Genomic DNA, 144,179 nt, shown 5'->3' with positions numbered 1-144,179 from the left:
TAGCGTCAAAAAGTATAAATATGGGCCTTAGAGTCATTTTTGGGACAGGAACGCCTACCTTGTATCTCATTGATGCAAGGAGGTTTCACACGTCCGAAAAATTACATTAACACCAATATTTTGACGCTAGATGGGTCTAACATCAAAATATAAATATGACATTGAGTTTGCGATGAATTAGCATCAATTAAAATGACGCTAATTCAGCACCAACAGAGTATAAATATGCCCCAGAGTTTTTCATTGCCCATTCATGCCTGCCCCTAATATTTTCCTCGCTAACTATAAGGTCTACCCAAATGAAATAACAATCTCTCCTCTCTATCATCACAGTACCTCTTTGTGCTTTTTACTTTAATGTAAATTTGTTATGAGTAATATCTACATTGTACTATCATGCTATAATTAATTTTGCCTCATTAATCAACAATCATCTGCACCACAATATTTATTTTCTCATTTAGTCTCCTATAGCCTCATGTACCCCCAATCACTTTACAAACAGTGCCTCTGTTTGAAATACTTTGCTATAAACTAATACAAAGAATAACATTTTTCATAAAGATTTCTATAAAAATGTGATTTTAATATTTTCTAACACTGACCATATTGATCCTACATTATTAATATTTTAGAGACTGTGGAGAATGGGCAAATGGTGATCTCCAAAACTTCAGTTAGGTGACATTTTAAGGAATGTGTTCTGATTTGAATCATCTGCTTACTATAATTTGCGCCAACACTTAAACATCCATTTCTCCAAAAATGTATCTAATAGTTCCCTTTTCCCAGAGAACACATATGGAGATCACAAATCATTATCCCTCCAAAATGCTGTTACAGGATTAAAAATTGTAATATGCGTTTTGGTGGAAGTATGAACCATGTGGAAATTGTGGGTAGGGAGGGTAATAAGAGAGAAGTTATTAAAGAGGAAGAAAAACAGAGGGTCTCTGAGCACCTCCCTTTGTATCCTGTGACAGATTAATTTGGAACAAAAATAGTGTTGGTCTTCCTTTGACTTTCTTCTTTTTTCTATGGCAAGAAAACATAACACAGGTTGATATTAGGTGACAGAGATAAGTTTTGGTTTATAGATTTCACTTATATTACTACCTAAATGCCAAGCATCCAGTGCTCAAAGGGCTTGGCCAAGTCGATGATGAAGTTGGGTAGTCGTATTTGGACATATGTGTTGACTGGAATAGCAAGACCAAAGCACTTGCACTCCTTTATTTGAAAGACTGTGTTAATATGTTTTTAAAAGAGTTTACCTAATCTAAGGAGATTGAGCTCAACTCTCGAAGATGTTTTTAAGGTATCAGAACCCCATTCAGTCGGCCACTGGACAAGCAGGAACTACTGGGATGTGCTGTGGAGGTCAAGGCCTTTTACTCCTCATGTCCTGAGCCTGACTCGCTATGGATCCTGAGCAACTGGGCCAAGTACTCCCTCAGATTGAGCACTACAAGGCTTCTCAGGGTAGAAATAGGGGTGAACACACGCTCACAGCTCAAAATACATTCTGTAGCACCAATAAATGATTGTCCAGTCAAATACTTGCTTTTTGAAAAACGAGTATTTATATATAAACACAAAGTAAATAGAACATTCACAAACAATACACAGAGGTCCCTTGAGGTCAGGGCTCTAGTGTTTCATAGGTGGGTTCCTCAGTCCTACTCCCCTCTTCCTAGTGCTAAAGGTTATTCCCCATTTACTGTAAACAACATTCAAGTGAATCCCCATTAGCAGTTAAAGTCTCAGGAGTGGTAAAGCCAGATGTGTTCAAGCAGTGTAGTGCTGTATGGGAAGCAAATTCCCTCCAGGGCTGTCTCACCCATAAGTCAGTATTACCTCTACAGCAGGATCCATGGAACTGGAGTCGCTGAGTGTATCTACTTCATGGGCAATGAAGGTGCAGCAGTTATCTCCTGTAAGTTCCTCATGCATGGTCCAGAAGAGGCATCATAAGGGTGCCCTTGAGTTCTAACATATAACCCTAAGGTGTAACAGCAGGGGGATCTCGATGCTCCTCTGACACTGGTAAATTATTGGGATCCTCCCTACAGGGGAGAAGGGTGTGATGCTCCTGGTGTTGGTCCTCAGTTATGGCTTGGACCTGCTCAGGTCCCTACAGCAGCCTCCTTCTTATGACAACTGTGTCGACCAGATCATGCTCTTTGCCTTGTCCAGGTGGCCTCTTATCATACGGGTGTCACTGTCCTCACTCTATACGCAGTCTGTTGCCCAATCTGAATGGCAGCAGTTTTCACAGAGGACCCACCTAACATACATGGTTGCTGACTTACAAACTGCACATGAGCAATGGCCCGAGCAGTGTAGCAGCATTCACTGTTCACTTCATGGTGGCCCTCCCCTAGCATACAGGAGTCACCGCTTTCCCCTGCACATGGGCAATGACCCGACCAGTGCTAGAGAATCCTCCTCAAACCTTACTACAGGGATCAAATCACCAGAATACACCACTGAACCTCGCTCCCCCCAGTGCTATGCCCTTACTCGCAGGGCACATTGGTCTTGGCAAGCAGGCAGGCACTTGTGCTTCTGGCTCAAGGTACTGGTGGTCTTTGATTCCTTGGGTGATGTTCGATCACCCACCTGACAGTCTAGCAGGCCTGGACTCCTAGTCCTGCTCACAGACAGAAGTCTTGCTGAGCTTCTCTGGCTTGCACAGCCCAACTGGCTGCTTGACAATTGACAATTTTGGGGCTCTTGAAAGCCCCTTCTAATAGTCTATTTCCAGTTACCAAATTTTATATAGAGTTTGGGACTTTGACATCTATGTTGGAGTTCTGCTTCATCTTACAATGGCCTCTCCAAAGTCTTGTGTTCCTCTAGAAAGTAGTCTGTCACAGCAGGAGCAACTCAAAATCTGATAGCCCCACAACACAGGTCATGGGAGTGACTAGATGTTCACACCTTAATGTCAACAACAGTGATGTGTGTATCTAAAGGGTTACCCACCTCCTAAGCCCTATCCTTTATGATTTTCATACCGGCCCGTCTCCTTCCTGAGGTGTGCCCAGGCCCCTTCTCATTGACCTCTCTCTGAACTAAAGAGCATCCTTTGAAGTATACTGAAGATCCTAGGTCTGTGTCTCATCCAACATACCGTACTGCAGCAATTCACAAATATGTTTTGGGGATTCCTCCACCTCCTCATGTTCCTCCAGTCAGCACTGGGTTTTCCAAAATGGAGCCTAGTGTTTTTCATTTATTATTCCATTCATCGGAATGCATACATGTAGCACATACATATAGCATACACACACTGCACAGAGCTACATCCTTCAAGTAGTGTCCCATTCACAGGTATACCTACACCCAGCACATGCATATAATGTAAACACATTGTACAGCACTGCATTATCCCTGTTTTGTGCAATTCACAGAGGCACATAGACCCAGCACATGTATACGACACATGCACTGCACATCACTACACACCAAACTGATGTTGTCTAAGGGTGAGTTAAGCATCCAGCAGAAGAGCATTAAATGAATGAACCTGTAGGCCACACTCCAGTGACACAGGTAAAGAGGACTTGTTCAGTCCTACTGATCACTACACTGTATGCTGCCACCATTGTGCTTATGCCACCTAACTACTGGTAAGGTTTTGAAAGATCTGCTTCCATGGTTCTGAACACTGAATTTAAGTTGAGTGATCATGTGAAATCATGATGATCTCATGGCTCCGGCTGGCTGTTGTGTATCTAGTTTCTAAAGATACCCCAGCTGTTTGATACATTTGGATTCAAGCATTTCTGAGGAGGATTTTGAATGGTGCATTTCTTCAAGTGATAGCCAGTGCAGGTATTTGATTGATTGTGTTATGTGGTCACATTTTTTGGTTTGAAACAAAACCTTATCACTTGGTTCTGGTCTTGTGGAAGTCTAACAATGAGAGTTTATGGGAAGACCAGAATATGAGGAATATCAATAATCCAAACATCAATTTCATAATTGGATTCAAATATGTTGGATCCAGGAATGTCAAAGTGTAATGATCATAGAACTGACATTTGTAAGATAGTGTGGATTATAAGTGCTTGGGCAGACTTTACTATCAGATATACTTGCTCCTATTGCATCAATCAGGTCCATGGATATTGACTGACTACAGAATGGTTTAATGAGGAGTAGTCAAGTAGGCCTTAATTTCATCCACATAGTTATCCTGATATTAGTATGAGTACACCTGAAGGACCAGGGAAAATACATATTGATGCTAAAGAGTGTCTGCAAGCAGAAAAAAAAAACTTTGGGGCTTTTCAGTTCAAGAGATGTTTTCCAGAAACAATTTCACCTTATGCTATGGAGATGAAGAGATTAAATAGAAAATAAAACGTGGTTAAAGCAACAAGACTGATTCAAAATTGATAGTCAATTGTATGTGCGCTATATATACAAAGCTGTCAAAATGTAAATAAAAGCCTTACTAACCATTGCCTTTGTAGATTGAGACATGGACCGGATCAGGTTTAGATCGGATTGGGGGTAAAACTCGATGGAGTTCAACAAGATCATATATGACAGCTACTGCCACTCTGGAATAAGACTATATCTAGCCAATACAGGATACAAGAGTTGGACTGGACATTCTTACAAATAGTAATAAAAAGTGCCAGATACCGTGCAATGTTCTGTACGGTATTAAAGGTTCGCGCTGGGCATGGCTTCTTGGGTAAGATTGTGGGTTTAAGAAAGCTTATTAAATTTGTATTTAGTAGCTTCGTATGATGAAAATATGTAGCGAAACATCACAAGTCTCATGGGGGCATAAAAATAAGGCAGACATTCGCTGATTCGCTGTTTTCAATCCAAATTAGATCAATTCTGCCAAAGCTTTCTGCAGTGATCCAAGAACACTCTCGTGTCACGTTGTGCTTTCTTTTACCCCATAGCTAAAACCCAGTAGAATATGTAGCAACGATTCCAACATGCTAACAGCTGCAGAGAAAGGAAACATTTTGCTAAAGAGGTTCTGGTTGCAAAACGAGAATGTGTGCAATTTGAGAAACATCCAAAATACCAATCTAACGTTTGTGTTGGACAACCACATACATTTTCCAAAGCTATGACTAATCGAGCATTACATTTGGAAAGCCGCATGGTGTGATACATGCTCTATCTATGAAACAAAGACACATCTAATAAAACAAAGTTATCAGCAGAACTAATGCATTTTCCTTTAAATTTATTTTTAAAGAAAATGGTTAAAGGGCAATGAGTTATACAAGACAAACATTTAATGATGTGAGATGGAACACAATGTATTCATTTATTTTATGTAAGATAGTTCCTATCATAAAAATCAAAGGTACAATTTATTTTGGCACGATCTAAGACAATAATGTGGAATAGAATTGTCCCCTGCTTATTTTTCTAAATAATGCACAACGGGAATAATGTTTTAAATGAATATGCACTATCGCACGAACATAACGCAGGGTCCATATATTATTTAAAGGCATATATGAACGGATTGGTGCTTAAAGACAATGAGACTTTTTTCAGGAAGAGCTTTAGAAATATTTATCATTTTTCCAATATGTATAGTGCCATTTCCACAAATTCCCTAACCAGTCAAACAACACAGGGAATAAATGATTGACATCTAAATTGTGCTATCTGAGCAAAGATTTTTCCTTTAAATTGTCAGGATGACACATAAACTAAAAGGGCCTTATCAGCGCGAATGAATGCTACTGAAAGATCCTGCGATTTTAAGAAGGGTTGTAGGATAATCCACTGAGTTTTCTCAACAGTTCGATTACTACAGTAGAGGAAAAACCAATGTTGAATTATCTCTCCGAAATCTGAGGAGTATCCATTACTATACAAGTCAAAATAGGAGTGGTAGTGTAGAGTTTTGTTTTGATCATTCTATATGTACTAATTCTGAAACTGTTCATATTCTTGAACACAGAAGTACTGATCCACTAAACCGCTAACAACTGCATAGCGAATGGTATAATTTAGACTCCTCTCAAACCAAAGTTTTGGCCCCTACATATACCTGAGACTTCCTGCGAAGTAACTCCTAAGCCCATTGATTTACATGGCATTACCTCATTCAAGAGGAATCTATAATTGGAATGCAGATGGCTCAAACACCCTTAAGCCCTACTTTCTCTGTCCTGACTGCACTAATGATATGTAGGCAATTCTCCATTCTTTGTAATGTGCTCTACTTGAGTAGCTTTGATTCCAAAGCATTGGTTTTAGTACCTGCATTATTTAGAGTAGATATTGATGTAATCATATGATTTAAACAACACAGGTCAGTATTATTCTTAACTAAGAGATGTGTTGGAAATCTGAAAGACCCCTACATGGCTATGTAGAGTATGCACTCCACTTCGAATTCACCACGGCAAGCAGTTACTTTTTATCCTATACCAGGAAAGAGCGCTTACTGGATTCTGCAACTTTGCAATGTGGTCTGCCATTCTCCTGCAGCTGGCTCTATAATCCTTCCATGTGTGTTACAGATGTCATAAAGTTGTATCTTTTCTTTGTATAATTGATTAATGTATTGGGGCATGCATAGCAGAGGTGGCCATAACCACACTGTGATCCATGCTGTATTTGTTACATTCAAGTGGTATCTGAGATAACTGCTGGAGAATGCACAGACAGTAAATGAGAATTGCAGGACACTTCCTAAGGATCCTTTGTATTAGGTCAAATTTAGTTGTTATCTAAAGATGACCCAGGGTCCTTTTGAGGCAAAGGAGTTTCCAATACCGATTTCAGCCCCAGAGTCTGTGGAAGCATTAACAGATGATTAAGTGCGATAGTCTTCCCTACTATAGTGTCCTTGCTCTGCATTCTTAAATCTGAAAATCCTAACTCCATTCCAACTTCCTTCTAACGCCTTGTGACTAAATCATTGTCTGGATCAGTCACATTAAGATGGTCTCAGAACTGACTGCTGGAATACATAAGGACTGGTTGTAACGTTATTATAGGCCTGGGGCAGAAATGTTCAGTCAGAGTACATATATTCATTTACTTTTCTTTTGCAGGATCCTTACAAGGTCAAGATATACACTATTCCATCCCTTGCCAGGTTCTGGGCCATAAAGTGTGATTTGTTAGCTGTATGTGAAAAGAAAAGTGTGATTTCAATAAAGACATGGAGGCTCAGATTATGTGCAGTCTCTTTAAATGCCTGTTCTAAAAGCAAAACAATACCAAAGCAGCAAAGCACATTAGCGCTTTCTTCATCCAGGAACTAAAACGATACTTATAGCGTTCATGTCACCCCAAATTCTCTATCTCTGAAAATCTTCTGAAGCTGTACATGTCATACTTTCCCTGCTTAGCCTGAAAAACAAATTCAGGTACATTTTAGCATAACATCCAATACAGTTCAAATAAACCGTAAAAACAAAGTCCTAACAAATTAAAAAATCAAAATTTTCATATAGCAATATCACCCTTCATTAAATGTCTTCAAAACTCTAATATTTAAACCTGGGTAGTAAAACAGGGGGTTAATCTCTGTGTCTTTAATACAATCTGAATTTCAGTTTCAAAAAGCTTTAAATATTTCGATTTTATTTAAAGACCACAGGCTCTGGTTCTGTGCAAGTTCAAAGCTCATGCAGAACACATTCATACACCGTGCAATCGGTTTTAGAGAAAAGGTTGCGAACGCTGACACATTCGACCAGTCCACAGAATGCAAATTGTCCTCCAGTCAACCTGCTGTTACATACATTTTAACACACATAACAGCACTAATGAACGTGCACCGCCGTTCCCCATATTCACACCAGATTCGCTCACCACATTTTCTATCGGTCTTGTAATATTTACCACTGTTATTAGTCTTAAAGAATTTACATTTGAAAACAGAAGCTGATCCGAGGCACATGGTCTTTCATTAGGCTTCCTTTTCTCGCATTCCTAAATACACATAATCACACCTAATTCTGGTGTTTTCTAACCATCTGGTACACTAGCACTTTAAAATATGTTTTTCCTAGGATTTGTTCAAGTTATATTAAAAAGCTACTCAATGTGATCTAGAGAACACATTGGATTAATCTAGAGCTCCCACAACAGGAACGTGCCTAAATGCGTATAAAGAAAGCAAAATTGCAAGTTTCCAAAAGAAGCATTTTAAAGTTAAATTCTTGCTAACTTTAAAAAAAAAAAATACTCTTCATCAGCACACAAACGAAATACATTTTTCCCACAGAACTTCAGTGCACTAACACATGACCTGCCGAAACGACTGATTTATAAGTATATACATTATGATAACTAAAACCTCTTACAAAAAGACTTGCTAAAAAAACGCTACTTGTACCACAGGGGCCTCCATGGAATTCAGTCTCCATTCAATCCAGCAACTACTCTAGAGCTTCCAAGCTGAGTAACATGTTTTACTAGTTTCTGGTGCACAGGCTGCTTATTTGACCAATTCTGAAGCTTTCCTCCGAAGACTGAGTATTCTTCAAGGTTCCTCAAAATCACATATGCATGCCAACTTCAACTGCCCTATCAGAAAAAGTTTATGAAACTCACCCTGAGAAATTCCCTGAAGTTCTGAAAATAACAAAAATACAATAGAAATCTACACAGACAATCTCATTACTATTGGGGGCGAAGCCTGGGCTGTCCACCATGGAGTAATCAATACTAGACATACTTGGTCTCTCTCTGTCTCTCACAATCATTGAAAATCCCAAGCCTGAACCTGTTACCTTTGTTCTACTTACATTGTAGATCACACTTTCCAACAATAACAACATCGCCATTTCCAAACGTTCTAACAATATTTTTTGATTTTGTCCCATAAGTAAAATGTAATCTAAATAAATAATTAGATACAACCCACGTGCCCCAAATAAGCTACCACAGCTTTCAACATATTTGCAATGCACCAAGTTGCAGATGAAAGTCCAAAGGTGAACAAATAAACTTCCAGAATCTGTCTTCCTAACTGAAAACCAAATATCTCTGATGATCTTTGTACATAGTAGGCATCAATGAGATCTAAACAAACATCCAACCTCTGCACTGAAGTACATTCTTGAGAAGATGCATCCATTCATCTTGAAGTGACAGTTATCTTGCCCCAGATTGAGTTCTTTTAAATGTATGGCCAACTCTTCCTCTATACAGATAGAGATTTTCAGATGTTTTGAAACCTTCAGACAGTCCTCTACCTTTACAGAAGGATAGTCATTTATAATAATACTGAGGTTTGAATTGGACCCAACTGGGAAGGCGATGTCAGTCTGGCCTAGTCCATCCAAAAATGCCTCCTCCGAACACTGTCTTCATGGCAGTCTGTACCATATCCAAACTTGTAAAGGTGTACACATGCTTTACGAGTGCTTTGTGAAAGGTATCTCCAAACAGGAGACCTTGGGTTTTAGTATCCCCCTATGTAAAGGTCATATCTGGTAACTTTAGATCTGTTCTCATGAGAACAGATTTCCTCCTTTCTGCCAAAATTGCAACGTTCAAATTGTTCAATAAACAAACAGTGCCCAATGAACAGTGTGTTGATTTTACCCTGTCAAATAGTTTAAATCTACATTAACACCCTTTGCTATCGCTTCCTCTGCCATATCAAAAATCCTCACTGCAGGACTCTTAACATCCAGTAACTTATGTTGGCACGTATTTAAAATACTTTCTAGACAGTTCTTTGGTTCTTTGCCTAACTTCATCATGTACCTTGCCACCCTTCGGTCTAATTCGGGGGCTGCACATACCTTGTCATGTACTCTTGAGCATTCTGGCTATAAATATGTCTCCTCTGACTCAGGAGGCTCACGCATTTTTTAGAATGCATATATTTTGATGCATGTTCTATATATAGACCACCATTTTCTCTATCCCAGGTGAAGGGTACCTGCAGGATTGTACATCTCTCCACCTTGGGGGTACCTTTTCACATCCTTGTTCTTTTTATCAAATATAGATGTTTCAACAAATAGATCATTATCCTGATTGTCTGAATCTTGAAGTGTTAAAATATAATTTTTTTGTCCTCAAATGATAAAATGGGCCACAACTTCAATGGTGTCTATTGACTGTCTGTTGGGATTTCTGCCGAATCGATGAGTAAAGGAAAGCTTCTACCATTTTGTTTCAGCAAATTTGGCTTAATCAATGGACCAAAGGAGGCCAGAGCTACGTTCTCACCATATAGTATAGTTTGACCCAAACCCCTCCAACTGCCCACTTTTTTTACTGTCCACATCTAATTTGCATACTCTGTCCAATGCCCTAGTGCAGTTACTTAAAACGGGCAGAGCCACCTTCTGTTCATACAGATCGCTCTCCTTGCCAGCAAAATCATGCAAAAAAGGAAGGCTTTTTCCCTGTGAGACGCACACAAATGACACTGAGCATCCGTTCCAAATAAAAGACGATCTCCGAAAATGCACTGCTTACACCATCTCAAAAACTGAGCAGACTAGGGCAACAGATACATATATCGCCTTCTCCACACTAGTTGCAGCAGAGGACAGTGCCTTTGGCAGATTTTGAGATCTTCCTCCGGGTCAACTACATTCTGTGAGCATGAAAAAATTAGATGAAGGGTGATCTGCCAAAGGAAGTGTTAACATAACTTGAAGGAAATCATCATCCGACCAGGATAGGGTAATCGTCCTCCTATTTGATAATTTGTTCCTCAAAAGATAAACTGAAAAGAATGATCCAAAGAGGAGTTGTTCCTAGCTGCATAGGTAGATTTGTTTTACCTTAGTAGAAGCGATAACATTTTCTAGAAAGCATCTAGTACACAGTTTTTCTTCATTAAAGCTTTAGGTGAACTCAATCTATTTCTTTTACCACCGTTTTTCTTTTCAGCCTCTTCTTCCTCAGGATTAGATAGCAAAAAATGCTGCTCCACCTCTGGCACCTAAAGGAACTTTACGCCGGACTATTTTCCTCTTTCTTGACTTGGACATGAAGGCCGCCCTCACAGCCTTTTGATTAGAACGTCCCCATGTTATGCTCCTTAATTCTTCTCTACTGATGCCACTTGTGGAAAGCCAGGCATCGAGTCTTATTGCAGTCTATCAAAGTATAAGTATTAAAATGTTAGAAATGACAAACATAAATAACATCAATCTTTCTAACAAGCTTTGAAACAAAAATAAGTCTAAATGAGTATTGCAAAATGGCCCCCCTACGTAATGTTTATGGTTATCCTACTGGCCCTAGGATATTAGTCATTTTCTATCTTGATTACTTCAAAATACATTATCCAAACATGTTTTAGTTACTCCTATTAGCGATTATGCAGGCCCAAACCCCCTTGCCCTCCTGAGATAATGCAGCTCTGGGAGAGATGAGGCAAAGCCTTTTTTTATGGCACTCAATCCAGCGGCTAGCACTACAATCAGACTGTGTGACTGGGACTCTTTAATGAGCACTTGAAGCCTCACCTTGTGCTAAAAATACATTGTTAAGTACCTCCAGTTATTGCACATTCAATCAAACCCTGTTGCAATACACGAATGTTTTTCAAATACTACTCCAATGTATCTGTTATAACAAATGCTGCAATTAGACCCACATCACGTTTTGAATGGCTTCAAATTAACCCCTTATGTTTAGTACCAGTTTCATTAACACCTTTGTGAAAACCAGTATGCGTTAAACAAAAATGTACCCTCAAACATTTTCATACATCAATATTTTCAACCATATTTTAACAATCTGGCACGATCTCACAAAGATGTCTTTATTTCTAACTGCAGAAAGAGGGAATTAGAATGTTTCTTGTTCTAATGTTCTTTGCTGATAGGCATTGTGCTATGTATGGGAAAAGGCAATAAAGGACACTGCACACAGTTAGAACCTCAGATCTTGACATAAAATCTAAGTCCTTAAATTTAGGCAGGCAGGAAAGGCTGTCTGCACTCTATGTTGAAAGATATGTCCTCCTGTTCAATTGCTTAGGAAGCGCAGTGGAGGTATCCTTGCATGAGAAAAACATTCTGAGCATGCCATATAGGAGTCAAGATGGGGACAAGGCGAAAACATTCAGGGCACACTGGGAAATTAATTGCAATGAATTGCACCACTCTATGAGAGTGAGGTCTGAGCATTTCTGAAGTGCCATCACAGTGTGATAACTACGGCCCTCATTACATCCCTGGCTGTTATGGTTAAAGTGGCGGTAATACCGCCAACAGGCCGGCAGTAATTACCGCCAAATTATGACCATGGCGGAAAGATCTCCGATAGACAGCCAATGTACCACACCAACCGCCAGGGCGGAAACAACAGCCACCAAGGCAGTAGCCACCTACAGCCAGGCAGAAGTCAATGTTCCGCCCACCATATTAAGACACAGGAAACTGCTACCTTTTCCGGGGCGGTACCAACGACATCAAAAGCCTGGCCATGCCTTGTGGCAAACCTCAGCCATTCATGGCCAAAGGTGGTTAGTTTAACGTATAGTAAATACAATTACTTTACATTAAGAAACATAGACGCTCAATGAAAAAAACAAAGGTTATGGGGATTTTATAGTTAGGAAATAGAATTACAAAGAACATAGAAATTAACAAAAGGTTACAGGGACGTTGTTACCTTAGGGCAAGTGTTATATTTACTTCAGCTAACAATGTTTTTTCCTAGTGAAAACAATTTTATATATATATATATATATATATATATATATATATATATATATATATATATATATATATATATATATATACAGTATATAAGCATATTAAGCAGTGGTACAGGAAGAAGTCTGCATCCTTCAAGAAAAACATGATTTTCATGCAGGACAATGCTCCATCACACGCGTCCAAGTACTCCACAGCGTGGCTGGCAAGAAAGGGTATAAAAGAAGGAAATCTAATGACATGGCCTCCTTGTTCACCTGATCTGAACCCCATTGAGAACCTGTGGTCCATCATCAAATGTGAGATTTAGAAGGAGGGAAAACAGTACACCTCTCTGAACAGTGTCTGGGAGGCTGTGGTTGCTGCTGCACGCAATGTTGATGGTGAACAGATCAAAACACTGACAGAATCCATGGATGGCAGGCTTTTGAGTGTCCTTGCAAAGAAAGGTGGCTATATTGGTCACTGATTTGTTTTTGTTTTGTTTTTGAATATCAGAAATGTATATTTGTGAATGTTGAGATGTTATATTGGTTTCACTGGTAATGATAAATAATTGAAATGGGTATATATATTTTTTTTGTTAAGTTGCCTAATAATTATGCACAGTGATAGTCACCTGCACACACAGATATCCCCCTAACATAGCTAAAACTAAAAACAAACTAAAAACTACTTCCAAAAATATTCAGTTTTGATATTAATGAGTTTTTTGGGTTCATTGAGAACATGGTTGTTGTTCAATAATACAATTAATCCTCAAAAATACAACTTGCCTAATAATTCTGCACTCCCTGTATATAGGGGGTCATTCCGACCCCGGCGGGCGGAGACCGCCAGAAGACCGCACCGCTGTCAAATAACCTCAGCGGTCATTCTGACTTTCCCGCTGGGCCGGCGGGCGACCGCCAAAAGGCCGCCCGCCGGCCCAGTGGGAAAGACCCAGCAACGATGAAGCCGGCTCCGAATGGAGCCGGCGGAGTTGCTGGGGTGCGACGGGTGCAGTGGCACCCGTCGCGATTTTCAGTGTCTGCCAAGCAGACATTGAAAATCTTGCTGGGGCCCTGTTAGGGTTCCCCTGCACTGCCCATGCCAGTGGCATGGGCAGTGCAGGGGCCCCCAGGGGCCCCACGACACCCGTTCCCGCCAGCCTCTTCCTGGCGGTGTAAACCACCAGGAACAGGCTGGCAGGAAGGGGGTCGGAATCCTCATGGCGGCGCTGCTTGCAGCGCCGCCATGGAGGATTCCTTTGGCCGGGGGAAAACCGGCGGGAAACCACCGGTTTCCCTTTTGTGACCGCGGCTTTACCGCCGCGGTCAGAATTGGCCAGGAAGCACCGCCAGCCTGTTGGCGGTGCTTCCGTGGTCGTTGGCCCTTGCGGTCAATGACCGCCAGGGTCAGAATGACCCCCATAGTCTGGTACTTTTTATTAACATCCAGTTCCAGATATAATTCCTCTTCTGACACGTTTCGGTCCCCCTGGACCTAGTTCACTAATATTATACTGCATATACTTTTAATTCATACAAGACCACAACATGATCCCTCTCCAGCCAGGACTGTGTGTTGGTAAAATTGTAGCATGCCCTTCAGATTTTCAACTCTTTCCCATGCATTAGATGACTAATAATTGTCCCCATGTGTGACTCAGTACTTTTTGCTTACATACCTTCAGTCCATTGTTGACTCTTTCCCAGTCCATTCTGGATTCCGTGGTCCAAACAATTAATTTAAAATAACATTTCACCACCCTTCAATGGCCGGAGGCAGCAAATTCAGTGGAATCTTTTCAATGTTTAAACACATATTTCCTGCTTGTTCATTTCTGGCTTTTCTAATTCAGTGCCAGAGCAGACTCGCTTTCTGCATTAAATCTGCAGCATTTTTGACTTTATCTTTGGCATCATTTGACGAATCTTCATGAAGTTTTCAAAAACATAGTGTGCCAAAGAATCTTGTTGTGCATGGGAAGATTTGGGGTGATCTTTCAAGAGAGTGCCACGAAAAGGGAGGGACAAAAAAGTGAATTCCCATGTAAATTTCCCGAAGGGCTTTGAACACGACTACAGCCTGACCCACTGGATGGAACTACCAACTTTTGAAGAAGGGTAGCTTCGGTACAAAGGATATGCTTTTTTAAAATTTTGTGTTAATCCATTCATTAGATTTTGAGATATTAAAAGAAAAAAAAATAGATATCTAGAGGGGTGAAGGCTTCGCAGATCCTCCCAGTCTCATGCTGAGACCTGACTGGCTGCCAACATTTTATCAAGGGAGTGTTGACAGCCATCTTGGAAATTGGCTTCATCCCGGTCCCAGGAAAGAAGATAAAAAAAGAAAATGGGCCCAGACAGGCACACCCTGACGCCTTAGTTCTGGTGCTGGGGTCCCAGAGGGAACCCTCAGGGCAAAAAAACACTTTTTTATAAAAACGTTTGCTGCAAATTTGTGACAGGGTCGTGAATTCACAGCAAAAAAAAAAAAAGGCATGGTTCTGCTGTGCCTATTTTAGTAAAGCTCCAAGGTTGGCTAGCTCCATGGGGCATATTAAAAAAAGAGGAAGGGGGCACATGAGGCCATGTGCGGTGGTGACTGGCTGCTGGGCCTGGCAAAAATTTCTAAAACAATGTCAAGTTGAGACTTGTTGTGCATGGAAAGTTTCAGGGTGATCCGTCAAGCGGTGGCTGAGAAAAATTAACAGTAAAAAAAATTGCATTTCCCATGTCAATTCCCATAGAGCTTTCAGACACGACTACAGCCCAATGGAATTACACCAAATTTGGCAGAAAGGTAGTTTTTTGTCCAGAAGGCACCCTTTTTGTTATTTAGTGTAAATATACACAGCAGTTTTATAGATACTAAGGGGAAAGAAAAATGAATAGCTGGGGCAGCCGATCCCGTAGATCATGTACTGAGATCTTGTTGGCTGCCAACACTTCAAACAGTAAGTGTAGGCAGCGATTTTTGGGATTTGACTTCAGGCAAGCAGCAGTCATGCACAGAACAGGGCTGAGAGCAAGGGGAACATGGTGAGAAGGAGGAACAGGGTGGTAGCAGACATGCAAACAATGGGGCTGAAAGCATGGAGAAAGCGGTGAGAAAGAGGGACAGGCAGGCTGCAGGCACGTTGACTGTGGGGATGAGAGCCCAGAAAAAGTGGTGAGAAGGAGGGACAGGTAGGCAACATACATGTATAATGGGGCTGAGTACCCGGATAAAGCGGGGACATGATAAGACAGGTGGGCAGCAGGCACACGTACAAAGGGGGAAGGAAAAAGCAGTGATAAGGAGGGACAAGCTGGCAGCAGGCCTGCAGACCACAGGGCTGAGAGCAAGGAGAAAGTGGTGAGAAGGAGGGACAGGAAGGCAGCAGATACACAGACCACGGTGTTGAGAGTAAGGAGAAAGCAGTGAGAAGGAGGGACCAGCAGGAATGCAGACCATGGGGCTGAGAGCCAGATAAAGTGGTGACAAGGTGGGACAGGAAGGCAGCATGAACGCAGACCACAGGGCTGAGAGGAAAGAGAAATCAAAGAGAGGGAAGGACAGGCAGGCAGAAGCCATGCACACAACAGGGAAGATAGGAAGGAGAAATCAGGGAGAGCGAGGGACAAGCTGGCACTAGGCATGCAGGCCACAGGGCTGAGAGCAAAGAGAAAGTGGTGAGAAGGACAGAAAGAGAGCAGTCAAGCAGACCACGTGGTTGAGAGTAAGGCAAAAGAGGTGAGAATGAGGTACATTCAGGCAGCACCCATGCAGATCACGGGGTTGAGAGAAGAGAGAAAGCAATTATAATAAAAGACAGGTCGGCAGCAGGCACACAGACCCTGGGGCTGAGATGAAGAAGAAAGCAGTGAGAGGGAGGTATAGGCAGACAGCAGGCAAACATGAATGGGGCTGAGAACCCGGAGAAAGCTATGAGAAGGGGGGACATGCATGCTGCAGGCATACAGACAACAGGGCTGAGAGGAAGGAGAAAGCAGTGAGAAGGAGGGGCAGGAAGGTATCAGGCAGGCAGACCAAAGGGCTGAGAGGAAGGAGAAAGCAGTGAGAAGTAGATACAGGCAGGCAGCAGACACACAAACCACAGGGTTGAGAGGAAAGAGATAGCAGTGAAGAGGAGGGACAGGAAGACAGCAGGCATGCAGACCACTGGGCTAAGAGAAAGGAGAAAGCAGTCAAAAAGTACAGACAGGCAGACTGAATGAAGGACAGGCAGGCAGTAGGCATGCACACAACATTGCTGAGAACAAGCTGAAAACAATGAGAAGGAGGGACAGTCAGACAGCAGGAATGCAGACAACAGGGCCCAGAGGGCATAGAAAGTTGTGAGAAGGAGGGACAGGAGATAGCAGGCACAATGACAACAGGGCTGAGAGGAAGATGTAAGCAGTGAGTATGAGAGACATCCAGGCTGCAGGCATGCAGACAAAATGACTGAGAGCTCAGAGAATGCAGTGAGAATAAAGGACAGGAGGGCAGCAGACATGCAGACAATGGATCTGATAGGAAGGAGAAAGAAGTGAGAAGGTGGTACAGGGAGGCAGCAGGCATGCAGACAATTGGGTAGAGAGGAAAGAGAAAGCTGTGAGAAGAAGAGACAGGCAGGCAGCAGCCATGCAAACTAGGGGGCTGAGAGCATGGAGAAATCTGTGAGAATGAGCAACAAGCAGTCAGTAGGCAATCCAACAATGGTGCTGTTAGGATGAGAAAGTGGTGGAATTGCAATAAGGCAGCTGGCACAGAGACAATGGGGATTAGAAAAGCTGAAAGCAATATGAAGTAGGGTCAGGCAGGCAGGGGGCACACACACACAACAGGGCTCAGAGCAAGGAAAAACTTTGAGATTGAGGGACAAGCAGGCATCAGCCATGCCAACAATGGGGCTGAGAGTCCAAAGATAGCTATGAGAAGGAGGGACAGGTAGGCATCAAGCACAGCGAAAATGCACCTGAAAGCAAGGGGGAAACAATGAGAAGAAGCAACAGGCAGGCTGCAGGCATGCAGACAATTGGGGTGAGAGCTCAGGGAAAGCAGTGAAAAGGTGAAATATTCAGGCAACAAACAGACAATGGGGCTAAGAGAAAAGGAAAAGTGGTGAGAAGGAGGGACATGCAGCCAGTAGACACACACACAACGGGGCAGAGAGCAAGGGGAAAGGAATGTGAAGGAGAAACAGGCAGACTGCAGTCATGCATACAATAGGGTTGGGTGCTCAGAGAAAGCAGTGAGATTGAGGGACATGCATCAGGCACGCAGACAACAAGACTGAGAGTAAGGAGGTAGTGGTGAGAAGGACGGACAAGCAGGCAGTGGCACCCAAAACAGAGGGCAGATACGAAGGAGGAAGTAGTGGGAAAGAGGAACAGGAAGGAAGGCGGTATGCAGACCATGAGGCTGAGAGTCCAGAGAAAGTGGTGTGACAGAGGGATAGGCAGGCAGCTGGCATGCAGACAACTGGCTGAAGGGAGGGGGAAAGCAGTGAGAAGGAGGAACAGGCAGCAGGCACCCACACAAAGGGGCTGAGAGCAGGAGGAAAGTAGTGAGAAGGAAGGACAGACAGGCTGGCATGCAGACAATGGTTGCTGAAAGCCCGGACAAAGTGGTGAGGAAGAGGGAGAGGCAGGCAGCAGACACATAGCCAATGGGGCAGAGAGGAAGAAGGGGTGAGAAAGAGGGAGAGGTAGGCAGCAGGTTCACAGAAAACAGGTCTGAGAGCTAGGAGAAAGTGATGAGAAGGAGAGATAAATAGACAGCAGGCACACAGATCACGGGGCTGACAGGAAGGAGAAATCTGTGAGAAGTAGGGACAAGCACGCCCTAGGACACATAACATGGGGCTGAGAAGAAAGAGAAAGTATTGAGAAGGAGGGACAGGCAGGCAGCAGGCACACAGACAATGGGGCGGAGAGGGAGGGGAAAACAGCAAGAAGAAGGGACAGGCAGGTAGCAGGCATGCAGACAACAGGTCTGACAGGAAAGAGAAATCAGTGAGAAGTAGGGACATATAGACCCTGGCGCGCAGACCGCAGGGCTGAGAGGAAAGAGAAAGCATTGTGAAGGAGGGACAGGAAGGCAGCAGACACACTGACAATGAGGCTGAATAGAAGGGTAAAGTAGTGTGAAGGAGTGATATGCAGGCAGCAAGTACACAGACAATAGGACAGAGATGAAGGAGTAATCAGTGAGAAGGAGGGAGAGGCACGCAGCAGGCATGCTGACAACGGGGCTGAGTGGAAGGAGAAATCGGTGAGAAGGAGGAACAAGCAGGCTCTGCCACGCAGACCACGGGCTGAGATGAAAGAGAAAGTGTTGAGGAGGAGGAACTGACAGGCAACAGGCATGAAGACAACTGGGTTGAGAGGAAGGAGAAAGGTGTGGGAAGGAGGGAAGTGTGGGCAGCAAGCACACAGACAACAAGGCTGAGAGGAAGGTGAAATCAGTGAAGAGGGACAGACAGGCACCAGGCACACAGACCACTGTGCTCAGAGCAAGAAGAAAGTGGGGATAAGGAGGGTAATGCAGGCAGTAGGCATGCAGACCACAGGGTTTGGAGGGAATGTGAAAGCGGTGTGAAGGAGGGAGAGGCAGACAGCAGGCATGCAGCCCATGGGGCTGAGAGAAAAGAGAATGCGGTGGTGAGGAGGGACAGACAGGCAGCAGACATGGAAACCATGAGGCAGAGAGAAAGGACAAAGTGCTGGGGAGGCGGGACAGGCAGCAGGCACACAGACAATGGGTCTGAGAGGAAGAGGAAAGCAGTGAAAATGAGGCGCAGGCAGCAGGCACACAGAGCACGGGGCTGAGAGGAAGGGTAAGGCAGTGTAACAGAGGCACAGGCAGCAGAAACTCAGACCATGGGGGTGAGAATCTGGAAAAAGTGGAGGAAGGACGGACAGGTGTCAGGCATGCAGACCATGGGGCTGAGAGCTCAGAGAAATCAGTGTGAATGTGGGACAGGCAGGTAGCAGGCATGCAGATCTTGGTGCTGAGAGGAATAAGAAAGTGGTGAGAAGGAGGGACAGGCAGGCACGCAGACAAAGGTGCTGAGAGGAAGCTGAAAGCAGTGAGAGGGAGGGAAAGGCAAGCAGCAGGCACACACAAAATGGGGCTCAGAGCAAGGCGAAAGCAGGAGAAGGAGGGACAGACAAGCAGCAGGCATGCAAACTACAGGGCTGAGAGCCCAGAGAAAGCAGTGAGAAAGAGGGAAAGACACTCAGCAGACATTCAGACAATGGAGCTGAGACCAAGAAGAAAGCAGTGAGAAGGAATGAAAGGCAGGCAGCAGGCATGCAGTCAATTGGGCTGAGAGGAAGGAGAAAGCTGTGAAAAGGAGGGACAGAAAGGCAGGAGGCACACACACCATGTGGCTGAGAGGATGGAGAAAGTGGTGAGAAGAAGGGACAGATAGGCAGGAGGCATGCAGACCACAGGGCTGACAGAAAGAAGATCGCGGTGAGAAGGAGGGAGAGGCAATCAATATACATGGAGACCACTGGGCTGACAGGAAGGAGAAAATGGTGAAAATGAAGGGCAAGCAGGCAGCAGTCACACAGTCAACAGTGCTGAGAGTATGCTGAAAGCGATGAGAAGGAGGGCCAGGGAGACTGCAGCCACACACAAAATGGCTTTGAGAGCAACGGGAAATCGATGAGAAAGAGGGACAGGCATGCAGCAGGCATACACACAACGGAGCTGAGAGCAAGGGGAAAGTGATGAGAAGGAGGGATAGACAGGCAGAAGGCATGCATACAACGGGGATGAGAGGATGGAGAAAGTGTTGAGAAGGAGGTACAGGCAGGTAGAAGGCACAATGAAACAGGGCTCAGAGGAAGGTCAAAGTGTTGAGAATGAGGGACAGCCAGGCTGCAGGCAAGCAGACAAAGGGAACTGAGACCTTGGAGAAAGCAGTGAGAATGAAGGACAGGCAGGCAGCAGCCGTGCAGACAATGGAGCTGATAAGAAGTAGAAAGGGGTGAGAAGGAGTTACAGCGAGGCAACAGACATGCAGACAATGGGGGTGAGAGGAAGGAGAAAGCATTGAGAAGAAGGGACAGGAAGGCAGCAGGCACACAGACCACAGGGCTGAGAGCACAGAGACATCACTGAAAATGAGGGATAGGCATTCAGCAGACAATGGCCCCCAGAGGATGGAGAAAGTGATGAAAACAGAGGTACAGGCAGGCAGCAGGCACACAGACAATAGGGATGAGAGGCAGCTGAAAGTGATAAGAAAGAGGGACAGACAGGCAGCAGGCACACACAAAACGGGGCTCAGAGCAAGGTGAAAATGGTGAGAAGGAAGGACAACCAGGCAGCAGGCATGGAGACAATGGGGATGGGAGGCTACAGACAGCAGTGAGAAGGAGGAACAGGCACACAGACAACGGGACTGAAAGCAAATAGAAAGCAATGAGAAGAAGCAACAGGGAGGCTACAGGCATGCAGACCGTAGAGCTGAGGGCTTGGACAAAGTGGTAAAAAGGAGCGACAGGCAGGGAGCAAGCATACAGACAATGAGTCTAAGAGGAAGGGGAAAGCAATGAGACAGAGGGACATGCATACAGCAGGAATGCACACAATAAGGTGGAGAAAAGGGGAAAGCAATGTGAAGGAGGGACAGGCAGGCTGCTGGCATGCAGACAACCATGTGACAACTGTCAGCCTAATCCTTCAGGCTAGCTAGAAGTACCTCACCAGCACCCGAAAGTGTTGGAGATTTGTGGCAGCCATGTGCATGACATTATGATTTCTCAGGGAAATCTTAATGGAACACATCTCATCCTTTTCTCTCAGTTACATTTGTCTCACACATGCAAAGACAAACAGAAGCAGAAGACTGGTTCATTGAACCAACATCATCTCAGCTACCAGATCCTCAACAAACTTCATCATCATCGGAAGATGAACAGCCCAAACGGAGAGAAAGCATTGCACAGCAGTTTTTTTCAATTCCATATCGCAAAAAAGGGCATTACACGGCAGGCGCAATGTACACTTTGAAACAAAATGCTCTCCAGAGGAGTCTAAAAAAATATAGTCATAGGACCATGGCCATGTTAAAACACCTACAGGTATTTCATTCAAGACATCTGCTCGATGCAGAAAAGGAGAGAGAGGCAGCATTACAGCAAAAACCTGGAGAGCTTCAGGTGGGAGAACCCATACAAGTACCTGGCACAGAAGTTTTTCCTGCTATTATTGTAGACTTAAGAGATATGGGCACATTTTGTTGGAAGTGAAAAAAGGTGATCCCAGTTGGCGAGCAATAATTTTCTGACATTCTTGCAGCAAAACAGTGCCACAAGTGTTGTTGTTTATGTTTAACCACATACACATATACTGTGCAGATTGTTTTTGTGTCTTTTTTTAATGGTTTCTGCAGCTTAAAAAGCAACAGATATCAAAAAGGAAAGAGTTAGTGAATCAAAAAAAAGTTTTGAAACTGAAAAAAACATTATTTTTAGAACCGCCTTATCTGATTAAAAGTATGATGAACTATATATTGTTTGCTTGTATGTCATTTTATGCACATGTTACTATGTGTGTTGATAATAATAATTGTATGCCTTGGTGTATCATCATGGTTATCAGTGTGTGTCTGGGTGTATCAGCAGATACATCACAGTGTATCTGGGAGTATGAATGCAGGTGTCAGTGTGTACAGGTGTGTGTTATTGTATACATAAATGTGTGCATAAGTGTGTCAGTGTATGCATTAGTGTGTGCCTGGGTGTGTCAGTGTATGCGACAGGGTATGCTTGGGTGTGTCAGTGTATGTATCAGTGTGTGCCTGGGTGTGTTAGTCTGTGCATCAGTGTGTGTCTGGTTGTGTCGGTGTATGCATCGGTGTGTGCCTGGGTGTGTCAGTGTATGTATCAGAGTTTATTTGGGTGTGTTATTGTATGTATCAGAGAGTGCCTGGGTGTGTCAATGTATGGATAAGTTGGTGCCTAGTTGTGTCATTGTATGCATCAGTGTGTCCTTGGGTGTGTCAGTGTATGCATAAGTATGTGCATGGGTACATCAGAAAATGCATCAGTGTGTGTCTGGGTGTGTTCGTCTATGCATCACTGTGTACCTGGGTGTGCCAATGTATGTATCAGTGTGCAGAAGTGTGCGTCAATGTATGCATGAATGTGTGTCTAGGTGTGTCAGCATATATATTAGAGTGTCTTTGGGTGTGCTAGTGTATGCGTCAGTGTATGCCTAGGTGTGTCAGTGTATGCACCAGAGTGTCCTTGGGTGTATCAGTGTACCATGTGTGTGCTCTTGGGTGTGTCAGTGTGTGCCTGGAAGTGTTAGGCTATGCATCAGTGAATGCCTGGTTGTGGCAGTGTAGCCTTCAGTGTGTGCCTGGTTGTGTCATATATATCAGTGTGTACAAGGGTGTTTCAGTGTATGCATGAATGTGTGCCTAGGTGTGTCAGCGTATATATCAGAGTGTCTTTGGGTATGTTAATGTATGCACCAGAGTGTTCCTGGGTGTTTCAGTGTATGGATGACTGTGTCTGGGTCTACCAGTGTATTTGTAAATGTGTGCCTGGGAGTTTCAATGTATGCATCAGTGTGTCAGTGTATACAGCAGTGTGTGCTTGGGGGTGTCAGTGTATGCATCAATTTGTACCTGGGTGTGTTAGTCTATGCATCAGTGTGTGTCTGGCTGTGTCAGTGTATGCATCAGTGTGTGTGCCTAGATGTGTCAGTGTATGTATCAGAGTGTGTCTGGGTCTGTTAGTGTATGCCTCAGTGTGCCTGGGTGTGTCAGTGTATGGATGAGTATGTCTCGGTGTATCAGTGAATGCATCAGTGTGTGCCTGAGTGTTTCAGTGTATGTATCATTGTGTACAAGGGTGTGTCAGTGTATGCATGGATGTGTGCCTAGCTGTGTCAGCTATGTATCAGAGTGTGTCTGGGTGTTTTAGTGTATGTTTCATAGTGTGCCCTGTGTGTGTCTGTGTATGGATGAGTGTATCTGGGCATATCAGTCTATGTATAAGTCTGTGCCTGAGTGTGTCTGTATATACACCAGTGTGTGTCTGGGTGTCTCATTGTATGTATCAGTGTGTGCCTGGGCAGTGTATAGTTCAGTGTGTACTTGGGAGTATTAGTGTATGCATCACTGTCTGTCCAGGTATGTCAGCATATATGTCAGTGTGTGCCTGGGTGTATCTGTCTATGCATAAGTGTGAGCCTGCATGTGTTACTGATATGTGTTAGTGTTTGCATGGGCATGTCAGTGTATGCATCAGGGTATGTCTGGGTGTGTCAGTGTATGCCTTAGTGTGTGCCTGTGTGTTAGTCTAGGCATCAGTCTATGTCTGGTATGTCAGTGAATGCATCAGTGTGTACCTTGTTCTGTCAGTGTCTGTATCAGTGTGGACAAATGTGTGTCAGTGTATGTATGAGTGTGTGCCTAGGTGTGTCACAAGATGTACCAGAGTGTCTTTGGGTGTGTTAGTGTTTGCGTCAGAATGTGCCTGGGTATGTCAGTGTATGGATGAGTGGGTCTGGTTATGTCAGTGTATGTATGCATCAGTGTGTGCATCAGAGTGTTAGTCTATGCATCAGTGTGTGTCGAGTTGTGTCAGTACATGTATCAGTGTGCGCCTAGGTGTGTCAGTATATGTACCAGAGTATGTTGAGATCTGTTAGCGTATGCATCAGAGTTTGCCTCGGTGTGTCACCGTATAGATGAGCATGTCTGGATGTCTCAGTTTATGTATATGTGTGTGCCTCTGTCTAACTGTATGCATCAGTGTGTCCTCGGGTGTGTCAGTGTATACACCAGTGTATGCCTGGGTGTGTTAGTATATGAACAAGTGTGTGTCAAGGTGTGTTAGTGTATGTATGAGTATGTGTCAGTGTATACGTTGTCGTGAGGTTAGTCAGTAGGCATATATACTTATTTTTGTCTATTTTAGCTTAGGTTTGAGGCCTGAGAACCTTTACTGAGTCACTTGGCATTTTATTTATTTTATTCTTTTAGTGAGGCATCATTTTTGTGGTGATGTTTTATGATTCTTATTTATTGTTCTTCTCTGCAGAATGTGGATATGCATTGCTTTGACAATTTCACTCTGTGCTCGCATCAAGGCTACATATGATAGGTTCCCAGGTATTGCCGGCTCAGTGAGTACGGTGTCTTCCTTGCACAGAAAGGGGAGTGTTGTCACATCAGGGCAGTTCCTAGAATAACACAATGTTTATTATAAAATATCATACTGCCTTAGTATCCTTAGAGGGGACATTCAAGTCACATCACTATTTTATGCTGCCCGTCACCTCAGTAGTTTCAGCAGAAACTTGGTGCTTTCTTTTCAGTCATGAAGGAGGATTTCCAGCAGACTACCAGACCTCTCCTTCACCTTCAGAATAGGTATGGGGCTCATGCTACACTCCTGGGACTAGATGGGCAGATTAGGCCTAGCACTGCTATTGGATCTCATGTAGTAATTTTTAGTAGTCTATGAAGGATGATTGGTGATACTATTGTGACAAATATTGTAGGACTGTTTCTATGTTTCACTTTCTTGGTCACCATTGTGTTAGTGGCTTGTTTTCAACAGCCTTCTAATTGCACTTCATGCCTTTTTACGTAGGATGCATGTGCATCACTAATGCTTCTGCTTGTCATTACATGTATGAGACTTATTTAACAGAGAATGGGGTATGATCTGTTTCTACCACGACTTACCCGAGGAATCTAAGAGTGTCATTCGATGGGCTACGATAAATCACTTTTACCTATGGTATCTGTGAGGTGCTGTTAGCTAGCCAAAAGGGTTAGGCTGACAGCTGCAGCAAAAATTGGAATTGGACTCATCTCCGCATACTCAGTGCTGTTGCCACCCAAAACTCATCAGTCTCAGTAGTTTAGTGAGAGTCTCATGACAGCATCAGTGAGTACTTGACTGAGTTAATGTATGTTTGTGTGTGTGCCTCAGTGTACGCGTGTATGCATCAGTGTGTGACTGGGTGTGTCACTGTATGTATCAGTGTGTGCCTGAGTGTGTCAGCATATACAACAGAATGTACCTGGAGGTGTGAGTGTATGCATCAGTGTATACAAGGGTGTGTCAGTGTATGCAGGAATGTGTGCCTGGGTGTGGCAGGATAATCCTCAGAGTGTGCCTGGGGGTATTAGTGTGTGCATCAGTGTATGTTTGGAAGTGTCTGTGCGTGTATGACTGTGTGCCGGGGTATGTCAGCATATACATCAGAGTGTACCTGGGGTGTGAGTGTATGCATCATTGTATACAAGGGAATGTCTGTGCACATATGAATGTGTGCCTGCATGTGTCAGTGTATGCATGGATGTGTGACTGGGTGTGGCAGTGTACGCATTGGAGTGTGCCTGGGTGTGTCCATGTATGCATCAGTGTGTACAAGCATGTGTCAGTGTCTGCATGAATGTGTGCCTGGGTATTTCAGCCTATGTATCAGAGTATATCAGGGTGTGTTAGTGTATGCATCACAGGGTGCCTGGGTGTGTCAGTGTGTGGATTAGCACATCTGGGCATCCCAGATGTGTATATATGAGTGTCTGCTTGGATGTGTCAGCCCACGCATGAATGTGTACGTAGTTGTGTTAATATATGCACAAGGGTATGTCTAGGTATATTAGTGTATGCATGAGTGTGTGCATGGGTGTGTCACTGTATGTGTCAGTATGTATCTGACTGTGTTAGTGTGTGTTTGAGTGTATACATCAGAGTGCACCTGGGGGTGTGAGTGTATGTGTCAGTGTACTCAAGAGTGTGTCAGTGTACATATGGATACGTGCCTGAGTGTGTCAGTGTATGCATGAGTGTGTGCCTGGGTGTGGCCATGGATGCATCGGAGTGCATGTGGGGCTGTGAGTGTATGCATCTGTGTGTGTCTGGGTGTGTCAATGTATGTATCAGAGTATGCTTGGGTGTGTCAGTGTATGCATCAGTATGTGCCTGGGTGTCTTAGTCTATGCATCAATGTATGTATGGCTGTGTCAATGTATGCATCAGTGTGTGCCTAGGCATGTTACTGTGTCCATTTTTGTGTGTCTGTTTAAGTTACTGTATGAATCTGTGTGTGCCTGGGTATGTCAGTGAATTGATTTATGTGCATGAGTGTGTCAGTGTATCCTTGAGTGTGCACCTAAGTGTGTCAGCGTATGCATCAGTGTTTGCCTAGGCAAGTCAGTGTATGCATTAGTGTTGGAGGTGCTAGCATATAAGTCAATGTGTGCCTGGTTGTGTTAGTGTACAGATGAGTGTTTCATTTGGTGAGTCAGAGTATATAAAAGTACATGTTAGAAATGGGATTTCTTGTTGGCGAGGATAGGCACCTCAGTCAGGCAGAAACCATCACTCTAGTCAGAGCGAGTCAGTTACACTCCAGAGATAACCTGTGCTCACCCCCGGTAGCTTGGCACAGAGCAGTCAGGCAAATCCTCAGAGGCAGTGACCCGTGTGCCGCTTTCCGCCGTCCTGTAAGTGTTTTTCTCATTTTTCAGCGCCTTGCCTCCTTGCGCTTCTGCCCCCGTCGTGCCCCTTCTGTTTGTGCCACTTTTCGCCATCCTGTAAGTGCGTTTTTACTGTTTTCAAGCGCCTCGCCTCCTGCGCATCTGCCCCCGTTGTGCCCCTCTGATTGCTGTTTCCCCGATTGTATACTGTGCCATTAGTGTATTTCTCTGACTGTTTTCAAATTGTGACTGTTTTTTAAAATTGTGCCCGACTTTTTTTGCCTTGTTTTTCGTGTTTTCACCCCTTGTGCGCTCCCCCTTGCTCTCCGCTCCCTTCCGCTGCCTCCCTGCGGCCCCGCCCCCCTCGCGCCCCCATTCGCCGCTCCCTCCCGCCTCCCGCCTCCCAGCTGCTCCTCCCTCCCCCCTCCCTTCTTAATGGCTGGCGCTGCGCGTCGCAAGTGAGCGACCTCTGACCTGTTTTAGGTCTAGAGCTCGCCCCCCACGTCCGCAGCACCAACCTGCTGTCTCCTGCCCCTGAACCCCGCCCACGCTGCTGCTAGCGTGTTCGAGGCCCTCCTCCACCCGCAGGCATCCTCCTGCGCCTCATCCCTGGTGTCTAGTGGGCTCTAGTAAGCTTCACTTGACCCGTGTGCCGCTTTCCGCCATCCTGTAAGTGTTTTTCTCATTTTTCAGCACCTTGCCTCCTTGCGCTTCTGCCCCGTCGTGCCCCTTCTGTTTGTGCCACTTTTCGCCGTCCTGTAAGTGCATTTTTACTGTTTTCAAGCGCCTCGCCTCCTGCGCATCTGCCCCCGTTGTGCCCCTCTGATTGCTGTTTCCCCGATTGTATACTGTGCCATTAGTGTATTTCTGTGACTGTTTTCAAATTGTGACTGTTTTTTAAAATTGTGCCGACTTTTTTTGCCTTGTTTTTCGTGTTTTCGCCCCTTGTGCGCTCCCCCTTGCTCTCCGCTCCCTGCCGCTGCCTCCCTGCGGCCCCGCCTCCCTCGCGCCCCCATTCGCCGCTCCCTCCCGCCTCCCGCCTCCCAGCTGCTCCTCCCTCCCCCCCCCTTCTTAATAGCTGGCGCTGCGCGTCGCGAGTGAGCGACCTCTGACCTGTTTTAGGTCTAGAGCTCGCCCCCCACGTCCGCAGCACCAACCTGCTGTCTCCTGCCTCTGGCCCACGCTGCTGCTAGCGTGTTCGAGGCCCTCCTCCACCCGCAGGCATCCTCCTGCGCCTCATCCTTGGTGTCTAGTGGGCTCTAGTAAGCTTCACTTGACCCGTGTGCCGCTTTCCGCCGTCCTGTAAGTGTTTTTCTCATTTTTCAGCACCTTGCCTCCTTGCGCTTCTGCCCCCGTTGTGCCCCTTCTGTTTGTGCCACTTTTCGCCGTCCTGTAAGTGCGTTTTTACTGTTTTCAAGCGCCTCGCCTCCTGCGCATCTGCCCCCATTGTGCCCCTCTGATTGCTGTCTCCCCGATTGTATACTGTGCCATTAGTGTATTTCTGTGACTGTTTTCAAATTGTGACTGTTTTTTTAAATTGTGCCCGACTTTTTTTGCCTTGTTTTTCGTGTTTTCGCCCCTTGTGCGCTCCCCCTTGCTCACCCCTCCCTGCCACTGCCTCCCTGCGGCCCCGCCCCCCTCATGCCCCCATTCGCCGCTCCCTCCCGCCTCCCGCCTCCCAGCTGCTCCTCCCTCCCCCCTCCCTTCTTATTGGCTGGCGCTGCGCGTCGCAAGTGAGCGACCTCTGACCTGTTTTAGGTCTAAAGCTCGCCCCCCACGTCTGCAGCACCAACCTGCTGTCTCCTGCCTCTGAACCCCGCCCACGCTGCTGCTAGCGTGTTCGAGGCCCTCCTCCACCCGCAGGCATCCTCCTGCGCCTCATCCCTGGTGTCTAGTGGGCTCTAGTAAGCTTCACTTGACCCGTGTGCCGCTTTCCGCCATCCTGTAAGTGTTTTTCTCATTTTTCAGCACCTTGCCTCCTTGCGCTTCTGCCCCCGTCGTGCCCCTTCTGTTTGTGCCACTTTTCGCCATCCTGTAAGTGGGTTTTTACTGTTTTCAAGCGCCTCGCCTCCTGCGCATCTGCCCCCGTTGTGCCCCTCTGATTGCTGTTTCCCCGATTGTATACTGTGCCATTAGTGTTTTTCTGTGACTGTTTTCAAATTGTGACTGTTTTTTAAAATTGAGCCCGACTTTTTTTGCCTTGTTTTTCGTGTTTTCGCCCCTTGTGCGCTCCCCCTTGCTCTCCGCTCCCTGCCGCTGCCTCCCTGCGGCCCGCCCCCCTCGCGCCCCCATTCGCCGCTCCCTCCTGCCTCCCGCCTCCCAGCTGCTCCTCCCTCCCCCCTCCCTTCTTAATGGCTGGCGCTGCACGTCCGCGCCGCTGGCGCGCCAGAGGCAAGCCCGTCTGCGCCCGTCCGCGCCTGGACCGCGCCCAGTGCCACCCCCCCTGGTCCTCACGCCCCCGCACCTCCTGCTTCCGATACTCGGCCCGCGAACTCCTCACCCTCAACCCTGGCCCCTCCACAGAGTGCTTCCTGGCCACCCCGAAGCACACCAAAGGACCTTTTTCCTGCCGCTCCTGCAACTTCTCCTGCAACAGAACAACGAAGCCAGCAACAACCAACACAAACCACCTGCACTGCATCCTCCTCAACACACGCTCTGCACGAAAACACGCCATCGAGCTCTGAGACTTGCTCGACATCACCGCCCCAGACGTGGCCTTCCTGACTGAAACCTGGTGGAACGACTCTTCGGCCCCTGACATCGCCATCGCCATACCTGACGGATACAAGATCACCAGAAGAGATCGCACCAACGGAATCGGCGGAGGGATAGCCATCGCCCACAAATCTATCCTCAAGATCCACACCCACACGGACGACACCCATAAGACAGCCGAACACCTCCACTTCCAGATTCACACGGACCCCAACACTACCCTCAGAGGAACCCTCATATACCGCCCTCCAGGACCAAGAGCCCCCTTCAGCGACATCGTCTCCGACCTCGCAAGCACCCACGCCCTCGCCTCTCCAGACTACATCCTCCTGGGAGACCTAAACTTCCACCTGGAAAACAACAACGACGCCAACACCGCATCACTGACCACCAACCTCCTCAACCTCGGACTCCGTCAACTGGTCAACACTCCCACCCACATCTCCGGACACACGCTTGACCCACTCTTCACCTCAAGCAACCACATCTCTTTCAGCCACACCTCCGAACTCCACTGGACCGACCATCACTGCGTCCACTTCACCTTCAAGAAAAACACCGAACACCACCGCATCCCTCTACCGCCTCACAGCCGCTGGGGAAAAGACACCGAAGACCAACTAACCAGCACACTCGCCAAATACCCACCACCCGAACCCACCGACCCGAGCACCGCCGCCATCAACCTCCATCAATGGATCCTCAACTGCGCCAACACCTTAGCCCCACTCAAGAAACCCACAGCCAAACAAGAAAAGAAAAAAACAGCCTGGTTCACAGACGAACTGACCACCTCCAAACGCACCTGCCAGAAACTCAAGAAGAAATGGATCCTCGAGCGCACACCCGACAACCTTGCTACCCTCAAGGATGCCAACCGTGAACACCACCAACGGATCCGACTCGCCAAGTGCGCCCACTTCACAGAACGCCTCAACAACAACGCCCACGACTGCAAAGAACTCTTCTGCATCGTGAAGGAACTCTCCAACCCTAACGCCAACGTCAACGACATCCCTCCCTCCCAGAAACTCTGCGACGATCTCTCCACCTTCTTCCACCAGAAAATCGCAGCCATCCACGACAGCTTCAACACCGCACCTCCGCCAGACCCCACCCCCGACGACTCCTCCCACGCCTGCCGCCTCACCACCTGGACCCAAGTAGACGACACCGAAACCCTAACAACCATGAATTACATCCACTCAGGCTCTCCCACGGACCCGTGCCCACATCACGTATTCAACAAAGCCGACGCCACCATCGCCCCCAAACTCCGCAAGATCATCAACCTCTCCTTCAACACCGCCACCTTCCCGGACAGCTGGAAGCACGCAGAAATCCAACCCCTCCTCAAGAAACCCAAGGCTGACCCCAACGATCTCAAAAACTTCCGACCGATCTCTCTCCTCCCTTTTCCAGCGAAAGTCATCGAGAAGATCGTCAACGCACAGCTCGCCCACTTCCTAGAAGACAACTCCATCCTAGACCCCTCACAATCTGGATTCAGACGAAACCACAGCACTGAGACCGCACTTTTCGCCGCCACAGATGACATCAGACAACAAATGGACAACGGCAAAACCTCAGCCCTCATCCTCCTCGACCTATCAGCCGCTTTCGACACAGTCTGCCACCGCACCCTGCTAACCCGTCTCCACGAAGCCGGCATCCAAGACAAAGCCCTCAACTGGATCTCATCCTTCCTCTCCGACAGAACCCAGAGAGTCCGACTCTCACCCTTCCGCTCCAAAGCCACCAACCTCATCTGCGGCGTCCCCCAAGGCTACTCTCTTAGCCCTACGTTGTTCAACGTCTACATGGCCCCCCTCGCACAACTGGCCGTCAACACAACCTTATCATCATCTCCTACGCCGACGACACCCAGCTCGTCCTCTCCCTGACCAAAGTTCTGCTCACCGCCAAAACCAACCTCCACGAGGGACTAAAATCCATCGCCGAGTGGATGAGCAACAGCCGCCTGAAGCTCAACTCCGACAAGACGGAAGTCCTCATCCTCGGACGCTCCCCCTCGGCCTGGAACGATTCCTGGTGGCCCACCGCCCTCGGACCCCCACCCACCCCAGCCAGCCACGTACGAAACCTCGGCTTCGTCCTCGACTCTGCTCTCACCATGTCCAAACAGATCAACGCCGTCTCCTCCTCTTGTTTCAACACCCTCCACATGCCCCGCAGGATCTTCAAGTGGATTCCAACAGGAACCAGGAAGACGGTGACTCAAGCCCTCGTCAGTAGCAGACTTGACTACGGCAACGCACTCTACACAGGCATCCCAACGAAAGACATCAAACGACTCCAACGCATCCAGAACGCATCCGCCCGTCTGATCCTCGACATACCCCGCCGATGTCACATCTCCCCCCACCTGAAGGACCTCCACTAGCTCCCTGTGGAAAAAAGGATCACCTTCAAACTCCTCACCCACGCACACAAGGCACTACACAACACCGGACCCACCTACCTGAACACCAGACTCAACTTCTACGTCCCCACACGTCAACTCCGCTCTGCCAACCTCGCCCTCGCCTTCGTCCCCCGAATCCAGCGCAAGACCTCTGGCGGCAGATCCTTCTCCTTCCTCGCCGCCAAGACCGGGAACTCTCTCCCCACCTCTCTACGCCAGACCCAGGACCTCCTCACCTTCAGGAGACTCCTCAAGACATGGCTCTTCGAACGCTAGCAGCACCCCCCCCTCCCCAGCGCCTCGAAACCCTGTCGGGTACATAGCGCGCTTTATAAATTCACTGATTGATTGATTGATTGGTCATGTGTAAAGCGTTTGCACAACACACTAGTGAAACTATAAATACAACACAAAAGAGACTCCACTCAGAACTATATAAAAATAAGTCATATTATAAATATAGTTCATTGGCCAAAAACAACGTAAATCTTAGTTACTGTGCATGGCTTATATCACCAGTCTTGTGAATAATAGGTCACCACATTTCTATAACATTTGTTATCCTGAACAATGCCAGGGACAACAAGAGATGATAGTGAACACCTTGGGCCAGTAGTGCCGATCTGATCATTGTAAATACTGCACAACTATGGTGTTGTTAGGTGGTGGTGGGGGGTGCAAGAATCAATACTGATGCGTCAGATTCTTGTAAATCTGGGTCTAAGTTTTAGGGGTGAGAGCGCATGCACTTTGCACTGATTTGCAGGTGTAAAGTGCTCAGAGTCCTAAAGCCAACAAAAATAGGGTCAGAAAAATAGGAGGAGAAAAGCAAAATGTTTGGTGATAACCCTGCAGAATGGGTCATTTCCAACAATATACATGTGGATGAATAAGTGTTTTCAATAATGTATATTAGTGACAGTATACTTATCAATGTTTAGTTGGGAATATTTATATATATATTTATAGATAGTTTATGAATGGCAACAGATTTAGGCGGTCATTCCGACCCTGGCGGTCATGGACCGCCAGGGCCGGGGACCGCGGGAGCACCGCCAACAGGCTGGCGGTGCTCCCAAGGGCATTTTGACCGCGGCGGTACAGCCGCGGTCAGAAACGGAAAACCGGCGGTGTACCGACGGTTTTCCGCTGCCCTGGGGAATCCTCCATGGCGGCGCAGCTTGCTGCGCCGCCATGGGGATTCCGACCCCCATACCGCCATCCTGTTCCTGGCGGCTTTGGCCGCCAGGAACAGGATGGCGGTATGGGGTGTCATTGGGCCCCTGGGGGCCCCTGCAGTGCCCATGCCAATGTCATGGGCACTGCAGGGGCCCCCGTAACAGGGCCCCACCAGGATTTTTGGTGTCTGCCATGCAGACACTGAAAATCGCGACGGGTGCAATTGCACCCGTCGCATCCCTTCCACTCCGCCGGCTCCATTCGGAGCCGGCATCCTTGTGGAAGGGTGTTTCCCGCTGGGCTGGCGGGCAGCCTTCTGGCGGTCGCCCGCCAGCCCAGCGGGAAACCCAGAATACCCGCGGTGGTCTTATGACCGCCCAGCGGTATTCTGGCGGCTCCCGCCGGCCCTGCGGTTACCGCGGCCGGCGGGAGTCAGAATGACCCCCTTAGTTAGTTACCTACAGTACTGCAATAGAGTGGCCCATTAAGCTATGAAAAAGAAAAAAAACATAACTTGAAGTTAAAGTTTCATATTATACTTTTGTCTTTTCTATTTTTATGATCCGTAATATAAAAATACATTGTTAATAATAAAACACAAGAAATTGACATTTCAATATATCAATTATACATATTATTTTAGCATCTTAATTTCCCTTACTCACTGTTGTCAGCTTCAATATTTTTAAACTATAAATGAAGTTTTATAGATACTCATCACTGAACAGTGTGAGGCAGACATCATCTGGACTGCAAAACAAATCTCATAAGTTGATAGCATGTTATTTCAAATTAATATTACTGTGAATCACACTCACTACAAATATTGACCTAACTGTTTTACGTAAGCTTGTTATATAATATAATGTATATTACAGTTGTATAATACAAATTATGTATATGAATGATAATGGTAGGTGAAAAGGCATGTAAGGGCATCACCCTTGGTTACCTGCATGATGTTATTAAACCGGATAATCCATTAAACAGGAGTAGAGTATATCAGTGATGTAATTATTTTCATGTTTTTCCAGTTGTTCTTCAAACATCAATTTAGCAGAATTTATTTTTCTCTTCATTAGATGTTTATCCTAGTTTATAGTTTGTGATCTGTGATTCCAATTTAGTGGTATCTCTGTTGTTTTCTTGCAGGAGCAAGTACATTACAAGATTTAAACTCCATTATGAAGACATCACCCTTGGTATGCCATATGATGTCTTAACTTATGGTTTCGAGGTCCCAGAAGTGTACTATTTATTTTTTTCAGTTTAAAGCCTCCTTAGAATATTGATTTTGGTTCAGTAAAGAGAATGTAAGAATTTGCCAGTTTATAGGGTAATCTCTGCTTGAATGTAAGGTTGCTATTATTGCAATCTGTTCACCAAGTTGTCTATCACTGAACAAGTGTTCTAACAAAATAAAGAGTATACAGCACAATCTTTTATCCACTTTTTGTTTATTTGCATGAACCAGAGGAAATAAAGAGAATAGAGAATTGAGAACTTCATTGGCAAAGCAATTTACTTCAGAGAGGTTTGAACTTTGGTAAGCAACAATTTCACCAGTAGCTTTAGTTTATTTTCCAATACTTCTTTTTTCTCTGTTTTCCTCTTCTTCTCAGGAATGATCCTTTTAAATCTTTCATTTCAGTAAGGTTCTAGGCTTTTCGTAAACTGGCTACTGTTCTAAATGAGGAACATATAGTCTTTTTTAAAAGTTTATACTCTATCACACAACCCTAATCAACATTTACTTTATTGTCATCAAACTCTATCAGGTACAAACTGGACAAAGTTCTAACCCGTAACAATGCTAAATATGACATACCTTCCTTGAATACGGTGTTACCAATGTTAATAAATGCTGCATCTGTACTTAAACCTGAAGACTTATGTATTGTTATAGCATATGCTAGAGATATTGGAAATTGCTTTCTTAGAACATACGAGTATTTTACAAATACGAAACACGGAACAGACCTTGCTATCTGTTTTACACCTTTAAGTCCATCAAATTTGATTGTTGGGTATTCAACCTCATTTCTGTTTGGATACAAAATTAAATCAATTACAATACCCACGGCTTCATTAACTAATCCTTCATCAACATTTAAATTAGACTGCAAAGTCACACTACAGTTCTTACAAGCATGGAAAAAAAAATCGATTCCTGCAGTTTTGGAAACAGACTTCTCCAAAGAATTTATTTTGTATTGTATGTTTTCAGTTAATAGTATTGTCACTCTTGGTGTTCCATTTTATCAATTTATGTCAATTCTAATATTTGTTCTTCTCTAGTTGTTGTAATTGTTCATTAAAAGGGGTACATTCTTGAAGAGTAGGCACAATGGATTTTTATTGTTGTATAAATTCAAACATTAGCTGTGCTGAGCATTCTTTGGAAGGAAATATATTCTGTATGAGTCAAGTTTGCAAGCAACATTTTACTTCTTTTGACAGTATTCCTAGACTAGTATCCTTCAGAATACTTTCATGATGTATATCCGATGCTTGACACATGTTCCTAATTAGTTCCTTGTATTGGAAATTCAACCAAATATTTACATTTCCAATGCTTCTTAATGAATTATGAGTTTCTTCATGTAAGAGTGTCCCAAAAACAGGTTGTCCTTTCAGTGGGGTAAGTTGCAATAAATTGCCAAAAACAATTGCATCCTTTCCTCCAAAAAGTACATCGAACTCAGTCTTCAATATGTGTTGCATTCTTAAATGCACAGAGGCAAGCGTTATATTTGAAACCATGCTCACCTCATCAATGATTAAAAGTTTTAATCTCCTTAAGACTCCTGAAACTTTATGATAAGCTTCCCAGATAACATTTGGTAACCCTGTTTATTACTGTGTTCAACAGGTAGTATAAGTAGACAATGCAAAGTAATTGCTTTGATGTTGTCTCCAGCTAATCCAGTAAGGCCTGTTACTACACACAACAAACTGGAGCCTGTAGTCTTAGCTCTCCCCCCAATTCCACCATGTGTGTGCCATATTAAACATACGGCACACCATGGCACAGGTTAGGGACAATAGTGTCTAAATAGTTGGACGAAAGTTTAACAAAAGTTTTCATTCTAGAGTGGTGTACAGCTAACATTCTAAGATGATGAAAGGTGCTGTGGCACACTTTCTTTGAAAAACATGCTAGTGAATGTCCTTGTAAATTGGTGTACTTTCTTACTTTGCATGGATCTAATTGTTGTAATACTCCTATTTTCCTCTTCAAACTATCGCAAGGGAATGTATGAAGAAAACATCTAAATAATTCAATTGATTCTTGCCAAACACTACATATACTGCAACAATTCCATTTATACATGAGTGCCTGCCTGCACCTTCCAAGTACCTCTTCAACTATAACTTCCTCTACATTTCTAGGTACCAGCTCCTCTTTTGAAATCCACTACCATCCTTCATATCATAACATCGTCCTGATGCTTCAACTGCCTGCACTAATGTGTTCTCTTGCAGGTAGCTTTGCTCATTAAAATAAGGTTCTGTACTGGACGTATGCTTCGAATCACTACTGACATTTTTGCAGAAACTACCTCTATTTACAAATTGTTTTCTTTGACTTCTCTTCTTCATACTCAACACTATTTTATCAAGTGTTCTCTTTCTATTCTGAGTCAAAAGAAATAGTTTTCTCTTCAGAGTAAAGGCCTTATCAACTACAGTGCAACATATTCCTATTGTTTGATTAATTCTCTCCCCCTCTTATATTTCTTCATACTTATTAAGACATTCTGCATTACCCTACAGCAAAACATTCTAACTCTTATTTCTTTAAGCTTCTTCTGTCTTTTGGTTAAAGTATCTGTTTTATCCTACAATGTTTTACGCTCAATATCATGCACTCTCTCTCCCTTTTTTTAGAAAGTTTAAAACATTCCTTTGTATTGACTTGTTTTTGCTTACTTTCCAGTTTTCCACATGTTCTTTTCAGAAAGGTGTTTGTTCTCTTGCCAGCGGCTCTTTCTTCCCATTTTCTGCTTTTTGTCATTTTTTCTTTCTCTTTTGCTTTCTTGTTACAGATTTTGATGGCCTTGTGATTTTCTTCCCTTTAAGTGTGAGTAGATATCTGTAATTAGAAAACAAATCAATATATTTAGCTTTTCTCTAGATATTTGTGAATTATATTTTTAACCATTTAACTGTTATTATGAATGGTTATATTTTAATTACATAGCACTGTGCCTGATGGCCTAACTACAGCCTAGGTAAGGGGTGACATTTCTGAAGTAAGAGGTCAGTTCAAACCTGGTCCAGCAGGTTTTCTACTACCAGGTTGAGCTTATGTTTAAAACTACACTCTAAGGCTCAACAGTAGTGGGCTCAACACATGTTTAAAGGAGTTTTTTCTGAGAGACTAGCGTGTGTGAGCACTTGCTTACAAATGTGAATGAGTGTATCTGTTAGCAACCGGTTCTTACTCTGTAATATGCAGAGCTGCTTTTCAGATGAGTGCATCAATGTATAGGTGGCCCTTTCAGTGACTTACTGCCTCTCTGAGCACTATTCTCTTATAAATAGATGCAAAAGTTGCAGTAGGATTAGGACTTTCCATATGTAACTGGGCATAGAGGTATGTAAAAGCACATCTAACTCAGTGAAACTGTCACAGAGATTTCCTATCTTTTAATTACATAGCACCATGTCTGATGGCCTAGCTACAGTCTAGATAAGTGGTGACATTTCTGCAGTAAGAAGTCAGTTCAAGACTTGTCAAGCAAGTTTTCTACTGCCAAGTTGAGTTGATGTTTATAACTACACTCTTCTGCCCACTAGTTGTAGACTCTGCCCATGTTTAAAGAAGTACTTTTCCAGATGGGAGACTAACTTCTCTCAGTAGTTGCCTCCAAATGTGAGTGATTGTTTAAGTTAGCAACTGCTTCTGATACTGTAATATGCACAGCTGCTGTTTGGATGTGTGCATCAATGTATGAGTGGCTCTTTCAGTGTCTGACTGCCTGTCTGAGGGCTTCTATCCTATTATACGTAGGCACATGAGTTGCAGTATGAGGGAGACTCTGCATACATGTCTAGGCATAGGGGTGTGCCAATGCACATCTAACTCAGTGAAAGTGTTAAGGACATGCCTCACCTTTGAATTACATAGCATCATGCCTGATGGCCTACCTACAGCCTAGGTGAGGGTTGACCTTTTTTGCAGTAAGAGGTCAGTTCAAGACTTGTCAGGCAGGTTTTCTACTGCCAAGTCAAGCTGATGTTTAAAACCATACTATCAGACTCAGCAGCAGTAGGTCCGACCCATGTTTAAAGAAGTACATTTCTGGATGGGAGACCAGCTTCTCTCAGTAGTTGCATACAAATGTGAGTTAGTGTATCAGTTAGCAACTGGTTCTGATACTGTTTGTGTGTGTGCATGAATGTATAAGTGGCTTCTTGAGTGTCTAACTGAGACTTTGAGTGCTTATATACTTTTATAAGAAGGACACATGAGTTGCAGTATGATTGAGGCTCTCCATATCTAACTTAGCATAGGGGTCTGCCAGTGCACATCTAACTCAGTGAAACTGTCAAGGACATGTCTCCGGTTTTAATCACAGCACCATGGCTCATGGCCTGCCTACATAGTAGGCAAAGGTGACTTTTCTGCATGAAGAAATCAGTTTAAGACTTGTCAAGCACGCTTTCTAGTGACACGTGCAGCTGGCATATAAAAATACACACTCAGACTGAGCAGTACTACACCTGACCCATTTTTGAAGCTCTGCTTCTGTAACATATCTACTCTGTGACAATAGAGTATGTACTACATTGCTGACAACTTTTACATGTAAATGCATGATATAGTGTTGTAATCTACTATGAATTCTGGGACTTGTAGTATTCATTCACAGTGGTATTAACGAATCTACAAATGCCAATACTTAAAAACAAACTTTCTCTATTTAAGTATGTCACATATATCTATGTAAAGTACATAAGTAGAACCACAGATTGGTGAAAAATTGTTGCACTTTACTATTTGTACCATGAATTCTGGGACTTGTCACATGGAATTACATTGGAACAATAGACTCTTCAAGGTCCAACATTTTTAAAAATAATGTTCTGTGCACATGCACACCACACATATATCTCTTAAATATATAACGAGAGTTGCACAATCAGTCACAGATCCATGTATTTCACATACATTGTTGTAGACCTGACATACACATTCACATGAGCGTCACACATTTTTTTCAGCTCCCTGTGAGCAGGAGCAATGCTTGCTCCCATACGAGGTGGGGAGCCGGCAGGGACCATGAGCATTCAGGTTACCCCCTAAGTCCCTGAAGCAGAGGAATGTGAGCACATCTCTACCAAACAAAGAAATAGTTACTACATATAATTAAGAGGATTTACCCTGGATTTACCCTTTTTTGGTAGAGATTCAACTATTTGCAGTCCCATGTTTTTCTCCACACTAGAATTCATGTTATCACATATGTCTGCAATTAGACGCTGGAGGAACTATGACATTGCCAGAATTACAGAAACACAAGGTCACTGGGGACATTACCTTGGTGTGTTTTACGCAGCTGTGGTGTAGAATATATGCACTACACATTTACTCAAAAAGGTAGCAGTTACTAATCACCCAGTAATCAGTACTCCAGTTGGGTGGACATTTTGAACTAAACTGTGGTCAATTCTTAGATAAATAAGGAGGTTAGAATGCAATCTGGTACTAATGCTCGCTCCACCGAAATTGAACTTCAACAGGAAACACTTACAAATATAAACACAATAGGTGCCCCAGTTGAAGCTCCAATTCTGTTAAGTACAACTCATTGAAAACTTCTTGCACTTGGACAAGGGAAAACACTTGCATTCCTTCTGAAGTTCCACCTTCAAAAGTTACCCGAAATCCTTGCTGAAGGTGTTTGCATTGTTGCTCTTTCGAGAGCAATATCTTATTTAGTGACAGTGTCAAAATATTTGTTTGTGTCATGTGCTGTTGAGAACAGAGCACGTTGGTCTCCCTTCTAACTCCCACAAGTATGTAAAATGAGCTGGAAGACCGAATTGGCCGTGGGGGGGCACTATGGGGTGCTGTTCATGGGACTTGGCTGCAGGCCAGGCCCTGTGGCCAAAGTCGCTGTGCATGACCAAAGGCAGTGCATGGCATGGGATTTGGTGTGTACAGAAGGTTGGCTGCACTTAAATAGTACCTAACATTTAAAAGTCCTTACAAAATCACAGAAAAAATCAGGGGAAAACTTAGACATTCACAGAAAAAAAGAATGTTAAGAGCAGTGGTATTCAAACCTTTTAAAGCCATGTCCCACCCAGTAGAAAAAAAGAAATTATCAGGGACCCCCCTCCTAATTTTTCCAATTAATCAAATTGCCAATGTCTAAATATGTCTAGAAGTATTTAAACATTGCAGTTATGTTACTGTTTTAAAAATGCAATCAAATACATCATACCGAACATACTGTTCTGGTCAGGCAGGCCTTACTAACGTGTAAGAGTGTCTACAGTGTGATTATTAGGGGTGCCTTTCTTTTTGAGACACACTCCCAGCTTGGATATAAATGACAAAGCATGTTAGTAATGGCCCATTACAAAGCAACTTCCTGCTGATCATTTTCTTCAGCTTAAAAAAAGCCCTTTTATCAGCATGATCCTTATTTTGGCCTGCCCCACTTCCCATGATCATTTGAGACCCCCCTATGGTGGCCCTCCCTCCAGTGTGAAGAGCCCTGGTTTCGAGGGACCTTATAGTTAGGTTCTGAATTTTCACTCACAAAACCATAGAAAATCAGCTGTTATAATTAGATTTTTTTCAGTTAACCATAACTTGTGCCGTAAGGTAACTATAACCATGACCCACAACATGTACTGCTAATTACACCACATATTACATCCCTCATGACATCTTTGACATCATGTTACTATCACTGTAACATTTGTAGTAAAGTTATTGGTAAGAAAAGTGTGCATAGTGGTGCCCGGTTAGGGATAGGGATGTCATGTTCCTCCTCTAAACCTGGTGAAGGTCCCAGAGGGCTCCTCCTGGGGGCCAAATGCAGCACTCACGTTTGATTGGTGTAGTGGATTCACAAAAGTACCATGGATCTGCGGTGATAAAAAAAAAAAAAAACTTCTTCAAACCCTCCTGGGTTGCTCAAGGTCTGGGGGGTTGTGCATCCATTAAATAAGAGAAGGGGGCATGCAACCCCACTTCTTGAACCTTGAATAGGCCCTTAGATCCCATTTCCTATAGGTGCTATTGCAATATAAATGGGAGGAGGGCATGCAGCCAGCCTCCTTGAGCCTTCCACATGCCCATAGGACCTCATGCCCTCTGGCTATTAAATTACAAAAGGGGAGATGGGCGTGCAGCTGCTGTGCCCCATGATCTTCTTTCCCCAGGACACTATTCATTTCTACCTAGAAATCTGGGTGCATGCCCTGCCAGCCCTTTCCCAAACAGAAAATAGAACTAGGTGTCCTGTGTGGCCCCCAACAAAGCCAGATCCCTGGGTGCCCTGGTTGGGCAGCAGTACCCACTTTAAAAATGTTCAATGGCCAGCTCCCACAAAGGAAGCTAGTGGGGGCTATTTAGACCCTGAGGGTTCTCCCTATCACTTCCAATTAAATCTAGGTTGCGGATGCCGCAGGTGGGCACTGGGGCACCCACCAATAATGGCAAATTGGCCTATTCCAACCACAGTTGAAGCTGGGAACAAGGCAAGGGGTGAAAGAGCCTTGAGGTTGCCCCCAAATCTCCCATCATAAAAAAAGTTGCAAATGACTCTGGTGGGTACCCGGGAACCCCAAAATGAAAAAAACCAAAAATGAGTGACATTAGTAGCGCATTAATTATTCACTGCGCCAGACAAGGAACATCCCAAAATGCCATGCAAGGACTATTTGTTTCTATTTTTTTAATGCAGTTACTGCTCTAAGAAGGGACAGGGGGACCACCAAACATTTTTTAATGTTGGTGAGGGCTGAGAACAGCATAGCGTTCCCAGTAAGTCTCCTGTGATATTAAATCCATAACCCAAGGATAGCTTACCCTTGTCAGGATCTGGATGCCATCCTGGAGGATGTTTACAATGAGGAGGCTGAAAGGCTCCGACTTTGGCTATTCTTGTCTGCCAGAGATAAGGGCAAACCATTTGAGTTGCCATAATACTGCTGACACTAGTAAGTGCCTAATAGATAGGGGCTTCAGGAAGGAGCCCCAAATGGCAGAAAAGGCACAAGGCCAAAAAAAAACTCGAGGTGACACCAAGAATTCTAGTCACAGAAAAATAAGCTGGAAGTGCTGGAAACAAGTTCTCCAGGAAGAGGCTGAGACTTTGGTACAGGAATGAGGAGCCAAGAAACACACCTAACACTAAGAAGCATTGTGATACAAATGAGGATGGACATTTTCCCTTACATACTGTGTAAACCAGGAAATTGCATCAAGGATGGACATTGTCATTTTAGATCAGGAAGAATCTTGTAGGTGAACATAGCAGGGCGGCCATCTAAGACTGGACTAGATATTTCCTGTAGGGGGAATTCTGGGACCCAGATTTCCCTGCTCCCCAGTAAAGCACCCCCAGAGAAAAAGAATGGCAAAGTGCGATGTTGTAATGGTGGTCTGGCTGCTTCCAGGCAAGTTTAGGCAAGAAATGCAGCAGCCCACTGGCCTCTCTCTACTCCGTGCTGCGCTCGCATCGCTGTACATCCCACCTGCTAGAAGCAGCCTTGGAAAGCCATGTCGGGCTGGACACCAGAGGTAGGACAACCATATTTTTCAAAAGCCCTCTAAGCTGGATATGTTTGCTTTTCAGCTGGAGTTCGAGCATCTCTAAGAGACGAATCTGTAGTTGCACTTTGTGCCTTGAAAAATGCTAAAAGAAAGACTCAAGACATGCTAATGTTTCCTTTTTAAAAAGCCTTTATTCAAAATATTTACTGCCAGTCACTTTTATTAAACAGTCTAATGTGTGAATGTATGAAACTCAGTGTGAGACAGCCAGCATGTCAACCTTTGTATTGTTACACATACTTAATCCAACACCAGGCACAGCAATTAACTTCTAACCTTATGTTAAAAAAACTCAGAAAATAATTGAAAAAAAACAATGGCTAAAGTGATGTTATAGTTAAGTTGAGACTTACTTTCAAGGGGCTTCTGAGTGGGAGTCGAGAGCTAGAAACGCAATGGACCATCTTCAAGAACTATGATTGCCCTTCTCCAGTCCTGATGAGGCCATAAATCAGGAGGCCATAAATCAGTAGGCCGAAACGCGTTGACTTCTTTGATTGCAAGTAGATTGGGCTTGCTAAATAATGGACTAAACTGTAAAGATTTGAGATGCACGATATCACGTTTGTGTGAAAGAAATACACAACACAGTGATAGTCGAGTGTACGAAAAGCCCAGTTTCTTAGCAAATAACAGTGGATCACATGTGGAGTTACATAATAGTGACCACTTTTCAAATGCGTAGGGCACCATTTTAAGATGGTTTCTTTGTTATATTGTTAAAATATTATATGTAATTTATCTCGTATGTATTGTGAGTAATTTTTTGGTCAGTAATTTTTTGGTTTACACTTATTTATGTGATGTGTATTAAGTTTTGTGTGAGATTACCATAGATCCTTTTTGCTATAATAAAAAATATTTTTGGAAATAAATATGAAAAAGAAATAAATCCAGTAGTAACAGAATTAAGGAATGTTATTTCAACTTAGTACTAAATTTGTCCCTAACTGCCATTTTTTTGCCTTGTTTATCATGTCTTCCCAAGAGCAGGGATGATTGGGCAGCCGAGCGCATGACACAATTGATTCCTCAGGGAACTCATGGTCACTCAGATCGCATCCGTTTTTGTCATTTACATTAGTCTCACATATACAAGGACAATCAGAGGCAGTATATGTTTCAATAAGGTTTAAATGAAGCAACTGCATCTTAGATAATAAAGCATGTACTACAATAACCAGGACGATAAAGCATGGCAGGATTGAAATTGTGACAAGGAGAGTGAAGCATAAAAATAACGCTACCATATTGTCACTAAAATCGTTAAGATAATTTCTACCTAGGCTGTGTTAGAGCACAGCATGTTAAGCTCTATTTCTGCCCTTCAGGTTCCCCTGGGCAGACATCATCCCTCATACCTGAGCAAGAGGCCTATAGTCTATATAAGCAGCTGTAGCGAAGCGTTCAGCAGTCAGCATACAGTCATGGTCATCTGGCTGGAATCTCACTCTAATGTGTATGGGACAGAGAAGTGTTTTTATAATAAAACACTTCTGAGAAAAAGTCCCTAAATAAGGATGTGTATGTTTCTATAAACACTAGAGACAAAGCGTTACCACGTTTACCGGTAACCTATCTTACTGCAGCCTTGAGAAAAGCACAGACTGAAAAAAATGTCTTGTTTAAGAACGCAGTGCTGGCCTACGCAAAGAACAGCTAGATAGAGAAAATAAAACAAGAACGCAAATGTGGCTATTGTGAAAATAATAAACAAAGCTGACTAAAATATATCTACATTAAAGTGCACAGTGGCAGACCTAGGCCCTCATTCTGACCCTGGCGGTCTTTGACCGCCAGGGCGGAGGACCGCGGGAGCACCGCCGACAAGCCGGCGGTGCTTCAATGGGGATTCCGACCGCGGCGGTAAAGCCGCGGTCGGACCGGCACCACTGGCGGGGTCCCGCCAGTGTACCGCGGCCCCATTGAATCCTCCGCGGCGGCGCAGCTTGCTGCACCGCCGCGGGGATTCTGACCCCCCCTACCGCCATCCAGATCCCGGCGGTCGGACCGCCGAGATCCGGATGGCGGTAGGGGGGGTCGCGGGGCCCCTGGGGGCCCCTGCAGTGCCCATGCCACTGGCATGGGCATTGCAGGGGCCCCCGTAAGAGGGCCCCTAAATGTATTTCACTGTCTGCTGCGCAGACAGTGAAATACGCGACGGGTGCAACTGCACCCGTCGCACAGCTTCCACTCCGCCGGCTCGATTCCGAGCTGGCTTCATCGTGGAAGCCTCTTTCCCGCTGGGCTGGCTGGCGGTCTGAAGGAGACCGCCCGCCAGCCCAGCGGGAAAGTCAGAATTACCGCCGCGGTCTTTCGACCGCGGAACGGTAACCTGACGGCGGGACTTTGGTGGGCGGCCTCCGCCGCCCGCCAAGGTCAGAATGAGGGCCCTAGTTTGCTAAAATAACGTGTATGAAGCTATAACTAAAATGGCTACACAACACCCTCCCCTTGCCAGTTCAAAGGTGGTTCTAAGCCTAATTATGGATAAAAGCTACTAAAAGTCAACCTAAGACATATATATAAACATGCCAATAATGACAAGTTAAAAAGACACTTGAGCATGTGTAAAAAGGACAATTTAAAATGGAAACTGTGGTGTAAAAAAGCTGAATTTCAAGAGTTAGAGTCATTTTGGAAGTTGCCAATCAAATCTGGGATAATTGAAGACAGGAAATCTTTCAGGTCTGCAAGTGGTACAGTAGGAAGTTCATTGCCAAGGAAAACCAAGGACCATTCGTGTTCCAAAGCCTGAGCTCCAGGCAAGGCAGCAGCATTTCATGGAGTGCCCAACAATGAGATTAGAGCTGCATCCTCCATGAAGGGCAACTCATAAGCAGCTTCCCATAGCAGAAGCACCCTCAATGCACATGTTTGTTAAGAAGTCTTCAGCGAGAACATCAACAGAACAGCGTCCAATGAAAGTGCTAACGCGTCCCTTTCTAGTTAATTTACTCACTCTGGGACTCGTTTTAGGCCAATGAATCTTTTGACCCTGATTGAAGACACCTTAGGACGAGATAACTAATCAACATGTCAATCAATATGTCAATAACGTCATCAATAAGACTCAGAAACCACCATGACCTCTCAGTCATGAATAACCACACCAGTTTAGTACGATTTGTGATGTTTATTCCCTATTGATTACAATTCTACTAGCAAGTTTATTAGTCTCATAACTATGAAACACAACAGCATAGTCATAATATGGCAACTCGAATAAGATTTCAGCAAAGCGAAGATTATGAACATTAGAGCATAACACGACGTCAACATAGGCTAACCTCAGCAGAGTATCATTGGCATTATTCAACAAATCATTGAATCAGTCATTTGTCTATTTGCGTCCGTATAGTGAACCCCTTAACTAACCTCGAATTAGCATTGGCATGTTGGGCTTCATGCAAAACAATTTGGTAACACTAATTTGGAAAACATCTAACTATGGTCTCTGTCAAAAGAAGCAGTTGGTACCTAGAAAGGAAAGGCAAACAGACAATTACAATCCCGTCATCATATAGTTACCCTCTGTAATGGGTCAGCATACAGATTCAGTCTTCGTCCTCAGGACATCAGATAATTCGCCATCAGCCAGGGAATACAGCAAGACGGGTAAGAAGGGACACTCCCCTCATAAGGAGGGAGAGTATAGAACGGGCAAGTTAAGGGTAAGGATGGTTTGAAGAACCAAACAGCAAAGTCTCTATGCAGAGTGACAAAGTGTCTGGGTCATAGCAAAAGTTTGCAACAGCATCTCCTAATGGCTCCTCGTGTCAAAGGTTTGTATCCCTTTTTGTTGTACAGTCCCCTAATTTCTTATTGGTTGGGGTTAGCACCCCACTATCCACACTCCAATTGCTCCAGGAGTGATGCTCCTAAGTACATTGTGCGGAAAAAGTAGCAATAGCAAAATGCCACCTAATATAGCCAAAGTTATTGGAAATCCCCAGAAAATATTGGAGAATATTGAGTGGATGGCTGATTGTATTGAACCGAATATAGAGGAGAAGGTGTGAACGAAACCAGAAACAACAGCCTTAAAGAAATTTGCGATTCCAGTAGTACTGGATGCATTAAATATTCGTCCCACGAGCTCATAAAGTGTCGCGGAAAGTTAGTGCTTAAAAGGGACTATGGCCCTCATTCTGACCTTGGCGGGCGGCGGAGGCCGCCCGCCAAAGTCCCGCCGTCAGGTTACCGTTCCGCGGTCGAAAGACCGCGGCGGTAATTCTGACTTTCCCGCTGGGCTGGCGGGCGGTCGCCTTCAGACCGCCCGCCAGCCCAGCGGGAAAGAGGCTTCCACGATGAAGCCGGCTCGGAATCGAGCCGGCGGAGTGGAAGCTGTGCGACGGGTGCAGTTGCACCCGTCGCGTATTTCACTGTCTGCGCAGCAGACAGTGAAATACATGTAGGGGCCCTCTTACGGGGGCCCCTGCAATGCCCATGCCAGTGGCATGGGCACTGCAGGGGCCCCCAGGGGCCCCGCGACCCCCCCTACCGCCATCCGGTCGGACCGCCGGGATCTGGATGGCGGTAGGGGGGGTCGGAATCCCCGCGGCGGTGCAGCAAGCTGCGCCGCCGTGGAGGATTCAATGGGGCGGCGGTACACTGGCAGGAGCCCGCCAGTGGTGCCGGTCCGACTGCGGCTTTACCGCCGCGGTCGGAATCCCCATTGGAGCACCGCCGGCCTGTCGGCGGTGCTCCCGCGGTCCTCCGCCCTGGCGGTCTTTGACCGCCAGGGTCAGAATGAGGGCCTGTATCTCTGCTGATGACCTTGCACCCTGAAGCACATAGGTCTCACATGCAAAATGCCACCTAATATAGCCAAAGTTATTGGAAATCCCCAGAAAATATTGGAGAATATTGAGTGGATGGCTGATTGTATTGAACCGAATATAGAGGAGAAGGTGTGAACGAAACCAGAAACAACAGCCTTAAAGAAATTTGCGATTCCAGTAGTACTGGATGCATTAAATATTCGTCCCACGAGCTCATAAAGTGTCGCGGAAAGTTAGTGCTTAAAAGGGACTATGGCCCTCATTCTGACCTTGGCGGGCGGCGGAGGCCGCCCGCCAAAGTCCCGCCGTCAGGTTACCGTTCCGCGGTCGAAAGACCGCGGCGGTAATTCTGACTTTCCCGCTGGGCTGGCGGGCGGTCGCCTTCAGACCGCCCGCCAGCCCAGCGGGAAAGAGGCTTCCACGATGAAGCCGGCTCGGAATCGAGCCGGCGGAGTGGAAGCTGTGCGACGGGTGCAGTTGCACCCGTCGCGTATTTCACTGTCTGCGCAGCAGACAGTGAAATACATGTAGGGGCCCTCTTACGGGGGCCCCTGCAATGCCCATGCCAGTGGCATGGGCACTGCAGGGGCCCCCAGGGGCCCCGCGACCCCCCCTACCGCCATCCGGTCGGACCGCCGGGATCTGGATGGCGGTAGGGGGGGTCGGAATCCCCGCGGCGGTGCAGCAAGCTGCGCCGCCGTGGAGGATTCAATGGGGCGGCGGTACACTGGCAGGAGCCCGCCAGTGGTGCCGGTCCGACCGCGGCTTTACCGCCGCGGTCGGAATCCCCATTGGAGCACCGCCGGCCTGTCGGCGGTGCTCCCGCGGTCCTCCGCCCTGGCGGTCTTTGACCGCCAGGGTCAGAATGAGGGCCTGTATCTCTGCTGATGACCTTGCACCCTGAAGCACATAGGTCTCACATGCAGATGTGAGCGCCACATGTTTTTGAAACAATAAAGCCTTAAGTCTGCTCAACTTGTCAAAATTCACATTTGAAGTATTGATATGGGGCCAAATCTCAGCTACTTCTCTCTGTCTTGTAGGAGGAAAAAGTACGTTCCCGGAGCATTTAACAATCTTAGGGACCAAAACAACATAAACTATTCCGGCTCACATCCCACAACAGTTTTCACAATTAAGGAGAACATAGCTGCCATTTGAGAGCACATGGAACACAGGTCTAGTCAAGGGGGCTGGATCTCCCTTCAGATAACAAGCCAAGTTTGCTGTTACATGCCCCGTGCAAGGACAGCTGTTTACAAACCATTGAATGGCTGACAGAAGTCTTGCATTCACTACAGCTAAGAAATACCTCTTTCATGCCACTGAGACATTTGTATGAGAAGGGCAGCTTCCACACCTCATGGATGTAACTATCTCCCAGCTTTTCATATGTGCCCACTGGAATGTGTTTTAAGCAGGACGTGAATTGAAGTGTTGAAATAGGCAGATTAATAACTTCGTGTAGTAACGGATCAGCAGATGGCATTTCAGCCAGAGTAAAAGCAACTTTTCTAACTTTTCAATATTTCACATGACATAAGTCGCTTCTTTCTTAGCCATTAGTTGTCGTTGTCACGTTAAATTAAATGTTGAAAATATATCCCTCACTCTAACGTGTTGCAAGGGAACTCAACCTACCTTCAATGTTTGAAGTGTCCAACCCAACTGCAGAATGGACCTTAGTTGACTCTGTCCATGGTGTAAAGAAGACATATTACTTTGTATTATGGCTATTGCAGAAGAAACAATGTTGTTTAAGGTGTATATCCAGTCGGACAGGGTATTAATTCCATTATCTACAAAAGCTAATGATTTCTGTAAGTTTTCCTGATCTATTTGCCTTAACCCGACAGCAGGTTTTTGTTGAGAAAGCTTCCAAATTTCATTATAAACTGCGTATAAGAAGAGCTTTCTGCGTTGTTTTCTGGGGCCAACAGGAAATCCTGTAAATCAGTGTTATTAGACAGGAGATTGAGGTGGTCTCTAACAGCATCTTGTGAGGAACTCTTCAACTATTACTGGCATAGTTTCCCTACCCTGTTCGTTGTTACTATACCCGCATGTTCGGATGACACATAGCGAGAGACTGGCATACTTGTTCTAAAACCCACTGTGGAGTTTATAAAACACTTATGACACTTGGCAACAATAACCACCCGCCAGGACGTGACAGTGTAGCATTAAACGTGCCATTCTGGACCCATTCATCGAGCTGATCTTCAGTTGCATTTATATACTTTTGCCATTTGTAACATTTTGCAGGAGTAGGAATACTAGGTGCATTCAAATCCTTAATTTTTGCTAAGCCAACTTGTCTGTTGTACAGTTTCATTTAAAAATATCATTTGAACAGGTATCAGGCATGCTCTAAATAAAGCTTCCTTCCCCCTTTTTTGCCAATTTCCTGTTCCCCACACATTTTTTAAGTCAATCGACTTCAGCCAATATTCTTAGGCTTCTACAGCCACTAGGGAAACAAAGGAATCCGAATAAATGAATTTCGTATCTGTCAATAATATATGTACATTTTCCATCAATGGCAATTTAAAATAACATGACTCAGCATTTTTAACATTGTGCCCTGAAAAATATGTAAACTTTTCAGAATGTGTTTTAGAACTCCCTTGTGGTGGAGCTGCATAATCTTCCCATTGTGTGTAATTAAAAATAGTCTTTGGGGTACTTGCTCTGTGAATGAAATGGTGTCCATAATAATTATAGCAAAACATATCACCATCATTCTGTTTCGATTGATAAACATCCTCACTGTCAAATACAGTAAAATACTGCAATTCAGTCATCATAGAATCAACTGTTTTCACATTCCAGTCATTAGAAACAACTCTGGGTATTATTACATCATTCATTGAAAGTTTAAACACATGGTATTTGTATGACCTCCGTGGGGCCGTATATGTTATATGCGGAAATGTTCACGAAAGGCAAGTCTCTGCGGACCTTGTGAGAAAAATTGGGTTTTAGGACCCCATCCACCAGTTCAACTGTTGATCTTTCAGGAAGAAAATGACCATGTATTAATAGAAAGAATGTTATGACAAAGCCAATCCAAAGGAGGAAAGCTAACACAGTCAAGGAAAGCCACAGATAGTTCCATGGGATGATAAAGTAATTTGTGGTAAGCCAGTTTCTCAGCTTATGTGTTTTTGGCAGTTCAGATGTAGAAGAAGCAAATGAGTCAGAGAAAGTGTTGTTGATGTTGACAAAGTACCCAGAAGCAGTTCGTGTAAAAACTGGAGCCATATTTGTAGGAGGAGAATTGGTTGGTGTCTCCTGCGGTGGTTCATAGTAAATGACGCCATCCGTCTGTGTTGAAGTTGTGTCAAATTGATCAGTAGTTTCTATATCGTTTGTTGTAACAGATGTTAGTGGAACTAATGCAAGATCATTTTCCATCCTCCCTAAGGTCGGGGAGGTATCAGCGTTGCTGCTTAAAACTTGTAGAGGGACTTCTTGACCAGTAATGAGAGGGATTCGGGAACTACTGGCTGCTCCTCTTGGTCTGCTGTGCAGGATCGGCCACATGGTGTAACTTGACATTGTCGATAGATACAAAACGATTTTCTTTATCACTAGCCAACAGTGGTAGAATGACAGTTCTGGTACAGTGTATTCCCAAGACTGGGACCGGTGCACAATAAGAAGGACCGAACTCCTTTTTCACAGCAACTTTTTCACGTACTAGATCACAAACTTTTGGAATACAGCTGGTAGGATTTATTGGTACGTCCTAAATTCCTGCGCAGGCAGCACTGGCAGAAGCGTTGTCGTCACGGAACTGTTCTAATTTCTGCAAGGCAGTGACACGTTCATTTATGTCAAAAGGTGTTTCTGATGCCTCCACACCAGGACCATCAAGATCTGGAACATACATTTGAGTTCCAAACAGGCAGTCATATGAAGTACAATCCCCCAGGGACCTTCTAGGCAGATTGTGAAGTGCTCTCTGGACTCCATACAGGTGATTAAGACAACTACGACCCGTACCTAAGACTCTGGCTGTTAAGGACTGCTTTAAATCACAGTTTTGTCGCTCCACGACACTATTTCCCTCAGGATGAAATGGAAACAATTAATGGAGTTGGGCCCCTAAAAAAGCCATGTCATCCCTGAATGCCCTTGAATTAAAAGCAGGGCCTTGGTCCGAGTGGAAAGCGGCAACTGCTTATGTGCCATTAACGACTTTCAAATCTTTAATAACAGTCTGAGTGTCAGCCGAGAGTTGTGGCCACACCCTTGGAAATCTGGAGCAAAAGCCAACAGCAACTAAGATATATTTGCTTCACTGTCTGGTGTGAGGGAGGCCCACAATGGTCCAAGTACACACATTGTAATGGTATGTTGGTAATTAGGAGGGGTGTCTGCTGTGGGAGTTTAACGTTTGAACTTTTAATTTGTTGGTATATGTCACAACAAATGACATACTGCTTGGTCTGTTTGTATAGACCTGGCCACCAATAACATGCTTGGAATAATGACATTGTAGCCGCCACACCAGCATGGGCAGATGCAACCCCCTCATGTGCTGCTTTCATCAACTCTGGTTTCATGTCTTTGTTGGGAACTACTCGAACTCCCACGCCTGGTATTATTACATTCGGTAGGAATATTTAGTGGGAAATGCTTTTGGATAGGGAGTGCCTTCTGCGGTAGCTTTCACAGCAGCCCATATTTCTTCGTCCGGTTTCATTCCAGAACGTGTTACTGCAGCAACAGTAGCTGTAGCTACTGCAGATTTGGGTGCTTCATCAGCCATTTTATTTCCAGCAACGTGTAATCCAATGCGCTGGTGTCCAAGTGTATGTACAACATGGACATTTAGTAGCATTTCCTTCAGATCCGCTACTTTCCCCCACAGAAGTCTGTGTTTAATGGTGTTGCCTTTGGAATCTCTGAACCCATTCTGGTGCCAGTAATGCAGGTATTCACTGAAAGACCGGGCACAGTAATACGAATCACAGACAATCAGTTTTAGCTGTGTAGGATCCATGTGCTCCAGTGCAATCACCAGAGCCTTTAGCTTTGTTAGTCGTGCCATGCAATCTCCTAGTGTTTGTGTGGATGTATGCTGGGGATAAAATTTATTATCCTCCATATAGCCACTTACGACTGTGCAAGAAGCGGAGTATTGATGTTTTGTGCCTATAGCAGGTTGTGCTGAGCCATCGGTGTACATGAATCTTTGATATAATGGGAAATGTATTTGCCGGAACTGGGTATTCTAATTCATATTGCAAAAATTCTTGAGTTTGTAACTTTGGGTTGGAAATATAGGGGGTTATTCTAACTTTGGTGGAGTGTTAATCCGTCCCAAAAGTGACGGTAAAGTGACGGATATACCACCAGCCGTATTACGAGTTCCATAGGATATAATGGACTCGTAATACGGCTGGTGGTAAATCCGTCACTTTTCCGTCACTTTTGGGATGGATTAACACCTCCTCCAAAGTTAGAATAACCCCCATAGTCAACATCAGTGGCTGTAAGGGAAGTTGTCTATTGATTCCAACGTGGATGTAATACTTTAGTGTTTGGAGTGCTGGCTTTGGTAACAGCCTCAAGGGATGGAATTGGAGATACAACAATAATGTGTTTCCCCTGGGATAGTGGTCTTTCTTTGATGACAGCCATCTGAACCGCAGTGGAATTTTCTCAGTGGTAGCAAAGCGTTGTTCTGCTTCTGAATGCAAATGTGATTTGTATGCAATCGTGACTGTCTCACCCTCATTGAAAGTTACATAGGTGAAACCAATGGCATTAGCAATTACTCTGATTACCAGATGTTTTTTGTTGTCCCTTGTGTGTAAGTGTTGTGCTGCAAGCATGTCTGTTTGCAAAGCCCTGAGAATGCGTGTGTTTGACTGTCCAGAATTTACTTGAAAAGTCAGGACTTATTAGGTCATATAAGGGTTTTATGCATGATGCATAATCTGGAATGTAAGTTCTGCCAAAATTGAGGAAACACAACAATGATTGAAATTATTTAATGCTATTTGGAGGTTTAACTGTGGTCATTTTTCCAAGAATTGTGGCGCTAGGCTCCTTCCTTCACGTGATAGCTCATATCCCAAAAAAAGGACGCTTTTTTTGTATTCTTGAAGTTTAATTGTATTCCAAAAGTTTAATTTATAGCCAAATTCAGCAAATCCTACAACAATGCGGGCTACCCATCTTAGATGTTGCAATAATTCATCATCTGTGAGATATATATCATATACATAAGACAATGCTTCAGGGTCGATGTTGTGCAATATTGAAGACACACGAGCCGCGAACAGTCCTGGACTGTACTTGTACCCCTGGGGTAACGAACAGAATTTTTCCTGCGAGATTAGTGCGTCTCTACTTTCAGGTGCTATATTTTGGCAGAAGAAACCATTGGCAATGTCCAGTGTTGTTTTGTATTTTTTGTGCACTATGGCCCTCATTATGACATTGGAGGTAAATCCCACTTACCGCCATGCTGACTGCCACCAACATACCACCGCAGTCACGGATATCCGTTCACCATATTATAACACACACACATCTGCAAATGTTCCCTGCGATACAGGCAGAAGCCAGAGACTATTGCAAAGACCCCTGCCAGGAAATGAGACTCTCCTGATTGTCCCCCTTGTGTCCCCCCGTCACCCTGTCCACCTTGAACTGCCATTGCTCCCCTTCCTATGTCCCCAAGGACAATGCACCTGTGCTACAAACAGACTGGAACAATACCCGGGACTTTCCTCCATTATCACCCCATCCCAATCCACTTGCCCCTCTACTTCTTAGCACTTAAGTAAACACCCTTTGAAAAAATACAAGTATGGAGTATGTCAAACTTATTTTAGTATGTATTCATTTAACCAGGTTCAAACCCAGCAATTCAAATGTACAGTAATGTTCAAATAGGAAAGACCTGTAGTTGGCTGCTGAGATCATACAAGGAGCAATAGTGGCTCACCAAAATGAGTTGCCAAAAGGTACAGTTAGTGGGCATAGAAGTGGGAAGTAACAGCATGCCAGTGTCAAAGATAACCTAAATAATGACAATGAAATGTGAAGTAAACTGCCTTACCTGTGTGTCATTGGAAGTATTGTTGAATCACTGCAGTTCTGTTGTCCTCATCCTCATCCTATGCCTCATCATACTCACTGTCCACAGGGTCCACTCCTGCCACATGGCCATCTCCAGCCTCTTCCTCCTGCAGAAAAGGCACATGGCGTCTCAAGGCAAGGTTGTGCAACATAGTACTCTCCATATCTAACTTAACGTAGGGGTCTGCCAATGCACATCTAACTCAATGAAACTGTCAAGGACATGTCTCTGGTTTTAATCACAGCACCATGGCTCATGGCCTGCCTACATAGTAGGCAAAGGTGACTTTTCTGCATGAAGAAATCAGTTTAAGACTTTTTAAGCACGCTTTCTAGTGCCAAGTGCAGCTGGCATATAAAAATACACACTCAGACTGAGCAGTACTACACCTGACCCATTTTTGAAGCACTACTTCTGTAACATATCTACTCTGTCACAATAGAGTATGTACTACATTGCTGACAACTTTTACATTTAAATGCATGATATAGTGTTGTAATCTACAATGAATTCTGGGACTTGTAGTATTCATTCACAGTGGTATTAACAAATCTACAAATGCCAATACTTAAAAACAAACTTTCTCTATTTAAGTATGTCACATATATCTATGTAAAGTACATAAGTAGACCCACAGATTGGTGAAAAAGTGTTGCACTTTACTATTTTTACCATGAATTCTGGGACTTGTCACATAGAATTACATAGGAACAATAGACTCTTCAAGGTCCAACATTTTTTTAAATAATGTTCTGTACACATGCACACCACACATATATCTCTTAAATATATAACGAGAGTTGCACAATCAGTCACAGATCCATGTATTTCACATTCATTGTTGTAGACCTGACATACACAAGTACATGAGCGTCACACATTTTTTTCAGCTCCCTGTGAGCGGGAGCAATGCTTGCTCCCACACGAGGTGGGAGCCGGCAGGGACCATGAGCATTCAGGTTACCCCCTAAGTCCCTAAAGTAGAGGAATGTGAGCACATCTCTACCAAACAAAGAAACAGTTACTGCATATAATTAAGAGGATTTACCCTGGATTTACCCTTTTTTGGTAGAGATTCAACTATTTGCAGTCCCATGTTTTTCTCCACACTAGAATTCATGTTATCACAGATGTCTGCAATTGGACGCTGGAGGAACTATGACATTGCCAGAATTACAGAAACACAAGGTCACTGGGGACATTACCTTGGTGTGTTTTTACCAGCTGTGGTGTAGTATATGCACTACACATTTACTCAACAAGGTAGCAGTTACTAATCACCCAGTAATCAGTACTCCAGTTGGGTGGACATTTTGAACTAAACTGTGGTCTATTCTTAGATAAATAAGGAGGTTAGATGCAATCTGGTACTAATGCTCGCTCCACCGAAATTGAACTTCAACAGGAAACACTTACAAATATAAACACAATAGGTGCCCGCCCCAGTTGAAGCTCCAATTCTGTTAAGTACAACTCATTGAAAACTTCTTGCACTTGGACAAGGGAAAGCACTTGCATTCCTTCTGAAGTTCCACCTTCAAAAGTTACCTGAAATCCTTGCTGAAGGTGTTTGCATTGTTGCTCTTTCGAGAGCAATATCTTATTTAGTTACTGTGTCAAAATATTTGTTTGTGTCATGTGGGTGTTGAGAACAGAGCACGTAGGTCTCCCTTCTAACTCCCACAAGTATGTAAAATGAGCTGAAGACCAAATTTGCCAGGGGGGGGGGCACTATGGGGTGCTGTTCAAAGGACCTGGCTGCAGGCCAGGCCCTGTGGCCAAAGTCGGTGTGCATGACCAAAGGCAGTGCATGGCACGGGATTAGGTGTGTACAGAAGGTTGGCCGCAGGGCCTGGCAACAGGCCAGGCCCTGCGGCCAACCTCTGCCACACATGACCAAAGACCATGTACAGCAGTGGCTGGATTAATATAAAGTAATTAAATAGTGCCTAACATTTAAAAGTCCGTACAAATTCACCGAAAAAATCTGGAACATTTAAGTTATATATAGAATTTTAAAAAACGTAGACATTCACAGAAAAAAGGATGATTAGAGCAGTGGTATTCAAACTTTTTAAAGCCATGTCCCCCCCAGTAGAAAAGAAAATGATCAGGGACCCCCCTCCTAATTTTTCCAATTAATCAAATTGGCAATGTCTAAATATGTCTAGAAGTTATGTTACTGTTTTAAAAATGCAATCAAATACATCATACCAAACATACTGTTCTGGTCAGACAGGCCTTACTAACGTGTAAGAGTTTCCACAGTGTGATTATTAGGGGTGCCTTTCTTTTTGAGACACACCCCAGCTTGGATATAAATGACAAAACATGTTAGTAATGGCCCATTACAAAGCGACTTCCTGCTGCTCATTTTTTTCAGTTTAAACAAAGCCCTTTTATCAGCATGATCCTTATTCTGGCCTGCCCCCCTTCCCATAATCATTTGAGACCCCCTATGGTGGCAGTCCCTCCAGTGTGAAGACCCCTGGTTTCGAGGGACCTTATAGTTAGGTTCTGAATTTTCACTCACAAAACCATAGAAAGTCAGCTGTTATAATTAGATTTTTTTCCGGTAACTATAACTTGTGCCGTAAGGTAACTATAACTATGACCCTCACCATGCACTGCTAATTACCTCACATATTACATCCCTCATGACATCTTTGACATCATGTTACTATCACTGTAACATTTGTAGTAAAGTTACTGGTAAGAAAAGTGTGCATAGTGGTGCCCGTGTAGGGATAGGGATGTCATGTTCCTTCTCTAAATCTGGTGAGGGCCCAGAGGGCTCCTCCTGGGGGCCAAATGCAGCACTTTTGATTGGTGTAGTGGATTCACAAAAGTACCACGGATAAAAAAAATAAAAAAAACTTCTTCAAACCCTCCTGGGTTGGTCAAGGGCTGGGGGGTTGTGCATCCATTAAATAAGGGAAGGGGGCATGCAACCCCACTTCTTGAACCTTGAGTAGGCCCCTTAGATCCCATTTCCTAAAGGTGCTATGGCAACATAAATGGGAGGAGGGCTTGCAGCCAGCCTCCTTGAGCCTTCCACATGCCCATAGGACCTCATGCCCTCTCGCTATTAAATTACAAAAGAAGAAATGGGCGTGCAGCTGCTGGGCCCCATGATCTTCTTTCCCCAGTACACTATTAATTTCTGCCTAGAAAGCTGGGTGCATGCCCTGCCAGCCCTTTCCCAAACTGAAAATAGAACTTTGTGCCCCGTGTGGCCCGCAACAAAGCCAGATCCCTGGGTGCCCTGGTTGGGCAGCAGTACCCACCAAAACCTTTTTCAATGGCTAGCTCCCGCAAAGGAAGCTGGTGGGGGCCATGTGGACCCTGAGGATTCTCCCTATCGCTTCCAATGAAATCTAGATTGCGGATGCCGCAGGTGGGCACTGGGGCACCCACCAATAATGGCAAATTGGCCTATTCCAACCACAGTTGAAGCTGAGAGCAAAGCAAGGGGTGAAAGAGCCTTGTGGTTGCCCCCAAATCTCCCATCATAAAAAAAGTTGCAAATTACTCTGGTGGGTACCAGGAAACCCCAAAATAAAAAAAATAATAAAATAAAATAAAATAAATGAGTGACATTAGTTGTGCATTAATTATTCACTGTGCCAGACAAGGAGCATCCCAAAATGCCATGCAAGGACTATTTGTTTCTATTTTTTGAATGCAGGTACTGCTCTTAGAAGGGACAGGGGGACCACCAAACATTTTTTAAGGTGAGGGTTGAGAACAGCATAGTGCTCCCAGTAAGTCTCCTGTGTTATTAAATCCATAACCCCAGGATAGCTTACCCTTGTCGGTATCTGATACTGCTGACACTAGTAAGTGCCTAATAGATAGGGGCTTCAGGAAGGAGCCCCAAATGGCAGAAAAGACACAAGGCCAAAAAAACCTCGAGGTGACAACAGGAATTCTAGTGGCAGAGGCGCTGGGCAACACCAAAAGCTGGATCAAGTTCACAGAAAAAGAAGCTGGAAGTGCTGGAAACAAGTTCTCCAGGAAGAGGCTGAGACTTTGGTACAGGAATGAGGAGCCAAGAAACACACCTAACACTAAGAAGCATTGTGATACAAATGAGGATGGACATTTTCCCTTACATACTGTGTAAACCAGGAAATTGCATCAAGGGTGGACATTGTCATTTTAGATCGGGAAGAATCTTGTAGGTGAACATAGCAGGGCGGCCATCTAAGACTGGACTAGATATTTCCTGTAGGGGGAATTCTGGGACCCAGATTTCCCTGCTCCCCAGTAAGGCACCCCCAGAGAAAAAGAATGGCAAAGTGCGATGTTGTAATGGTGGCCTGTAGGCAAGTTTAGGCAAGAAATGCAGCAGCCCACTGGCCTCTCTCTACTCCGTGCTGCGCTCGCACCGCTGTACATCCCACCTGCTAGAAGCAGCCTTGGAAAGCCATGTCGGGCTGGGCACCAGAGGCAGGACAACCATATTTTTCAAAAGCCCTCTAAGCTGGATCTGTTTGCTTTTCAGCTGGAGTTCGAGCATCTCTAAGAGACGAATCTGTAGTTGCAGTTTGTGCCTTGAGAAATGCTAAAAGAAAGACTCAAGACATGCTAATGTTTCTTTTTTTTAAAAGCCTTTATTCAAAATATTTAATGCCAGTCACTTTTATTAAACAGTCTAATGTGTGAATGTATGAAATGTCAACCTTTGTATTGTTACACTTAGTTAATCCAACACCAGGCACAGCAATTAAGTTCGTACCTTATGTTAAAAAAACTCAGAAAATAATTGAAAAAAATAATGGCTAAAGTGATGTTATAGTTAAGTATGGTAATAATAAATTGCATCCTTGACATGCACTGCTAATTACCTCACATATTACATCACTCGTAACATGACATGCTCTATTACAGCATTGATAACATCACTGCAACATCAGAAGTGACATCATTCATGACCACAATGCGCATGCCTGGGGCTGAAAACTGTTATTTTAACTTAATGCACGTAACTTGGTTTCTGTATTCTGAGAACCTTTTTGCCTCTCACAAAGGATAACATTTTTTAAGCATGGTTTCTCTCAGTGGATAATTTAAAAAATAAATAAATTTGTTTTGCTTAAACCTCTGCATGAATTTCTTCACTCACAGGTATTTCAGATCGAAATGTCTGCAGAGACATGGTTTTTTTTTCCTCTACTTTTATTTTGGCAGCCTTGGCACTTTGCTTATTCATTCTTTGATCACCACCAGCTTTGATATAGAAATCAACGCTCCTACCCACAGTCAATCATAGGATACTTTTAATTCCACATGTCAGGCTGCCACTGCTTTAATACATGCCTTCATTGATGAACATATGATTTAGCCACATATGCATATTATCACGCACGGATGTTTCAGACCATAAGGTCTGCTAAGATTAGTTCACTTTGCCTTCTTTTATTTAGGAAGCTTTGGCACACTGTCACTCTGTGCTCACCAGCTGCTTTGACACAAGTGAGAACACCATTAGTTTTTTTTACTCCTGCCCTTAGGGATCTCATCCAAATCAAGGATGCTCACGAAGGCCATACAGGTAAGGTCTAACGTCCAGTGATCTAGAGAATGTAAGACATTAAAAACATGGCAAAGGGAGCAAAGGACCCACGTCTGGGCATTACCTGGCCACTTAGCGCAGCTTTGTTTCTGGTGCAGTGAGTACCTGGCCCAGCATTTTCATCTGTATTGTTCCCATAGGGATCAGGGTCAAGACTGATTTGCATATGGCTTTGTACAAACTGGGGTGGCATGCTGAGCAAAAGAGCAATGGATTCAACCCAGATCTGTGAGGTGAGTGTTTGAAAAGTTTCAGCACTCCATCCATCATCCTTTTGTAGTATTCGAATATTGCCACCAAGGTTTGAACACAAGGCCTAACCAAACGCCTAACAGACTTTGCAAAAGTCAATGTATTGCAACGAAACCCAAACGTAGATACACTTTAAAAGCCAAACTAAGTGGATTATGTCCAAACTTTTCCTAGCATCAGGGCATTACCAAGCGCCAGGCCCAGTATTCTACACCATCAATACAAAGCAAAAAGTCCAGGCACAGAGTTTTTTATTTTTTTTTATTTTAAGGATGAGGTGTTTCATTACCAAAGCACAACAATTCACGGATGAATCTTTATCAAAGGAGAGTTATGCAGAAGACAAAAATAGTTTTAAAACAAAACAGAAATTCACTTAAAAATGTCAACTAGTGGGATATTATTATTGATATTTAAAAACAAAAATCCACAGAAATATGGGATGTATGGGGAGCAGATCAATAATAATTTAGATATGAGTTCAAACATAATGTCACAAATGACATAATCTATGACATCACTGATGACAACACATTTCATCACAATATTGTCACAAACAGCATCCTTTTTTAGGGCCATGGCAGTGCATCTCTAAGCATAGCAGCTTTCATTTGACCTCGCTCTACATTTAATGTGAAAAGTTATGAAGCTAGAAGTCATTACTTCTTACATGAATGGACTAAGAATGCAACAATTGCCCCATACAATGCTCCAGATAGTAAGGAGATTAAGGGCTACATGTACGTAGCATTTTGCACATCGCAAACAGCGAATTGGGCCGTTTGCTACATGCAAAATGCACTTTGGTATGTTGAAACCCATTTTTGCAATTCTGTAAACTATTTACCGAATCGCAAAAAGGGATTGCGAGTCGCAATTAGGAACGGGTGGTACCTTCCTAATTGCGAGTCGCAGTCCCATGTAAGATTGTTTTGTGACCGTGAATGCGGTCGCAAAACAATCACAGTTAGTACCAGTGTCACACTTGTGCGAACCCATTCGCAAACTTTGTGAATGGCAGTAAAAACATTTTTTCAGAGCAGGCTCATTTTTTGTTTTTGAAATGCATCTCGTTTTCCTTTAAGGAAAACGGGCTGCATTTCTTTTTTTTAAAACTGCTTTATTTAAAGGCAGTCACAGACATGTCTCCAGCAGGCCACCATCCCTGTGAGGGTGGCCATTCCCAAGGGGTTCGCAAATTGCGACCTACCTCATGAATATTCATGAGGCAGGGCATTTGCGACCCCCTTGCAAATCGCAAGCAGTGTCATTGACACTGTTCAACATAAGGTTTTGCGACTCGCAAATTGCGAGTCACAAAACAATTCATTAGTCATTGTGAATGTGCTCTAGTGGTATGATGTTGGGGTTATGAATAATTAATATAAAACCCTACTTCAGAAATTCATTAGTTACGTTGTATACCTATAGCAGTGGTGCTGTGTGATCTGGGGCAAATGTTCAGGCATTTAGGGCGCATAGGGTGCGGTATTAGCTCGCCATGCACCAGAAATCTAAACATATTTTACTATAAAGCCAAACAGCTTGAAGAAAAGACTCCGGTGACAGAGGCACTTCCCTGCATAACACTAACAGACTTAAACCAGTCATTGAGCTTGTATTTTCGTTGCATTTAATAAGTTTCATACGGGACACCAGCTTTCAGTTAAGTTGTGCAAACATATTTTGAGCCTGCAAAGCAGTCACAGTAATTTTTCCATGATGCCACGAGTTATATCACTACAGCGTACACATGAAGGCAAGTACGTTTTAATAGAAATATGGACTTTAACAAGTCCACAGTCCTAAAACAAAAATCCTTCATTATTTAATAAAGCTGTTTAATGACATAGATTGTGAAATAAACATTGTATTTGTGTGCAGTATCACACACGTTCAGTAAACAACACATGAACAGTCAAACAACCAATGGTGCTCCACAGATAGGTTACTACTGATGCCATTGGTAAAATGATATATGAAGCCACACAACAATATCATCATCAATGTTATTTGTGATGCCACCTCTAATGACTTGTGTGAAGACATGAGCAGTTAAAAGGGTTAAAAATCTATTATTTTCATTTGAAGTGCATTCTTTTTTTATTTTTTAGCTATTTCTCGATAATTTCAAAACACAAAAACACAGGAAAAATTGTTAAAAAGCAATTATAATAGAAATATAGACAAAAAATAATGTTTGATAATAAAAACAATCGAAATTCCTCGACATTCTTTAATTGAACATTTGTTATGATAGGGTTGAGCACTGTTTAAGAGTAAGGTGACTTACACCATTTGATTTTCTAAGTTTTGCAAAATGCAGACGCATAGTTATGTCTAAGGGGCTCATTATTAGTTTGGCAGTCCGTGGACCACTATGGTGGCATTGGCCATCCAACCACCAACCCAATGGCAATGGGACTGCCAGATTATGAGTCATGCTGTCCTGTGGAGCAAAGACCGCCGCAGTCCAGCCAGCACTGGCAGGCAGCACAGACCACCACAGTCACAGGGCTGCACAAACAGGCTGGGGGAGACAGTGTCTCTCCTGGACAGATTATGAGATTGCACAGTGTCAATGTGACCATGGCAGTCCAACCACCATGTTTCAGCTGGCAGAAATGGGGGCTATAAAGTGAGACACTCACCTGCAAGTATCCTGCAGACGTCTGGTGCCCCATGGATTCTATCACGTATGTCCTGCCACAGCTGATGATCATCTGGCCACCAGGAGTCATCCCATGCAGAGCTGATGACTTTCGTCTTGTCGGAATTGAGTTTGAGGCAGCTGCTCTTCATCCATTCAGCAATGGTCTTCATTCCTTCATGGAAGTAGGTCTTGGCAGATTCCTTGGTGACGGAGAGGACAGGTGACACCTGTCGGCCTAATCCAGGTTTTTGCTCCAGCTAACTAGGAGTGCCTCATGTCTTCCCAAGAGCAGGGATGATTGGGCAGCCGAGCGCATGACACAATTGATTCCTCAGGGAAATCATGGTCACTCAGATCGCATCCGTTTTTGTCATTTAAATTAGTCTCACATATACAAGGACAATCAGAGGCAGTATATGTTTCAATAAGGTTTTAATGAAGTAACTGCATCTTAGATAATAAAGCATGTGCTACAATAACCAGGATGATAAAGCATGGTAGGATTGAAATTGTGACAAGGAGAGTGAAGCATAAAAATAACGCTACCATATTGTTACTCAAATCGTTAAGATAATTTCTACCTAGACTATGTTAGAGCACAGCATGTTAAGCTCTATTTCTGCCCTTCAGGTTCCCCTGGGCAGACATCATCCCTCATACCTGAGCAAGAGGCCTATAGTCTATATAAGCAGCTGTAGCGAAGCGTTCAGCAGTCAGCATTCAGTCGTGGTCATCTGGCTGGAATCTCACTCTAATGAGTATGTGACAGAGAAGTGTTTTTATAATAAAACACTTCTGAGAAAAAGTCCCTAAGTAAGGATGTGTATGTTTCTATGAACACTAGAGACAAAGCATTACCACGTTTACTGGCAACCTATCTTACTGCAGCCTTGAGAAAAGCACAGAGTGAAAGAAATGTCTTGTTTAAGAATGCAGTGCTGGCCTAGGCAAAGAACAGCTAGATAGAGAAAATAAAATAAGACCGCAAATGTGGCTATTGTGAAAATAATAAACAAAGCTGACTAAAATATATCTACATTAAAGTGCACAGCGGCAGACCTAGTTTGCTAAAATAACGTGTATGAAGCTATAACTAAAATGGCTACACAACACACTCCCCTTGCCAGGTCAAAGGTGGTTCAAAGCCTAATTATGGATAAAAGCCACTAAATTCAACCTAAGACATATATATAAACATGCCAATAATGACAAGTTAAAAAGACACTTGAGCATGTGTAAAAAGGACAATTTAAAATGGTAACTGTGGTGTAAAAAAGCAGAATTTCAAGAGTTAGAGTCATTTTGGAAGTTGCCAATCAAATCTGGGATAAGTGAAGACAGGAAATCTTTCAGGTCTGCAAGTGGTAAAGTAGGAAGTTCATTGTCAAGGAAAACCAAGGAGCATTCGTGTTCCAAAGCCTGAGCTCCAGGCAAGGCAGCAGCATTTCATGGAGTGCCCAACAATGAATTTAGAGCTGCATCCTCCGTGAAGGGCCACTCATAAGCAGCTTCCCATAGCAAACGCACCCTCAACGCACATGTTTGGTAATAAGCCCTCAGTGAGAACATCAACACAACAGCGTCCAATGAAAGCAAGCACTGCGTAGAAAGACAAACTTTCAGTGCATGTTCGAACAAGCAACAGAGGCACCAAAACACGGGCTGCACGCAATGCAAAACCGGTCTGAATGACAGAGACCATTCACACTCAAGTGCTCCAGGAGTGATGCTCCAAAGTACATTGTGCAGAAAAAGTAGCAATAGCAAAATGCCACCTAATATAGCCAAAGTTATTGGAAATCCCCAGAAAATACTGGAGAATATTGAGTGGATGGCTGATGGTATTAAACCCAATATAGAGGAGAAGGTGTGAATGAAACCAGTAACAACAGCCTTAAAGAAATTTGCGATTCCAGTAGTACTGGATGCATTAAATATTCTTCCCACAAGCTCAACAAAGTGTCTCGGAAAGTTAGTACTTAAAAGGGACTGTCTCTCTGCTGATGACCTTACACCCTGTAGCATATAGGTCTCACGTGCAGATGTGAGCGCCACATGTTTTTGAAACAATAAAGCCTTAAGTCTGCTCAACTTGTCAAAATTCACATTTGAAGTAGTGATATGGGGCCAAATCTCAGCTACTTCTCTCTGTCTTGTAAGAGGAAAAGTAAGTTCCTGCAGCATTTAACAATCTTAGAGACCAAAACAACATAAACTATTCCGGCTCGCATCCCACAACAGTTTTCACAATTGAGGAGAACAGCGCTGCCATTTGAGAGCACATGGAATGCAGGTCTAATCAAGGGGACTGGATCTCCCTTCAGATAACAAGGCAAGTTTGCTGTTACATGCACTGTGCAAGGACAGCTGTTTACAATCCATCGAATGGCTGACAGAAGTCTTGCATTCACTACAGCTAAGAAATACCTCTTTCATGCCACTGAGACATTTGTATGAGAAGGATAGCTCCCACACCTCATGGATGTAACTATCTCCCAGCTTTTCATATGTGCCCACTGGAATGTGTTTTAAGCAGGACGTGAATTGAAGTGTTGAAATAGGCAGATTAATAACCCCGTGTAGTAACGAATCAGCAGATGGCATTTCAGCCAGAGTAAAAGCAACTTTTCTAACTTTTCAATATTTCACATGACATAAGTTGCTTCTTTCTTAGCCATTAGTTCTCGTTGTCGCGTTAAATTAAATGTTGAAAATATATCCCTCGCTCTAACGTGTTGCAAGGGAACGCAACCTAGCTTCAATGTTTGAAGTGTCCAACCCAGTTGCAGAATGGACCTTAGTTGACTCTGTCCATGATCTAAAGAAGACATATTATTTTGTATTATGGCTATTGCAGAAGAAACAATGTTGTTTAAGGTGTATAGCCGGTCGGACAGGGTATTAATTCCATTATCTACAATAGCTAATGCTTTCTGTAAGTTTTCCTGATCTATTTGCCTTAACCGGGCAGCAGGTTTTTGTTGAGAAAACTTTAAAATTTCATTATAAACTGCGTATAAGAAGTGCTTTCTGCATTGTTTTCTGGGGCCAACAGGAAATCCTGTAAATCAGTGTTATTAGACTGGAGATTGAGGTGGTCTCTAACAGCATCTAGTGAGATACTCTTCAACTATTGCTGGCATATTTTCCCTACACTGTACGTAGTTACTAAACCCGCATGTTCCGATGACACATAGCGAGAGACTGGCATACTTGTTCTAAAACCCACCTTGGAGTTTATAAAACGTTTATGACACCCATTGGTATCTATTGGCCACAATAACCACCCGCCAGGACGTGACAGTGAAGAATTACACGTGCCATTCTGGACCCATTCATCGAGCTGATCTTCAGTTGCATTTATATACTTTTGCCATTTGTAACATTTTGCAGGGGTAGTAATACTGGGCGCATTCAAATTCTTAATTTTTGCTAAGCCAACTTGTCTGTTGTACAGTTTCATTTAAAAATATCCTTTGAACAGGTTTCAGGCATGCTCTAAATACAGCTTCCTTCCCCATTGTTTGCCAATTTCTTGTTCCCCACACATTTTTTAAGTCAATCGACTTCATCCAATATTCTTAGGCTTCTACAGCCACTGGGGAAACAAAGGAATCAGAATAAATGAATTTCGTATCTGTCAATAATATATGTACAGTTTGTATCAATGGCAATTTAAAATAACATGACTCAGCATTTTTAACATTGTGCCCTGAAAAATATGTAAACTTTTCAGAATGTGTTTTAGAACTCCCTTGTGGTGGAGCTGGACAATGTTCCCATTTTGTGTCATTAAAAATAGTCTTTGGGGTACTTGCTCTGTGAATGAAATGGTGTCCATAATAATTATAGCAAAACATATCCCCATAATTCTGTTTAGATTGATAAACATCCTCACTGTCAAATACAGTAAAATACTGCAATTCAGTCATCATAGAATCAACTGTTTTCACATTCCAGTCATTAGAAACACTTCTGGGTATTATTACATCATTCATTGAAAGTTTAAACACATGGTATTTGTATGACCTCCGTGGGGCCATATATGTTATATGCAGAAATGTTCACGAAAGACAAGTCTCTGCGGACCTTGTGAGAAGCAAAATTGGGTTTTAGAACCCCATCCACCAGTTCAACTGTTGATCTTTCATGAAGAAAATGACCATGTATTAATAGAAAGAATGTTATGACAAAGCCAATCCAAAGGAGGAAAGCTAAAACAGTCAAGGAAAGCCACAGATAGTTCCATGGGAGGATAAAGTAATTTGTTTTAAGCCAGTTTCTCAGCTTATGTGTTTTTGGCAGTTCAGATGTCGAAGAAGCAAATGAGTCCGAGAAAGTGTTGTTGATGTCGACAAAGTACCCAGAAGCAGTTCGTGCAAACACTGGAGCAATATTTGTAGGAGGAGAATTGGTTGGTGTCTCCCGCAGTGGTTCATAGTAAATGACGCCAACCGTCTGTGTTGAAGTTGTGTCAAATCGATCAGTAGTTTCTATATTGTTTGTTGTAACAGGTGTTAGTGGAACTAATGCAAGATCATTTTCCGTCCTCCCCAAGCTCGGGGAGGTACCAGTGTTGCTGCTTAAAACCTGTAGAGGGACTTCTTGACCAGTAATTAGAGGGATTCGGGAACTACTGACTGCTCCTCTTGGTCTGCGGTGCAGGATCGGCCACATGGTGTAACTTGACATTGTCGACAGATACAAAGCGATTTTCTTTAGCACCAGCCAACAGTGGTAGAATGACAGTTCTGGTCCTGTGTATTCCCAAGACTGGGACCGGTGCACAATAAGAAGGACCAAACTCCTTTTTCACAGCAACTTTTTCACGTACTAGATCACAAACTTTTGGAATCCAGCTGGTAGGTGTTATTGGTACGTCCTTAATTCCTGCACAGGCAGCACTGGCAGAAACGTTGTCATCACGGAACTGTTCTAATTTCTGCAAGGCAGTGACACGTTCATTTATGTCAAAAGGTGTTTCTGCTGCCTCCACACCAGGACCATCAAGATCTGGAACATACATTTGATTTCCAAACAGGCAGTCATATGAAGTAAAATCCCTCAGGGACCTTCTAGGCAGATTGTGAAGTGCTCTCTGGACTCCATACAGGTGATTAAGCCAACTACGACCCGTACCTAAGACTCTGGCTGTTAAGGACTGCTTTAAATCACAGTTTTGTCGCTCCACGACACTATTTCCCTCATGATGAAATGGAAACGAGTAATGGAGTTGGGCCCCTAAAAAAGCCATGTCATCCCTGAATGCCCTTGGGGTAAAAGCAGGGCCCTGGTCCCAGTGGAAAACGGCAACTGCTTATGTGCCATTAACGACATGCAAATCTTTAATAACAGTCTGAGCGTCAGCCGAGAGTTGTGGCCACACCCATAGAAATCTGGAGCAAAAGTCAACAGCAACTAAGATGTATTTGTATGCACTGTCTGGTGTGAGGGGGCCCACAATGGTCCAAGTACACACATTGTAAATTAGTTTTGTAAAAAATGTTGAAAATTAGGAGGGGTGTCTGCTGTGGGAGTTTAACGTTGGAACTTTTAATTTGTTGCCAGATGTCACAACAAACAACATACTGCTTGGTCTGTTTGTATAGACCTAGCCACCAATAACATGCTTGCAATAATGATATTGTAGCCGCCACACCAGCATGGGCAGATGCAACCCACTCATGTGCTGCTTTAATCAACTCTGGTTTCATGTCTTTGTTGGGAACTACTCGAACTCCCACGCCTGGTATTTTTACATTTGGTAGGAATATTTAGTGGGAAATGCTTTTGGATAGGGAGTGCCTTTAGTCGTAGCTTTCACGGCAGCCCATATGTCTTCATCCGGTTTCATTCCAGAATGTGTTACTGCAGCAACAGTAGCTGTAGCTACTGCAGATTTGGTTGCTTCATCAGTCATTTTATTTCCAGCAACGTGTATTCCAAAGCGCTGGTGTGACATGGTGGATTTAATAAAAAAAACAAAAATACAAAAGTGACAGTGACTTATTAAAAAAGGGAAGTGCAACGGGGTGTGACTGAACAAAGGTGCGTGCATGGTGTTGAATGGGATGGTGAAAGATAGTGAGGCCTAGTATTTGTACAGTATGGAAAAAAGTCACTCTGGAGATTGTGGTGTGTGAAGGAGTATTTGTATAGTGCCCTTTGCAGGTGTGTCCAGTATGGCAATATGTGTCAGCTGTATTGTTTCAAATCCATCCATTGTGGTGTTGTGTATTACTTTGGTGATCGCAAACCATCATGGTTTTGACCTCCATTGGCTAACCACCATGTGTGCCCGCCACTACGACATTGGGCTAGTAATACCGTCAGTGGTTGGTCGCTGTGCTGTCGGGGCTGGAGGTTGGACTGAAAATTTCCATGCCTCCGCACTGCTGCCAGCCTGCCTTTCTGTGGGTGGCAGCGGCAGTCCTGTCTTTATGACTCCTAATACAGTGGTCTAAGAAACTGCCAACATGGCGGACTTTTTGGTACTGCCAACATGGCGGTCTGGTGGCCCGATCGCCAAGCTCATAATGAGGCCCTAAAACAGTAAAATTTACTATTCTCACTTCAACGTAACCCTATTGGCGAAAGGTGTTGGACACCAAAGGGTAGATATCCACTATTCCTACTCCAGTCCAAGCTAATTTGGAGATGGTTTTGGACACTAAAGGGATGACATTTAATATTTCCACTGCAATCTAAAACATTTTATATAAGGTGCTACAAACTAAACATTTTATATACACAATCAATACTTTTCAATCTATAACATAAACTAACAGTTAATGTACAAAAAACAACAACCACTAACCATAGCTACAAACCTATATATTCATATTCTTATGTTAACAAATAAATATTTTTTTACTATTATTGATCTATTTTTAAAATATTGGCTACCTTTCCTTAACTTTAAACCATCATTTAAAATCATAAAATCATAATCCAAAATTAACCATCATAAGATTTTAAAGGCATATAAAAACACACTTTTAAATTTTAAAAAAAGGGATATTTAAAATGACAATGAAATTTTAGAACAAAAAATTCTGCTTTTATTCTGACTTTTTTCACAAAAATGATGTAGTGTCAAACTCGTATTTAAGAAAATGTCCAATTATGTTTGTCTATTAAATTTAATTGTACATATGTTATTTTTGTTATAATTTATTTATTTTATTATTTAAAACACATAATTATTTTTGAAATGTAATAACATAAATATAAATTTAAATTAATTAGAAATTATAATTTTTTTAATTAAATAATATAACAAAATAAAAAATAATTTGCATATCCTTAATATCATTAACATAATATTTTTATATATATACACATATATATATATATATATATATATATATATATATATACACTGAAAAATCAAAGGTTGTAGGGACATTACAGTTAGCAAATAGAATGAAAAGAAAAAACGTAGAAATTCACTTAAACCCAAAGGTTACAGGGGTATTATAGTTAGTCTCACATTTTAAACATACAAAACCATAGAAATTCACCAGTTATAGTAAGAGTGACCTCAAGTAACTATACCTCGTGCCCTAAGGTAACTATAACTTGCATACTCGCTATGCACTGCTACATTACATCTTTTATAACATAATTGATAAAGTCACTGTAATATCTGCAGTAAAGCTATTGATCACATACCTGTGCATGGCAAAGTTGTGAGTTACAGTTACCTTAGGGCACAGGTTTTATAGGTTTTAAATATATATATATATATATATGTATATATATATATATATATATATACCTATATCCCACCCTTATCCCCTAAAAGTGCAATATCTCACTGCTAAAAAAATAGAAATACATTCGTTTTACCCATTAATACTACTAAAAATATAAATGTCGACAATTTCATAAATAATAAAATATCTTACTAAACCTACAGATGAAAAATGAATAAGTATATAAAAACAAACACACACCAATAAATTACATACTAATTAACACTAACAATATTACATACAACAATAATGGACACCAAATCAGTTTAGAAAAATAGCCAATATTTATCTAAGTAAAACTACACCAAAACAATAAAAATCCAAAACATACAAGGAGATTCACAAACAGCCCAACTGTCAGTCTGACCCAGATAGGGAATCCACAAACAGGCAGAATCACAGAATGGTTTAAGCAAGAAAATGCCTACTTTCTAAAAGTGGCATTTTCAAACTAACAATTTAAAAACCAACTTCAACAAAAGATGTATTTTTAAATTGTGAGTTCAGAGACACCAAACCCCAGGTTTCTATCTGCTCTCAAAGGGAACTACACTTTAAGGATATTTAAAGGCAGCCCCCATGTTAACCTATGAGAGAGATATGCCTTACAACAGTGGAAGTTGAATTTAGCATCTGTTTACTGTTAGGACATGTAAAACCACACAAGCACATGTCCCACATTTAACATACAATGCACCCTTTCCATGGGGCTACCTAGGGCCTACCTTAGGGGTACCCTACATGTACTGAAAGGGAAGCCTTACATATAATGAAAGGGAAGTGCACCCACTTGCCCGGTCCACATGACAGTTTAAAACAAGGCGTGGGTGGAGTTTGCAGAGTTTCGCTACGCGGAACTCTGCGGTAACTAAGAAACTCTGCTATGCTAGGTGGAGTTCCTCAAGTGGCGGAGTGTACTAGGTCACACTGTTTGTGCAAATTTTTAGCGATGGGTGTTTGTCCTGTGCTGAATAATCAACACGAATGGCACATCGTGTAGCACAAGAGAGAGCTGCTTCTTTTCTTCCTCTTGAGCAGATTTTCTACTTGAGCGGCAGCTTCATCAATGCGAATGTAAGGTTTCTCAAAATGGGTAGCAGTGAACATCTGTGACTGCCGGCGTTAAGAAATCTCGCTGGGATGGGGTCTGGAGTAAGATTTTCCTCACTTGCGCTAAACCAACTTAACGCTAGCGAGCACGAACAAGAAAAAAAACTACGCTCTGCTATGCAGAGGTTTTCGGAGCTCTGCGCTCTGGGTAAAACTCCACAAACTCTGTGAGCAGAGCGGAGTTCACCACCCACCCCTATTTAAAACTGCACACACAGACAAAAGCACATAACAATAGCAGAGCTACAGGAATATTAATAGTACCAATTTTCAGAACTGGTAGAAACAGTGTGGGCTAGCTGCAGTGACATCCTAAGTGGTACCTTGGGCCCTTGCCCTTATTTTTTGAAAAATTTAGCTCTTGGGCTCAATGTTGTCCTGTGTCGTACTGTAAGGATTTTTTCTTAGGGCCTTTTCACGAGTAATGTGGTCCTAACACTGCTGTACTCACAGTGGCGGTCCAACCACCGCAATCCTGTCGGTCTGACTGGCAGAATATGATCCTTGTGTCGGACCTCCAGGGGACCACTGCTAGGATCATGGACCCCGATGGGTTGGCGGTAGTGCAAGTCGTGGTCAAGCAAGACGATGCCAGTACTGCCGTACTGATCATGATTTGCCTTTCTGTCAGGCAGGGTCACCGCCATGAAAAAAGGTTGGCGGATAGGCAGGAACAGGGCCACAGGGGGGCACCTGCATAACTCTTGCCCGTGTAAATGGCAGTGCATGGGCCCCCCTGCAGCACACTTGGAATTTGCACTGTCTGCCATGGCAAACAGTATTAATTTAGAGTGTGCTGTCGGCACTGAATTGGCATTGTCTCTCAGGGATAGCCAAAGCTAATGCCGCCACACTGTCAGTGCCGACTGACCTGGCGGGGCACCTATAATATGGTGGTCATGAGGTGGCCTGCTTTACGACAACCTCTCAACCATCATAGTGCTGGTGTGACAGACAGACTGCAACCATTGTAATGAGGCCCTTAGTCTGAAGTCATGACCTGCAAACATATTTACAAAGATAGCTATTCTGTAGGGAATTGCAAAGTTTATTTTATTGCATTAATGGTGAAGATCTATATAAACCTTTGTAATTTTGTACTGTTTGTATAACGTTTTGCTTTGGGTCACCTGTTTGAAATGTATGCTTCTTTACAATTTATGGTGCATATATACTTGTTTAATAAAGAAATGGTAAGAAATAATTTACATAAAACATTTTAAGGGTCATTCACAGCTCAATGAAATGTGGCTTCACCTTAAAGTTGAATAGCTCCAGCCCATACAAACTTGTGGTACATCACCATATTTAGAGGTGAGGAAACCACTGAGTTTTCAAAGGTGGAGCTTCATTTGGCTCTTTTGACAAAAATCCTTGACCCGACAGTCTTTCCACCAAAAGCAGCAGGATCTAATTGATGGTTGTCACATCATATTTAGGGCAGCTTAATAATCAATGATTTCTCTGGCCTGGGTCAGTCATGGAGGAGTGGTGGTCCATGCATGTACAACAACAAAGACTAAGACATGCAGTAGGAAAACTCCTTAGAACTAGGTTCATAGATATCTTCAAGTATGGCAAACGCTTCTCTTCCTGTAGGTTGATGTGAGGGCTTCTGCTGAACTAGTGGTCTGCCACACTTAAAAAACTTCCACAAACTGTATACTTGCAGAAACAAAATCACATACAGGTTCTAGTGTTGAATTATGATGGAAATATTGAAGTGTCAACAATCATACTCCTCGTGTCTTCTTTGGCTTCACTGGATTTTATTGGCAAAATAATCACATTTTGTAAAGTACAAGGAGGGGAAAACTTTGCAAAACTTTGCGGTCATAAAAAACTTGGCACACCCCTACATATGTGACTTATCCCTTTGAACAAATTAATGCTTCACTGCATCAATCTGGTTCTACACAGATTCCAGTGCCACATTGAATTATTGAAGCACATTACACTGCCTGCTAAAAGCTTCTATTAGAATAATGTGTCCATTTTTAAAGCTGATTGGAAAAAGCATGATTAGAATAAGAAACAAAAGAAAAAGAAAAGAGTCTTGGTACTAGGGGGGTTGTAGGTGTTTTAAGGAGCACCCCCAACCCTTCATAAATTCGAAGCTATTTCTTGGTAACTCACAACATATATCACTTCCCGCTCTTACAATGTTTATGACATAATGTATGTGAAATGGTCCTCTGCAAACAAAACAGACAATTTACCATACATATGTGCACTTCTGTTTGCCCTTGAACTATGTGGAAAAATAGCAAGATTTCCACTGATATCAGGTCATATGCTGCAACTAACATTCATGTTAAATATCAGGGCTAATTTAAGAGCCCCTAGCACCACCTTAGTGCTGCCATAGCATAATTCTTTTAAAAATAGGGCACCACTAAAGTGCCATTTTCCCCACACCAGATTTACAAAGTGCATTCATTGTGCCATCTTGTAATTCCTTGTGCCACATTATACCTTTGCCAGGAATATTGTATGCAAGGGGTGCATTCCCCCTTTAGGAGGGCTGAAAAAATGGCATAAGGAAATCTAGGAGCTCAGATCAGGTGTTAAAAGTCGGCATACCGTTATTCATAATGGGCCCCTATGTACTCTGCAGGAGTAGCATCAAGGTTTTGCAGGGTACATCAATAGTGTAAAAAAAAAATGCTACTGTCCCCTACCCTGTGTCATGGTGCGCCACTTTGAAATATAGCGCACACATGGTGGTCGTAGGAGGGGGTGCAAGAAAAGTGGCGCTGCACTACGTGCAGCGCCATTTTTCATAAATATGCCCCACTGACGGAAGATCAATTTGATATTTGAAAAACATTTTGGCCCAGATTGCACAAGCACAATGGAGTGGCTTCAATAACATTTACAAAGCCATGCAATAGGCAATTTGTGCCCCACTCATGGCTTTGTAAAAAATATAGCATACTGGAGTGACTTGTGCTGCATTGTTACATTTCAAGCTGGTAAGCATAAAAATGGTTGGAGTCTGGGCATTCCAATGTATCCACCCATGGGTTTGATGCAATTTCAGATTTACAAAACTTTGTCAGGTCAAATCGGTAGGCCTCCCAGTGGAAAGTGTAATGATGAGAAAAATCTTTTTTTCTCCACATTATTTCCCCTTTCTTAGTGTTGAGCATTCTGTATTACACACAGAAAGGGGAAAATACCTCTCTGAATTGTTTTTGTGCACTAATGTATTCCTTCCTGCACAAAAACAATCCTACCTGTAATGCAGGCACCTTTCAGCATGACGAAAGTGTGCCTGTGTTGGCATTAGGTGGCACACAGTGCACCAGTGCTAAGAGGGAGCAGAATTGCAACTTATATTAGCAAATTTGATGCATTTTTCCTCTATTCGTTTCAAGCAAATCAGTGCAGCAACTTTGCTTACTGCCCTGCTTTGCTTGAAATCTTGTAAATATGCCTATTTATGTTCACAAATCACCATTTGATAACAATTTGACAAACACAAATATATCTTACCTTAACTACAAATTAATTTCAGGGCAATAAGGGAATGCAGGATTTTTTTCGTTTGCTTCCACCTATCAACCGTTAGTTAAAATCCGTTTTTATTGCTAGAACATGGACGAAAAATATATTTATTTTAGGACTTTTTTTGTAACTATTGAAATGTACAACATATCAGACTTATCAAAGGACTAGCTCAATTTTGTGTCCATGGCAACATTGTTTGATAAAGTGCATAAGACATCAAGGGTCATTTCTTTTCATTTCTTTCTTGCTATGCCGCATTTTGATGTGAAAACATCTTTGAAAGGAAGTAGAGGGTGAGGCAATGCTCAACATGCTGACTAAAAGGAGGCTTTCTTATTCCATAACATTAACTGTATATGTTTTTATTTTGGAGTCACGTTACTTCTCTTTTTAGGAAAAAATCTGTGAAAATAATAGGTTTATGGCCAGAGTTGAGAGATTATAATTCGGGATCCTTGTTTTCCGAATATCTTCATTTTCGACATGAATACAGATGTGCATTCATACAGTATTTCACTGGCGATATTTACACCACTTCAGTGTTTTTCTACTCTATAATGAACACCCCTCATGAAAATACTAAGGACCTGATTTAAGAAAAGAGGTTCTTGCGCCCCTTAGCGCCCCTAAAGCCATCATGTGTGCAACATGGCGGTTGTTACGGAACTAGCGTCAAATGTTTTGACGCTAGTTCTGAGCTTTGCAGGATTAGCATAAAATTTTTTGACACTAATCCTGCAAAGCCCATTGAGGCCCATTGAAAACAATGGTGTGCCTCTTTTTAATACCTGCTCTAAGTAGGTCTTAAAAGTGCTGAAAAAAATGATGCAAAGAAATCTCTTAAATTTCTTATCGCCATTTTTTCAGCCTTCTATCAGGGGAATTCTCCCTTTGCATACATTATAACTGACGCAGGCATAATATAGTGCAAAGGGTTACAAAGTGGCGCAATGTGTGCACTGCACCACTTTGTAAATTTGGCATGGCAATTTTGGACTCATTGAGCCACATTAGCAAAAAAAATACTCTAATGTGGCGCAAGGAGACGCTGTGGCTCTTAAATCTGACCCTAAATATTAGCAAGTTCGAAGGCATGTATTTTATAGCTCTTTATAATCTGCAGGGTAATGCTGCTATGCCAAATTTCATGCACCTCACCAACACCTGCCATGTAACTTACAACCACCAAACACCATTTATACCATACACTTCAAATGGATGTCACAACCTCATAATGGCATTGAGAACTAGATAAGCACTACTGTCAGAAAAGGGATTATCAATTTGGGGAATGGATATCCCTTCCAGCTCACAAAACCCACTCTGGTTTGGTGAAAGCACAGTTGTGAGAGAATCTCCATTTTGCCCTGATAGCTGTCGCACAAGCAGAAGGCAATCCTCAAAGAAGTGCCTGATGCTTTCAAGCAGCACCATCAGTTTTAAAGTAAGGACCATAGCACAATACAATTCCCAAAACAATTTATAGTAATGGAGAAAAGACGCCAAAATCATCAAAGGAAGGGGAGCGGAACTGGAGATATGAATTTTAAATGTTATGGGTAAAATGTGCCAAGAAAAAGTAGAGGACTTCGTGGTTGTTCTGGACCTACATGCAATTTCAGTCTGACTGCGATGGATTGGAGGTCCTATACTCCAAACCATTTATACATTAAGCTTGGATACCTTTTTGGCAACATCCTGCTGAACTAGCTCTCAGCATTAAAGAATGTTCCAAATGGGACAACTCTGATTTCTTGCCTGGTTAAGGTGTGATCTCCCGCAGAACATTTCTGTACCTTATTCTGGTCATTTATAGGTCAAACAATTGATAAGACCCAACTTTTTGAAAAGTTCTGGAAAAGTTCCTCCTGGTCACTCTTGCAGCCCTAATACTCAACATACTCAGGGAAAACTTCTAGACTTCCAGGTATTTGCCATTGCATATCTTCTGACATCTGTTTCTGCAGTTTAATATGATTGACTAACCGTATACCAATGAGAGTGTATGTCCATGTTGGTGGATGCACTTCTTGATCTTTTGCACTGATTGCCCAATTTATATCATGTCACAAAGGTACTACGTAGTATAAATCACCATCTTTGAAATATAGTTTGTAAAACCCTTTTGTTTCTGTTTTCAAATTCTGATGACTAAAAGCCGTAGGACCTGATTATGAGTTTGACGGTCTGGCTACCAGACCGCCATATTGGCAGTCCTAAAAATACTGCTGCAACAGTGGTCCTCAGTCCGCAGAATGATGATGCAAACAGGCAGGACCACCACCTGCCAAGCAAAAAAGGCAGACCACCAGTGGTGCTACAGCTTATATCTAGGTGGTTGACCTCCAATGCCGCCAGCACCGTGACCAACCACCAAGATTATTTGAAACACACAGTTGCCATGGAAGTCTCCTCTTAGTGATAAGCCAATGGTGGTGGACCACCGCTCCTGCCATGGTGGTCTATGGACCGTCAAACTTGTAATGAGACCCTTATTGTTCAAACAACATTTGCAAGCCAAGCAATGAGCACACTAACATGTGACCCAGCTATGCTGGTAGACCGCATCGTTTTTCATTGTTGTATCTTTAGATATGGACTATGTCATAACAGTGGGGGACTCACTGTTACAATTTGTATTCAGGCCATTATACATTCATAGTATGACCCTTTGACTTACCATTTTTGTATATCTGCTTATACACATAAATTGTGGTAAGTTTTTCCTTTAATGTGTTCATTCCTTGATGGTTGTTACCACGATTGACCTGATGAAGATCTTGTTAAATAATTATAGAGGTCAAAACATCAACACGTTTACCTGTTGACTGGCATTTATTGAAGTGTTTGTGAATCGAACTTTAACCCCTACGGTGCCTTGGACGAGGTGATCTCGTCCAAGGCACCAGTTCCCGGGTGCCTTGGACGAGATCACCTCGTCCTGCACCCAGGAACTGGGGGGAGCGCTAGCGCTCCCCCCATGGGCTCACCACCCACCCCCCCGGTGGTGGATGGAAGGGGAAGCCCTTGCCCTTCCACCCCGACCCCCTCGGCCCCCGTGACATCAGCGCGCATCGCGCGCTGATTGTCACAGAGGCCTCCTCCTTCGCACTGGAAGCTCAGCTTCCAGCGCGCTCGGAAGAGAAATGCAAAGCATTTCTCTTCCTATCACATGGAGGAGGCCGAGAGAGGCTTCAAAGGGAAGGAAATGTATTTCCTTCCCTTTGAAGTCTCTCTCAGCGTTTCAAAAGTCGGATTGCAAAGCAAACGCCCACTAGACACCAGGGATTTCTTTTCAAAGTGAAACTGGCATGAGGGGAGCGACCCCTTGGGCAAGGGTCGCTCCCGGGGGGGGCATTTTTTTGGAAGGCCTTTTCTGCCCCCCCTGGGGGCAGATCAGCATATTATTAGGCCGATCTGACCCTAGGGGGGGCAGAAACCTCTAAGCACCAGGGATAATTTTTTTTGTTTTGTTTTGTTTTTGTTTAGTTTTTTGTTTTAGAGGTGGGGAGCGACCCCTTAGGCAAGGGTCGCTCCCCTAGGGGGCAAGTTACATTTAGGCCATTTCTGCCCCCCTTGGGGGCAGATTGGCCTATTTTTATGAGGCCAATCTGCCCCCAAGGGGGACAGAAACCACTAGACACCAGGGAGTTTTTTTTTTCTTCGTGAATTTCACGCAAGGGGAGCGACCCCTTAGGCAAGGGTCGTTCCCCTGGGGGGCAAATCTATTTTAGGCCATTTCTGCCCCGCTGGGGGGCAGATCAGCCTATTTTAATTAGGCCGATGGGCAGAAACCACTAGGCACCGGGGATTTTTGTTGTTGTTGTTGTTTTACAGATGGTGAGCGACCCCTTAGGCAAGGGTCGCTCCCCTGGAGGGGCAAATTTTATTTCGGACATTTCTGCCGCCTTTGGCCTTTGTCTTCATTTTGGAAACCTTTAGGTTTCTGGGATCCAGCATTGGTTTCATGCCCATTTCTGTCAATGACTGAAAGGAGGCTGAAAGCACAAAAAATCGTAAAAATGGGGTATGTCAGAGTAAAATGCCAAATTTGTGTTGAATAATTGGGTTTCTGATTCAAGTCTGCCTATTCCTGAAAGCTGGAAAGCTGGTGATTTTAGCACCGCAAACCCTTTGTTAATGCCAGTTTCAGGGAAAAAAACACAAGCCTACTTCTGCAGCCACTTTTTCCCATTTTTTGGAAAAAAGCTAAATTTTCACTGTATTTTGGCTAATTTTTTGGCCTCCTTCAGGGGAACCCACAAAGTCTGGGTACCTCTAGAATCCCTAGGATGTTGGAAAAAAAGGATGCAAATTTGGCTTGGCTAGCATATGTGGACAAAAAGTTATGAGGGCCTGAGCGCGAACTGCCCCAAATAGCCAAAAAAAGGCCTGGCACAGGAGGGGGAAAAGGCCTGGCAGCGAAGGGGTTAAGTTTCAGTCTTGTTTAAAAAAAACATAATATTGACCAGCAGTGAAGGCTGCTACGCCAAAATATATGGTGGGGCAACCAACCACTGACCAACATGCCCTTAACATTAATGCCAAAGCTGTCAGCCACTCCTCGCTGTAAACAGTGTTTATAATGAATCCCAACTGAGTGCTCGTCAGTGGCAACACTCTTAACACATGACCACCTTAGTCCAATATAAGCCTACTGGCACCTAAAGTACATTCTGAAAACATGGACAAATTCCACCTTTGCTGCCACCTAAACACCCAAATCCTACTTTCACCCTAAATTACATATTCCCCTAAGATAGAGACCACTCCAACCCACTCCCACCCACCTGGAACACCGAATTTGTCCCAAAGCATCCACGCTAACCACGTGGAGATGTCCACTTTCCTGTGATGCCACTTCATATTCACCTTCTGTGCTCAGATAAACAAGGTGGCACTCCTTCTTTTTAATGTCACCTGTTTTTCGTTGTTGTGCAAAGAAGGCTGTGTAGGAGACTCTTAGATTAAATTTGTTTGGCTTCCGCTACTTTTTAGAAAGCTGGCCTGAGAAATGAGGGTGGTATTTGGCCAGACACACTTATTTCCATGAATACTGAAAGCTGAGGGAGGCTAAGCCTCGCCTCCTGCAGGGGGTTCTGAGTACTGGTTTTCCAGGCAGCAGAAACATGGAGTTACGGAAAAAAGACTTGGCAGAGAGCTGTTTTGTGCCCTTGTTAACGCGTCCTTTTATGTTAATTTATTACACATTAGGACTTGTTTTAGGCCAATGAATCTTTTGACCCAGTTGAGAGACACCGTAGGACGAGATAGCTGATCAATATGTCAATCAATATATCAATAATGCCATCAATGTTTATCACCACAATACATTTCGCTTTGGTCAATGACATTAATCAAATTGACGACGCAACCATGACCTTTCAGCCATGAATAACCACACCTTTAATAGAATTTTTATGAAGTTTATTCCCTATTAGTTACAGTCTAAAAGTAAGTGCATCAATCTCAAAGCCAAGAAACACAACAGCATAGTTACGATATGGCAACTTTGGTAAGATTTCAATAAGGCAAGAATCATAAACATCAGAATATAACACGGCGCAAACATAGATCGGAATACAGCAAAGTGTCAAATACGTATCAGTTCAACATGATTATACGACGGAACACCGAATTAAAAACAACTACTAACCTTAACAACGAGGTCGGAACACCGACCTCGTCCTTACTACTAATGATTTTACAACGAATGCCTTAACAACGAAATTTCGTTATAAAGGCATTCCTGATAAAACCATTATTAATAGGCACCATTCACCCTACATCCCTCACCCCACCCCCCCAACCCCACCCCAAAACCTAAAACCCCTGACCCCCATCCCCTCCCCAAAACCAAAAACGCCCCACCCCCCAACCCCACCCCAAAACCTAAAACCCCCTGACCCCCCCACCCCCTCCCCAAAACCAAAAACGCCCCACCCCCCCAACCCCACCCCAAAACCTAAAACCCCCTGACCCCCACCCCCTCCCCTCCCCAAAACCAAAAACGCCCCACCCCCCCAACCCCACCCCAAAACCTAAAACCCCCTGACCCCCTCCCCAAAACCAAAACCGCCCCATCCCCCCAACCCCACCCCAAAACCTATAACCCCCTGACCCCCCACCCCCTCCCCAAAACCAAAATCACCCCATCCCCCCAACCCCACCCCAAAACCTAAAACCCCCTGACCCTCCACCCCCTCCCCAAAACCAAAAACGCCCCACCCCCCAACCCCACCCCAAAACCTAAAACCCCCTGACCCCCCACCCCCTCCCCAAAACCAAAAATGCCCCATCCCCCCAACCCCACCCCAAAACCTAAAACCCCCTGACCCACCACCCCCTCCCCAAAACCAAAAACGCCCCATTCCCCCAACCCCACCCCAAAACCTAAAACGCCCTGACACCCCACCCCCTCCCCAAAACCAAAAACGCCCCACCCCCCCAACCCACCCCAAAACCTAAAACCCCCTGACCCACACCCCCTCCCCAAAACCTAAACCCACTACTTACCTTAGTCAACCCCTTGTCACCTGCGTCGTCCTCCTTCGCCAACTCCCTTCTTTGTACCTTAACCACGCATGTTCGTTGTTCAGAACATATGTAGTTAAGGCACAAAAAAAACGAAGTCGTGGTTAAAGAAAGCGTTGTTGCGCTTTCGTTAACCACGACTTTTGTAATAAAAAAGTCATAAAAAAGGATGTTTCCCGTTCAACATAGCATAATGTCAGTCCTTTGTCTATTTGCGTCAATTTGATGATCACCTGTCCTAACCACTAATTAGCATCGGCATGTTGGGCTTCATGCAAAACAATTTAGAACATCAATTTGAAAAACATCTAACTATGGTCTCTATCAAAATTAAGCAGTTGGTACCTAGAAAGAAAAAGCAAACAGACAAATTACAAATTGCATTGTCATAATTACCCTCCAAGGTTTAGGTCAGCACACAGGATCAGTCTTCGTCTTCAGGACATCAGTCAAATTGCCATCAGTCTAAACTCAACTAAAGGGCATAGGGGCCACTTCCCTCGTAAGGAGGAAAAGTGTAAATGGGCAGTCTATGGGTGAGGATTGTTTTCATAATTCTCAAAGTCACCAAACAAAGTGACAGGGTTTCTGGATAAAATCAATAGCATTCCCTACCTAGTTCTAATGACCCTTCTGTGACATGGGTTTTTATCCCTTTTTCGTAGTACATTCCCCCAAAATTCTATTGGACATTTCCTATACCCCACTATCTTTAACCTATCAAATTTATCATTAGGTAATCCCCATTGTCACCCCACATTATTTCATAGCACTTTGATTGGTCTTCATAATTGAGGTCTTCGGAGGTGGCACGTCCGGTGTTACTTCACTCTTTGGCACATCTTTGGGTCAGCAGATCCATTGTTCATTGGTCTAAGTGACCTTGTACATTTTATTAATCTATATTTGTTTCAATTTGCACATAACCTTTTAAACCAAGGCACCAAATATGCGCTTGGGAACGGAATCAACATAGATACATTCGTCTTCCATGTTGAAGAAAAATAACATTTGCCGGGTCATGGCCCTTTGCTAGTCAGCTCACTGGAAAAACAGAAAAATGCATTTAATATGAGAGCTGGGCAGCTAAGACCCGCAGCTCACCACGCTAATTTAAGGCCTATAAAGATTTTCAATACAAATGCAATAACATAAATGTTAATATAAGCTTAATTAAACATAACATAAACGTTTTATTCATCATTATTAGTTTGTGTATACATTGGTGGTCATTTACCGTGATCACAATTCAGGTGCACGTTTAAGCAAAACCGCTATTATTATTGTTTTCTACGCAGCATCATTACACATTGATATAAGCATTTTATTTTAATGTAGGTTATGTAAGCTACGCTCTCTCACCCTCAAGGGAATACCAAGCTCATTTACATAACCTGCCCATAATTTATCTGGCACTGAATGACAAATACTACTCAAACGACCTTCTTGTGGTTCTAACACTTATGATTGAAAAGAAACACGAGGTCCAGGTGGCAAGTGAAAGAAAGAAATGCATGAGAGGGTATGTGTGGACGTTATGTATACAAGTGTAACAAGACAACAGGGTGGGGGGACAAAAAAGAGAGGCGAGGGAGGGAGTGAGGAAATAATGGATAATGGGAGAGAGAAAGGAAACAAGATAGGGAGGAACAGTGAAATATTTGTGCATGGAGGAATGGAACAAAATTGAAAGGAAAAGGAAGAAGGGAAAGGAAACAATTAGGGGAGTGACGATGGAAGGAATGACGAGAGGGAAGAGGAGAGGAAGGAGCAGAAGATTGGAGGAAGAGAGTAAAGAGAGGGGATGGGACGTGGAGGATTAGAAAGGTAAAAATGGAAAACAAGAACATTTAAGTGGCTATCTTACTGCTGCCCCGAAATGTTCCTATTTTGGGTGCCCTGGAATGAGTTAGGTTGGGTGCAGATGCTTCTGAGCTACTCTTTAGGGTTTTTCCACACTCAGACTGCCCTGACTAATGTGACTGCACCTTGCAGTAGAGCCTCCACTCTCCTCAGGAACATGAGGGCGCCCCGGCCCCACAGGTACCAGAGTATGTTAAGAAACCAGTCTGGCCAGATTGTGCAGCAGGCTGAGGTATGGCTCCTGTCCCTGAACCTGACACCCTCTGTGAGGTGGCGTTAAATCATGCACCCCTTCCCCCTCAGTGTCCAGTGCCCAGCACCTCATGCCATCTGACTCCTGAGGCATCCCCAGGCGTCTGCTATTGTTTATCTCATATTGTAATAATCTATTCTTTCCAGGCACCCTTCACACCTGAGCTGCATGTGGTGATTGTGTTTAAAATGTTTCCCTGAAGCACAACTCTGCCATTCAGCACTGCCAGCTGGACAGTTCTTTCCTGCAATTAGATCTGCCGGCCTTGCCACCAGGGAGGTCAGGTGATTGAGGTGATTAGTAACACCAAGAATGCCGATAATTATTTGGGACTTCATGCTAATACAGCATATTAAAGTCTTTGCATTTCAATCTTCAATTCTGGCCCTTGTTAAGTGTTACTGATCACTTCAGACCCTAGAAGTAATCCTTCAAAGCAATGCAGCAGTCAATTCAAATCACATGCCGCTGAGTGCTGTGTCTAGCACAACCAAAACTGAAAAATGACAGGGCAAAGACAAACAATACGTGATACCAAAGCCTCTATTTTTACCAAAGTACTTTCCACTTACAGTAAATCAATCAAAACAAATCTTCAAATCTCTAAACATTCCAGTCTTCAAAGAGCTCATGGACAGCAGCTCACTGTGAGCTTCCACCGAAGAGAACCAAACAGAATGCAACACAGTCAACTTTACTAGGCCCCAAATCGCAGCAAAATCTCAATTACAAACTTGGCCAAAATCAATCCTTCCTGTGGCTCGATATTCTTCAAATAAATTAATTTTATGTCCCCAGCTATCAGGAACAGTAACCAACTCAAATATTTGAAAAATAAAAATGTGCTTACCCACTCCACTGGCTCACCTCCTCAGGTCCTCTGCTCTAGTCCGTTGGGGTCTGCAGCAGTTTGACTCTCCACACTGATCCAGGCACTGCTCTCATGCTGCTGACAATGCAAAACAACGTGAGAGAAGTGGTAGGATTGGCTGGAGCCGGCTGTCTCGATGCTCATGCCATAACTGGGGGCCCGTGTCTGCACACCACCCAGCTGTCCTAAACAGCTGGATGGATTGGTTTAAAGTGTCCATGTCACGCTGGCCACAGCAAGCCAGCCGACCAAAGTTACTAGTGGAGTGAGCACCACTCCCCTGCTGGCAATCAGCAGCAGTCGTCCACCCTTAAACAAGGCTTAGGCTGGGGAAAGGGAAAAATAAAATGGTAAGATTTTTAATTTATCACCATTTTATTTTTCAACTTTGATGCACTGGCAGCAGGAAGGTGATGTTCCTCTATCCTAATGTGTGGGCTGCCATTGTTAACTACTCTACAGTGTTGGTTCTTTCACTTTATATATAGCACCAGAACACTATTAATCACTAGTATCACTATTCACTATCACTGCACTGTTTGTTGGAGCACCTCTATTATATTTTATTGAAATTAATATATAATTAATAAATAAATAAATAAATGTATATTTGGGATGTTGATAAATTTCTCGATGCCAAGGAAGGATAGACTTTAGACTGCCTCTTATGGAACCACTGTTTTCCTAGGCATACAGGGTTGCTCCTTATCCTCAATACATTGTTGCAGCAGGAGCTAGGGATCCTGTAGCCCTTGTGTGAGTTTTCATCTGCCAACGGGAGTCATGAGTCTTCTTCCAGCATGGCCTTCTTCTTCAGATGGAGTCTTTCCTGGTCTAAGAAAGTTTGGGGGACGTGATGGTTAAGGTACCAGATTTACCCTTTGCACTATTTACCACCCAATCCTAACTATATTCTCACATCACCCTCTCCTTTTGCTGCTTTTCGTCCTTGCCTTACTGTAAAATTACTGAAGAGCCCCATTGCAAAGGCTCCGAAACAAGATAGGAAAACCAAGCTGCTACTTGTCTTCAGCTCTGAAGCCACTCGCCTATTCAGATAAGGTCTTCTCTCAGCTGATTTGGCCAAATCTGGTCTTCTCTACTACTCTGAATACAGACTGGATGTCTTGGAGGGTCCTGGAAATAATTAGGAGAAACACTTCTTGGCATCTCCAAGTCAATAAAGTAGTGACAAAGCTGACATTTGTTCTAGACACTATTCATGTCAACTATTGAGTGGCTAATCCCTGCTATGTAGTCAGCAGTTAACATCTATAGACATCTCCAGAGCTCAGAGGCAGGCCATTGTACTCTGAACCAGAGTCATGAACTCTCCCCGCAAGGACGTGTTTTCCAGCTCGGGAAGTGTGATAAGTGGCAGAACTGACTTAAGCCAGTTGTGGCTCAGAGAAATAAAGTACATTTCAAGAAAGTTATTTTTATGTTTTTGTTAAGAAAAATCTGATTTCAACATCAAATCAAATTAAAAAACCAAGCAGGAAATAATTTTGAAACTTTTTTAGCCTTTTTTAGCCTTTACATAAGCAGACATTTCAACTGTAGTCCAGCCAGAGTACAGTAGAACTACTGGCAGTTATATATGTTTGTAATATGTGTGGGGCTGGTGTAAATTTACACTGTAGCTCATGTATGATATTTACCATTCCCTGCCATTGGTGCACTTTAGGCACAATTTACAATGGACTTATAGTGAAGTTAACTAGGCTAAATAGGTAGTTTTACTGGTGAGATACAGGCAATTTACTATTGTTAAGGCCAGGAAACATAGGCCGTCATTACAACCCTGGCGGTTGGTGATAAAGAGGTGGTAATACGGCCAACAGGCCGGCGGTAACAAAAAATGGAATTATGACCACTGAAGAAACCGCTCAGACAGACAGCCACTTTAACAGCCACTTTAACACACCAACAGCCATGGCGGTAACTGCCAACAGCCAGGCAGAACTATGTAACGACCACGGTATTACGACAGGCCTATCAGCCTCCTTTTCCGGGGCTGCACCAACGACATCAAAAGCACAGCGGAAACAGAACACAGAAGTCAAAGGACTCACCTGTGGAGACTCAGGGAACAACCACGATGCCATGGAGCCTGAGCTGTACATATTTCCGATGCTCATCTACCTTTTCCTGCATTATGAGCAGCAACACCGGCGAAGACGACCACAGTGAGTACTACTACCTAGCACACATGGGAGGGGGGAGGAAAAGGAGAGTGACACACGCAACCCCACCACCCGGAACACCATACACACAAGCAGATGCATAAACATTACATATCCACCCCGTACCCTTCAGGAACAATGCAAGGACAAAATGATTGGAAGAAAACAAGTGTAATACGATAAAATAACGTGAGTAAGTGCATCAAAATACAAACGTATATACATATTTACAAGTGTAGGGACACTGCCCAGTCCTCAATGTCCGTGGGCCACAGGGCCACATCACATAGGCCAAGGCCCCACCTCACTCCTGCAACAACACGGAGAGAACACTGCTAGGGCATCAGGTTGAAAATACACAGGCACCTCAGGGGGACGGGGAATGGGGGGCACTTCAGCCAGAAGATGGTACAACACCACTGGTCCTGTGCGATGTCCTGGGGAGTGTAAGGCCACAGTCTCACAAGTGGGTGGTTTGCCCATTGCTTGGTCCTGGGAAGTGCAAGGCCACAGTCTCTCAAGTGGGTAATTTGCCCACTGTTTGGTCCTGGGGGGTGCAAGGCCACAGTCTCTCTAGAGGGTGGTTTGCCCACTGCTTGGTCCTGGGGAGTGCAAGGCCACAGTCTCACAAGTGGGTGGTTTGCCAATGCTTGGTCCTGGGTAGGGCAAGGCCACAGTCTCTCAAGTGGGTGGTTTGCCCACTGATTGGTCCTGGGGAGTGCAAGGTCACAGTCTCTCTAGTGGATGGCTTCTCCACTGGTTTTGGAGGGGGCATTGTTCCCAGTGTGCTTTATCCTGGGGAGGATGGGGTGAGTGGATTTCCTTCCTCCAATGATTCTGGAGGGGCCTTGTGCCCAGTGTGCTTCATCCTGGGAAGGATGGGATGAGTGGATGGCTTCTTCCACTGGTTCTGGAGGGGGCATTGTGCCCTGTGATGCAGATCTTGGGGAGTGCAAAGTCACAGTCTCTCACCTGGGTGTCAGACCCACATGCTTTACAGGGACCAGGACGCACAACAACCCATGGAGGCAGGACTACACACTGTCCGCCGGCTGCTCAGTGGTAGAGGTGGCGGTGCTGGTTTCGGAGCTGGCAGTGGTGGGGGAGGCTTCATCCCATCCCCTGCAGCCTCAGACGGCTGTCCACTGGGGCTGCTGCTGCTGGCAGTGGTGCTGGCAGTGGTGCTGGCAGTGGTGCTGGTGGCGGTGCTGGCAGTGGTGGGGGGAGGCTTTAGCCCATTCTCTGAAGTCTCGGACTGCTGCCCACTGGGGCTGCTGCTGCTAGCAGTGGTGCTGGTGGAGGTGCTGGTGGTGGTGCTGGCAGTGGTGGGGTGAGGCTCCAGGCCATCCCCTGCAGCCTTGGATGGCTGCCCACTGAGGCTGCTGCTGCTGGCAGTGTTGCTGGTGGCAGTGCTGGTAGCGGTGCTTGTGGCAGTGCTAGCAGTGGTGGGGGGAGGCTCCAGCCCTTCCCATGCAGCCTCGGATGTCTGAACCACCATGGTTGGTGGTGGGGGCTCCGAATGAATGCCAGCACTAGGCCTCCTGTCCCTCCTGCCTGCTGGTGCAGGCCCCTTGCCCTTCCTGTCAACACTCAGGGATTGCCCCTTGCCCTTCCCTCCTGAAGCTGGTGGTGCCTCCTTGCCCTTCCTTGATGCACCTGGTGCAGGCACCCTGTCAGTGTTGCTGCCTGGGATCCTCTCCCACCCGGAGTAGCTGTCGACACTACTGTGGCCGTGGACTGGGTGGCTGACCTGCTCGCCTGGGTTCTGAGCATCCTGGCCTGATGATAAGGACAGGGGTGAGGTAGGGTAGGGAAGAGGTCAAGGGCGGAGAGGAAAAGCTTCTTAGGGACATTGGGGCGGGAAGAGGGTGAAGGTTTGGGAGTGGAGGAAGAGAAAGTGGTTGTAGGAGATGTCTGTCTGCTGTGTTTGGGTGCAGGTGCATGGGCTGGATGCTGTTGTGAGGTGGATGGCTGTTGGGCTTTCTGAGTGCTTGCGTTTCTGTACTTTGGGAGAAGGGGGCACAGACACAGTGGGAGAGGACACAGGGGATGTGTGCATGGATGTGGGGGTGGTGACTGCCAGTGAGGGGCGTGTATTGATGGGCGTGATGGTGGTAGTGGATGAGGATGTAGCGCATGCAGGTGTGAGTGTAGACGCAACTGGGAGGGAGGGGGATGAGGAGGAGCACGTGGACACAGTGGAGGCAGTGGATGTTGGTATGTCTGCATTTGGATGGTGTTTGTGTGATTGCCTGTGGGATGATGTGTGGTGCTTGTGTTTGCCTGAACCACTCTTGTGTGTTGTCCTGGGTGCATGCAGGTCTGCCTGTGTGCTTGGGATAGGTTGGGTTTCAGGGGAATGGGATTGGGCAGAGGAAGTTGGAGGGGGCAGGCTAGAAACAGGGACAATGGCTGCCATCAGGGAGGAGGCCAGAGCCTGGATTGATCTCTGTTTGGCCGCCATGCCTGAGTGAATGCCCTCCAGGAATTCAGTGGTTTGTTGCAAATGGCTGCCAGCCTCTGGATGGCATTCACAATGGTTGACTGCCCAACAGAGATGGATCGCAGCCGCCTCACTCAAGGCAGCAGGGCTAACTGGGGCAGGGCCTGAGGTGCCTGGGGTGAAGGAGATGCCCACCCTCCAGGGTGAGCAGGCACGGGAAACACGCTGAGGGGCTGCTGGGAGGGTGGTGCTGGTATGGGGGTGGTGGCTGTACCTGTAGTTGGGGTGGGCACAGAGGTGTCCGCCACCACCAGGGAGCTTCCATCGGAGGAGGTATCACTGTCAGAACTGTCCCCTCCAGTCTCCGCTGTGGTGCTCCAGTCGGTGGATTCGGCCTCCTGGGCCATGTGGTATTCAGCTCTCCCTGTCACCGGTGCCTCTGCTCCTCCACCAGATGATGCTAATGCACATAAGGATAGGGTGACAAAACAAAAAGTGGGGGAGAGATAAGGGACACCCTTGGTCAATGGCATCAACAACACCACTGTTGGTGTACACGACACACACACACAGGGAACAGCCCTACGCACTAGGCAATGCAAAAACAGTCACAATGCTAGTCACCAGCCCATGGACAGGGATACCTAATGCCAATTGCTGCATTCCTGAGAACCACAGACACCTGCGCGGTAGTGGATGCCTACTATCTTGGTTGGAGAAGGAGTACATCAGACCCTGCCCAATATGGGCCCTACCCTGCAATGTCTGGCCTGGCCTAGGGGCACCCACAGGCCCACATCCCCCACCCGGATGCCACCCCTTCCTCGTTGGGAGGCCATCCCCAGCTGGGCCTCCACCGTCTTCCGTTCCCAGTGTCTCAGGTCGTCCCACTGTTTGTGACAGTGGGTGCCCCTCCTGCCGTAGACCCCCAGGGTCTGCACGTCCTTGGCGATGGCACATCATATGCCTTTTTTTGATGGGCGCTGACCTGCAGAGAAATACATATAGGAAAAGGTATCAGTCAGACCGTCCTGCCTGTTACACTCATGGCCCACCATAGCCCTCACATCCACTTACGCACAGACATTGCCCACCATACATGCAGCACGCTGCCCAGGGCCCTTCCACCAACCCTGCCTACATGAGGCCCACACACACAGCACTCACGCATTCATGCCCCATGAATCGTGCCCACAGTGTACTCACCTGTTGGTCTGGAGGCCCATACAGCATTTGGTACTTTGGTAGGACCCCATCCACCAGTCTCTCCAACTCCGCAGCGGTGAAGACAGGGGCCCTTTCCCCAGTGACATGAGCCATGGTCGGTTCCAAACACAGGTCACAGCAGCACTTGCAGTGTAGGTCCTCTCCTGTTGAAGGTCAGGTAGCAAGTAAGTGAACACGTAGAAAATGGCGGTCACATCTGCAGCGGTGTGTACTGTCACCGCTGGTGTACATCCCCATTGGCCACTGTATCCCATAGGGCCCAATGGTATCCAATAAGGAGTTGCACGGCGGTTTTCGACTGCCTCCCGCAATGGCACACAATGTCAGCAGGAATTACCTCATTCTCATCAGTCAATCCATACAGGACAAGCGGACGCCATTTCAGGGGAGGGGGTGCAGGCCATGGTACATAACTGCATCACAGTACACATAGGCATCATTTGGGCCTATCCAACAATATAGTGTTACAGTCACAACATACAATGCAGTGTAGTGTTTGGAAACATGGAATACTGACCAGCTGCTCACTGTTTGCCCCCTAGATTGCAACTGCTGCGGTGAATAGGAGATGGAGACATCCCCCGTGTACAGGCCCCTGGTGGAATTGGGAAAAATGGAGGACAGGCACATTATCCTCACCTATAGGCTGGACAGGGCCACAATCACAGAGCTGTGTGCCCAATTGGAACCTGAATCTGCTATCTGTCAGTCCACCGGGATCCCCCCTCTTGTGCAAGTCCTATCAGTGCTCCATTTCCTGGCAAGTTACAGTGGGCTTGGCAGCAGGAATGTCTCAGCCAATGTTCTCAATAGTGCTGACCAGAGTGTTGGCTGCCCTGATTAAACACATGCGCAGCTACACTGCCTTCCCCCAGGTGGAAGATTTGGCCACAGTGAAAGCAGATTTCTATGCAACGGGACACATCCCCAACATTACTGGAGCAATAGATGGTACACATATTGCATTTGTCCCCCCCAGATAAATGAACAGAGCTTTCACTCCATGAATGTGCAGATAGTGTGCTTGGCGGACCAGTACATCTCCCATGTCAATGCAAAGTAACCTGGGTCTGTACATGGTGCTTTTATCCTGAGGAATAGCAGCATCCCATTTGTGATGGCTCAGCTCCAGGGACACTGGGTGTGGCTAATAGGTGAGCCCTGGTTCCCACCCAGTAGGTGTTGGTGTATGGTATGGTGTGGGCCCTATGGGTTAGTGTGTGTCTAACATTTGTCCCTCAATATTTGCAGGTAACTCTGGTAACCACAACCTCTAATAGCTACTAACCCCTGTGAGGAATCCCAGGACAAGGGCAGAGGAACGTTACAATGAGGCAGATGGGCGAACAAGAAGAAGAATAGAAAGGACATTCGTCCTCCTGAAGGCCAGGTTTTGTTGCCTCCATCTAACAGGTAGATCCCTGTTCTACTTCACCCAGGAAGGGGTGCCAGATCATCGTGGCATGTTGTATGTTGCACATCCTTGCCTTATGTCGCCAAGTGCCTTTTCTGCAGGAGGATGAGGCTGGAGATGGGCGTGTGGCAGCAATGGACCCTCTGGACAATGAAGATGAGGAGGCAGAGGATGAGGATAAGGACAACGGAAGTGCTATAATATGACAGTACTTCCAATGACACACAGGTAAGACACTGTAATTACACTTTACATTGACAGTTTTGTATTTGACATTGTCACTGGCAGGATGATTTTTCCACTTCTATGGCCATTTACTGTACCCTTTGGCATCTCTATTTTCAGATGTTTGTGCCCCACTATCGCTCCTGGTGTGTTGACTGCAGCCAACTACAGGTCATTCCTATTTATACATTACTGTACAGTTATATTGCAGTGTTTAAAGATTGTCAAACAAATACATGGTTAAATGATTTGACAGACTCCATACTTGTATTTATTCCAATGATGTTTATTTAAGTGCTAATAAGTAAGGGGATGCGCAATAGACTGGGGTGATGGTGGAGGAATGCCCAGGGTAGAGTCCAGACTATTTGTATCACAGGTGCATTGTCCAAGGGGGCATAGGAAGTGGAGCAATGGCAGTTCAAGGTGGACAGGGTGACAAAGTGGGACACAAGGGTGACAATCAGGAGAGTCTTATTTCCTGGCGGGGGTCTTGGGAATAGTCTCTGGGTTCTGCCTGGATTGCAGGGACCATTTGTGGGGTGGTTCTCCTTCTGCAGGAGGTGGGGTGCCTGTGGCCTGTTGTTCCTGTGGCGGGTCCTCCTGTCCACTAGCGGCAGCAGAGGTGGAAGGCTGTTCATTGGTTTGGCTACTGTCAGGGGCCCGCTGGTGTGCCACTGCCTCCCTCATGGTGTTGGCCATGTCTGTCAGCACCCCTGCAATGGTGACCAGGGTGGTGTTGATGTCGTTCAAGTCCTCCCTGATCCCCAGGTTCTGTCCCTCCTGAAGCCTCTGGGTCTCCAGCAACTTGTCCAGTATCTGGCCCATCGTCTCCTGGGAATGGTGGTATGCTCCCAGTATGTTGGTGAGAGCCTCCTGGAGAGTCGGTTCCCTGGGCCTGTCCTCCCCTTGTCACACAGCAGTCCTCCCAGCTTTCCTGTTGTCCTATGCCTCTGTCCCCTGAACCGTGTGCCCACTGCCACTGACCTCAGGTCCCTGATTGTCCTGTGTTTGTGGGGTGGCCGGGGTCCCTGTAGTGGTGGACACACTGCTGATTGACGTGTCCTGGGGACAGAGGTATGGGCCCGCTGGGTGGGTACTGTGCTGGTGTTTCCTGAGAGGGGAGGCTCTGTGGCGGTTTGGTACTGTGCCTGGGTTACCGACTGTCTGGAGATCCCTGATGGGCCAGGTTGGGCATCTAGATCCAGGCATCCAGACCTATTGTCATCACTGTGGGCCTCTTCGGGGGACTGGATGTTGCTGGCACCTCCTCTCCGGTGCTGTTGAGTAGTGAACCTGTGGGGATGTAAATGCAGTGTTATTGTTTCTGTGTGTGTCATCTAGTGCATGGGTGTGTTGCCATCTATGGTTGTTATTGCCCTGTCAGCTTTGCCTTGTGTGAGTAGTTATTTGGTGAGCTAGGTGATTCTCTCTAGTGCGCATGCTTTAGTGATGGGTGTCCATGCAGGTCTGTGATGGGGGTCCGTGCATTGGTGTTACATGCAGGGCTTGGTATTAGGAAGGGTGGGTTGTGATGGTGGGGTGTGTGTGAGGTGGTGGAGTGATGGGAGTGAGGGTAAGGGCGGGGGTTTCTGATGGCATGCAGGTAGGAGGGGTGATAGTAATAGAGAGTTGACTTACCAGAGTCCAGTCCTCCTCCTACTCCTGCCAGGCCCTCAGGATGCGTGATTGCCAAGACTCGCTCCTCCCATGTTGTTGGTTGTGGAAGAGGCACTGGGGATCCACTGCCAGTCCTCTGTACAGCTATTTGGTGTCTTGCTGCTGTGGAACGTACCTTCCCCTGTAGGTCGTTCCACCTCTTCCTGATGTCATCCCTTGTTCTGGAGTGTTGTCCCACGGCATTGACCCTGTCCACAATTCTCCACCATAGCTCCATCTTCCTAGCAATGGATGTCGGCTGCACCTGTGATCCAAATAGCTGTGGCTCTACCCGGATGATTTCCTCCACCATGACCCTTAACTCCTCCTCTGAGAACCTAGGGTGTTGTTGTGGTGCCATGGGTGTAGTGTGAGTGGTGTGGGTGGGAGTGTGTGGGTGATGTGTTGGGGTGTGTAAGGTAAGGTGCATGGATGGTGATAGGTGATGGTGGTGTGTGGCTATGGTCTTGTCTGTGGTCTTGCTATCTCTCTTGTGGCAATTGTTTGCATTTATAAAGGGTTGTGGGTAATGTGGATGTGTGTTTTATAGTGGTGTGGGTGTGATGTGTGTATGTGTGTGTCAGGTGTGTGTTATTCAAATTGTAATGTGGTGTTGTTTTGTTAGGTTGTGTGTGTTTAGAGTGTGGCGGTTTGTTCCGCCAATTGTTTAGCGCCATGGGATGTCCACTGCGGTAATTCTTGGGTCATAATGCTGTGGGCGTAGTTCTGTTGCCGAAACGATGTGGGTTTTGCTACGACCAGTTTATCCCTGACCTTTGGACTGGCGGACTTGTGTGTGTGGCTGTATAGTGACGGATTGCTATGTGTGGGTCATAATATGGGTAGGGGTAATCAGTGCTCCAGCGGTATGTTGGCGGCAGTCAGCATGGCTGTAAGCAGTACTTACCGCCAATGTCATAATGAGGGCCATAGTCTCCAGAAAAGGTAGCCATGTAGAAAAGTAAAATATGTTACACACCCCCTCCAGCCATGCACTAGATTAGACAATTTGATCATCATGGACTTTCCTGCTCAGTGCGTAGAACAAGGTCAATTGACCACCTCTGGAATGTCACTTACATGTTCAATGCCACTCTGGACCTTTCAACACCCCTCTCTGAAAACCTGACCTAGCAACTAACCTCATCCATGGCAAAACCTTTTACTCATCTGCAGACCCCACCTGTTAGAAGACTAACTTTACACTACTTATAGATTATGACAGTATTTGAACAGTACTGCCATGGCCAACAAGGTTACATGGCTTTTTGTAGACACTCAGACCCTGTAGTGCTTTCCGATTGTGGGGGGGTTGTCTTTCCCTATAGCTACTATTCTGGAGAGACCAGCCTTTCCATGAACAGGGTCCATCTGGTACAGGTATCACACATAGTAAGGACATGGGCTTCAGTCACTGTGACCCTCTAGAGGTACTCCCAGAACCATCCAGGATCACCAGATTACATTTTGTGTCCACCTCCCAACTCAGGGACACTAGAGCATGGTCTGCCCTCTCCTCCAGGGAATCACCACCCCTAGACTGCACTGACCACCCCTGTAAATTGCTCATTAGTGAGTGCCTTTCTGGGGCAGGAAGAATCTCCCTTCTTGTGCCCTTACTAATGACAGTCAAGGCACACATCCTTCTTAAAGAGCTGCCTCCCCAATGCCTTCCTAATGTGACAATTTCTCTTTGTGGGCTGTTTAGAACTGTAAGGGGCTTTAATTTTTTACCTTTACCTGGGGGACTCATTCACTCTTCTTCTGGTCACCCCGGAACCCACTCAGACACTCTGGTTCTGAGTCAGATGTCAATTTCTTTCCCAAGCTCCCTGGAATCTGTGAGCTTAGATTGAATCAAGTGCTGGTGCAACTTTGTAAAACAACTCAGAATACACTACTGTGCAAACAACTTATACAGAGCAATATAGGCAGTTACTTTTCTGTCCTTCACCCAACAATCCATTGCTTTAATAGATACATCAAAAATATCTTCTGTAGACTTCTGCCACTACTTTTGGACATCACTAAACTTCAAACAATACTTCTCAGGAGTGACCTTTCTCAGTTTCATCTAGTACCAATACAGTGTCCCTCCTGTCAATGGGCACGTGCATCCATGCCTCCCCAGACTTTTGTCAGGTACCTTGTTCATGCACAAGGCAAAGTAATAAGAGAAAACCACTTACGTACATCATCCCCAAACATTTCGCTAAGCACAATATTTATGTAAATATTAATTCTGTCAAGAACCCTCGTCAGTAATGCTGCCACCATGCTTAATGACTCTAATGTCCCCATGTGCCTCAAGCATATCTTGTTGTGCTGGTCCCTTTCATGGGCCAGCGTAACCTTCTGGTCGGTCAAAGCCAACTATTTCCAATGTACTGCGCATATGTTAGTGGAGAAGCACAAGCAATTGCATGAGCACTTTAGAACTTTTGAAAGTTCACCGCATTCCAAAGCGAAAATATGGGTAGTTATGCAGCAAAAGCAGATTTGCCACTACTAATGCACAAGGTGCAATACATACATGGTAGTAATAGCATATCAAACCATCTTCATTATCTCGTATATATTTCAGTCTGTTACGAGCACATGGTATTTAAATGCCGGGCTTATTAAATACGATTTTTATGTGCTACTTGGATTTTGGATCAAAAGAACGTTAAGGCCAAACTGGAGCGCTGTATATTTGATGCGGAGTTCACTAGTGAAGAAAAGAACGCCTAATCATCACATTAGCCTTTATTGGTTTATACCATCAAATGTCTCTGTTATTACTGCCTGCAAAATTATGGTGGGTTGAATTCCTATTCCACCTATACTATTAAGCAAGGGCATTCTAAGAATAGCTGCAAGGCTCTGCAAGCTTTGTCTGAGACGTAAAGCAGCACTTCAAAGACAATGGTGACTCTCAGAAATGTGTTCCAGGGTGAGCTAATACAGATCCGATATTCTTTTATGTGAGCTGTCAAACAACGAGTATTTCTGTTGTAGCTGCCCTCCCTGGTCGCCGGGAGACAAATGTAAAAAAGAACTGCAGGTGTGCTCACGCTTCATGATAAAATCAAAGAATTCTTCAAGGTATCGTATTTTTAATGGATGTTTCACGGATTTGAATACCAGGAGCTGTCTGATCTAGTCATACGTTAAGGGTGTGCCTGTCTGTTACTTTGGAAAGGATGAGGCACCAGCCACAAGTATAAAACTTTCAATAAGTAAGTTAGTGTAAAGGATCTGTAGGTCTCTGCTAAATTTTAAGTAGGGCCCACTTGTTCTGTGGCTCTTATGATGTCAACCAGTCGACTGTGTTCTGGAGTGTGCTTGCCAGTTCTATATTTTACGATTGAGAGGACCTCTGACATTTTCAGCGGCCAGACCACCCTACGCCACAAGGGCTGAGATACAATGATATCTCATGTGCATACTTGAAACAGTGGCCATTACCAGTTAGAGGGCCTTATAGAAATAACCATTCCATAATGCTGCTACAGGGCACTCATTTCCTGTCTTTACACTTAGGGCCTGATTACGAGTTTGGTGGTTGAGAAGACCGCCATTGAGGTGGTGGACTCTCGAACAGCACTATTATAACTTTCCCACCGGGCTGGTTAAGGCCAATCATCCCAGTGGAAAAAGTGTGGCAGCATTGCTTCCGGCTCATAATAGACCCAGATGCATGCTGCCACACACAGGGGGCACCAGCACCCTCAAAATGGGCATGTTTGCATAGCAGATAGTGCACATTTTGAGGGTGCTGGTTACGTTGGTCCCCTGCACATGTTCTCTGCCAGCCTTTGCATGGCAGTTGAACTGGCATGGAAAGAATGGCAGACAACAAGGTTGTAATCAGCAGGGTGACGCTGACATCAGTGCTGCCCTGGCTGATTACAACCTGCACCGATGTCATCCCGTCGAGATCGGAGATCTTAACGGGGATGGTGATAGGTTGGCAGGTCTCCTAGCCTTGTAATGTGGCGGTCTAAATGCTACAACAGCGCAAGTCCAACCACCAATGTGAGTCTGGCAGTCTCTTGACAGCCAGACTCGTATTAAGGCCCTTAGTTTGGATTCATCTGCCCCATCTTCCAATCCCCATCTTCCCAGCTAACACCAGGACAAGTCTAAGAATTGCAGTCAAAGTGGTTGGTACCCTGCTGCCAGGTCATCTACCACTGAATCTGTCAGCAGATGGATTGCACATTAATATCCAACATTAAGTTATGCTACATTGTTGAACCACTCTTACCAGGGCCATTTGCAGTGTCAAGAGGGGAGTGGACAAGCGTTCTAATAACGTGCAAAGCACATTCAAAACAATTGAAACTGGTGTTTGTGCCACTTTAAAAACGAGGTATTTTTGTTTAGATGTTGCTTATTTTACAGTGTGACATGTACTACCAGGTATCGTTTTTCTCGAATGATGTCACACTTTGATTTCCTACACGCATCACTTAGAACATGGTTCAAGAAAATGTCAATGATATTTTGATGACAGGGCTTCCATAAGCCATTCTTCAAACTTAGAGAACGAGAAAGTCCATAATTTTAAACTTTTAAGGATCATTAATTCAGTGTACTTGTTTTAGCTAATGTACATAATCAGTATAACTTAGTAAATACATAACAAATGAGGTAGGTGAATATCATGGCTATCGCAGATTTATGTTTATATGTTAAAGGAACATAAACCCTTTGAGGAAAAACTGTTGGGAAAGAGTTAACTGGTAGATGCAATTTTTTCACCAAATGAAGAAATTATTAAGTACTTTACATTCATGAAGAGTATCTATCTATCTATCTATCTATCTATCTATCTATCTATCTATCTATCTATCTATCTATCTTACCTAGTGCCGGTCACCACTAGGTTATTATAGTTAGGATCAAGTTTCTATAGAAAATGCATGTTTTCTTTTGCTAATAACATTGATGCTGTTTGATGAATCTTCACACAATTTTCCAACAAAATGCGATGCTCACTTCAGCTGCTGTCTGGGGGTGATCTTTCAATCGGGCGCTAAGATAGAAGCGGGGTCCCAAAACACATTTTCCCCATTAATTTTTCCATGGGGAATTTGAACAGCGATAACACCAAGACCATTGGATGGAATTGGTCAAGAAAGAGCCCTTTTTACGGTCGATCGTGCAAGTGCTCTGGCCTGTTGTAATCTTTCTGTGGGCTTTTATCCATGTTTACTCCTGCTATTCATTCTTTGTTGTGCTTGTCATAAATGCTTTATTTTTAGTGGGGCATTTTGTGAAATATCCCTCCTTTGCTTGCTGAGTTCCCACCCAGGTGAAGTAAACATTTTTGAAGACAATCGCATTACATCTCACTTCTTCCTGTTACAGCATGTGGTGGCCCGTCCTCCGGTTTTGGTTTGCCTTTTATCCCAGCTGCGATCCTTACTAGACATTCACGCGGTGAGCCAATAACTCTCGCGCTCATGCTCATGGTGGCCATGGTACTTTGAATTGACTTGCTTCTGTCAACTGTTTTACTGTTCATTTTCAATTTTTGTAGCAAGAAACGTCCGGTTAGAAATGTACAATGCTAATAGATCTAACTTGAGCAAACGTGAGACCCATTGCTTTGCAAATGCTTGTTGTTATTTGGTATAACTCTGTTCAGCAGTTTTTGAGAAATTAAAGGAATTCCAAATTTGTATATATAGGGCCCCAAAAGATTTGCAACCCTTCCCGTTCTCGATCTGACATCTGATTGGTTGACAACACTTCAACAAGGGTGCCACCCCCCTGCTGTCCCGGGGACCACAAGCTGCCCTGGGCTTTTATTATATATGGTGCAAAGGGGACACATGCCCTACCGCTGTCCCAGGGACCACCACCTCCACAGGGTTTTGATTAGATATGGATGTGGAGGGGCCGCGGACTCCCCACTGCCCTGGGGAGCATCACTTCCCTGGGGCTGTGTACAAATGTTATGTGGGGGGTGCCTGCACGGCCCCCCTGTAGCCCCAGGAACCACCACCTTCCCAGGGCAAATATTTTTTAAAAATGGAGTCCATTTTGGACCCCAGGCCCCAGAGACCACCACCTCCCCAGGGCTATGCCACATTGGAGGGAGGCTGCACTGCCCCCTCAAGGAGCCACAGATAGCCCAGGGGACCGCTACACCCCAGGGCCAGCTCCTACTATGTCCTGGGGTACACACTTCTGGGACATAGCTGTTTGCTGTGGCTTGTCTTTAACTTTGACAGCTACTTTACTGCCAAGTCACAGAAAACACTCTGCTTTTTGACAGTGGGACCTGTTAAACAGGTCCCACTGTCACAAAGTGGAGTTTTCATCTCTGTATCCTGCAAGCAGATATGCATGCAGAGAACAGAGATAAAAGATTTGCTTCAGCAACCAGGGAGCTGCTACTTAAAGCAGCTCCTTGGTTGATGGAGCAATGGGACCGCGGGGGAGGATTTGAAGTTCCCCCGCGGTCCTAGATAGGCCGTAAAGGGCATCTAAGAACAATAGTCAGGGACCATGGGGGAAGCCTTGAGGCTTCTCCCAAGGTCCCAGATAGCCTGTGAAGGGCACATTCTAAAATAAAAAAGAAACATTTGAAGGGCCATAGGGAAGCCTTTGAGGGCTCCCCCATAGTCTTAGGTAGCCCATAAAGGGCTAAAACAATATGAATAGCTCAAGTGTGCAGGTCACAGACCTTCACACTGAGCATTGAGGGTTCAAGTCCAGCTGGAGATGTTTCCCTCCTTTATTTCTTTTGAAGTGAAATTGTTTAAGGCTCATACTGAAAGGTGATCTTACTGTTTTAAATAACAAATACATTTGTCTTTTCATAGTGTGCAGAAATGTATCATTCTAAGTATATCATACATTAAAACCTAAAAAACTCTCCATCTCTCTCCTTCTCACTATCTTTTTCTCTCTCTCTCTCTCTCTCTCTCTCTCTCTCTCAATCTCTTTCTCCACTTACACACCCACTCACGCAATTACGCACCCCTCACAGATCCACTCAGACACTCAGGCACCCACTCACAACTCAGACCGTTGTGTACCCACTCACAGCCCCAGTCAGACCCTCATGCACCCACTCATAGACCCACTCAAACTCTCACACACACATTCACAGACCCACTGACACCCTCATTTACCCACTCACAGTGGTCAATAGCCACTTCGGCTGTGCGTGGCGGTGGTTGGATTAATGTTTAGTAATGAAAATTACCAGATGTTAAGAAAACATAGAAATTCACTGAAAAAAACCAAGGTTACAGGGGCGTTATAACTTGTGCCCTAAGGTAACTGTAACTCGCGACCTTGCCATGCACTGCTAATTACCCCACAAATTATGGCACTCATGACACCTTTGATAACTTCATGGATAGTATCAACGTAATATTTGAAATAACATTTTTGATGAAAAAACTGTGCTCGGCAGGGGCAGGAGTTACAGTTACCTTCAGGCACGAGCTATAGTTACTTGAGCTAACTCTGACTATAACTGATGAATTTCAATGTTTTGGTACATTTAAAAAGTGATTCTAAATATAACGTTCCTGTAACCTTTGTTTTTTTTAAGTGAATTTCTATGGTTTTTTTTTACTTCTGTTTCCTAACTATAAAATAAATATATAACACACACACACACACACACATATATATATGTTTATATGTAAACACACACACACACAAAATGCATGATTGTGGACAATTAAAATAATTGAAATACACAATATTGCACACCATCAATTAAGTACGCAGGCAAGATACAGAAGCCCCAAATGCTTTTTACTTTCAATATACCTTGAGACCCGCACGGGTGAGTAGCGCGCTTTATAAATGTTAATGATTTGATTTGATTTGATATACGAGTTTAAACTTTATTTGATCTTGTTAATATTGAACATTATATGTATTCATGCACTTTCAAATAAAAAACACAAAACAACTTTATTTGATATTGTTTACAACACTTTTTCTAAGCAATTAGAGAGAATATCATTGCACACAATGACTCACTTTGCATTTTTTTCAGATTCACTTTCCCCCATACATTTATACAAAAGTGCATGCCGCCATTCATCTGTTATAGAAATAAAGGCATAATTCCAGGAAAGCACTACAGAAATTAGGATAAAGGCATTGTAAAACAAGCTCTTGCACCCCAACAATATGACAAGCAAATGGCTGATTTACCTGCAAGAGGAACAGGACAGGTAAGGATTGAAAAGTATTTAAGGGCCAAGTGAATTGCCTACCACTAGCCTGAGAACTCTCCTCACGTTAGGAACATGAGAAGGAAAGCTGGACTCAAGCTTGATAAGATTACACCTAAGTATATAGGATATTTCCTGTGTTTCTGATAGTGCAGTGCAATTTCAGAGCTAAACAAATGTAACACACACCCCCCCCCTCACTACAAATGAAAGGGTTTCACTTCTAATAAGTGCCAGCCTGGCACCATATTTATGGAATGGTGCAAGCCGGTACAAAGGGTGGGCTACGTAAAAAACAAAAACAAAAATGACGTTAGCCAGGTAGGGGTGGCGGTGTGGGAGAAGGGGATTTTGCACCAAAAAATGACGTTAGGCTGGTTAGAGGCAAAAAATGCCTCTAACCAGCCTAACGTCATTTTCTGACGCAAAACCATCCATAACACATAACTTCTGTTTTAAAAAAGACAGTAGTCATGCCCACCATCCCAATGGCCAGCACAGGGGACCAGTATCCCCTGGGCATGGCCATTGCACTCTGTGCCATGCAGGGGGCCCCAAATCGGGCCCCCAATGGCACTTTAATTTTTAAAAAAATACTTACCCTACTTACCTGGAATGGGGTCCCCATCCTGCGGTGTCCCTCTGGTGTGGATTGGGGTGTTCCTGGGGCTTGAGGAGGGCACCTGTGGACCGATTCTGTGGTGTTTAACCATGGAAATGGGTCCACAGGTCCCCTTATACCTGGTCTGACCCAGGTGTTAAATAATGGTGCAAAACGAGCTTTGCACCATTATTTAGCCCCTCCTCCCACCCACATGTGATTTTAGAATGGGGAATCAATATGGGGCTATGGGTTTAGCACCATTTTTTAGATGGGAACGCCTACCTTGCATCTCATTGATGCAAGGTGGGATCACGCATCTAAAAAATGTTGCAGACTCCAATATTTTGATGTTAGACATGTCTAACGTCAAAATAAAAATATGGAGTTAGTTTTGCACTGAATTTGCGTAAAAAAAATATGCAAATTTGTTGCAAATGGAGTATAAATATGCCCCCAAGAACGTAAATACATCCATTCACACATTTATCTTAATTGAATAACAACCTCAATGCTCACTGTTTTTTACTTCCTTGTTGATACTTTATATTAGTTAGTTTGTTTATGAAAGGTTTTGATTGACTGCTCTTTCGCATCCTGAGAACTTCAGCCAATCTCTTGCAGGAACAAACATGAATAAAAGTCCCATAGCTGAGATTCATTGTTCCTGTAAAGTAACGTTGCCCGGTATATAGCTGTAATGAGTAAACTAGTGTTCCCTAAGTGAATATGTGGAAATTCGATGTATGCCACAATATCTATTGACAAACAAATCCTCCTGCCATGATTTAAAACTCAAAATATCACCCATGACATAACAACTAAAATAAGTATATACAGGTACGTATAGATGTACTATCCTTAGCTCCATATCTATTTATTTTGAAGATATATATCATGACGTTAATTTAAGAATACTTCATCTTTAGTCACCCATACAACTTACATTCACAATATTGTGGTGCTCGATATTATGACTACATTATTTTTGCAATATGAGATGTAAAACTCTGTATTGTGTTAGAAGAGCATGTGATAAAAGATGTTACAGGTCTGGATGCAATTGCTCTATGTTTTAAGTAAACCGTATGTCAGCTTAGCTTTAGGGACATGGTGTAACAATATAATGGTCCAGTGGTGAGTTAGCTTCTTAAGCTATGCCACCATATATATCCACTTTTACTTTTTTCTTCATATTACTTCATGACAGGCAGATGATAGGTACTTTGCCTCATAGAAAGATTATCAATGGTCATAGGGATCCTTACTTCTATGATATGTTGTAGGGGATCACTGACAGAGTATTGGAAACAAAAATATTGAGAACCAATATACTTATAAGGTAAGTGCAAATAGGTAAGTATAGAATTAGTATTTATAACTCCAAATCTAAGCACTTAAAAAAAAAATATATATATATATATATGTATATATATATATATAAACACACACATACCTATAGCTATATATATTTATATATGTATTGTCAAGGCAATTACTTGTGGTATTACATATATTTAAACTTTGCTTACCTATAGAAACTTGCCTTCACAATATTTTTGTCCTCGATATTCTTAACATGATACTTTCTCCTTCAATCTTTTTGTTTCCAAAATTCTTACTAAATACCTAATCTAGGGGTTCATGCATTTATCCTACAGTCAAGCGCCAAGAGAGCAGATACATCGCTGGTTCATGCTGTTGTTCATACACTTTTTTGTCTAGGGATGGTTCCTTTTGCTCTTCAAATTTCCAGGCTGCAAAGACTTGTCCTTTGAGAATATCTGGTCTGCTGGAGGTCCATTCATGGGCTGGCTTGATTTCTTTGATAAGTAAGGGTTCTTAAAGTCGAGCAGTCGTGATATCAGTTCAGTTTCCCATGGAAATTGCACCCTACTCCAGGTCTTCTGTTTGGTCAGGGTGTAATGGAGTATTATGAGAAAAGCAGATTAAATAGTTCACTTATGTTCTATTTACTTCTCTTGGTACATGGCAACCAGTTTCAGGTGGACTGAGATCCGCGGCCTCCTTAGTTTCACTCCTCAACTACGTATCCTTGTTCTGGAAGGGGGTGCAGTACCTTTTCCCTTGGTATGGGACAGACAGTGGCTTTCCTCATAAGAACGTTACAGAATGTTTTTTTTTTCTTGTGTTTTTGGTTGGCGACTTGGGTTTTTGCTTTAGCAATACACTGCAAAAGCACTATGGCCCTCATTCTGACCCTGGCGGATACAATCCGCCAGGGCCAAGGGGCGCGGGAGCACCGCCGACAGGCCGGCGGTGCCCCTAAGGGCATTCTGACCGCGGCGCTAACGCCGCGGTCAGACAGGGAAAACTGGCGGTCTCCCGCCAGTTTCCCGCTGCCCTGGGGAATCCTCCATGGCGGCGCAGCATGCTGCGCCGCCATGTGGATTCCGACCCCCTTCCCGCCGGCCTGGCTCTGGCGGTTCTTACCGCCAGAACCTGGCCGGCGGGAACGGGCGTCTTGGGGCCCCTGGGGGCCCCTGCAGTGCCCATGCCCATGGCATGGGCACTGCAGGGGCCCCCTAACAGGGCCCAACTAGGCTTTTCAGTGTCTGCGATGCAGACACTGAAAAGCGCGACGGGTGCTGCTGCACCCGTCGCACGCCTTCCACTCCGCCGGCTCGATTCCGAGCCGGCTTCCTTGTGGAAGGCGCTTTCCCGCTGGGCCGGCGGGCGATCTGATTCAGATCGCCCGCCGGCCCAGCGGGAAAGTCAGAATACCCCTCGCGGTCTATTGACCGCGGGGCGGTATTCAGGCGGCTTCCGACGGGCGGGCGGCAACCGCCGCCCGCCTAGGTCGGAATGACCACCTATGTTTTTTAAATTTCCAGAGATAGATATTACAGAACATGCAGCCTCATGTCATTAGATAAGGGCATTCACAAGTGCACTGACTGTGATGGAAATCCATTGCTATCCAAATAATGTGTTTAGCACTGTTAGGACGTTCAGCAATTTATCGTTTTGACCTTTACACCTCCATGTACGAACCCTTGAAAATTGTAGTGCACAACTTGCGATGTTGATACTTTGGCATTTTCTTGAGTTAGACTGTCCATCCAATAGTGTTCTAGGGTCTGAAAGTAGTTATCTTCTATTGGACAGATTGATATTGTGTTACAATGGATGTGACCTTGATATAGAGATTCTTGGTTTTCACTATTACCATTGGTTAGTAGCCAACTACCAACTTTCATTTTATACCTGGTGTTGATGGTATCCATCATCCAGGAAGCAGCTATGAATTTACTAAGCCCCCTGTGCATACCTGGAGCTTAGTTTGCATTTATTCTTTATTTGGAGGTAGCATGGATTGCCTGCCTTCTGTTATCATATAGACATTGGCAAGTTTACCCAATGAAGGATTGTTCAACCTCAGAAGAAATCTATAAAGGTTAGATAGAATGTTTGCACTTATATGATGGGACTATGTCTAGCAGTTCACATATTGTTGTAACAGAGTTTTCTATTTTGAAGGTGAAATCCACCCTATAACTAAAAGCTGTTATAAAGAAAAGTAGTAATGAGGGGTAATAAGGACTTTTGATGCTATTGTGCTAATGACTGCTATGCTACGCCGTATTATAAAGATGACACAACCATGGTGTCATTAGGTGCCGGGGGGTTGCAGAAAAAGTAGGGCATCAGCTCTGATGCGCTGCTTTTTCTTAAATGTGGGCCTAACATTTTTGTTTCTTTCAGAGAATGATGAGGGTGTGGACACCATACTTGGATGCAACAGTATTTTCACATTTTGCATTTTTATCAGGTGGAAAGGAGTCAAAGAAGTATGCTTCTGTTAGCAAATAGAATGTCTGGATGTCTAAAATAGTGACACATGCAAGAGAGGCGAGAATACATCGATCTCAAACATTTATTTATATAATAAAATGCAAGACCAATTTTAAAGAATAAAAGGGTAAACCATAGCCTCTTGCCTTCGGTTATAAATAGTGGACAGAGAACGAAGGCACTTTTGCAGCTATTATTTTTGCATACTTGGAAAACCTAACAAATTATTTGATACAAGGGAATCTATTTATCTTGAATGAAAAAATGAGCATTGTAAGAAGACACGACTTAGTGGGGGTGTGGCTTGGCGCTGTAGAAGATGGTGCCTTTACCGGAGCTCTGTGACCACGACGGAGGCATGGGGAACCGGCTCATATATCCTGCAAGATTTCTACATTACTGAAGAGAGGAAAAGTTAGGGGAATATGCCTGGGCAGCATTATTCCTCTTGAAAAGAAGTAAAAGGTATTTTTAAGCCTTTTTTAAATTACTTACATCGTCTGAGGAATTTACTGCGACCGCCATTTAGTTTTTTACTTTTCACCTCATAATTTTTTGCTCTGTTTTTGCGGTCTAAGAGTTACTTTTTGCAGTTACTTTTGTTTTAAAGGTGTGTATCTGTGCTCTTTATTCAACGTGTTTTCCTTTTTTGGAAAATTTAGTCCACCTTAAGGAAAATTTTAAACTGCTCTCTTTTCTGAAATGAACCTCACTTCATAAAATATAAAATATATGTTTTACTATAAATTGGGCAGAATTATTCATCTTTGTTTCTGGGCAAATCTAGGAACCTTCAACTGACTAGCAACAAAATAGAGAGCAATAAAAGTTCTGAAAAATTTTCTTTGTCAAACTAATTTGCTCCTTTATCAAATATGGAAAATGCCGGGGCTGCTACTCTTGATGCCACACTCTTGGCACCTGTTTCTCACCCTGCTGTTATTAATAAAGTATCGTTCACGCTTCCAGTAACAGTTTTGACGTCCACGAATAAGAGAACTAAAAAGGATCTTCCATCTCCTCTTAAAGTTGTTGATACCATATCTATGGGGTTACTCCTTGAGGAAATAAGAGCACTTAATCCCTATATGAAGGATACAAATAAACAATTACAAATATTGGATGACAAATGGTCTCTAGTGGAGAACAGAGTCTCTGGTGTGGAACGAAGAGTGGAAGTGCTTGAGAATTCAGTGGCAGTTATTCAATCTTTGCAATCTGAAGTTACTATGTTAAAAAATCATGCAGAAGATATAGAAAATCGGAACCGTCAGAATAATCTACGTATCTATGGTCTACCTGAAGGAATTGACGGCTCAGATTCTTTATCTTTTTTTTTCAAGCATTTCTGCCCAAGATTCTGGACCTGCCTACTTCTCCTGTTTTGAATATACAAAGAGCGCACAGACTTGGTCATCCCTCACATTTGGCATTGACGTCAAAGAAACCAAGAGGAATGATACTTTTGTTTTGGAGTATGTGGACTTGCTAAAGGATCTCAGAGCAGCAAAAGCTAAAGGTTGGATCACATGGTTAGGGTCTAATCTTTTTTTTGCTCAAGATTATGCTAAGTTGACAGCAGACAAACTAAATAAATTTCTGGATATGCGTCCGGTATTGAAGTCACTTAATGCTCGGTATGGTCTCTTTTATCCATGTTTGTTCCAGGTGACCTGCAATAATAAGAGCGCAACATGAAGATTCAGTATCACTTCAGCAATTTATTGAGTCTTATAGAGGTGAAACAATGGACACTTCCAAAATATTAGGGACTTTAATATTGCATTGTTTTTGGTTTTCTATTATTCTCTTATTTAATGGATATGCCCATTTTTGGTTTCTGTAATCTTAAATGTGTTCAATTGTCCAAGGTTTTCACTGTTTCCTATGATCCTCTCTTTTTTAGATCTTCATGCATTTACGTACCTGTTTTTATTATGCGGTAACAACCTGTGTGGCCGGGTCCTTCTTCTCTTTGTATCTGCGGTCGTGGAGTGAAGGTTGTGTCGTCTTCCCTCTGTGGTTTCACCACCGTCACTTTGTTTTTGTCTTATCGGTATGTTTTTATTACTCGTCATGTGTTTTTTCTCTAGTTTTTATGTTTTCTTTTTGATTTTGTCTGGTTTATTTTCTTTCACTTTATCTCTTCTGCTCTTACTATTTTTACCTCCTTTTCTTTTCTTCTTTATATTTTCTCATGCTCAGAGCTCTATTTTTCTTTTTTTGTACACCAAATGTTTTCTTTTGGTTCAATTTCTTCATATTAATAAGTGGTTTATATGCACGAATTTCATGGTTATATTACCTTTTTTAAATATATTAAATGTCAATTAGATTTCTTTCCTGGAATGTTGAAGGTTTGGGATCCCCAATAAAGCGTCAAAGAGTTTTAACACATATTTTAAAATTGAAAGTTGATATTGATCTGTTGCAAGAGACTCACTTAATAGGTGATAAAGTAGATAAACTTAAAAAACAATGGGAAGGACATGTTTTTGCATCTCCAGGTACGGGGAAAAGAAATGGGGTTACTATACTGTGTCATAAGGCTTTGACCATTACTGATTTTTCTCAAGATTTTGATGAGCAGGGTAGATGGGTTATAGTTTCAATGAATATTAAAAAAGTACCTCTAAGTATATTTAATGTTCATGTGTCAACCCAACCTGACAAAATCCTTTTGGAATGAAATATTAGCTAAGTTGATGACTCTTTCAGATGAATATTTGATTTTTGGAGGTGATTGTAACATGGCTATGGATCCCTTTCTTGACCGCAAATCCAATTCTAGATTTGTTCCATCCACCATATTTTCACAGTATACCTCCATGATTCAACAAAGAGCATTAACGGATGTTTGGAGACTGTGCATCCCCACATTACAGAATTTTTCTTTTTTTTCCCCAGTACATTCTTCCCAGTCGAGGATTGATTATCTGTTTGTCTCACAACCTCTTGTACAACATGTTTTGGCTTCAGAGATTGGTTCCATGTTAATCTCCAATCATGCTCCTGTGAGCATGGACCTTGATCTTCTCGCACATAATCAGCCAAGTAATAGATAGAGATTTAATAATTTTATTACTTCTCAATAGTAATTTTAGTCAGCTTTTTGAGAAGTTTGTCACACAGTTCTTTGTAGAAAATGATACCCCTCAGATATTGGTTCAAATTATCTGGGATACATTCACAGCGGCCTCTAGGGATTTTATTATATCTTATGTTGCCAACAAAAAGAAAACGGCTAATAAAAAATTACTTAGTTTAATGAATCGCATTAAACAATTAGAAAATCTTTACTACTCTTCCAAATCTACAAGTTGTCTTAATGACTTACTTCAAGCTAAATTTGCCTTCAATAAAAATGTAACTGATATTGCTAATTCTTATCTTCTTAATTCTAGTTCTAAGTATTATGGGGGCCAAAGTAAATCAGGGAAACTGTAGGCAAATTATCTTAATATCAGAAAAGATAGAACAAAGATAGAATTTATTTATAACTCCTCCAATCTTTTATTACTTAAGAACGAGGAATGTTTGAACAAATTTGTTCATTTCTTCTCACAATTATATACACCTGGTTCTGTCCCCACTTAGGATCTTATTGATCAATACTTGTCTACCATTAATCCACCTGTACTTAATTCTTCTGATTTTTCTGTACTTGACCATGATATTTCTACTGATGACATTCTTAGTGCACTAAAACTTATTAAAAAAGGTAAAACCCCAGGCCCTGATGGCTTTACTATTGAATTCTGATACGTTTTTTTAAATTATTGGTTCCAAGATTATTTAAGGTTTTTACCCATTTGTTTTAAGCAAAATCCTCTGGAGGGTCTTTTCAAGAATTCTTAATAGTTCTTATACCAAAGGATAATAAAGATCGTAAATTTTGTAAGAATTATAGACCTATATCTCTAGTAAATTTGAATTATAAAAGTTTTGCTAAAATTTTTGCTATGCATTTGGAATTGATTCTACCTAAGTTAATTGGTAAAGAGCAGTCTGGTTTTATTAAAGGACGCTTATGATAGTACAAGACATCCCTATTTTTTTATATTTTAAGTAAGTCTGTGGCGTACAAAGATTCTCTTTCTGCAATAGCTCTAGATGCTGAAAAAGCTTTGGATCGGGTTAATTGGTCTTTTATTTTTTCAACACTTTCCTGGTTTGGCTTTGGAGCTAAATTCATAAGCTTAATGTTGTTATTGTACTCTTCTCCTACAGCAGCTATTTTACTAAATGGTTTTATTTCTCCCTCATTCTTACTTCATAGAGGAGTTTGCCAGGGTTGTCCATTGTCACCGTTTTTGTTTGTTCTTGCCTTGGAACATTTCTTATTGAAACTTAGAGCTAATCCAAATTTGCATGGTTTCCAATATGGGGAAAGACAGATACCATTTTTGGCTTATGCAGATGACATTTTTCTTTTTATATCAAATCCGAAGTACAGAATTTTGCTTCTATTTCTGGTTATAAGTTAAATGGAGACAAGTGTGAAATACTTCCCCTAAATATATTCTGTTTACCTGAGGATTTTAAATCCTTAAAATGTCATTGGAATAATGATAAAATTAAATATCTAGGTCTGTGGTTTAAACCCTCTTTTAAAGATACAATTGCTTGTAATTTTTTACAATTATTTTCTGTTCTTGATTCTCTAATTTCAAAATGGAACCCTTTATTTTTATCCTGGTAGGGCAGATTAGATTCTCTCAAAATGATGTTACTCCCTGTAATCCTCTTTTATTTATCAAATATTCCAATTAATATTCCAAGTTTTTATTTTAAGAAGCTGAATTCAATTTATTTAAATTCTTATGGAATAATAAGAACCCCAGAATGCCTCTTCAAACGTTAATGAGACCTAAAGAAGTGTAGGGGTTAATTGTCAGAATCTCTACTCTTATCATATGGCATTTTCTCTTAAGCAAGCTTCTTGTTTATTGAAGGATGATGATTCTATTTTTTTAACTTTATGGGTTGAAGTTGAAAAGTCTTTTGTTGTTCCTGTCACATTTCTGGAGATATTGACTCTGTCAAATAAACCAACTTCTATCTCCCTTCCGATTTTGAACAACTCTTGTTGAATTTTACCACCTGTTTTTGCTTAATATGACAGTGATAAGGTGCAGTTTCTAAATTTGTCACTTTGGTACAATACTGTAAGCTCATTAAGTTGAAAAATAGAACCATCTATTGGAAATCGTGGCATTTGAAGGGGTTAAGATGGGTACATCAATTATTTGAAAATGATTCCCCTCTTTCTTTTGAACAGGCATAATCTCTTTTCGTTTCCATCCTCATATCATAAAAAATATGATTCTCTAATACAAGTTATAAATACTTTATATCAATCTTTTCCACTTCAGCAAACACCTTCCGTCCGTCTTTTGCCAATTAAGAACTTGATATTAAAATCTGCGTCAGCTTCTTGTCTTTATCAAACTATTACAGCTCTTCCTGAAGATAGACCCAAGTCGGCAATAGAAATGCAGTAGGAGAAGAATCTGGATATTTCACTTTCACCTTCTTTGTGGAATAGAGTGTGGATTAAAATACAGAAATCCTCTAGAGCAGCTAATGCAATTCAAACTTTATTTTTTATATACAATAGGTTGTTAATCACACCTTCTTTTTTACATAGAATGAATTCTAACTTCCTGTCCTCCTATTGGTTCTGTAGTACGCCTATCTCCGGACTTAAAAACATGCTTTTTGAGTGTTCATATACTTTACAATTTTGGGTTAAAGTATGGGGTCAAATTAATACTATTTTTAAAACTCGAATTCCCATGAGCTTTGCCAACATATTTCTAGGTAGCCTGGCAGCTGACTGGTCTCATAGTCTCGAAAAAATTCTATTGTCATTTTGGATTTATTTTTGCCTGTTGGCTTTCAACAAATTATGAAAAATTGGAAGGATTGTCCTTTCAAGCTTGGTGGTATGGTGTGTGTTATAATCGTAGGTTGGATAGAGCTTATGTCTCACCTGTATCCCTTGCTATTAAAAGAGACATACTATGGTTACCTATTACAAATTATTTATACTCTTTGGCTTATTCTTCGTGTAATCATTTTCCTAGAAATGAGAAGGTATCTAAACCACCATGAATTGTGTTTTTCTCCCTACCTTATTGTACCTACTTACATTTGACTATCTCTTTTAGTATTTTTATTATATGCATACATATTTCGGTTTTAAAGTAATAATATAATTAAAATATTTTTCTTTTTAATGTGTGTTTCCTCAGGAAATTGAACTATTATTATGCTAATTCATTCCTATTATCAAATGTGTTTATATTTTTTGTATATTGTATGATTTTTCAATAAACTTTCTCCTTAAAACTTAAAAAAAAGGAAGACACGACTTAGGCGGAAGAGGATCCTCACTGACTTCAAGAATGTGAATCGTCTGTCATCATTCCTGCAATAGTTTGACAGTGTATTTTATTAGAAGTGTGGCAAGATTACCATGTAGAAAACTTGACTGTGCTAAGATTTGGCATTAAAATGACATCGTGCTGCATCAGTAGGGTAGAAAGTGTATCATGGGCCCAAGAGCAATCAGAGGAAATGAGTCCCCTCTTGGCTGGAGTGATGCCAAAAAAACACAATATTTAGTATTCATTGGGCGCTCCAGCCTTCTGAGCTCCGATGCCACTGCACCAGCTTCCCCATTTGGTTACTACTTGTTTGGCTGCACTAAAATTGATGACTGGATAAGGAAATTGATACAAGAGAAATCTGTGTTGGTAATACAAGTTAAGCAACAGGTGATTAATACTTGAAAAGTAGATGCATGCAGACAACTAGTTCCTTCAAAGTGTGAATGCAATATTTAGTTTATTTTATAAATGTTCACATATGCTGGCTCAAGGTCATTAATAGGGGTTTAAAAATGTAGTTATTTCTGGTCATTTATCATGAACACTAAAAAACATTTGTAAGAGTTGTACTGTTTAAACAAGTGATTGTCAGAAGACAAAGTTGTTCTTCTTACCTGAGGTGTATTGCTGCTTTGTTAGATTACTTTTATTAGCATTACAACTTAAATTATTTTTTGTTGGGCTGGTGTTTCTGTTGGAGCCGAGCCTATCACCACCACAGTATATTCAGTTAGGCTATGAGAACGAAATCAAATGAAAGTTCATGCTGTTACTGCTCAAATGAATATTGATCTGAGGAATTAGAGAGTATTTCGATTTTGGATTATTTTTTGAATGACTGCAAAGAAATTGTGAGACAATAAGAACATTTGTGAATGTAAACATTTGTGAATGTACACGGGGCACCACAGTGGCACCCCCCACCCCCATTTGGGCAGAGGAGCGTCACCCCCCTGCTGTCAGTGACCCGAAGTTGAAAAATAAAATGGTAATAAATTAAATGTATTACCGTTTTAGTTTTCCGTTTCACCAGAACCTTGGCAGCTGGGTAGTGGTGCTCACTCCATTAGTTTAGAATGTGCATGTCATTTTGGCCGGCTGGTTTGTGACGGCCAGCCCGATATGCACACTTTAAACCACTCCACCCAGTTGTTTTCTGGCCTGATTAGATCTTGGCGATGTGGAATACTCCATCACAAAAGTGACAGATATCCCACCCCCTATGTTACAATTCTGTTATATACAATGGAGATTATAATACAGTGGACGGGATATATGTCATGTTTATGACAGAGTATTCCATCCACCAAGGTCTAAATCAGGCCCTAAGACTGCTGGGTGGAGAGCAGGCACTGGCCCCCAGTGCCTGCGGGAGCATTGAGGCAGCCCACTCTAGCCAATCCTGGTGCTGCTCTCATGCTTCTTTACATTATCAGCAGCATGTGCACAGAGTCTAGATTGGTGTGGAGAAGTCAACTGCTTCAGATGCCGAGGGGCTAGAGCAGAGGACCGGAATAGGCGAGCCAGCAGAGTGAGTATGTACATTTTCATTTTTTAAATTATTTGAGTTGGTTACTGTTCCTGATAGCTGGAGATGTGAAATTAGTGTGATTTATTTGAAGAATATTGATCCATGGGAAAGGTTCTTTTTGGGCAAGTTTGTAAATGCAATCTCGGAGCAATTTGGGGCATAGTAAAGTTGACGGTATTGCGTACTGTGCGGTTCTCTTCGGTGCAAGCTCACTGCCAGTTGCTGCCCCGTGAGCTCTTTGAAAACTGGAACCATTAGAGATTTGTTTCAATTGATTTACTGTAAATAGAAAGTGCTTCAGTAAAAAGGGAGACTTGGTAGCAGAAAGTGTTTGTATTTGCCTTGTCATTTTTTAGTTTTAGTTATTGCAGACACAGCACTCAGTGGAATAGTGCTGCATTGCTTTGTAGGATTAATTCTAGAGTCTCACGTGAGCAGTATCACCTAATAAGGGCAAGAAGTGAAGATCAAAACACACAGACTTTAACATGCTGTATTAGCATGTAATCCCAAACAATTAGAAGCATTCTTAGTGCTACTAAGCACCTCGTTTAACCGGTCTCCCTGGAGGCAGCGTCGACAGTGCTCATTCCAGGGAAGGATTGTCCATTTGAGTGGTGCTTTCAGGGAAACACTCTTCTGCAACCTGCCGTGGATTAAATACAATCTCCACATGCAGGCCTGGGGTGCAAAGGGTGCCTAGGAAGAATAGATTATTAAACGGGATAGAGGAGAAGGCATGGGGGCCAGGAGACTGGCCAAGACTGCTTTCCTTCTCAATATGAGACAAACATCTACAACAACAGACAACTAGGGGTGCCTCGGGAGCCCAGACAACAAGAGGTGCTGGATGCTGAGGAGGAAGGCATGCTTGATTTAACCTCACAGGGGGTGTCAGGCTCAAGGACAGGAGCCAGAGCTCAGCCTCCTGCACAATCTGGCCAGATTGGTTTCTGAAGATACTCCAGTGCCTGTGGGGCTGGGGCCCACTCATGTTCCTGAGGAGGTGGAGGCTCTACTGCAAGGTTCGGTCACATCAGTCGGGGCAGTCTAAGCACAGAAAAAACCCAAAGGGTAGCTCAGAGGCATGTGCACCCAGCCTTGCTCATTCCAGGTCACTCAAAATAGGAACATTTTGGGGCAGCAGTGAGATACAGTTACCTAAATGGTCTTGTTTTAAATTTATATGTTTTTAACCCTCCATGTCCCTTCCCATAGGACCCTTCACTTTTCTTCCTCCCATCTTCTGCTCCTACTTCTCCTCTTCCCTCACATCATTCCTTCCATCTTCACTCTCCCTTCTTTCTTTTCTGTTCTATCTCATTCCTTTCCTACATCAACAAATATTTCACCATCCATCCATACCTCGCTCCTTTTCTCTCTCCCATTATCCATCATTTCCATCCTTCCTCCCCCTCAACCTATTCTTTTCACCCTCACCCCCTGTTGTCCTGTTACACTTACAACATAACCTACACCCCTACCCTCGCACACAGTTCTTTCTTTCACTTGCTACCTAGACCTCATGTTTATTTCAACCATAAGAATTTGCACACCCAGGCTGGTCATCTGAGTGGTATTTATCATTCAGCGCAGGACAAATTATTTGAAGGTTATGTAAATGAACTTGGTATTCCCTTGAGGGCACAGAATACCACCCTACCAAGATTTTGTTCCACAATTTCATCTTTCTGCTGCTTGTAAAACCATTACTCAGAGCCCCGGCAGGATGAAAGACTGAGCCTCCCTTGGTTTCCAGTATTCATGTAAACTGGAGGATCTCCGGCCAAGTACCACCCTCCTTTCACAGCTCAACTTTCCCCAAAAGTGCAGAAGCAAAATAAACGTGAGCTAAGAGCCCCTTCCTGGCCATCTTTGCAGGACAAGGTAACAAGGTGACATTAAAAAGAAGGAGCGCCGCCATGTACAGCTGAGCACAGAAGGTGAATATCAAGTGGAATCACAAGAAACTGGATGTCTCCACTTTGTTAGCATGGATGCTTTGGGATCGAATTATGGGGTGTTCCAGATGGGTGGGAGTGGGTTGGAGGTGTTGGGATCTCGGGTGAAAGTGGAATTTGGGTGGCAGAAAAGATGGAATTTGCCATTGTTTTCAGAATGCACTTTTGGTGCCAATAGGCTTATATTGGGCTGAGGCGGTCATGTTTTATGTGTGTTCCCACTGACAAACACTGTAATCCACTTGTACTGCCTTCAGCCTCAATGCCAGAACTCTCAGTCATGGTATGTAATAAACATTGTTTATAGCGAGACATGACAGACAGATTTGGCATTAATATTAAAGGCATGCTGGTAAGTGGTTTGTTGCCCCACCAAATATTTGGGTTACCAGCTGCAACTGCTGGTTAGTATTATGTTTTTTTTGCAACAAGACTGAAACATAAAGTTTGATTCACAAACACTACAATAAATACCAGTCAACTGGTGAATGTGTTGAGATAATGACTTCTATAATTATTAAACAAGATCTTCATCAGGACAAAGGACAACGGCGGTATCAACCGAGACAAGGAAAGAACACATTAAAGGAAAATCAGGCATGCTGGTCAGTGGTTGTGTTGCTCAAATAAGATTTTACCTTAAAAGACAAGAAACAAGAGGTGTCTAGCAAAACTGGGTTTGTTTAATTAAACATTACTGTAGAGATAACAGTTTCAGCATGAGTTCTGAGGACTGTCTCTCATAGAACATCATAGTTACCCATGTATTATAGTTTTCATTGAGTGCAATAAATGCATAAACATTCTTTTCCTGATGAAATATGCAAACTATTGACAAAGAGCTACATGTAAAATTTCCACATTAGGTATGCAAGTGGGACTCGATCTGGTGTGGACACCATGTGGACTAGTGAGTATGTGTCCAGATGACTGGCCTCAGGGCGTGTGTTCACTGCTTGTGCTGTGTGTGCTTTGTCCTGATTGGCTGAGTGTACCTATCTACGTGTGGCATCTGACTTTATAGTGTTTTGGGAATTAATGTGTACCTCTGGCTGTTTGTGCTTTATTTGGGCCAGTCTCCGAGGACCATTGTAGAGTTGCTGCCTATTTGTAGGATCTAATCTGAGGTGGCTGTTAGCTAAATGTTACCCCACCTGTGACCTCTCATTCATTAACATTCAGGCCTGGGCTGCAGAGCCTGAGTGACCATGTACCTACATGCTGGGGTTGACAGAGAGTTTATGACGGGGGATCCAACAGGGGTGATGTGGCTTTGTTTGCGTATAAAAATGTATCGTTCATGTACAAAGGTGTTTTGTTGTCTTGTGTATTGACTGATCTGATGTCAATACCAATGTTAACATTTGGTTGCCCCATCAGATATTTGGGCTACCAGCCGCCACTGCGCACATTGCACAACAAAAGTAGACACAGAGTGCAGCATCATCACTACTAGTGTGATGAACATTAATTGTATGCCAAAATAGCCTTGCATAATGTTAATATATTATTGCATCACATGCAAGACTATAATAACCAATATACCACCATCCTAGCAGAAAACACCACGATCTAATTGAAGAGTCACTAAGTCATGCCATGACCAGTTGTGAGAACTACCTGTAATCCTAAGCATTTGCATGTGATGTTAAAACTTCCTATTGCCCTATTTCTTAGGTAACAGCATCCCAGTGCTTCAAAGCACAATACATACATGCGTGCACATACAGAGACTAGCATGAGGATGAGGCCAAGTTCCTCTTTACAGTCTCTCTTCTGTTATAAAAGAATGACAACAGATTAAAGGCCTGAGTGATTTAGACATTGGTGTACAAGTTGCTCCATTACAGTGATGGAGAACAAGGCTGCCGAAATCTAGATCCCATTATTTCCTAAGGAATATAGATTTTGATGGAAGGTACATCTGTCACCTTTGTAACGGAGTAACTCATCTGCCAATATCTAAATCAGGCACTTAATTCCTTGTGTAAACGAGAACATCAATCACTCAAAGGACCATTTATTGAATTATAGTTAAAAGCAGTAAGGTTAAGATATGAGCACACTGCAAATATAGCAAGTGTCTTAATGCAAAATGATGACCTCTCACGCAGAATGTGACGAGGGGTTCTCCAAGTCTCCCATATCTCACAGATATTCATTAGCCTTTGGCTTAATGGACCTCTCTTGAATGTTTGGGGCTGCAGAGGTCTCTGTTACACCCCTGAATGGGGCCTAATGCATGATCTTTGTTAGAAATTGGGTTTTTCAACAATCTTCAAGCGAACAAGTCAACACACACAATCAAGAGATCCATATGTAAAAATATTAAATGCCCAATTAGCTATGTCAGACCAATCTATATACTATCATAAAATATAAGTGGTTTATGTGTTGAAACAAGAAAGTAACTACAACAATAGGAGTAAATATCTTGTACATTATAGTAGGTGTGTCATTATGTGTGGCATTCTGAAGACTAGAAAGGCAGTTTTCAGGTTTTCTCATATTATTAAGAAAATGTGAGTCATCCAGTGCTGTCTTCTTAATTATAGACATTTCTTAAACCCATAATCATTCTGAGGCATTCGGAGACGTAGAATATCATTTCTCAGGCACTTTAAGTATTTTATTTTATTCAGAAGTTGAAACCATGTTCTGCCACCAATCTACTGCACACCTACCTGCACATTTATTACAGGAGCTTCTTAGCACTAGAACCCATAGGATTTGTTTCAATCCAATCCACCCTTCACCACCACTGATACCCCTATACACTACTATTAATTTCATATAATATGCAACCAGCACCTATCAGCATTTGTCTTCAGTCACCTTCTTCTTGAGCACACCATTGTAATATTGCATGACAAGAACGCTACACAGTATTGATGTTTTCACATTGTGGGATGGATAAAGCATCAAAGCAGTTATCATAATAGATACCAGCCGCCTCTCTAGTAAAGGGTTTATGGGTCAGAAGCTGGGTGTGCCTCACTCACGCATACTTTCAACAGTCACCCTCTAAGTCCCTCTCTGCTCCCTGTCTGTGCCCTGGGATTGCCTTGCCCCTATTGGGTGTGCATAATGATGTAGTGATAAAGGGAAGCCTAGTCAGTATTGAATCGCAGTTCAGTCACCTTGAGAAGACATGTCTCTGGGTAATGTCCCACCTATATTGTCCTGATCAAGAGTTGTGCACCCAGGATTGTTATCAGGTTGGGGAGGATGCTTCGGCCCCCTCAGGAATTGGGGGTTCCGGGTGCTACAGTGAGTCCTCTAGTATCTCCTATGCCCTGCTAACTCAAGGGAGCCCTGCCCTCTCTTGGCTTCTGGAAGCCTCACCTCACTTTTGTACCCTGCTCAATTAATGAGGTCCCTCCTTCATGTGGCCACTGGGTTCCACTCAGGGCTTTCCAATTCCTGGCAATCTCCCTCTCCGTGAGGATGGGAGCCAAGTCCTGGAATTTACTCATGGCCTTGGCCCTTGCGATGTGTGGAAACCAACTCAATAGGCAGTGTGTTTGGGTACACAGGACCTCTCTATCAGTGGTGTCAGCTAGTGTAGCTCTGACAGTCTCCCAGAAATGAGTCAGTTCAGGGCAACTCCAAAACATCTGGAGAAACTCATCCGCCACCTACCCACATCGGGGACATTTCGTATTAGCCAAGGCATAGTACTGATTGATTCCTTCAGTTGTGATGTTCACCCTATATAGTAAATAGAAATTGACACATTTAAACCTGGCATTCCTAGACACTTTTGGCATGTGTTCCAGAATGGTCCCCTAATCTCGCTTCGCTATGGCCATGCACAAGTATGTCTCCCAGCAGGCTCTCAGGTCAGTTAAGGACAAGAATATGTCCCCTCGTAGTCCCCGAGACTGTCACCACATAGTGGCAGCACTCTGTCTGTGGGAGTTCCAACATGCCCGTCTTCGAATGTTTGCTAATGGCTAATGCCACTGCCCTGTGCAAGAGGCAGTGGCTCTGTGACACATCATACCTCAGGCAAAAGTCTTCAAATGGTAGGAGCAGTTCTGTTTCGAATAGGGCCCCCATCATGGACGCCCAGCTGCCACCTGTTAGACTTGGCATCCTTGGAATGATCTCCCCTAACTTTTTGTCTCTACTTCCTATGTTGTTCTGTGTTCTGGACTCTGTTTTTGCTGTTTTTGTTACTCTGGGCACTTTACCACTGCTGACCAGTGCTAAAGTGCAAGTACTTCCTATGTGAAATTGTACTGTTGGTTGGTTTATTCATGATTGGAATATTTGATTTACTAGTAAGTCCCTAGTAAAGTGCACTAGAGGTGTCAAGAGCCTGTAAATCAAAAGCTACTAGTGGACCTGCAGCACTGATTGTGCCACCCACATTGATAGCCCTGTAAACATCTCTCAGACCTGCCACTGCAGTGTCTGTGTGTGCAGTTTTAAACTGCCAGTTCGACTTGGCAAGTGTACCAACTTGCCAGGCCTAAACCTTCCCTTTTCATACAGGTAAGGCACCCCTACGGTAGGCCCTAGGTACCCCCATGGGTAGGGTGCAGTGCATTTTAAAGATGGGACACGTACTCGTGTTTTACATGTTCTAACAGTGAAATACTGCCAAATTCATTTTTCACAGTGCAAGGCCTATCTCTCTTATAGTTTAAAATAGGGGTTGCCTTTAAGTATTATTAAAGTGAAGATTCCCTTTGCGATCAGATAGAAATATGGATTTTGAGGTCTCTGGGTACACAATTTAAAAATACATATTTTAGTGAAGTTGGTTTTTAATTTGTTAGTTTGAAAATGCCACTTTTAGAAAGTAGGAATTTTCTTGCTTAAACCATTTAGTGACACTGCCTGTTTGTGGATTCCCTGTCTGGGTCAGTTTGACAGTTGGGCTGTTTGTGCATCTCCTCTAGACAGTGACAAAAAGTGTGCTGAGGTGTAGCCTGCATAGCCTGGTGAGCCATCTGTGCTAGAGTAGAGGGAGGAGTGGTCACTTACACCTAAATGGGCTGTGCCTGCCCTCAAACAATGCAGTCTCCAACCCCGGTGTGTGTCTGGGGCCTGGCCTGGGCAAGGCAGGATCTTGCGAACAACAGAGACTTTCCTTTGAAGTTTCCCTACTTCAAAGGCAGAAAGGAGTATAATTATGGGACCCAAAACCCCAGACTACTTTAAGGATTAAAAAGGAACCTCTGGTTGGAGAAGAGCTGAAGAGCTGAGGATAAGTGCTGCCCTGGCCTGCGACTGTGCCTTGTGGAGCTATCCTGCAGTTGCTGCTTCTGCCTGTGCAAGGGGACAGAGACTGGACTTTGTTGTGCATTCATGCTTTAAGAGGTATCTCCACTGGCTTGGAATAGAGCTTGCCTCCTGTTTTGAGGCCTCAGGGACAGCAAAGGCTTCACCAACCAGTTTTGAGTCTGTATGCTGTGGACTCTAGCTTGCCAGAGGGTGCCATTCCAGTTCCTGGGCCATGGAAGTACATTTCTGGAGAAAACCTGTCTACCTATGCCGTATGATGCAGTGTGACTTTACTAAGGATGCTGCTGCCCAGAAACTGCAACGACGCCTGCCCCGAAGCCATGGACCTCGCAGAAGCGCTACGACCCCAATGACTCCGCAGACTTCGTGTTGCCGCAGTCACTGACTCCGCACAAATCTGCAGAGATCGGAGTGTCGTAAGCCTAACGCTTTTGAAGTGACTTCGGCCATGTGACGTCATCGTGACTCCATGAGGTCGCTCCGCAGCATCGTGACTTAATCTCTGCCGGAACCAAGGGACTGACACCTCGCAACCAATGCTGTCTCACCTCCACCGTTCTGCAGTAAGGATGCGACGCCGCTGCGCCTCTGCCCCTCTGCCCCCTAGCACCGGAACCGATGCTGCATCGGATCCAGCTAAGCCTCGCTCCCCGACTCCATGCGCTGGCCTGTTTTCTGCTTAGTTTACAAAGGTACTGTACTTGGGGTCGTACAATTCCATAAATGGTGCCAGTGGCGTCGCATTGTAGGAAACGACTCCATCATGACACTGCTTAACATCAAATGGCAGCATTTGTGCTTCTAGGCACTATCTTTTGTGTTTTAATTGCTAAAATCATATTTTTAATTGTGGATTGTGGATTTTTGTTGTATTTGGTCTTGTTTATTTAGATAAAATATCTACTATTTTTCTAAACCTGTGTTGTGTAATTTTGTAGTGGTTCACTGTATTACTATGTGTATTGGTACAAATACTCAACACATTGTCACTGAGTTAAGCCTGTCTGCTCATGCCAAGCTTCCAAGGGGATGAAAGGGGGGGTTAACTGAGTGTGATTCTCCTTTAACCTGACTAGAGTGAGGGTCCTTGCTTGGACAGGGGGCAACCTGACTGCCAACCAAAGACCCCATTTCTAACACCACCCATTCCACAAAGCCTGCGCCAGTCGCCATCATATGGGAGTTCTTCAAGGAACCTCACCGGGACATTAGGGGAGAATGGGATCTACATTCTTGCCTTCTGCAAGCTCCTACTCCAGCAACAGTGCAGCACTTGAATTTCAGTGGTGTTGTCAGCACTAGGGCTTAGAAGCCTAAGCAGAACTCTAGCCACCCTGGTACTGCTTAGGATAAAACGAGGGACCTCCCTCCCTGCTATAATCCTGCACACCACCCACTGTGTAAACCATTGTAACTGCATCACCAAGTATTAGGATTCAAAATCTGGTACAGCCAGGCCTCCCTCAGAAGCTGGACATCAGAGTTGAACAGTGCCACCCTCCTGCAGCCCAAATCCCATAGGGAACCTGTGACAATCCTGTCTATGTCCCAAAAGAATGCCCCGGGTATCCAGACCAGGAGGGTTATGAAGAGCTACAATAATCAGAGGAGAGGGATCATCTTCAGTAATGCCACCCGTCCTTCTACTGATAGCAGGAGCATCCCCCAAAAAGCACTGGTCAGTAGAGCTTGAATAGCCCTACCTACATTACCCTCCAGTAGGTCAGTGGGGTCATGATAAACATGAACCCCCAGATAGGGCATGCATCAGGTGTCCCAATGCAGCACCCCCAGTCCCTTCGGAGAGGCTCTTGAAACCTGTGTAGGAAAAAGCTGGTTTTCTGCCAATTAACGTGGAAGCCTGATGGGTACCCAAAGCACTCCAACAAGTTCTGGGCATTCCTCAGGCCCATCTCTGTATTGTGTAGAAAGAGAAACAGATCATCTGTGTACAATGCAATTTGGTGGGTCTGAGTATTGACTACAAGGCCCAGATAAACGTCTCCGGTCCGGGCGTAGCATGACAGCAGCTCCATGGCCACAGTGAATAACAGAGGTGACAGGGGGCAACCCAGTCTGGTTCCTCCCTCTGTTCTGTAATTCTCTGAGATTGTGCATCTGGTCTGAACCTTGGCTGTGGGGTATGTGTAGAACAACCAGGTCCAGGAAATGAACCACGAGTCAAGCCAGAGTGTACCATAATACTATATAGAAATGGCCATTCCAAGCTATTGAAGACCTTCTTTATAACTACAGCAAAGACTACAGCATCCGCTTTGTTATAAGTATTTGCCTCCATGATCGTGAAAAGTCTACAAATGTTTTGGGCCGTGTTACAGTCTGGTATTAATTCCACCTGGTCCTGATGAATAAGAGTGGCCATGTGCGGCAGGAAGCAGGCTGCCAGAATCATACTGAAGATCTTATAATCAGAGTTTAGCATAGAGAATGGCCTATATGCAAGTTTGCCATGTGCCACTTTCCCAGGTTTTAACAAGGGGACAACCAGGGCCTCTTAGGTGGATTTTGGCAGCAGTCCCATGCCTTTAGCTGTCTTCCACAAGTCTACCAGCCTGGGTGCCAAGCCCACTGCATAAGCAGGGTAGAATTCCATTGGGAATCTACCCATCCCAGGTGTCTTATTCCGGGCCATGGCTTTATTAGCAGCTTGGATAACACCCTTGTATTCCCTCTCTACACCATCTCAACATGTTCATGTGTGTGACTATAGAAATCTTCATTACCATTATAACTACCTCCAAGAGATGCACTTAACCAAGCGTGACACAGACATTCATATAAATAATAATTTGAATGTAAACAACTATAATGCATCATACAATAATTGTCCAAGGCAGCAACCTAAAAGACATTCATATCAATGCCAGATCATCACAAACTCATGCTTGCAAGATTACACACCTCATTACTCTTCATAATTCAGAATTATTCTTCAACATTTACACTTAGGGACATATTTAAAGCAAAAGTGGGGCAGGGCAGCACAGCAACCAACCTTGGTGCGCTGCCCTGTGCCACAGGAAAGGGCAGAAATGCACCATATTTATGAAAAACAGTGCATTTATGTCCCTTCCCCCTGCACTGGTGCAAAATTGGCTGACTAGCCCCAATGCAGGCATGTCTGCATGCCATGCAGGACTGTTTCTGTGCAGGAAGGGGTACCTTCCTGCACAAAAACAACCCATGGAAGCATTTTTCTGTCACTATGCGTGCTGCAGAATGCAACACACATGGAAAGAGTTAGAAACGAAGAGAAAATAAAACAATTTTCTTTGTAACACCTCCCCGGGGAGGCACACAATTTTGATGCATTTCCAGGTGAACACAACCTTGTAAATCAGGGAATGAATCAAAATCCCGTTCTTGTTGTGTGGGAAAACCCACTGCAATGCCCATGGAATGCCCCCCGATGCAGAGTAAGGCTACGCTGTGACTTTCACTGCTTTGCCTTACTCCATATCTACGAGGCTATGAAAAGCCACATGAAGTGGCTTTATGTGGCCTCGTAGATATGGGTCTGCACTCTGCGCTGCCAGAGCGTAAAAAAATGTGATGCACTGGTGGAGCATGGGGCTTGTAAATATGCTCCTCAGTTCTTTGCTACTTTCACAGTTTCATAAGACATATTGGGCCAAATGAACAGACACATTTTCCCATAGGCACAGAATGGGTAAAACCCTTTGATACATCTGGCCCCTTATTCCCATATCACTATTATTGCCAACTTTTTTGTCGAACATAGGCACTGATTTAAGAGGGCCTTGCTCCACTTTAGAGCCCCCTTAGCATAATGTTCATATGCTACAGCGGCGCTAAGGTGGCCTTTTCTCCACACCATATTTACAAAGTGGCACAATGCATGCATTGTGCCACTTTGTAACCCTATGCACTACATTATACCTGTGCTAGACATAATGTATGCAAAGAGGGGTTCCCACATTAGGGGGGCTGAAAAAATGGTGCAAAGAAATCTAAGAGATTTCTTTGCATCATTTTTTCGGCACTTTTAATGCCTACCAGAGCAGGCATTAAAAGAGGGTACACCATTATTTACAATGGGCTCATATGTACTGTTCAGGATTAGCACCAAAGTTTTGGCACTAACCCTGAACAGTACACAGATAGCGTCAGAAATTCTGATGCTATTGCCTACTACCCTGCGCCATGGGGCACTGTATTTTAAATATGGTGCAAACATGGTGGCGGGAGGGAGGCTCAAGGGGCTTCAAGAAAAGTGGTGTTACATGTAATGTAGCACCACAGTTCATAAACCTAACCCATAAATTAAAAGAACACAAAACAAATTTTAAAAAAGACTTACTTTCAATTAGGATCAAATCTCAAAGAACCTTTTTCAATATTGTACACATACAGCCTCAAAGTCGTTAGCCTACGTAGATCAATCCATCATAACAAGCCTGATAAAATCCTTCTTACATTTCTAGGCCTCATTGATTCTCAAAAGCATCACCTTTTCCTAGAAGAAGGAACATTCCACAAACAAACCTTAAAGTCTTTCTTGACAAACTAACAATGTGGCTGAGTGCCTTCTCCCTAAAACTATAATCAGAGTTCATTCTCTACTCAAAAAGAACTGCCTCCACCTGTACAAACATGGCTTGAACAGCTCTTGTCTCTAAGTATATTACCCACATGAGTCCTATCTGTAAGGTTGTTGGACTTCATTATTGACCAAAACATATGGCACCCCACAAATCAAAAGTGACCAACACTGCCCCTTTCAATTGATAATTTTCAAGAAACTGAAGCCTACTTTTTCACATAAACATAACAGTTGGACACGCCCTTGCTTTATTGCTCCTCGACAGTGGCAATGCTCACGACCAGCCAGTTCGGTAGCTGCCTGTAAACTGGCTCACCAGCAGCCCAGCACATTTCAGTTATTCTCCATGTGCCAGCATGTGTTGTCTAAGGTTAAATAAGCATTTACAATGCAGTAGGTTTCATATTTGTTTGAGTTAGGGCTATTGGCATTGTAAATTTATAACTGGACTTTTCTTGCCACATAAATTGGTCAACCCTGCCTCATAATTTTGTCTTTTCCTGCCACATAATTCCAGTGGCCCTGCATAGAACCAAAGCACTCCCATTTCTTTCTTCCTCTTATCTGCAGAAAAAAATAAACATGTTGGCATTTAGCATCCTAACGTAAATCTGCCATGTTAATCACAATAGAATACCATTTTCACCACCCCACCATCACAGTTGCTGGCTGGCAAACACAATTCCCCCCAAAAAGACACAAGACAGCCAGAGAGGAGAAATAAACTAGAAGGGTATCCCAAACATTTCAAGAGTGTTCAAACAGTCATGGTGTAATGAAGATGTTAAGTTGACCTGAATTATGGTCATAATTGTAATAAGGAGAGATTATTAAACCATGCATTTATCAGAAATAAACGTTTGGCATTAGTCTGTAATGCTCAAAACAGCCCCTAAAGGGCACCATTACAAAAATGTCATTTGGAAGAACCATGGCTGTACAACCATATTGTTATCCCTTTGAGCGGATAACCTTGTGAAAGAAACAAGAGAAGTAATGAAGTGTATCCATATACCTAGCCTCTAGAGGACTTTTTTTAAGGGCTAGCAGGCCTAATCCAAAAATATTACAACAAGGCATTTAAAACAAAACTTCTTCCTGCTGTAAAACAAAAATTGCAGTCATGAAAAAGCATAAAAGACGAAGAATGGTGGGAGGAGTTATTAATTTGAGGTCCCCGTTAACCTAGTGTGGGGACCCAGAGATGATGTAGACAGAAAGAGGTTTTTAAGGGGGTCCCATTGTCCTAGGACCACCACAGGGTGAGTTATGAGCAGAAATGTTTTGTAAAAGTAATGTCCTGCTTCACTTCAAAACTTTATAGCAGGGAGTCAACACAGAGCCATTAACCTCGGACTCCTCAGGTACCTGAAAAATAAACTCCACACAATAAGAGAAAGCGGTTTTAAAGGCAAATCTAGTCTCTTCCTAGAAATTCCACAGACTTAAACATAAAATCAATAACTGCCAATCATTTCTTAACATGCTAAGCTCCCACAGTATGAAACCAAACCGCTGAAGAAATCAATCTTACTGCAAGCCTGCATGCCATCCAGAAAACTCCCTCCTTTCAAAAGACAGCTGAAAACCGGAGACTGGTGTTTCTCATTCGGCTCTCCTGTGTTCTGTTGCTTCTCTAATGTTCTGTACTCTGTTTCATCTGTGAGGAGCGCATGTGGCAACCAACTGGGTACGTTATAACTAAATAAATAACTAAATGAATACATTGTCGTTCACTTGCAGGAGGCAGACATTCGTGAGAAGAGTAAAGAATATCGCACCGCAATTGTAAAAACAAAATAATAGGCAAAGAAATTATATTAGCGTGTGATGGCTTAATCTTTCAACATACGTGTTGGCTCGGCTCTGATACACTCTTTCAAACTCACATCATGAGAATGTTCACACATCGTTGAATCGCGAAGATTGTGTTGTGACTTGCTTCTGTAATTCAACAAAAAATCATGAATAAGCTATGTGTACTACATTACCTCCCGTCCCTCCCTCGCCTTCCTTTTAACCAATGAGGCCTCCCGCCTCCCCTCTAGACCCTCCCTTCCCCTTTCAAAACCCCCCCCCACCCTTATCCCCTCCTGTTCTTTTGTCTAGCCCACGCTAGACGGTTTTCTTTCCCTTTTCTTACCTGCACGGCGGGGCCTGGAGGTCGTCGATGGAGGCACTCCTCGGGACGCGGAGCTCCGCGAGGAGTGCTACGGCTGGGTCGCGTCTTGAACGAGCAGCATGGTTGCTCGAGAGGCGTGTCCTGGAGGCCGGCTGACGGGGTCAGCCGGCCCTCTGTGGCTGGGACGTTGATTTCCGGGTTTCAGCGCCGCGGAGCCGCGGGGAACCGAGGGACTTCAACTCTGAGATGCTCTCAGGTAGGACGGGCGTTCGGCCCGTGGTTTTTATGTATTTTGATGAAATAGGTGACCTCTTTAGGGATTGGTGGAGCCCTGATTGGGGGGAGGACCAGGTGCCTATATAGAGGGTAGTTTTTTGGGGTTCCAGTCAGTGATTATTTGTTTACCATGACTAAAGTTCCAGCAAAGAGACGTAGGATTATCTCTTCTTCCTCGGAGGAGGAGGGGGGTGAGGCTAGCATTACTACTCCGGAGAACTCACAGGTACCTGGCAGGGGTACTCCCCTCATGTCCAGAGAGGAGGTTCAGGATATGATTGAGGTGGCGGTGACCAGGGCACTACAAGCAGGCGTGGCCAGGACTGGTCAGTCTAAATGTGAGCATTCATCGGTAGCAACTAGGAAATCCTCATCGGAGAGTGAGGATGAGGCCCCATCAACGTCATCTGGGGGGAAATATGTTTCCAGAGAAGATATGTGGGAAGTGATGGCACATGTTCGGGACAATTTGGGTTTCCCAGTGTTTCAACCTGCAGACTCGGATTCTCATTTATTTCCTCAATATAAGACACCTTCAAAGTTTGCCATGCCTTTTCAGGGACCTGTGAGGGATATGGTGTTTCGTGAGTGGAAGGATGTGGATAAGGCTCAGGTTCCACGATTCCTTCAGAAACTTTACTTACTTGAGGGTGAGGAGGTTTTGCCTCCTTCAGTACGCCTGGACTCTATTTTGGCTACTCTGATTGGCAAAACGGCAGTCAATCCTGAGGATTGTGTGCCTACGGATGCCACTGACCGTAAAGTGGATTCGGGTCTTAAGAGGGCTTTTGCTGCGGAAAATCTGGCGCTGAGGGCAGGGATTTATTCTGCATATGCGTCACAGTCATTGGTTCAAGACTTTGATAAACTGGCGGTGGCTGTACAGGAAGGGGCGGAATGTTCGGAGCTCCTGGCTGGTATGGAGCAGCAGGCCAGATTGTTGGCTGATGTGTCTTCGGATGTGGTCCGTACTTCGGCTCTGGCATCTGGGTCTTTGATTGGGGCTCGTAGGTCCCTCTGGTTGCGTTCCTGGAAGGCTGATCCGGGGGAAAAGGCGGCCTTGTTGAGACTGCCGTTTGAAGGTCGTACCTTGTTTGGAGAACAATTGCCATCCATGCTTTCCAAGGCTTTTAAGGAACGGAAGCATGCCTTACCTTATAAAGGGGGTTCTTCTTCGAGTAAAGGGTGGAAGAAACATTCCAGATCTTCTCCTACTAGGGATGCTAAATCCTTTTCATTTAGGAAACGGCGTTTTCAGCCGCGTTTTTCACCTAAGAAGTCTGCTCCTGCGACCCGGGGTGGTTTCAAGAAGGGGTCCTGACAATCACTGTGGGCCTGGCAGAGGGCCGGTTGGGGGAAGACTGAGTCACTTTCTTTCGGCTTGGAAGGACAGTGTAAACAATCATTGGGTACTAGACATTGTGGCCAATGGTTATGTCATAGATTTTGTGGTGGTTCCTCCAGATTCAGGGGTACGTCCCACACCTCTGCCTTCAGAGGGGTCACGGAGAAGAGCATTATTGGACGGAGTGCGGGACTTACTGGTCAAGGGGGCCATTTCCCACGTTCCGCTAGACGAGCGGGGTCAGGGCACTTATTCGGTCTTGTTTCTTGTGCAGAAAGTTTCAGGGGGATTTCGGCCGGTGCTCAATCTAAAGGAGGTGAATACCTGGATCAGGACAGTGCATTTCCGCATGCTGTCCATTCAGACTATTTTTCCATTGGTCAGACACGGGGACTTTCTGGTGTCACTGGATCTGCAGGATGCTTACCTACACGTACCGGTGGCAAGATCCTCTCAAAAGTTCCTGAGGTTTGCTGTGGGTCAGGACCATTATCAGTTTTGCGTTCTGCCTTTCGGTCTAAAATCTTCTCCTCGAATTTTCACAAAGGTGCTGGCTCCTCTAGTGGCTTTGCTTCATTCAGAAGGGGTATTTCTGCATCCTTATCTAGACGACATTTTGATTCATGCCCAATCACGAGACCTTTTGCAGAAGCAGGTGGTCCATGTTCTGGGGGTCCTGCAAAACCACGGGTTTTTAATCAATTGGGAGAAGTCAGACTTAGTGCCGTCCCAGGATCTGGTTTTTCTGGGAGCTCGGTTTCAGACTCTTCTTGGGTTGGTGACTGTGTCAGAAAAACGGTTGGGTGTCCTACAGGCTTTGGTAAAGAAGGTATTGTTGCAGTCTGCTCCCCGAGCTCTTCTATGGTTGCGTCTGAAGGGTCATTTGGCGTCGGTGATATTTCTGGTTCCTTGGGCACGTTTCCATCTCCTGTGCTTGATGACATGGTTCTTGAGAAGGTGGACACCAGGGTCCGGTTCTCTGAAGGACAGGGTTCCAGGGTCCGGATTGATTCACAGAGAGTTGCAATGGTGGTTGGATGCAGACCACCTGAGGATAGGGGTTTCTTTATCGCCTCTGAGACCCGTGGTGGTGACGACGGATGCCAGCCTCTCCGGTTGGGGGGCATGGATGGGGTCGGCTCAGATTCAGGGGTTTTGGTCCCCTCGGGAGGCGAGTCGGTCGTCGAATTGGCGCGAATTGCGGGCAGTATTCCTGGCTCTGGTCCATTTTCAGGATTCCCTGAGGGGTTCGGCGGTTCTGGTTCGCACAGACAACTTAGTGGCCAAGGCTTATGTCAATCGGCAAGGAGGGACCAGGTCAAGGGCTCTGTTCAATCTAGTCAGGGAGATTTTTGTGTGGGCTCAGGAGTGGGTTCCTTCTCTCAGGGCTACGTACATTCGGGGGGTGGTGAATGTTCGGGCGGATCGGCTGAGCAGAGTGATTCCTTCCTCTCAACTTTTCTCTCTCCGGAAGTCTCTGTTTCAGCATCTGGTTCGGCTTTGGGGTCTTCCAGTGCTGGATGTGTTTGCGTCAGTAGGGAATGCGAAAGTGGATCGCTTCTGCTCCCGGTTTCGATGTCCCCAAGCATGGGAGGTGGACGGGATGTCATGTCCTTGGCCGCAGGGCCTTTTGTATGCGTTCCCTCCTTTTCAACTACTCAGGGCGTTTCTGTTACGTGTGAGGGATCTGGGGTCCAGGGTTGTCCTAATTGCGCCACTTTGGCCGAGGGCGAATTGGTTCCCCTTGTTGAGGCTGATGGCGGACGGGAGGATGTGGCCTCTGCCTCTTTGTCCGTCTCCCCTGGAGTTTCCCTGCCTCCCATTGGGGTCATTGAGAAGGTTACACTTGACGGCCTGGAAGTTGAACGACGGGGATTGACAGGTCTGGGGGTGCCGGTAGCTTTGAGTTCTACATTGCTGGCTTCGAGGAGACGTTCCACTTTACTTTCTTATGGTAGACAGTGGAAGGTGTTTTCGTCATGGTGCTTAAGTCGTGAGTTAGATCCTACCTGCGCTTCTATCTTTGAGGTGATGCAGTTCCTGCAGGACGGTGCTCATTTAGGGTTGTCAGTGGCATCTCTTCGGGTGCAGTGGGCGGCTATTCAGGCATTCAGAGGACCATGGCGTAATCTTCAGGATGAAGGGCGCTTGATGCCGAGATTTTTTCAAGGGCTTGTTAATTTATTTCCTCGCCCGGTACGTTCTTTTCCTTCATGGGATCTGTCCTTGGTTTTGGATGTGTTGACGGAGCCCCCTTTTGAACCTTTGGGGGACTGTGATTTGCGCCATCTATCTTTGAAGACATTCTTTTTGGTAGCCATTACTTCGGCTCGTCGGTTGGGGGAATTGGGGGCATTGGCTTGTTCCTTTCCTTTTTGTAAGATTTTTCATGATCGGGTGGTTCTGGTTCCGGTACCTTCCTTTATTCCTAAAGTCAATTCTTCGTTCCATTCCCGGCAGGAGGTCATCCTTCCTTCATTTTGTCCGAATCCCTCCTCAAGGGAGGAGGTCCGTTTGCATTCGTTGGATGTGCGCAGGGTTTTGTTGGAGTATCTGCGGGTGGTGGCTCCTTTTCGTAAAGGGGATTCACTGTTTGTTAATTTTGGTCCGGCTCGCAAAGGTGAGAAACCTTCCACGGCTTCCTTGAGTCGGTGGGTTCGATCTTTAATTCTGTTGGCCTATTCCTTGAAAGAGGTGGTTCCTCCTCAAGGGATTCAGGGGAGATCTACCAGAGGCATGGCGGCTACGGTGGCGGAGCTTCAGGGGACTTCCGTGGTGGAAATTTGCAGGGCCGCCACTTGGGCTTCTCCTTCGACGTTTGTGCGTCATTATAGGCTGTCGGACTTGGGTAGTTTGGAGTCGGTGTTAGGTCACCGGGTCTTATCCTCTATGAGATAATGTTTGGGATGTTCTTGGTGCAGGATATTAAATAAAGGTCTTGCAACTCGATGTCCGTCTCCTGTGTGTTTTCTTGCTATGTCTCATTGGTTAAAAGGAAGGCGAGGGAGGGACGGGAGGTAATGCTTCCATTTTCTTACGATAATGGCATTACTCCTAGTCCTACTCCCTCGCCTTCCTTTTCCGTTCCCTCCCACCCTCCCGGTACGGACTGTCCGAGTTGCAGCTTGGGCTTGGTTTTTGTACAGGAGGGGATAAGGGTGGGGGGGGTTTTTGAAAGGGGAAGGGAGGGTCTAGAGGGGAGGCGGGAGGCCTCATTGGTTAAAAGGAAGGCGAGGGAGTAGGACTAGGAGTAATGCCATTATCGTAAGAAAATGGAAGCATGAGTCACACTTACTAATAGACCAATCTTTGCAAACCAGTCCTATTATCGTTTTGATTAAACGTACAGCAACAATGTACTCCATGCAGTGCAAAAGGGGCTTTATAGTTCTACTGATTTTTAGAAAGTATGCGTCATCTTCTCACAAAACTATGTGACGTTAACCCAGACTTGGCAGATTGTACCGAGCGTGTATTCATGATTTTAATAAATGCACGTTGTATATGAAAATTGGTGGCATATTTTGTAGCTTCTTTCTTTCCTGAGATGAACATGTTCTAAAAGTGTCACTCTCTGCATCACGTTTCATTTTAAGAGATAGCTAGAAAAAAAGGGCCAGGAGCTGAGATTGGTGTTTAACTAATTGAAGAAAATAATACATGCGGTTCTAAGATAACTTCAACACTGATGCGACAGTTCCTATTAGACACCAGACCAATCTTCTCTGCGATGACATTCTTATGCTCAAAAGTTATTGCTTTAATAATGATATCTGAATTCCTTGGACAAGGGAGGAGATTAGCTGAAATTGGATGAGAACACATCATTGAAGAAAATCCATGCCACTATTGTACAAAAGGACACAGGCGCACACGGACAAGAATACATGATTGTGTGGAGGATAACGGAGTCAAAGCTTGAGAAAATTTTATAACACGTTATGTATAAGTATATAGAAGAGCAATTATTCGTCTTGTAAAAAAACATGCACTGGAAGAGACAGAAAAGTCTTTTGATATTGCGGACTGGGCCATCTTGTGAACTGTCTCTTCCACAGTGAAGTCCATAACTATGAATAGCATATGGATTCACTTATTTCACGCAAACACTCTACTGGTTGATGGATCAAAGGTGACATCTTTCCAGGGTTTCAAACATTCACAAGACACGTTTAGGATAGACCCAGGCACCAGACGTTTATAACGAAGCTGAAGTCCTTTGCTGCTGACATTCATGGCTACACAATGAAAGAGTAATCACAGTCAGCTGAAAGGAAGCAGAAGACTTTCTTCTGCAGACAATCTTCTTTTTGTCACCAGCGTGGGTGACTGTCTTGCCTTGCAGAAACTCAAATTATATTTTTCGAAATACATGTGTGCACCTCCCAGGAGTTTGCTGACACTGTGGATTTTCCATCACACTTGTTTTTAAGTTTAATTTTGTGTGGTTCAAATATCTGTTTAATTTTCATACTCCTGCCATGGCTTTTTTGTGCAACTCACTGGAAAACAATCATTTTCCCGGGCCGATTTATCCTTTTTATGGTTTGGTAAAAATAAAAACAGTTTTACGGCTCATGAGAATAAGTGTACAACATAGGGAGCAGAAAAAACAACTGAATGGAATGACACCAAGGGGGTCATTCTGACCCCGGCGGTCTAAGACCGCCGGGGCCAGGGTCGGCGGGAGCACTGCCGACAGGCCGGCGGTGCCCCGCAGGGCATTCTGACCGCGGCGGTTCGGCCGCGGTCAGAAGAGGCAAACCGGCGGTCTCCCGCCGGTTTACCGCTGCCCTTAGAATCCCCCATGGCGGTGCAGCTTGCTGCGCCGCCATGGGGGATTCTGACACCCCCTACCGCCATCCTGTTCCTGGCGGTTCGCCCGCCAGGAACAGGATGGCGGTAGGGGGTGCCGCGGGGCCCCTGGGGGCCCCACAAAGTATTTCAGTGTCTGCCTAGCAGACACTGAAATACGTGATGGGTGCAACTGCACCCGTCGCACCTTCCCACTCCGCCGGCTCAATTCTGAGCCGGCATCCTAGTGGGAAGGTTGATTTGCCCTGGGCTGGTGGGCGGCCTTTTGGCGGCCGCCCGCCAGCCCAGGGCAAATCTCAGAATCACCACCGCGGTCTTTCGACCGCGGTGCGGTGTTCTGACGGCAGAACCTTGGCGGACGGCCTCCGCCGTCCGCCAAGGTTAGAATCAGCCCCCAAGTTTGGTAGAAATTTACTGAAGGGAATGCTTCTGCTTGATTTTAAATATATCTGTTTAGCAGTTCATGGCAAATTAGCAGTACCAAATGTTTTAAAGTGGGCGTGGAAGATTTAACAAAAATTGCAGATATCTGAACCCACTATTGCGGACCATCAAATTTGATTGTATAAGAGAACTTTTCCTACCCATCATAGATTTTTAGGTCCAATGACCCAAAGTTGGGTTAGCTGGCCTCAACAGAGAACATTTTGCCATGGCTGTCATTACAAGAATGGTACTCAGTTCATCAATATCAACTCAGCCTGAGATTTAGATAGGGAGTGCAAAGGTTACAGGTTGCCAGACTCTGACTCGGTATCTGTGATCCCAAGGCAAAGACTCTTGGACCCTTGTTGGACTCTCTGTGGGGTTCAAAAACCTTGCAGCAGGACTTCTAACCTTGCAGGATTTCCAACAAGGGCCCACAAGACTGTGGGTTTACAAACCCCCAAAAATATTTTTTTTAAACAAGGAGGTATATCTCCTCTTCACTATCCAGAGGTTATGGGGCAGTGGGGTCTGGCCACCTATGGTAGATTGAACCCAGGGCCAGGAACAAGACTAAAGTAAGGATTGTCCACCTGCAACAAGTTTCAGTGCCTCTCTTAAAGTGACTTATGGGGGCAGGCACCAGTAGCAGGTTCGAGCCTATGACCAGCCAATGCTGCACACAGTTTAAGGCCAGCTGTAGCTGGTGTTGGCAGCTCATGACGGCTTCACCCAGACCCTGCACGCAACCATCATTGTACACAACTGAAAGATGTACATAGTGAGGTTTTGCAGCCCATGCCAAGTTGGAGACCTACAATCAACCTGCACTGTGCAGAGGTGAAGGTAGTGCATATAGACTGTTGGGTCTCTACAGCTGGCTGAAGATCTTCCATCAAATCACGTGGCACACAGCCAAGGACAAAGCACAAGGGAGACTAGCTGGCTATACAGATCTGGGAACAGGACCTACACCCAACTGCTGAATATTGTATATGATGACATAACCCCAGAAAGTCATTGACAAAGCATGGTTAGGTGCAGCAAAGGTGGCTTCCACAGAGAGATAGGCACAGGTCATGAACAAAAAAAACACTCAAATTAATTTGATGAGTGAGTTATTAATTGCATGGCTGTTGTTCAAGTTATGTATTGTGGTGATAGCCACAACTTGCATTTTTCAATGTTTTATAGGGTCTTAGTTTGTAAACACAACTGCACTGTTTTGTATGTGAATTTCAGATTTTTTTTTTACATGTGAAGGCGTTATAACAAAGTCAAATATAGCTTCTTTTCAGCCTTTCAGTTTCCAGGGGGAACGCACTAATGAAAGCTCCCACAGCTCAGGTAACCCCATAAGTGGGCCCTGGACCATCCTGTGCTGGAGGCACCTCCAATATTCTTTGCATCATGAAGCCTTGAACCCTTAAAAGCATAATACCCTTCTAAGGGCCTATTAACAATACATAATGGGAGTGTTTATTTAAAGTCAGGTTACTTCTTTTTATCAGACTGTCACCACAATATTAAAAAGAAAATTATAGAGCCCACACCCAAGGCAAATCGATATTGAAACACTTCAGAATGTCACTACGTATTAAAACAATCAACAATATATTCAGTGATTTATTATCAATAATGTACATGTCAAAAAATGTTTACTGTACAACAGACACAATGCATGTGTTGTTCTTCTTTCTTTACTCTGTCTGCAAAGTGACCAGAGAACCTACCAACGAAGATCTATCGACAACAGAGCCTGTAGATTATTGCCGCAGCTCCATGAGTGCTTGAAACTAAAGTAAAACTCTCAACAGGTCATGCACTATTTTACCTCGAAGGGTTAGTGTGTCAAACCAATTCCAGAGAAGGCTTCCACAGAGATAAGAAATTATTAATGGTACCCATTCCATCTTGGAGCTACACATTTTGGAACATGGGAATCAAGGTTAAACTGCTTAGCGTGGAAAATTTGTTCTTGCCCGAAGGCACTCTGGAACTGCCATAGAGCCCTAGCATGATGGAACCAGACAGTGGCACCATTGTCTGCCTACCCCTTTATGTTGTTGTGTGTTTTGCTTCTTGAGGTGAGTTCTAGTTTTAGCTTCCAGTACTCTTAATTTTTTGTGCTTTCTGGAGAAAACTTTCAGCTGCTCATCTGCGAGTCCATGGCTGATAGGCAAACCCAGCTGCACACATTCTCTTGTCAGTTAGGCTCAAGGAACAGTTGATGGGGTATGTGCTCAAGAACTCCAGAATTCACTTAAGAAACTAAAAGTAAAAGTGAGGTTATGATTAAATCTGGTTAGTCATACAAACTTGACATATGTTTTAAAAACTTCAGAAAATCACTGAAACAAATACAGATTATGTGCAGTTTTGGTTACAAAACTAAACCTAAAAAACACTGAAATTTGCCAGTTATGGTTAGGTAAACTAACCATAATTCATGTCCCCGTCATGCACTGCTAAAGATGTTGTACATGATATAATCATATGTTAAGTGACATCACTGATGACCTCAAGTATGACATCCCAAGTGACATCTCTGATGTCACCATTGATGACACGACTGATGACAGCTTCCACAGGTACCATTTAGCTCTACCTTTGGCCATGTGTAGTGGGGGCTGTGAGCTAGCCAAAAGACCAGACCCTTTTCAGATGTCTCTGTGAGTGACCAACCCACACATAACGGCTCAAATATACCACTAAACATGAATAAATACCTTGCTGTAATACCTGGTGATGCACATCCTGTAGCTTCTCCTCAAACAGTAAGCGCCATATTTACAAGGTGACGCAAACTAGGTTTGTGCCACCTTTGTAAACCCTTTGCGCCACATCATGCATGATGTATGCAAAGGGACATTTCCTCAATAGAGGGTTGCTAAAAATGGTGCAATGGAATCTACAAGATTCCATTGAGCCATTTCTAGTGTCATTTTTAATGCCTGCTTGAAACAGGCATTAAAATGAGGCTCCTATTGATTTCAATGGGTCGCTTAACAATGTACTGGATTATCGTTCACTTTTATTGATGCTGATCCACTATAGTGTTACAGTAGCATAAAAAAATGACTTGTAAAAAGCCCCATGGCGCGCCATATTGTAAATACGGTGCTACCATGGTGGCATTAGGGGACTCAAAGGGACCACAAGAAAAGTGATGCATCACTAATGATGTGCCAATTTTTTGTAAATATGGCCCTAAATGTTTTGAATGAGCAAACCACGTTGGATAGAGTTCAAGGAACAATTATGAACTGCACATTATATTAGTAGTAATACTCACTGTTGTCTGACAAGTACTCACTCAAACCTTTTGTAGCTCAATGAGCACAATGGAGATTTTCTTAGCTTTAGTGAAAGAAAGTCTTGATTTTATTAAAGACACGGAGGCAAGTATTATGCTATCTTCTCTTGCTTTAATTCAAAGAGCAGCCAAGAAAAAACTACAACTCCCAGCAAACCTAGCTGGGAAAACTACAAAATACATCTCATAAGAAGTAACTAATCAGGATAACAGGTAGGTAGGTATAACAGGTAGGTATAAACGTCTTGACTGAGAGCAACAAGTCCTCTTTTCTTGCTGCTTGCAGTCAAGATAAGTACTATCTTTATTATTCCTGCTCTTATACAATTTTTCACATGGTTGCAGTTGGTTTTACCGTGATTTATTGCATTATATTTCTATTTATTGTGCTTATAATTTTATCATAACTTTTTTCATTATTATTGTATTGGTTTTTGGCTTTCCTCAACATTCTATCTCGAGCGCCCTCAGTGCGTGCTGTGTAATGGCCTTGTTTTGAATGTCACACTCTCACCGGCTCTTCCTGACACAGCGCACCAGTCAGTCAGCTGTTTCCAGCGTCAGCTGTTTCTCGGCTTCGCTCCACTCAGGGAAGCCCTTTTCCACTCGCTCCCTCACGGCAGCTCTGCTTTACTCTGGGGAATTCACCTCGGGCTATTGCTGCGTTCTTCGACGCTCGGCAGCATAGGAGTGCCGAACCACACCTCCTATTGATTTAAAGCTGTTTTTCCCCTACGGACATCCACTACCTGGTTCTGCCCTTCAGGCCTCTTAACCCCTTACTTTCTGGACACAATTTTTTATATTGTTTTAGGTCTTTCCCTGCAATTATTTTTCTAACAAAATTATCAATTAGTTATTACACATTTTATAGATTTATATTATGGAAAAATTTTCAGAAGACGAAGAGGCTCAAAATGTTAAAGAAAATTTGGATTCCTTTATCAAGGATTCCGTTCAGAAAGCTGTCTCAAGCTCAGTTTCTGATTTTTCCAAGTCCTTTGAAGCCTCAGTCAAAAAACTTTTGTCCTTTGATGTTTCACCTCCAAGAAGACAAAAAAACGAAAAGCAGACAATGTAGCCTCTAATTCAGACTCTTCTTTAAAAAATTCCTCTAGTCAACCAAGTACTTCCTCTAATATTACCTTCCCCATTAACATTTCTCATTTGGGAGATACAGATGATGATATGGGTGATCCAGACATAATGATCTGGTCAGGGCCTGTGGAGAAGAGGCGCAAAACTTCTCTAAACTTACTGGGAGAGTCATCAAAATCAAATGAGAATAATAATAATAATGATTCGTATTGGATTTCTCAGGTCAACCTATGTTTGATCCTACGCTTATCCGTCACCCTAACTCCACTGAGTGGACTCCCTGTGAACAAGTGGCAGCATACCTCTCCAAGAAGTTATGCCTACCATTAGAAAAACTGGTGCGTACCAGGTTGAAATCTGAATGTCCCAGACCTTCCCTTCCTAATAATATAACCGCCACTCCACTGACTGATCCAAATATGCTGATGTTCTTTACGAAGTTTGGCAATCCCCCCCAAAAAGGGGCCTGGACCAACTGCCAGTACAGATTATTGGATCTTTCCAGTCCTCTTACAAGAATCTTGGATTTGGCTCAAGAAGCCAGGATGAAGGGCAGGAAAGTTGACCCAGTTGTTCTTTCAAATTTCAAAGTGTGATTTGCTTTCTTGGCAACACGAATGCTTCCATGGCACAAGAAAGACAGAAAAGTATTTTATTAAAAATTGATCCCAAGTTAAGCAACCTTGCTTCCAAGGAGATGGGACTTGAGGCAAATGGACTTCTTTTTGGAGACTGCTTTATTAAGGAGCTTAGTAAATATGTGGCCACCTTTACATCCATTGACAAGGCACAGTCATCTATGCAGAAGATATTTCACTCGCATGTTTTTGGCAGAGCCGACAAAGGCAGGAGCTACTTGCCGGCCGATTCACCCACAGGGGTGCGGTCAATCAGACCAGAGGCTCAACTTCGTATCAACAGGATTTCAAGCCACAGTTCTATCCTCAGAGGAACCGTTCTTTCAGACGTGGCTTCAGATCCAGAGCCTTTCAAAACTCAGATCACACTTCTGGTCCATTGTTGGTGGGAGGATGGACAGCCTTGTTCCTAACAAATTGGCAAATGTTGACAACAGATCCGTGGGTATTACAAATGGTTTCAGGTTATTGTATAGAGCTCTATTCCACTCCAATCCAACATTGTCATCCAAAACCTTTGTTTTTTCCAAAGAACAAGACAAATTGCTCTCTCAAGAGATCCACTCCCTCATTCTCAAACAAGCAATAGAAGTATGTTCCCCTCATCCTTCAGGGTTTGTCAGTACTCTATTTCTGGTTCAAAAAAAGAACAAGAGATTTCATCTGGTTATAAACTTAAAGTTGTTCAGCAATTTTGTAGTGTACCATCACTTCAAGATGGAAACTATTCTCAATCTTCGGGACTCGTTATTAGAAAACGATCGGATGGTTCATTTAGACCTCCAAGATGAATATCTCTCCATTCCAATTCATCAGTCCTTCAGGAACATTCTTCAATTTCAATGGAAGGACCAATTCTTCCACTTCAAATGCCTCCGCTTCGGTCTTTCTTCAGCTCCATGGTGTTTTACCAAGGTGTTAAAACCAGTGGTGACACACAAGAGAGCTCAGGGTGTCAGGGTCATGGTCTACTTAGACGATTTTCTCATTTTACACCAGGACAGATCCATTCTGATAGAACACTTAGAGAAATGTGTTTCTCTCCTTCAAAGTCTAGGTTTTCTCATCAACAGAGAAAAATCCAATCTCATTCCATCTCGTCAGATGGAGTTTCTTGGGGCTCTCATAGACTCCGCCAAGGCTACCCTTCACCTTCCATCTCAAAAGATTTCCCATATAAAGAAAGAAATAGTATTGGTTTTGAACAAGTCACAATTTACAATCAAGGGATTAGCCTGTATAATCGGTCTTCTTGCCTCGTCTATTCAGGATATATTTCCAGGTTCCCTTCATTATCGGGCGCTTCAGAGGTTAAAAATTCGGCACCTTTGCAAAGGTTTCGGGTACGAAGACTTGGTGTCGCTAGACCAAGATTCTCGTGTCGAACTCCAATGGTAGCTCGATCTTCTAGACGCCTGGAATGGCTGAGCAATTTTCTCTACAGCACCAGATCTTGTCTTAGAATCCGATGCAAGTCGGACTGGTTGGGGCGCAAGATGTGCTCAGTTCTCAACTGGAGGTCTATGGTCAAGAGTGGAGTTGTCACTGCATATAAACTGTTTAGAGATTCTTGCAGGTTCCTTTGCGATCCAAACATTTGCCAACGACAAGGTAAGTTGTTCTATTTTCCTCCAGATGGACAATCTCTGTGCAGTCCGATACATAAATCATCTTGGAGGTACGCAGTCAAAACGTCTCACCGAGTTAGCAAAGAGTCTGTGGAAATTTTGTCTTCAAAATCAAATTTCTCTGCAAGCAGAATATCTTCCGGGAAACATGAACACAATCACAGACTGGTATTCCATAGATCTTCAGGACTCCAGCGATTGGCAGCTTCACCCTTTGGTTTTCAAAAACTTTTTTTCCAGATTCGGTCCTTTCTCGATCGACCTCTTCGCCTCTTGTTTGAATTCCCAGCTCCCTCACTTCTACAGTTGGCGACCGGATCCTCAGGCATTGGCTTTCAACGCTTTTCAACAGGACTGGTCCAATCAGACGAACTACGCTTTCCCTCCTTTCATTATGGTCTCCAGAGTTTTGGCGCATATTCGCCACCAATCCACCAGGATCTTACTAATCACTCCCTTTTGGCAGGGCCAACCTTGGTTCCCTTCAGCTCTGGAATTGCTAAAGCAAGAGAAGATAGCATAATAAGAGCCTCCGTGTCTTGTAATAAAATTCACTCTTGTTTCCTGATGAATGTAGGTTCATGGGAGAAGGGGGTGTCTTATAAAGTGACAGAAAAGCCCCGTTGATCATGTGAAATAGTGGTAGCGAAAGTACTCAAATTCATAGCTGGAAACTGAAACATTGGATCGGCAAAAGACAAGCAGTAAGGGTGAGGTCTGGGAACACTGATAACATGTCCAATGAGAGGGGTGTCCAGATGTTCTGTCAGAAATAGACACACACGTCCATAAGAGCGAAGAGGTGATGCAGGAAACAACGACTGAGATGCCACAGAACTCTAACAAAACACACATGTTGCATTGCTCGTGAAACATGGAGGCACCAACTTTTGTTGCACAATCTCCATGTATGCCATGCATTTCCATCTTCCAGTCAACAATAATGACGTGCTATAACTAAGCTGTCCACATTGTCACCTCTGAATGCTTGACACCGCTCCTCGCAGAATACTGAGAAGGCTACTGAAGAGCACCCGACACTCGGCATGATTTCTGTTCCATAACTCCTACCACTTACATACGTCACAATAGTTACAGTGTTTTTGGAACAATACACCTTACATTTTATTCACTTCGTGTTTATTATTTTCTTTCGCAACTGAAAAGAATATCACTATGAAGGAAACTGTTAGGAATCAATGATTGCGGAACAGAATTACAATGCATTCTTGATTCTTCTGTATTGTTTCCAAGAATATTGTATTTCTTATGGTAAGTATCAGAATTTAGAAAGCTGCCGTGGTTCAAACCCTGCTTGTCGGTATGAATCTGTGGCTGTTTCATTTATCACATGATCAAATTGTCATGTTTTTCCAATGTCTATTCTGTCTTATTTATTAGTTTAAGAATATTTATTTAAATAAATGCAACACGTTTTAATAAGGAAGTGGTCCGTTTCCTCACGCTGTACAATTTGCACACAAAGTTTATTTGTGTACATTTAAGTTTTAGAAATATAACTTGCCAAACT

The 144,179-nt window shown here is 43.9% G+C and overlaps 1 long non-coding RNA gene across 1 annotated transcript; it reads right to left on the bottom strand.

Moving 5' to 3' along the window:
• Positions 1–37,354: 37,354 nt before the first annotated feature.
• LOC138294198 (uncharacterized) lies at positions 37,355–128,619 on the bottom strand. The gene is made up of 3 exons (XR_011203261.1): positions 128,519–128,619; positions 55,083–55,209; positions 37,355–37,511 (listed from the first exon to the last, which is right to left on the bottom strand). It is a non-coding gene; the product is annotated as an uncharacterized lncRNA (long non-coding RNA).
• Positions 128,620–144,179: the final 15,560 nt, after the last annotated feature.

The sequence above is a fragment of the Pleurodeles waltl genome, chromosome 4_2, assembly GCF_031143425.1.
Source record: "Pleurodeles waltl isolate 20211129_DDA chromosome 4_2, aPleWal1.hap1.20221129, whole genome shotgun sequence".
NCBI lineage: Eukaryota > Metazoa > Chordata > Amphibia > Caudata > Salamandridae > Pleurodeles > Pleurodeles waltl.
The sequence above is the reverse complement of the archived record's forward strand: the minus strand, read 5'-3'. Positions and strand labels throughout refer to the sequence as shown.